The sequence below is a fragment of the Rhincodon typus genome, chromosome 18 (assembly GCF_021869965.1).
Source record: "Rhincodon typus isolate 14 chromosome 18, sRhiTyp1.1, whole genome shotgun sequence".
Lineage (NCBI taxonomy): Eukaryota > Metazoa > Chordata > Chondrichthyes > Orectolobiformes > Rhincodontidae > Rhincodon > Rhincodon typus.
Genome location: NC_063349.1, coordinates 16,484,857 through 16,629,035, shown reverse-complemented (window position 1 = coordinate 16,629,035; position 144,179 = coordinate 16,484,857). Strand labels below are relative to the sequence as shown.

At 39.9% G+C, this 144,179-nt stretch overlaps 2 protein-coding genes across 2 annotated transcripts in view; one reads left to right on the top strand and one right to left on the bottom strand.

The window, feature by feature from the left end:
* Positions 1–50,982, top strand: part of phf21b (PHD finger protein 21B) — a 156,243-nt gene extending 105,261 nt beyond the window's left edge. The window contains exons 7-16 of the mRNA XM_048607632.1: positions 13,757–14,101; positions 17,647–17,769; positions 21,085–21,136; positions 23,159–23,235; positions 26,757–26,811; positions 36,247–36,269; positions 37,973–38,128; positions 41,805–41,880; positions 43,667–43,770; positions 45,718–50,982. Coding sequence (XP_048463589.1) covers positions 13,757–14,101; positions 17,647–17,769; positions 21,085–21,136; positions 23,159–23,235; positions 26,757–26,811; positions 36,247–36,269; positions 37,973–38,128; positions 41,805–41,880; positions 43,667–43,770; positions 45,718–45,957 — 1,251 coding nt within the window. The 3' untranslated portion in view covers positions 45,958–50,982. The remainder of the gene's footprint in view (positions 1–13,756; positions 14,102–17,646; positions 17,770–21,084; positions 21,137–23,158; positions 23,236–26,756; positions 26,812–36,246; positions 36,270–37,972; positions 38,129–41,804; positions 41,881–43,666; positions 43,771–45,717) is intronic.
* Positions 50,983–71,160: 20,178 nt separating this feature from the next.
* Positions 71,161–141,376, bottom strand: LOC109933000 (rho GTPase-activating protein 8). The gene is made up of 13 exons (XM_020532040.2): positions 141,078–141,376; positions 115,562–115,667; positions 114,602–114,745; positions 111,875–111,962; positions 110,258–110,389; positions 103,523–103,609; positions 98,714–98,812; positions 94,651–94,761; positions 92,511–92,584; positions 89,488–89,565; positions 86,170–86,298; positions 75,728–75,831; positions 71,161–72,496 (listed from the first exon to the last, which is right to left on the bottom strand). The coding sequence occupies exons 2-13, from the start codon at positions 115,587–115,589 to the stop codon at positions 72,299–72,301; spliced, it is 1,272 nt and encodes a 423-aa protein (XP_020387629.1). The 5' UTR covers positions 115,590–115,667; positions 141,078–141,376; the 3' UTR covers positions 71,161–72,298.
* Between the last annotated feature and the right edge of the window lie 2,803 nt (positions 141,377–144,179).

Here is a 144,179-nt window from a genome sequence, read left to right as displayed (position 1 = left end):
GAGATGTTAGGGCTGATGTATGAAGAGACTAAATTGGCTAGGATTATATTCAGTGGAGGTTAGAGGAAAGAGGGGGAATCTTGTAGAAACCTATAAAAATCTAATAGGAAACAAACAACAAAAAAAACTGTAAATGCTGAAAATCTGAAACGAAAACAGAAATAGCCGGAGAAACTCATCAAGTCTAGCAGCATCTGTGGAGAGAATGCAGAATTGTTTTGGGCCCAATGACCCTTCAGAACTCTGAAACATTGTCTCTGGGAATAAAGGGATAGAGAACGTCAGGCAGTGACTGCAGAATTTGAGTGCCAGCACTTTTAATGCACCAAACATAGGATAAAACTAAATTGTAACAATGCTGATGAACCAAAGGATTATTGGTCCAAAAAACACCTTTGTTTTGCCTGTTTTGACTGAAGCAGCAACAAGATAGCACATTTTTACTAAAGGTTATTATTTTGTGAATTTTGATTCATGATGAGCAGATATTGATACCCTAGGAGAGATTTTGGACATAGTGGCCCAGCTTTTCGAATCTCAGAGGTCCCCCAACAATGTGGCAATTACCAGGAATTTAAACTTCCAGTTTCCTGGCATTTGAAAGCTGCCAAACATATTAGAGTCTGGAACGTCAGCAGGCTCTGGCTTATAATAGTAGCTGGGAAGATTCCGGTCCATATTCGAGGACATCAGCATTGTCAGTACCTATAGTTTACTCAAGAAATTTAACTGAAGCGTGTAGAAAGGTTGATTTTTCTAAATAAAGCATGAAGTCTGCACATACTGACAAATATTTCATTAGTATCGCCGTTGCTAAAATCAGTGAAGATCATGTCCGGCCATTACAGAAGGAAATAATGCACCTAAATAAAAACCAAAAGAACTGTGGATGCTGTAAATCAGGAACAAAAACAAAGTTGCTGGAAAAGCCCAGCAGGTCTGGCAGCATCTGTGAAGGAAACAACAGAGTTAATGTTTCAGGTCCGGTGACCCTCAGAACTGATGGTGGCTGGGAAAAACGTCAGTTTATATGCAGAAAATAGGGAGGTGGGTGGGGTAGGAAGTAAATGATAGGATAGAGCCCAAAGAGAGAGAAAGACAGTTGGACAGACAAAGGAGTTGATAACAATCAGGTTAGGAGGGTGAATAGTTGTTAATGGGGACTATTAGTGACTAACAATGGGGGGTGTGTACTGGCAGGATGTGTGGTAACAAAGCCTGGTGTGTAGGGTAGGGGGCTGGGACATGGGAGAGTTTAGGCCCTAAAATTATTGAACTCCATATTGAATCCGGAGGGCTGCAGGGTCCCCCAGCGGAAAATGAGGTGTTGTTCCTCCAGCTTGTGTTGGGCTTTGCTGGAATACTGCAGCAAGCCAGAGACCGATGTTGGCCAGGGAGCAGGGTGGTGCATTAAAGTGGCAGGCAACAGGTAGCTCAGGATCTTTTTTGCGAGCAGAAAGTAGATGTTCTGCGAAGTGGTTGCCAAGTCTACGCTTCGTTTTCCCAACGTAGAGGAGACCACATTGTGAGCAGCGAATGCAGTAGACTAGATTCTGGGAAGTGCAGGTGAAGTGTTGCTTCACCTGGAAAGTATGTTTGAGCCCTTGGATACTGGGGAGGGAGGAGGTATGTGGGCAGGTGTTGCACCTTTGCCAGTTGCAGGGGAAGGTGCTGTACGGCTGTCGGGGGCGTTGGGGGTGAAGGAAGTGTGGACCAGGATGTCCCAGAGGGAATGGTCCCTGTGGAAGGCGGACAAGGGAGGAGAGGGAAATATGTCTCTGGTGGTGGTATCTTGCTGGAGGTGGCAGAAATGGCGTCTGGTGATCTTCTGGATGTGGATGCTGGTGGGATGGTAGGTAAGGATAAGGGGAACCCTATCACTGTTGCGGGAGGGAAGAGAAGGGTTGAGGGCGGAAGTGCGGGAGATGGGTCGGACCTGGTTGAGGGCCTTGTTGACAGTGGAGCTGGGAAATCCTCGGTTGAGGAAGAATGTGGACGTTTCAGAGGCTCCCTTGTCGGAGTTGGCCTCATCTGAACATATGCAACGGAGATGGAGGAACTGAGAGAATGGGATGGAGTCTTTACAGAAAGTGGGGTGTGAGGATGTATAGTCTAGGTAGCTGTGGGAGTCAGTAGGTTTGTAGTGGATATTAATGGCCAGTCTATCCCCAGAAATGGAAACACAAATGTCAAGGAAGTGAAGGGCGGAGTCAGAGATAGACCAGGCGAAAATGAGGGCAGGGTGGAAATTGGAGATGAAGTTGATGTTTTCCAATTCCAGATGAGGGAGGGAAGCAGCACCGATGATATCATCAATGTATCGGAGACGGATTTGTGGGTGAGGGTAGGAATAGGACTGGAACAAGGAATGTTCCATGTATTCCACGAAGAGACAGGCATAACTAGGGCCCATGCGGGTACGCATGGCCACCCCTCTTACCTGAAGAAAATGAGAAGAGTTAAAAGAGAAGTTGTTGAGGGTGAGGACAAGCTCGGCCAAGTGGAAGGGGGTGGTGGTGGGTGGGGATGGTTCAGGAAGAAGCAGAGAGAGCCCTAAGACCCTCCTGGTGGTGAATGGATGTATAAAGGGATTGCACATCCATGGTAAAGAGGAGGCGACTGGAACCGGCAAACTGGAAGTTTTGAAACCGGTGTAAGGTGTCAGAGAAATCATGGATGTATGTGGGCAGGGATTGGACCGGGGGGAGAAGATTGAGTCAAGGTAGGAAGAGATGAGTTCTGTGGGGCATGAGCAGGCTGAAACAATGGGTCTGCCCAGACAGTCCTGTTTGTGGATTTTTGGGAGGAGGTAGAAACGAGCTGTGCAGGGTTGGGGGACTGACAGCTTTGAAGCGGACGAGGGGAGATCACCGGATGAAATGAGATCAGTTACCGTAGTGGATACAATGGCCTGATGTGTCACGGTGGGGTCATGGTCCAGGGGAAGGTAGGAAGAGGTAACTGAGAGTTGGTGTTCAGCCTCTGCAAGGTAGAGGTCAGTATGCCAGACCACAACAGCACCACCCTTATCGGCAGGCTTAATGACAAAGTCCGGATTAGATCTGAGTGCACTCGGTTCGGAGGGAGAAATAATGCACCTACGTTTTTTTTAACCTTGATGCGAGAAAGGTCAGAGATTTCCTGACCCACTTACTGATCAGACTTTATTTCTGGCATTTCACCTGCACCAGCCAGATTGCCCCCTTGTTGGAGAGAAATCTTGACACATTCCAAACTGGAGGAGAAGGTATTGTGTTACAACAATAATCTGGTTGCACTTATATTAAATCTGCATAACAGAAAAAGTAAACAATAATTTCAGTGCCTTTGTGTGGTTTTCATTTGTATTCTTCTGCAATGTCAAACATTTGGCAATATCACAGTCCTGAGCAGAATGAATAATGTGGTCATGTGATCAAGTATCAAAGGGGACATAACAGCTAACTATTGTATCTTGACAAAGAGTCCTAATGGATCAAGGAAGGGGTGGAGATGTGTAAGAAGTATCGGCAAACTGATGCTTTAATGATATAATATTTGGGCAGGAGGAGAAATAGCAAAAGAATGAATGAAATAGAAAAAACTGTTAGGTTCTTTTCTGTTAAATAATTGCCTTCTACAATAAACAGTGAGCAAGTTCAGTGCAAATTTTAATACATGATTCAATGTATTAAATTTTAATTAAATCATTGTAATGCAAAGATTACTAAATTTGGTATTTAGTAGGATTGCTTGTGTACCTGTGTAATAGCTCTCCTATGTCACAGGATGGCAGATGAGCCAGATATTACTTAGTATTTCTACAACTCTGGTGACAAACATGTCCCTTCAGCTGATCGCAACAGACAAGGTACTGACTGTACCCATTCTGCATACACTTGCAAAACTCAAAACAGTGTCCCACATTAGGTGGGATTCTGCAATCGGACAGCATATGCTAAATAATCCACTGTTTGCCAAGAATTACCCTGACAACTGAATTGATTTTTTCATTTGGCTTGTAGTGTTGTGCACTCGTTGGTACTGGAAGCTACACAGCACCCTGTTCTTTGTAGACAGAAAGAATGTGTAAACACATTGTCCCTTTTTGTGTTCAACAAACCAGGTGACTGCCATTCACTGGCTAGTTCTGACATTGCGGTCAGGAATAAATCCGAATTAATCCACCTGGTTTAAAGCTTGGCAGTTAACGGTCAGCCCAGTCTGCACATCCCTAGAGACTATGGGCAATTTAGCATGGCCAATCCATCTAACCTGCACATCTTTGGACTGTGGGGTGAAACTGAAGCACCCGGAGAAAACCCGCGCAGGCATGGGAGAATGTGTAAACTCTGCACAGACAGCTGCCTGAGACAGGAATCGAATCCTGATCCCTGGGGCTGTGAGGCAGCAGTGCTAACTACTGAATCGTCATATCACCCATTTTTAAGAAAAGCAATTAATACTATGAATAGGCTAAAATGTTTTTCCCTTTGCATTAGTATTTGTGTAAATGTCTTGAGTGCAAGATGAAAAACTTCGATAATATGTGGCTTTTTCTAAGCAATACTTGTAGGTTTCGCTTGTTTGTTCAAAACCATGGAATCCCAAACTTTTATTCTCATGGCAAGTAGTACGTTAATTTGGTGGTCTCGTCTGGAATGAGAATAACATTTCCACACAAATAGGACTGTGAGTCAGACAAATGAGGCCTGATAACCTAATTTTCTCCCTGCTTGAGTGCTCCCAAAACTTCTGTAAATAAGACTTCTGCTCTCATGCAAAACCTTAACGTATCATCCAAATTTCAGCCTTATTCCATCACTTTCAATCAAATCTACATCCTAATCCCCTGCCCATGCTTTCCAACCTCAGGACCATTAATAATGTTTTCAAATCCTCCAATTCTTCCCCACACTTTCCTGCACTATGTTACTTTACGTTACACTCAAGGCTGTTTTCTAAATTAGTATATGACAAACGCAATGGAGAAAGATGCAATATGACATAATCTTGTGAGATAATTAGTGTGGAAAATTAAATGACCTGAAACATAGAAAACAGGTACAGGAGTAGGCCATTTGGCCCTTTGAGACTACTCTGCCATTCATTATGATCATAGCTGATCATCCAACCCAGTACCCTGGAGCTGCTTTCTCCCCATACCGTTTGAACTCAAGAACTATACCTAATTGTCCTTAATTGCTTTCTCTAGCAGAGAATTCTACAGGCTCGCCACTCTGTCAGTGAAGAAATTTCCCCTCATCCCAGTCCTAAATGACCTACCTCATATCCTAAGACTGTGACCCCTGAATCTGGACTCTCTGATCATTGGGAACATCTTTCCTGTGTTTACCTTATCTAGTCCTGTTAGAATTTTATGGGTTTCTATGAGATCCCCTCCTCATTCTTCTAAATTCCAGTGAATATAGTCATAACCATTCCAATTTATCTTTATACTTCAATCTTGACATACCAGGGACCAGTCTGGTAAACCTTTGTTGCAATCCTTCCATAGCCAGAATATCCTTCCTTGCGTAAGGAGACCAAAACACTACACAATATTCTAGGTGTGTCTCACCAATGCCCTGTACAGTTGCAGCATGACATCCCTACTTTTCTACTTAAATCCCCTTGCTATGAAGGCCAGCATACCATTTGCCTCCTTCACTGCCTACTGTACCTGCATGTTTTTTTCTGTGACGAGTGTACGAGGACATGCAGACATCACTGCATCTCCCTCATTCACAAAATAGTGCCATTCAGATAATAATCTGCCTTTCAAGTTGTTGCTGCTAAAGTGGATAGGCTCACCTTCACATTATACTTCATCCACCATGCATTTGCCCACTCAGTGAAACACGTCTGCTTCCTCAAAGCTGACCTTCCCACTGAGTCTTGTGTCATCTCCTTGGAGATATATTTAGTTCCTTCACCTAAATCATTAAGATGCATGTTGTGAATAGTTGGGGTCCTAGCACTGATACCTGTACTACTCACTAGTCACTGTTTGAAAAAACTCTTTCATTCCTATTCTTTTATTTTCCGTCAACTAGTTTTCTATCTTCTACCCCCAATTTTACATGCAAATCTTTTAAGTGGAATCTTATCGAAAGTCTTCTGAATGTCTAACTAAACCACATCCACTGCATCCCCCTTATTTACTCTAATAGTTAATCCTTGCAAAATTCCAGTAGATTTGTCAAGCAAGATTTCCTTTTATAAATCCATGCTGACTCTGCCTGATCCTGTACTGTTTTACAAGTGCTCTGCAGTTGAATCTTTTATGAACACTAGCATTTCCCCACTATCAATGACAGGCTAATTAGTCTAAAATTCCATGTGTTTTTTTTCTCTATCTCCTTTTTCTTAAATAATGGGGTTACATTAGCTACCCTTCAATCCATAGCAGCAGTTTCAGAGTCGTTAGAATCTTGAAAGATGACAACCAATACATCCACTCTTTCTAGGGCCACTTTCTTTACGTAGATTTATTGGGCTGTGGGGATTTAATGGATCTGAATCCCATCAATTTCCCGAAAGCAATTTCCCTGCTACTGCTGATTTCATTCAGTTCCTCACTCTCGTTAGACCCTGCATTTCCCCAACATTTGTAGGATGTTATTTGTATCCTCTTTTGTGAAGACAGAACCAAAAAATTTATTTAATCGGTCTGCCATATCTTTGTTACCTATTTATCACTTCCCTGTTTCTGACTTTGAGGGACCCACATTTGTCTTCACTGATCTTTTTCTCTTCACATACCTATAGAAGCTTTTACAATGAATTAAGTCTCTGAAACTGAGAGAATACTTAGGCGACAGTAATTGTAGCCTAACCAATATTTTGGTCAGCATGCAAATAAGGATTAAGTTTGAACATTATGGGCATAAATATGAGTAATATAAAGAGACCATCAGCCAAAAGCCAAATTCTTTGGAGTGGAAAGGAACAAATTTTTACTGTAAAAAAAATTGTATTCATGTTATTTGCATTAAGTAGTTTGTAGAAAAAGCCAAAAACGTGAGAAATGGGTAAGTATTGAAATTAAATGGACTGCAATTGTCCATATGGTATATCTGTCTGGATTTGAGGTCAGTGTCATGCTTGGAAGCAGTTTCAGATTTAGTTTGGAGCAATCTAATATACATTTGAAAGGAAATGCTATGATACTCCATATCTACAAACTGGGAGAAACTGGTTCACAATCTTTCTATGAAGACCGCATTCTACTGCTGGGATCACAGGAAAATATTCGGAACTTAATCCTTTGTGGAGGTACATGACAAGAATTAAGGATTTCAGTGACTGGAGAGGAACTACTCCAGACAATCATCAACTCATGCATTTCTGCTGAAGGATAACATGGTCTCTTTTTCCTGGATAAAGATAGTTGCTTTCTGCATTTGAACTATTAGCTGTTATCATAGCCTCTTCTGTACTGAATGATTCTATCGAGTCCAAATTGTCAAAAATACACTACTGCCGTAAGCCCATAGCCTTGAATGTTATGACACTTCAAGTGCTCATCCAAGTACTTTTTAAAACTTCTGAGGTTTCCTGCTTCAACTGTCCTCTGAGGCAGTACGTTCCAGACCCCCAATATCCTCCTGGATGAAAACATTTTTTCTCAAATCCCCTCTAAATCTCCTTCCTTTCACTCACTTTAAAAGTGTTGTCCCTTCTTGGCCTTTGGCTAAGGGGAGCAACTGCTTTCTATTCACCCTGTCCATGCTCTTCATAATATTATACACCTCTATCCCCCTTGTGTTCCCCCTTGAGCTTCTCTACTCCAAAGAAAACCGAGCTTATACAGCAACTCTTCATAGCTGAAATGCTCCACCCAGGCAATATCCTGGTGAACCTCCTCTCCACCCCCTCCAGTGTAATCATATCCTTCCTGTAGGACCAGAATGGCACACAGTCCTCCAGGCCTCTGGAGCCTCCCCTGTAGCCAAAGGCAATTTAAAATTTGGGTCAGGGCCCTGTTATTTTCTCCCTCGTGTCCCACAGTAGCCTGGGATACAACTCATCTGGTTTGTCCACTTCTAAACCTGCCAAAACTTCTTGGAGCGTCAGAGGGTGAGGGGTGACCTTACAGAAGTTTATAAAATCGTAGGGGCATGGATAGGATGAATAGTCAAGGCCTTTTCCCAAGGGTAGGGGAGTCCAAAACTAGAAGGCATAGGTTTAAGGTGAGAGGGGAAAGATTTAGAAGGGACCTAAGTGGCAACTTTTCACGCAGAGGGTGGGGCATTTATGGAATGAACTGCCAGAGGGACTAGTGCAGGCTGGTAAAATGACAACATTTAAAAGGCGTCTGGAAGAGTATATAATAAGAAGGGTTTAGAGGAATATTGTCCAAATGCTGGGAAATGGGTCTAGATTAATTTAGGATATCTGATCAGTGTGGGCGAGTTGGACCAAAGGGTCTTTTTCCATGCTGTACATCTCTATGGCTGTATGATCCCCCTCACTGCTTATATCAATCTGCACAAGAACTTCATAGTACATCTTCTCAAATTCTGTTCTTGCATTGTCCTCCCGAGTAAAGACAGATGTGAAGTGCTTATTGAACGCTCTACCAACGTCCTCCAGATACATGCACAGATTGCCTCCTTAGGGTCCCTAATTGTCCCTACTCTTTCCCTGGTTACCACAGTTACCACAATTGTTTGCTTCCCAGCTGTACATCGTTGCCTGTGTACTTGCAGAATATTTGACCTGGACTCCATTCACTTCCTCTTCTGTATGCTGTGCCTTAATGACATTATTGACATGCCATTTTTTTTTTTTGAAGAAATGGTATGTATGTAGCTATTACTGGTTGAGCCAGTGTTTATCACCCTTCCCTAATTTCCTTTGAGAAGATAGTGGTGAGCTATTTTCTTGAACCATTGCAGGCCATGGAGGTGCATTCAATTTGCTGTTAGTAAGGGCATTCCAGAATTTTAATCCAGCAACAGTGAAAGAATAGCAATATGGTTAAATTCTGGATGGTCTGTGGCTAGCAGGGCAACCTACAGGTAGTGGCGTTCCCATGCATCTTCTGCCTTTGACCTTCTAGGTAATAGAGATTGTGGGTTTGGAAGGTGCTGTTGAAGGTGCCTTGTGAGCTGCTGCAGGACATCTTGTAGAAGATTAACACTCCTGCCTTTTTGCTTCGGTGATGGGGGAAGAATGTTGAAGCTGTACTGATCCAGTCAATTGGACAGTATTCTGTCACACTCCTGATTTATACCTATTAGATGGTGGCCAGGCTTTGGGGAATCAGGTGGTGAATTATTGCCTCCAGATTCCCAGCATCCAGTCTGCTGTTGTAGCCACAGTATTTATCCGACTTGTCCAGTTAAGTTTCTGATCAATAATGTGATGAAGGTTTCTAATATTTTGTTATTAGTTAGGAACTTAGATTCCAAAATAGAATGGGTATTTGATTTTCAGTGCTGTGAAGTTTGGATTTTTCTTTTAAGAAAGGGTTAAAAAGTAATTTGGTAATGTGAAAAGAATCCAGGAAAATCTGTAACCCAGTAGTCATTCTTTTTTTCTGTACTTCATTACAGTACAGAATGATGAGAGTTAGTTGAAGGTTAAGGATGAGAGATCCCAAGGATGTGAGTTCTAACTGAGCTACCAAATACCAAATTCTTCACATGTTAATTTAATATGCTGTGTCATTTTGACTAGTGGATGCAACAAATTCTTAGTAATTTGATTATTAAGTTTGATTTCTTCTGTTTGCATCATCAGTATCCAACCCTCAATTGTGCTATTTCAGTTACTTTCTACTGTTGTGACTGAGTTCGGAGTGGTGGACTGATTCCTTGTCTGGCTCCTCCACTGGCCACAACAAAATGTGAATGTAAAAAGGAATGTTTAAAAATTATTGCTAGTGAACTAGTTTATTTCAAACAAAAATTACTTGAACAAAGCTGTAAAGATTATTAATAAAAGTTTTAAACTTTGCAAATGTAAACACCTATCCTTCTTGAAAACTAACATACACATCCTCTAAGACCAGATGAAAATAACAATTAAATTTTAAAAAAAATTCACAGGTTGTCACAAATAGTAGCCTATAGCTGGTCAGTTTGCACACAAGCAGTTAGCACTTTCTATCTTCCCGGTACAGTGATGGCTGGTTGCATTCTTTTTATCTGGAGACAGTGTGATAGATTTGGATGCTCCTTTAACTCTCCGGTTGTACCAATGACGAGTTCTTCCTTTAGCAACCCTCCACTTAGAGTTATGTGGTCTTTCATTGTCTTTTCAACTCTCAAAATTTAATGAAAAGAGTTTGAGAAAGAGAGAGATGGCAAATGGTCCAGGCAAGTCAACTCTCCAATTCCATGATTGAATCCAGTAGTTTTATTATAGCCACAAATGGGGTCATGTGAACTCACTATGTAATTGTTGCATACTGGGTGTCTTCTCTCAAACAGCTTGTGTTCTTTACAAATGCAAATTTTTCCTGCTGATGCCAGTCTCCTTTGGTTTGCATTATGTTCTTTCTAAAAAAAAATCCAGGGTATAGATTTCCATCCAATCAATGATATTTTTAAATTTAATATTTCAGGCAATGCATCTTCATAACCACTATAGTGGATGAATGAAGTAATTGAAAGGTGGCTTTCATTCTTGAAATGGGATGTATGCTTCACAAGTTCTTTGGCAGCCATCTCTCGCATAAGATAATGAATTGTGCTCTTGTGTCAAACATAGCCTGCTGTGGCTTAGGTGCCCTCTCTGAAATAGTAGTCTCTGCTGAAAAGGTGCAGGATTGCCTGCACTTTGTTTTCTCTGGACCCTCCAAACAGTCCAACCTTCAGACATTACAGGCATTTGAGTTTGATTTCCAATTGTCTCAGTCGATGTCTGTCATCTTCACCTGTCGCTTGTAGATTTCCTTGCAACAGAACTATGCACATCCAGTGGATCCTGATGCAATGGCCATGTCACCATGCAGAAAATGTTTTGGGTGTACGGCCATCATTGAACATGGCCAAAGAAATGCAAACCATAGCAATGAGTGTATGCTGATGTAATTAATATGCTGCAGGATTAGTGAGTGGGCAACTTTAACTTGCTACGAAATGCTAAGGATACGTTTGGGAAAGCAAACTTGAAATCTTACCTGTACTCAATTTGCTATTGTACTACATCTTACTCAGGTTGGGTATAAGAGCTACAACATTTGTGATCCATAAGTTGATTTTAGCATCAAATGACAGATTGCTCGTATTTCTGGAGCCTAGATATGTGAAGTTATCAACAACCTACAGCATCCCATTGTTAATGCAGATTAATGATGGAATGGCAGAATTCTAGATTGAGACATTTGCCTTCCTGGTGCTTATGGTCAATCCACTATTTTAGATGCATGAGAGAGTTTATCCATTTGCTGCTAAAGTGTTGCTCAGTATGGGATTTTTGTCTGACATCCTTGCCATGTAACAATGATCTGATTGTCGAAAACAAAATTGTGTCATCTGGTGGGCATGGTGAATACCTATCTGACAGCTCTGTACTGTAAGTAAATGTGCTCTGTAGATAGAGTAATCGGGTCAGACAACACGGAAACAGACTCTTTGGTCCAACTTGTCCATGCTGACCAAGTTTCCCAAACTGAACCAGTCCTATTTGCCTGCATTTGGCCTATATCTCTCTAAATATTTCCTATTCATGTACCTGTCCAAATATCCTTTTAAGTCTTGTAAGTGTATCTATATCTGCCACCTCCTCTGGCAGTTCATTCCACATGTGAACCACCCTTTGTGTGAAAATGTTACCTCTCAGATCCCTTTTAAATCTTTCTCCTCTCATCTTAAAATTACGCCCTCTAGTTTTGAACTCCCCTACATTGAGGAAAATACATTTGCTATTCACCTTATCTGTGCACCTCATGACTTTATAAACCCCTATGCTCCAGTCAAAAAAAGTCCCAGCCTATCCAGCCTCCTCTGATAACTTAAACCCTCCAGTCCCTGTAACATCCTTGTAAATCTTTTCTGCACCATCTCCAATTTAATAATATCCTTCCTGTAGCAGGGTGACCAGAACTGCGCACAGTACTCCAAAAGCGGCCTCACCAACGTCCTGTATGACCTCAACATGATGTCCCAACTCCTGTACTCAGCAGGCTGAGCAATCAAGGCAAACGTGCCAAATGCTGCCTTTACCACCCTGTCTACCTGTGACATCACTTTCAAAGAACTCAACCTGAACCCATGGTTTCGACAATATTCACCAGGGCCCTACAGTTAACTCTGTAAATCCTGCCATTGTTTGTTTTACAAATGCAACACCTCGCATTTATCTAAATTAAACTCCATCTGCCACTCCTTGGCCCATTGGCCCAATTGGTCCAGATTCCTTTGTAATCTTGGATAACCTTGTTCACTGTCTACACCACCTACAATTTTGGTGTCATCTGCAAATGCTTCCTATATTCTCTTCCAAATTGCTTATATAAATGACAAACAACAGCAGATGCAGCACCGTGCACCACCACCCTGTCTCCTGTCATCAAGCCAATTTTGTATCCAACTGTCAAGCTCTCCATGAATCCCATGTGATGTAATTTTACTAACCAGTCTACCATGTGGAACCTTTGTCAAAGGCCTTGTTAAAGTCCACGTGGACAACATCTATTGCTCTGCCCTCATCTATTTTGTTGGTCATATCCTCAAAAAACTCAATCAAGTTTGTGAGACACTATTTCCCACACACAAAGCCATGCTGAATATCTCTAATCAATCCTTGCCTCTCTAAATGAATGTAAATTCTGTCTCTCAGAATCCCATCCAACAATTTACCCACCTCTGACATCAGACTCACTGGTTTCTCCTTGCAGCCTTTCTTTAATAAAGGCACAACAGTAGCCATCCCCCATTCTTCTAGCACCTCACTCTTGGCTGTAGATGATACAAATATGTCTGCTAGGGACCCTGCAATTCCTTACCTAGCTTCCCGCAATGTCCTGGTATACAGTTGTTCTGGTCCAGGGGATTTATCTACCATTATGCTTTTTAAGACCGCCAGCGCTGCCTGTTCTGTAACGTGGACTGTTTTCAGGACACTATTTATTTCCCCGAGTTCCCTAGCTGCCAGACATGCCGAGTTTCTCGAGCAATTTGTTTATGTTTCTTTGCTCTTATTTGTTTTGTTTATTTGCTTGATGCAATGGATTTAGGACACTTGTTGAGTGGAGACTCCGAGCATCAAGCACTCAGTGAAGGAGATGGTTTGTGGAAGGTCAACGTATACTAGTCAGGGGTTGTTCACCCTAAGATGGGTGTTAGCTAACCAGTGGTTCCTCCCAGTGTCAAAGCGCCTGTTCTCTGTGCCAGTTGAGGTGGGTTTCCCATTCATACCTACTGACTCCTATGCTAAATCTGTGCAGTGAACGAGAATGTCTTTTCCAGAGTGCACATTCCCTTACTAGAGTGTATATTGAAGACATGATAATCTTAAATTATGATTTTCTCTCTGGTAAAATTGCTTATTAGAATTTCTTGTGAAAGCTCATTCACTCTCTGAAGCTACTGATACCTAGATATTCAAGTGGAAATGGAAGTCTCTGCACTTGCTCTTCAAACATATTTAGCTTTTGAGTTCAGTAATTGCACATGTTTTGTGAAGCATATATGTTAATTGGCACCATTTCTGGCTGCCCCATCCAGAAAAACATTTATGGTGTTAGTTGTTAAGAGTAAACAAACCATTTAAGGAATTTGCTTTATAAAAATGTGATTTTATATTTTATTTGTTTCTGTAGGTTAGGCCAAAGACCCTGATTCCGGACAGCCTCTCAGTCACACTGTGCCGTGACCAGACCTCCAGTCAGCCTCAGTCTCTTCAGAAGGCCACTGTAGTTAGCATCAAGAACCCCAGTCCTGCTCTTCCTACTGCCAACAACACCGTAAACCATGTACAGACACCAACTGGCCAAACACAACATTTTGCAGATTCGCCATTGGTCTCCACACCAATCAGCAGTGCTGGTGTGGCTTTTGCAATCATTTCTGCTTCTCCAAACAATGGGAGTTCCGTGAGCAGCAGTACAGTCTCTCTGACCAGTGACACTATCAGTGTCCAACCTCTTCTACTCAGCACAGACAAGGTGAGGACCAACTATTGAAGGAAGTGTTTGACAAGAGGAAGAAAATTGGCACAATCAGGCTGCTTTATGATATATTTGTACATAATCCAGAGACAAATTAATCTACAGTAGTTTATTCCCCTTCTTCATATTCACCTTGCTGCATCCTTAGTCAATAGTATTGTTTCCCAAGTGGCTATTTCAGCAGTTATAAATCATGAAACATTGTCAAATGCAACTTCGTGGTGCTCATCAGTAACATCATTGGAGTAATCTGTAAGAGAGACTCTCATGGATGTGATAAAATTCATATTTCTAATGGAAATTTATAGTGTGTGTTTTTTATTTTGCAAAAGGGAATATATTGGAAAAAATATTCCTCCTTCCTTTTTTAACTTCATGGAGAATTTACAGGATATAAATTCATAGCCATTGTCTTTGCAGCATGCAGTTTCTTGATGTCTAGATAAGTTGACCACTGCAGTTCCTAACACGGTCTCTTGACATAACTCAATGTCTTACATTACCACAGAATGGAAGATATTATGACAGTCTCCTTTTCTAGCCAAATGTTCCTTACTACGGCAAACGTTCTACAAATTGAAAAAGCAGGCACTATCATTAATAGCTTGCTATTACTAGAAATGAGTTGGCAGCATTTTGATTACACCCCAGTAATTAATTTATGAAGAGGAGGGTGGGATTCGGGCAAAATAAATTTGTCACAATCTCTCCACTCTAGAGTTCAGTTCTTTTGTTCATGATTGGACAAAGACAGTAATGGACTCTGGCTGAATGGCTCTGATAGAACAGAAACTGAGTGTTAGTGAGCAGGTTATTCCTTTGCAAATGCTGCATGAATAATCCTTTCCATCGCTCTGCTAGTGATTCCCAGCCTCTGACCAACTCTTGGAGTTATTTATATGTTTGGTCCAATTCAATTCAGTTTACAGTTTATAACCTCCTCAGAATGTTGCTAATGGAGATTCAGCAATAGTAATGGCATTGAATGTCAATGGGAGATGATTAGATTCTCTGTTGTTGGAGATGGCAATACTGTATGGTACGTATTAGTCTGAGTGTAAGTCGATTGAATAAGGCGTCTCTGGCTCCACCTTCCTTACCCTATCAGTTACATTTCTCTGAAAAACTCAAATACACTGTAAATTTGCCAAATCTGCTTTCTCTTTTGTAAGACAATGTTGACACTGTCCAATCGTTCAGTGTTTTTCTAAGTACATCGTTACAACGTCCATTGTAGCTTCCAGCCCATTTCCTAACAGTTGGTGATAGATTAATTTGCCCATCATTCCCTTATTTCCATCTCCATCATTTCTCAAAGAGTGTTGCTTTCTAACTTAGATTTTGCTGTAACAGTCCATTCTAGAATTGTTGTAAATTTTGGAAAATCATAAGCATTGCATCCACAATCTGTCAAGCCATCTCTTTTGGATCCCTATGATGTGTGTAACACATCCTGGGGATTTGTTGGTTTTTAATCCCTGTTTCTCTGTTTCCTTCCTCTGTTGCATGTTCTTTACTTGTTGATATGCTATTACCACTAATCTCTTTATCCCTTCCTATCCTTCTGTTTGCCTTAACTGCTCTGTTGCTGCACTGCTCTGTTGCCTTAATTTTCCCTTTAGATACCTTTATTACTCTTTGTGTAACTCATCATCTTCCAATTAGTTTAAATACATATTGATAGCCTGAGTCATTTAATTTGCCAAGGCACTGATCCCAGACCAGTTGAATTGAAGCCTATCCCAGCAGAATAACTCCTCATTTCCCCAGTGCTGGTGCTAGTATCTCAAAACCCAAAACCCCTTCTTCCAATACCACTCTGAGTCATGTGATCAGTTGATGAACTTGACCCTGTGTCAGTTGGTATGAGAGATTCAGGAAGTAATTCAGAAACTGTTATGCTTTAGACTCTGCTTATTAATTTAGAAGCCAGCTCTTCAAACTCCTCTGCTGAACCTTAATCTTCGATATCAATGAGATGAAAACTATGAAACAAAACACCACATAGAGTCAGCACAGAAACTGACCCTTCGGTCCAACCAGTCCATGCCGAACATAATCCCTAACCCAACTAGCCCCACCTGCCTACTGCTGGCCTATATCCCTCCAATTATATTCATGTACTTATCCAAATGTCCACATCCACCACTTCCTCAGGAAGTTCATTCCACATGTGAACCACCCTCTGTGGTTTAAAAAAAAAAAAAAAATTGCCCCTCATGTCTGTCTTAAATCTCACCTTAAGTCTCCCCTCACCTTTAAAAATGTGCCCCTTAGTCTTGAAATTCTCCATCCTAAGGAAAAGACAATTACCATTAACTCCATCTATACCTCATTATTTTGTAAACTTCTATCAGGTTGCCTCTCAAACTCCGACACTCCAGTGGAAAAAGTCCCAGCCTATCCAGCCTTTCTTTTTAACTCAAACTTTCCAAACTAGGCAACATCCTGGTAAATCTCTTCTGAACCCTCTCCAGCGTTATAGTACCCTTCCTAAAAGTGGGCAACAGAACTAGACATGGTATTCTAGAAGAGGCTTCACCAATGTCCGTTAGAACCTCAACATGACTTCATAACCCCTATATTCAAAGGACTGAGCAATGAAGGCAAGTGTGTCAAAAGCCTCTTTAACCACACTGTCTATGTGTAACACGAACGTCAAAGAATTATGTACCTGTCCCCCTAGGTCCCTCTGTTCTACAACACTACCCAAGGCGTACCATTAATTGTATAAGCCCTACCCTTGTTTGTTGTACCAAAATGCAATACCTCACATTTATACATACTGAACTCCATCTGCTAGTTTTCGATTCTGTCCCCTACCCATTCAGAATGACATCCTGCAACATGATCAGTTTGACCAATCTTCCTATATGCCTGGTAATCATTCACAATGGCAGCAAGTTCATCATGTCAATTGGACAAAGACCAGGTCACCTCAATCACTTCATCCTCGATTTCCATACCTGCCTGATGATCAGTCATGGCCTCCTACCTTTGGCCATTGATCATCTCTAAAGTACTGCATAATCTCAAGAATGTGGCTCCTTCTCAAACAGCGTCCAGGTAACTACTCCATTCCCTGATGCCCCATAACTTTATCTGAGCAGATTGTAGCTCAACAACTCTGAGCCAAAATTGCTTGAGCTGCAGATAATACAATATTGCCCAGAAACACACTCCTGTTGCAGGTATAGCACACTTGATAAAATGTGGACTTAATTTGTTAAAATTATAGTTTGCTTGATTATTTTAGTTCAAGGTGGGAATTAGTTTGTCTTGCTTATTTCTTTAATAAAGCAGTAACTTAAAGATTCCTAGCTCTGAGTCTGAGGCTCTTTAAGCTAGGAAGGTGAAAGATTATAGGGCTTGGATGAGTGAGGGTGGCAGGTAAGGGTTTGGACAGGAAAGAGGACTTAAGAGCACAATCTGGCCATGACTTCATCAAATATGAAAGTGCTGAATGGCCTACTTGTGCTTCTGAATCCTACGTCGTAGAATCTTATGGATGCATGGTAGCTGACTTGCTATTTATTTTGTAGGTGTTAATCATTCAGCCACAAAGTCAGACCCAATCAGAGCATCTGACTGAGAAAAGGAAAACTTCAGGAGAACAGTCTCAGGGCCATCTTTCCACAAAATCAAAGAGAGAAGAAAATCCTGAGGTAAACCTTTTTTTAAGTTATCTGGAAGCTGTTACATTTCCTTACTTCAAATTTGCACTAGCACAACTTTTAAATGCATTTTTAAGGGTCAAGGTGTAATAGCAAAGGACTTTCACTTTTCCACAGTTATCTTCCATAGTTAAGTTCATCTTAGATGTCAGTTAACTTTTACTTGAGTAGTTTGTTCTTAACATCCTATGAAACATACCCATCCCAGTTCCCTATCCTGAGCCACAAAGAGGCATTGTTTAGTTTTCGCACTGAACTTAATGTGAGGGCTGTTGCAGTTCTAAGTCCTCACCCCACAGTAGATCCACTGCATTTTCCTAACCTGACGAAGAATCTATTTCAATTCAGTTGGCCACATGATTCTTTACTCTGATACATGACAATATTGTTCACTTTTTTTAAAAAATCTGCTTCAGGAGAATGCAAAATGCGGTCATTTCTATTTTCCACCTCTTGCCCAAAAATACTTGTGTTGTATGAACATATGAATTCGGAACAGGGGTAGGCCATTCAGTTCATTGAGCTCATTGTACCATTTGATGGTAATATGGCTGATCTGATTGTTGCCTCAACTGTACTTTTCTCTCTATCTCCTACCATTTAACTTTCTTGTCAATCAAGTTTCTAGCTAACTTGGCCTTGAAAATGTTCAATGACACTGCCTCCGAATCCACTGCTTTTTGGGGAAGAGAATTCCACAGATGAATGATCTTCTGAGGAAAAAAATAATTCTCAATACCAACTTAAGTGGAAGACCCTTTATTCTAGACTTCCCTATTCAAGGAAAAATTTTTCCAATATTGCACTGTCAAGTCCCCTCAGAATCCTATATTTTTAATAAGGTCATCTCTCATTCTTCTAAACTCAAATGGATCAGGCCCAACCAATCGAGCATTTTCACAGAAGACAATCTCTTCATCCCAGAAATTAATTGAGTGAACTTTTTCTGTATTGGTTTTGATGCAGTTATATCCTTCCTTAAATAAAGAGAGTAAAGCTGTGCACAATACTCCAGATGAGGTCTCAGTACTGATCTATATTTGTAGGAAAACCTCCGTACGTTTACCCTCCATTCCTGTTACAATAAATGACAACATTCCATTTGCTTTTATAAATACTTCATAAATATTAACTTTCTTAAAATCCATGTCCCAGGGCATCCAGATCCATTTTTACCACTGAATTGTGCCAACTAAATTCCTAGCCTTTAATCAGTTCTTTCTATTTCTATGGCTGGTCCAGTTCAGTTTCTGGTCAATGTTTCATTTAGTATGGTCTGAAAAGTTGACGTAATGGATTGAGGGAGCAGGTGATGTGTATATTAATTAAGGGTTAATTGGGTACAAATTGGTTGTATAAATATAGGAAGCTAAGGTGTGTAAATTTAATGGAGTGTGGTTAACTGAAATAACGCTCTCAATAAAAATGTGGAGTTGGACTGTTCAAAAACATTTTTCTTCTAGTATATATCATTGGTAGCATAGCATAGCTGAGTCAAAATTTAAAACTTCGAGGTATGATTACCCACCCCTGTTTTCTGAAAGTGAGCCTTACGACCGGTGGAAAAATGGCAATCTCATGGATATCCTCATTCTTAAATCAGTCTGTGATCTTGTCCCTCCCTGTCTCTTAATCTTTTCCAACTCCACAAACTTTAGGACTCTGTGTATTCCTCCAAATCTGGCCAGGGAACTACAGGCCAGTGAGCCTGACATCAGTGGTAGGCAAGTTATTGGAGAGGATACTGAGGGACAGGATCAACCAACATTTGGATAGTCAAGGTCTGATTAGGGATAGTCAGCATGGATTTGTGCATGGGAAGTCATGTCTGACCAATCTATTAGAGATTTTCGAAGAGGTAACCAAGAGGATAGATGAGGGTAGGGCAGTAGATGTTGTCTATATAGACTTTAGTAAGGCCTTTGACAAGGTCCCACATAGCAGGCTGGTCATGAAATTTAGGTCACGTGGGATCCAGGGAAAGATAGCTAATTGGATTCAAAATTGGCCCAATGGTAGGAAGCAGAAGGTGATGGTTGAAAATTGTTTCTCAGACTGGAACCCTGTTCCACAGGGGTTGGTGCTGGAACCTTTATTTGTTATTTACAAAAATGATCTGCATGTGAATGTACAAGGTATGATTAGTAAGTTTGCAGATGATACAAAATTAGGAGGTATCGTTGATAGCGAAGAAGGTTTTCAAAAATTACAGAGGGATCTTGATCAGTGGGGATTGGGCTGAGGATTGGAAATGCAATTCAATACAGATAAGTGTGAGGTGTTGCATATTGGAAAGTCAAACCAAGGTAGGACTTATACAATAAATGGTAAGGTCCTGAGGAGTGTTGTGGAACAGATGTACCTGGGCGTACAAGTACGTAATTCATTGAAAGCGGCGTGACAGGTGGACAAAATGGTGAAGAAGGCATTTAGCATGCTGGCCTTCATTGGTCGAGGCATTGAGTATAGGAGTTGGGACGTTATGTTACAGTTGCATAAGTCGTTGGTGAGGCCGCACTTGGAGCATTGTGTACAGTTTTGGTCACCCTGTTATAGGAAAGACGTGTGCCAGGACTAGTAGGCCTGAGTTATCGGGAGAGGTTGGCCAGGATAGGACTTTATTCCTTGGAACGTAGGAGAATGAGGCTTGACCTTATTGAGGTGTATAAAATCATGAGGGGCATAGAAAGGATAAATGCATTTAGTCTTTTTCCCAGAATGGGGAATTGAAAACTAGAGGGCATAGGTTTTGGATGAGAGGGGACAGATTTAAGAAGGACCTGAGGGGACAATTTCTTCTTGCAGATAGTGGTACGTATATGCAATGGGCTGCCGGAGAAGTGGTTGAGGCAGGTACACTAGCAACATTTAAAAAAAAATTTGGATAGGTACATGGACGAGATGAGTTAAAAGGGATATGGGTCAAATGTGGACAATTGGAACTAGCTGTTTCCATGCTGTATTACTCTATGACTGTATGACTGTTATGAACATACCTAATAATTGCTCAAACATTGTTGGCCCTACCTTCAGTTTCCTGGATCTTGTGCTGTGGAATTTTCTCCTTGGCCTCTCTACCACTCATTTAAGACACTTCTGTGAATCTAACTTTGTGACGAAGTGTTTGATTTAATATCTTCTAATGTGTGTCTTGGTGCCAAATATTTTGTGGTAAAATGTTGTATAAAAGCAAGTTGTTTTTGCTATTGAGTATCATTGATCCTTTGTGGGACTGGATTCATAGAAACTCTCTATATATCGACATACATTTATTTATGCATGCATATATACATTTTAATTTTGCAGAAACTTGCCTTTATGGTGTCACTAGGCCTGGTTACAACAGAGCACCTGGAAGGTATGTCCGATTGTTTCATCAAGTGCAATATTAATGTTTTAAAAGAAATCCTTGTATCTTGGTTTACTCTCTTCAATAGGTGCCATCTTTCATCCCAGAAATCTTAGTTAATCATTCAGTTGTTTTCATAAGCTTTTGCTGTTTCTCCCCTAGCAGCTGGAGGTGGTTCTGCTAGAATAGTTTGGATAGACTGTTTCAATTTTTCCAGCTACAAGAAGCCCACAAACCTTTATAAGTGTATATGAATAAAAAAGATCACTAAAGAATGGTTTAGTCTATTAGGGACAAAAAAGGAAATTCTGTTGTAAAAGCAGAAGCAGGAGTGCTGTACTGAATGAGTACTTTGCATTTGTTTTAAGAAAGTAGAGGATAAAATTCATGTTGGAGCTGAGTTATTGAACCGGATGAAAATAAATAGTTAAACAGTGCTAAATGGAGTGTCATCACACAAAGTTAATAAGTCATCCTGTCCAGATGGAATGAAGCCTTTATTGCTGAGGATAACTAGGGTGGAGACAAGTTTTGTCACAGACTTTCAGTATTCCTTGGCTCTGTGAATGGTGTGCACAGGACACCAGGATTAGAAATCTAACACTCCTCTTAAATAAAAGTGTTAGGCCAATCAGCCTAACACCTGAATTGAGGAGACAGCTGAAGACTATTTCTGAGGACATAACTCATTCTCACTTGAAAAAGAATGAGCCAATGAGGGACAGCCATTACAGCTTTATTGTAAAGGAGAAAACTAGTTTGACTTGCCTGATTTGAGCCTTTTGATGAAGGAAGATTTGATCAAAATGGTTTAATAGATTGATTTTCAAAAGATGTTGTATAGAGTATCACATGTCAGATTTATTCAGAAAACCGAAGTGTGTGGCTTTGAAGGGACAAGTAATTTGGGAATGTAAATGCTAAAGGATCGGAGGCAAAGGTTAGTGAATGAGTGTTTTTCTGACTGGGGAGAATTCTCGCCGGAGTCTGAAGCAAAAACAGAAATTTAGCAGGTCTGACAGCATTTGTGGAGAGAAAGCAGAGTTAATGTTTCGGGTCCAGTGACCTTTCTTCAGAACTGGTAGCAGTCAGGTAAAGGTGATGTCTATGTTGAAGACAAATGGGAAGGGGGACTTGAGAATGATCAGTAAACCCATAAGAAATAGGAATTGGAAAATGCCATTTAGTCCCTCGAGCCTGCCATGCCATTTAATATGGCTGACCCGACATTCCTCCCATCCACCTTCCCGCATTTTCCCCATAACCTTGCTTCCCCTACTGATCAGAAATTTATCTATTCCAGTCTTAAATGTATTCAAGGATTTTTTTCCTCAGCTGTCTGTGGCAATAAATTCCTCCTGGTCTCAGTCTTAAATTGGTACCCCATCTTTTTAAAATTGTGCCCTCTGGTCTTAGACTCTCCCATGAGGGAAAGCATCTCTCAGCATTTACCTTTTCAAGCTCCTAAAAGAACCCTATATGTTTCAATGAGATCACCTCTTATTCTTCTAAACTCCAGCGAGTAGTAAATAACAGACTGGTCTCAACGTATGATTTAAACCAAAAGCCTGGCTTACTACGGACTGTATTGTACCAAAAACCATTACAGTTGTGTTGAAAATATGAGTTGGACAATTACTATATTTTTGCATTTTTCTCATCCAGACGTGTTTTTCTTTGTGTTATCTCTACAGTGTTATTTTAATTCTTTTTGTGAAAATTGTGGAAGGATTATAAATGGAATCAATTAAGGATCCTTTTTGAAACACTGTGTATGTTGTGGGAGCCAATTTTTTTTGTCACATTAATTGCTTTTTATGCTTTGGGATGCAAAGCATGGTTACCATAAATTTATTGCTGGTAGTGATGGTCAGATAAAATCTTAGTTATCACGCTATTGATCCTAATGTTAATTAGCACCATGTGAGACCATATTAATTTTAAAACAAATGTTTTAGTTCCTCACTTTTTGTTTAAAACAAAATATTTGGAATTTATGTGATTATAATAGAAATATTCTGATGGTTGTAGAAATCCAAAGCAGACGCCAGGAAAGAAAGAGAAGAAGCACAGCCAATCCAACATACAGTGGATTGTTTGAACCAGAGGTAAGTGATATTACTCGGGTGTTCAGATATTGTGACACTTTCCTGAGTTAGTTAAATTCCATTTACCAAGCAATGACCCAGTCCTCCATATTGTCAATATTGACGAGGAGTAATTTATTCTTTTCTACAGTCCTAACAAATGTTAAATAGTATAAATAAACATAAATGATGATCTATTGCCATTTTCTATTAAAAACCTATTTTGGTTCTTTACTATGTGCCACTAACTGAAATGAAATTAAAAATATCTAAGAATTTCTACAGATGTTCCAGCTATATTTGGATGTTAGCAAGGTGTGTGTTAAAACATATTTGCAGTTTTAACTGTTTGAAAACTGATCATCGCTTGGATAACTTTTGTGCTTTTGTCTTTGAGAGTATGTTTAACACGTTATATATGAAAACTTTCAAAGACAATTTCAATACTAATTATTGGTTCATTTTCAATATAGTATTTACCACTACAGATCCAGCACCAAAATGTAAATCCTGGTATAGAATTCAGTCATCAAATAAGGTATCATTAGATCAAACATCCATTAAATTTGCATTGGTGTTCTACCAAGTTGTCATCATAATCATGTCAGTCTGGTATCAGCAATTGTAATATTTACACTGGCAGGACATTATCATCTGCTTTCTTTCTTTCTCTAAACATGTATCAGTAATTGCAAGTGAATATTGGGTCTGAACCTCGGATTTCTTTCATTATTATTGCCTTCGGGACAGAACAGAAATAACTGGAAAGACTCAGTCTGGCAGCATCTGTGGAGAGAAATCAGTGTTATCGTTTCGGGTCGATTGAGCCTTCCTCAGAACTGTTCTGAGGAAGGGTCACTGATTTTCCTCCACAGATGTTGCCAGGTCTGCTGAGTTTTTCCAGCAATTTCTAATTTTGTTCCTGATTTCTAGCATGTGCAGTTCTTTGGATTTTTTGGTTGCTTTGAAGTGTATCATGGAATATTAATTACTGAACCTTGGAAGTAGAGAAAATATATGCAATATTTTTTAGTGTTGCACTCTTTTTAACCTATACAAGCACCAGACAGAAGAGCTGTTTGACTCAGTGAGCACGATGCTTAGTCTGTCTGCTGATATCTTGACATTTAATTGTGAAAATTATTATCTTGTACAATCCATGGAATCATATGTGATTATTTAAGTGGTTTAGAGACAGTAAACATGTGTGTGCATATGAAAAGTTCTCTGTGATTCTATAAGAACAAATGAAGTAGAAGAAGGAGTAAGCCATTTGGCCCTTCGAGCTTGCCTTGCCATTCAACAAGCTCATGGCTGATCTGCTGTAAGCCTTAACTCCTCTTTTGTGCCAGATCATTAACTCCAGAGAAAAAAAAATGGCCCATGTGCACAAAGGAGCTCTAAACAGAGGTGAACTTTTTAAAAAAAAAAAAAAATCTTTTGAGTATCCGTTTTGGCTCTTCACATATTCTGCTGTATCCCAGATAACTTTATTTTACTAAAGGATGTAATTAGCTCTTTGTCAGAGCAATTCACAAATAATCTTACTATGCTGCTCATTCCCTATAGATTCTTATTCAATCATTGTGGGGAGAAAAGCCTTCCACATCCAAATAACCCTAAACATAAAGAACTGTTACATGGACTGGATGATGTTAGAAACCAGTGTCTGATCTTTCATCTCATACACTGAGGTTAAATTTTGCTGAAGCAGGCACACGAGGAGATAGCCCATTGAAAGCAAACAGAAGAACAGAGAAACTGAAGCATATGTCATTGTAAAGACCGAGATGTGATGTTAAGATTTTTATGCTAACATAAATTTAGATCTAGTTTTGACTGGGAGCAATGCTGTTGGAGACTAACTAGTTCAATTGTTTTTAAAAATTCAGTTAGTTTGAAATGGAGATGTTTCTTATAAACTATGTTGGGATAATAGTTACATGTTCCTCAAGAAATTTCCCCTGTTTTACCAAATAATCACTAAACCATTTTTTACTTTCTGTTAATCCCGGACAACTGATGAGTTCTTCCATCTCAACACTGGGAAAAACTGCTTCCATCTTACACTCCATGTTTCATTGAACTGTTCACTCTTGGTAGCACCTTCAGCTGCCTCACTCATGCTGTATGGAAAATCACTCTTGGTCTACTCAGCCCTCAACCATTTATATTTTAAAAAAGTTTCAAAAAGCATCTGCAGAGGTGTTTTTGTCTCATCTGATCTCTGCCTCTTTTGGCTTGGTTTCCATTTCCAGCCCTCCTAGAATGCTTCTTTTTTTTAACATTAAAGGCACATTGATATATCAAGTTCCCAATAAGTGTCGGATGTTCTTTTAAAAAATTCCTTATGAATCTTAAGTGCACATTGAGCAATCTCTTTAACTTACTGGGGTGCAGCCACCAACATTCCAGAAGATGAGATTGATGTATTGAATTCTTAACCTTCTTAATTCTCCTGAATGACATAGGTGACATGTTTTGATTAGATAAATATTAGTTATGGCTAGAGGAGTGGTCCATTTTGAAGGCTGTGCCTCATTTGCATGGAGATAGCAGGCTCAGCCAAAATTTGAGTGTCCTTGGACGAGCCTACCTGTGTTGGGATGTCCCAGCATGCAAAGCAATCATGTTCTAGGCTGGAGATAGTAAGACCATGGACTGGATAAATCTAGAATGCTTGAAGAGTGAAAGTAACTTGAGTTTTTGCAGCTTAGAGGAATATTCCTACTCTTTCCATACCCAACAAATGGAAGTTAAATTTGCCTTTGACCACCTTTTCAGAATCTTTGAGAAGAGTCGTGAATGGGGGACCTTAAAGATTCTGTGTCACCATTTTGAATAAAAGCAGGAGAATTATCTCTAGTGACCTGGCCAACGTTTCTAATTCAATCAGCATTACAAAAACAAATGATCTAGTCACTGTCACACTGTTGTCTGCAGGCAGTTGCTGTGTGCAATTTAATGACTGCATATCCTATGTTAGAACAGTGACTACCTTCAAGAGTGCTTTATTGTCTGTAAAAAAACTTTGAGACGTTTGGTGATCACGAAAGGTGCTATATAAAGATAAGTCTTATTTCCTTTTTGCAGTCCTCTTAAGCACTTCACAACTGTTTAAAAGTTAGGATACATGAATGAAAGTGTCATCTTAGTTCAGTTGGTTTTCACTCTTGTTCTTTATTTCATGCCCCATACCAAAGTTTGAGCAGGTAATACAGGTTGGCATTCTATTACCTTACTTTAAAGGTACTTTAAAACTTTAAAGGAGCACCCCAACAATTCTTGTAGTACTTTTCAATGAGCAGCTGAAATCCCAGTGTTTGACAAGCATTCCTCCCAGCAGTCAACACTTATTTTAAAAACAGACCTTAAAACTCCAGGATAAAATCTTATCCCAAAATGTTTATTTTCCCTTTGGCTAAATAGCATCTCTTTGAAATATTTTGATCAGCAAATTGTCATATAAATACATTGCTTATAAAATGTATTCTGGCCACTATTTTAAAACACTTGTAATGACTTTATTTTAATTTTCACAGCGTAAGCGAATCGCAACGAGCTACCTGAATGGTTCTTTATATGTTTCCACAAGAGGTATGTACAGTTAATTCAATTCCTTCGCTCTAAAAATGCATGTAAAAGTACATATACAGCATAAAAAGCATCCACAGGACAGGTATAAATTCTAGGTTGACAAAGTGCGTATTTTATTCGGTGGGTTTGAATTGTAGGACAATTCTGCAGGCATGCATTTAATAAAACTAATTACAGTAGTATTCTTAAATATTAAGACAGGATTCAAATTGTTGCTGAAATCTCTTTTGCGATAGTTCCTTAGTTTGCTGGGAGAAGACGGTCACTCCATTTTAACAGCTGAATCTGGAATACCTATCTTGCTTACTCTGTATTAAACTAGTCACACTGTATGGTATAATTTATGCCTTTACAGAAAGAAAATGACTGACAGTAGAAGGTTCTGAAGCAAGAGACTTGACAAGAGTAGTGTTGCCCTAACTCATTCATGTTTTACCTGTTCCTGCAATTGATTTAGCTTGTCCTTTTAAATTCATATATAAGAATATTATTAGCAGATGTATAAGTCAGTAGCAGAGATCATCTTAGATTCAGCCAAAGACTGACTGTTAGCCGAGTGATGGAGTATTATTTCTGGATATACTATGGTGTAATTAAGTTAGGTGTAGGATGTTAGTGCTGGTAATGAATATTCAAAATGTGGAGTTTTATTGTCTGATATTAGCATTCCTCACCTCAGTATGCAGAAGATTTTCACATTTAAGTGAAGGCTGTTCTAGTTGAATTATACTTGAAATTAATAAGCAGGTGCCAAAGCATGAGAGCTTGGAATATTCATGCTTACACAGCATATACAGCATGGCAACAGATCATATGGCCCTGCCTATCCATGTTAAGTTTTAATAGTCAACATAAGCATCCTCCCAACACTCTTCATCTAACCTATTGATATGTCCTCCTTTTCCTTTTTTCTTCATGTATTTACGTAAATTTCACTATTAAGCATCTGTGCTATTCACCACAACTGTGATAGCAAGCTGGACAATGTGTCGACTCTCTTGGAAAGAAGTTTTTCACAGTTTCATATTGGATTTGTTAATTACCATCTTACTTTGTGCCTTTTGGGTTTTTGTCTCCTCCAAAAGTTGAAAACATTTCTAGTTTTAGCTTATCTGATGCTTCCAAAATGTTAAATACCTCTGTAACAGTCACTTCTGGAAAGAGAGAGCCCCAGCCTCTTCAGTCTTTCCTGATAGGTATAACATTTCACTTTATCTCTGTATCCTTTTTATATTGTGGAGATCAGATCTGTGTACATTACTCCCAAGTGTGGTCTAATAAGGTTCTGTACAGATTTAACACAGCTTCTGGTTCTTTAATTCTATGGAAATTAACCTCTGTGCTTTGTTTGCTTTTTGTATCACCTTATTAACCCACACCACATACATTTCCTGTAAAAATATATAGGAGGAGAAGCAATTGCAGACTATGCACTGGAACAAGATGTGTCAACTACCAGTTTGAAGTAGACACAGCATTCGTTATTGATCTAAATGGACCTTCATGTAATGGAGTTTATACTTGAAGAGAAAAATATTTTTCTTAGCCCCTTAGGCAGAATCGAATGCATGACCTTCAGGATATGTCACAGGTGGGGCACAGTTGGAGGAATGATAGGATGGTATACCCAAGTTACTATGCATTCCTTTCTCTGTTGATGCTTGACTTCAACTGCATCAGCGATGTGACTTGAGCTGCACAGATCCATCCCAGCTTGCTTCCCTTCACTTTGAGTGGTCCTGGCCAGTATTCTGTGTCAATGGAGGAGTTGTACTTTTTTACTGCGACTTTGAGCGTGTCATTGAAACATTTCCTCTGTAAATGTAAATATTTTAAAACTTCTTTTTGCCCTGCTTAGTCTTGAAGAGCTTTGGTGCTACTGATCCGTGTGACTCAAAAAGAAGCCTTGTTTCCTTGTGGTATTGTGAAATAGCATCAGACCAAGAGAGATATGGGTAGTAGGTTCTGTTCCCTAAAGATCATTACACCCTTCATGATTTTGAACTTTAATCAAGAGAAGAGTTAGACTGAAATTGTACCTATTGGCGGAAAAGTTGGGAACTATAGGATATGATTCAAGGTGAAAGGCGGCATCAAGGTGAAAGGCAGCATGAAAAGTGATCTGGAATGCAGTGCCTGAGAGGATCGTGGAGGCACAGTCAGTTCTGACTTTCAAAATGGTATTGGATAAGCATCTGGAGAGAAAAAATTTTCCGGACTGCACAGACAGGGTAGAGCAATGGGACTAGCTAAATTGCTCTAGTGGAGAACCAGCACTAAGTCAGTGGGCCAAATAGGCACCTCCTGTGGACTATTGATTCTACTGTTGGATTTTGGTTGGAAGTTAGTGGATTTTAAAATTCGATTTCGAGGTTTTGTTCATCAGAATTTGATCTTGACCTATGGTTTGCTAATGTACTACCATAATCACTAGTACTCAGCAGTATCTTTTGAAAAAGAATAATATTCATTTTGGATTTTCCTTTATTTTTAATGCACTCATGATTACAATATTACTTTAATAGAAAATGTAAAGAATGAGCGTGCATCATTATTGCGGGGTATGATGTCACACAGCATGTGACATATCAAGCAAAAGCTGTGTTGATTTCCTATTAGATATATACACGTTATAACAGAGCTATATAGTATTAAGTCTTTAATTAAAATCCAGAGTATTTGTTACTGTTCATCCATATGTAATTGGTATATTCTTATGACGAAACTAGTGAGAAAAAGCTTTAGCTGTATAGGGTCATAATTATTTTTCCTTACTTATAGAGCGAATTGACTGTTCCCACTTCAAACCAATTAATGTTCCTGCATTCTAGTGGAAGGTATGTGGGGAAAATATGGCAGAATCTCGTGATGCTCCCAGGAGCTGGTAGTACGGTGGACACAGTAGCTTAATTGTGTGGACAGCCAAAAGTCAGTTTCTCAATGGCAGGATGAATCTATGGAAATGAACTAGTATCAACTAATTAAAATGGGATTGATGGCAGATCAGCAGTTGAAGCTAAGGCATTTCACTCACTATGAACAAGTACAGGAGCAATCCCCTTGTTTTCACTTGTTAGAATCACTGCTGGAGGGGTTGTGCAGACTCTCCAACCCAGGAGTGTTCTGAGAGGAAGGCCCACAGGTTGGCTGGCATGCATTCCTCCTCCATCTCAACACTTCCTGCCTCCTTCAGGAGAAAGGGCATCTGAAAGGTGATATACGTGGCGCATCCCCTCTCGTCTAGCCACTGCTGAATTGAAATCCAGACTGGAATGATGGAGTTCAAGTCCAAGTGGATATCTGATAGTTCAGCTGCATTTGGCTGTCTATGCATATTGCTAAATTTTCCATTGGAAGCCAAGTTTTTTTTTTTTCTTTATTTTTTTACGGGATGAGGGCATCTCTGGCTAGGCAGCATTTATTGCCCAGAGGGCAGCTGAGAGTCAACCACATTGCTGTGGGTCTGGAGTCACATGTGGAGAGTGGAAGCAAAGTGCTGGCATGCTTAAGACATGACAGCACACAGAACTTGGACAGACTTCTCCACCTTCTGGCCAAGTCAGTTCACAGCCTTGGGCATCTTAACTAAATGTTTTCCTGCCTCTGTGTGCATCTCAACCAAGTTTATTATGGCTGTTTTCCGGGGGCATGTCACCATCATGGGCTCAATAAGGGAATAGTCTTCAACAGTTTTTCAACTGTCAGGAACTTTGGTTGTTACAATCTATATCAGCTACTGGAATATGTCAGTGAAGTACTCACCAGATTGTAAACCAAGCCTAGTGTAGAAGGACCCTTTCCCTCCCCTGATGAAAATGTCCTTTCTGAGAATAAGGGGTATGATTTGTGCATCCTCTGAGTCTTCCATACCATCATCCTCAGAACTTGATTTCAGCAAATGTTACTTCTTGGTGAAACACTTTTTTTCCCATTAGCTACAGATTACTATGAGTAATAGCTTATAACTATCTGCCCACTAAGGACTGGCCCTTTGACTTTTAGACATGGCATTTGTTTGAAGTGCTTGCACTGTGTTTGCTGCATAAGCTACTTGCACATGCTGTTGGTGAGACATTGACATAGTATCATGCTGTACAGCAAATATCCATCCCCTTGACTGTTCATTGCTCCAAGCTGTAACAAGCTGCCAGTCTTTTCCTTTGCACTGAAAAGACTTTCAGACCACAGAGGTTTACGGCCTGTATTTGCACGCTGAAGAGCAGGCTGGCTGCTTCCGAACAAGCACAAAATTAGTGACTATTAAGAAAATAAGCTAAGATTCTTAAAATGCAGCCTGTGTGGATACATGCATGTCTCTGTGGCCAAAGTGACCTAACAGAAGCATATAAGTATCCCAGAGCTCCAAAGTGAAGTCTCGCAGGGCTAAAGTGGTGTGTGGGTTTGTCTGAAAGCAGTGATGATGATATGGTGAAGCTGGTGATTTGCCAATGTCCACTTGTGTGGATGAAGGCTAGAAAAAGAATGTATTCATGAAGTATGCAGGATCATTCTGATGAAGACAGAATTATCTGCCTGGAAGCGCAAGTGGTGAGTTTCTGTTGCCAGGTAACCACTTCGACTTTCATACTGGGAATTGGCACTGTCTAGTTTCACTGGGAAGGAAAGAAAAGTTGGAAGCTGCATAGAACTGAGGCAAGTTTAACTAATAATTAGTGTAAATACATGGAAATAAGGTAATCACCGCTCATTAGTGAGATTCAGAACTCTTTATTTAAACCCAAAAGCGAAAGTTGGAACACTTTTTCTCAACATTGAGAATCTGATTTTGCCATTTTCACCACATTTTCTTAACTTCTCAGTCATTGCCCAGGCTGCTCAAGGGAGTGGAAAATTTGCTCTACAGATTCCATGACAGTATCTCCCTTGAGGATGTGATGACAGTTTGTTTACCTCGCCAGTACAGTGGTTAGCACTGCTGCCTCAGCACCAGGGACCCAGGTTCGATTCCACCCTCGGGTGATGGTCTGTGTGGAGTTTGCATTCTCCCTGTATCTGCGTGGGTTTCCTCCAGGTGCTCCGGTTTGCTGCCACAGTCCAAAGATGTGCAAGCTGGGTGGATTGGCCATGCTAAATTACCCCGTAGTGTTCAGGGATGTGTAGATTTTAGGTGGGCTTTCTGGCTCTGGGCGGGATGCTCTGAGGGTTGGTGTGGACGTGTTGGGCCGAAGGGATTTTATGATTGGATTTGTCTAGAAGTATTTGCATTTCACCACAATTCATAAGAAATTTCTATAATTTTCTAACCACTAACCCTGCAATAAGTTTGACGTACTGTCCTATAATTATTTAATCACAACAATTTTCAACCTGTTTTGTCTTCAGACTGCTCGTCACAGATGATTGCACCCCTAGAATAGTTTGGAGGAGAACTTGCTGGTCATTGTGCTCCCAAGCATCTGCTACCCTTGTTCTTCTAAGCAGGCCTACCTCTCAGTTGGTGGGCCACATCTGTGTATGGAAGTTGGTTGAGGGGAGGTACAGGGGAGCTGGCCATAAATCCTCAAAAATGAACAACTATAATGAAGATAAACTGTGATACAAATAAACATGAAACCTTTGTTATTCTGTTTATTTGTTTGTTTATTTATTTATCTATTTATTTAGATATATATCCATTCATCTAGTTAATGCAAATTCTCAGAGTCAAGCGATTGCCTCATTTGTCGAGTTTAAAGATGATTTGTCTGCCAGTTAGTTTGTAGAGGGGATACTCCTTGGTAAGGTGCAGCATTGTGTATGTCTCCCTACAAATGCATAAGGCATTTGTACCACTTCTTGATCCAAAGGATGTCATGGTAGATCTTACTCAGAAAGATTGCTCCATATAGGGAGCCGAGATGGAAGACCGTAGATGGATTGAACATGTCATTATGAAGTGGTAAGTGTGGTGCAGCACAGATGGTTTTAACCAGCTTGTGAGTTTCTGTCAGTCTGTGGATGTGTGGAGGAGTGATCTTTGCAAGGACAGGAAGCCAGGGAGAGGTGTTGAGTGGGAGGTTCCAATTTATGTTGTGCACTGTTACCACTAAATAGTTCATCATGTATAATAATGATATCAAACATACTCTCCTTTTCACATCTTCCTGGCTTTTGTGAACAATGCAATTTGTCACTTTTTTTCTCAGTGGCATCAAATTCTAGTCATTTGTTTTTTCTGTACACAAATGCCATCTGACCTTCAGATTTCCATTATTTGCGATGTTTTCTTTTAGTCTTACCAATACAAATGCTGCTTTGCTATAATCTATAATATAGTGTTCGAAGGGAAAAGCAATTAAGAACAAAAATGGAAAATGTGGGTGGGCCAAAAGGCACTTCAGAGGCATCCACCACATCCTGTAGGGAGTACAATAATCTGCAACCTCTCACACTTAGAACTGTGAGTAAGTAACCTCGCAGTACACTTCAAAAGGTGTGCTACCAAGAGCATCAGTAACCTGTTCCAGACCAGTTAGGGAATATGTTCCTCATTTTCAAATTTCTCAAAATACAAAACACTAACCTAAGATCAAACATTCTTCACTTTCCATTACATTCGTCATCTTTATTTGTAAAAATATAAACATTAGTTGCACCTCATCAAGAACAAAAAATATTTATATAACTTCTTAATTTTTGGATGTACGTAAACAACTAATCATTGAGATGCCTATCTTAAAATATTAAACTGAGTGCTTTTGGAGATCTTCAGTCATGCATATGTTGTGATTCATTGCAGTTAGGATTTATGCTTTGATATTTCAGTACTTTGTTCACAAGCAGAATTCTAGGTCAAGGTTTTGCAGGGCCTACAAATCTGCTACCCACTAATTCTGTTGTCATTAAGCATAAGCCTGTATCCTCTGTATCAGTATACTGACCCTTCTGTACCAGAAACAGTTTCTTCTTGTTTACCTATTCAATACCCTTCATGATTTTAAACATTTCTGTAAAATGTAGGCTTAATTTATTCTGCTTTAAGGAGAACAATTCTTTTTCTTAGCTGCCCACTTATCTAAAGTTCTACATCCCTCATACTATTTGAATTGTATCTGTAGGAATTTATAATGTAAGTCATTCACAGACATACAGATGCAATTTTTTGACTAGATTACAGATCTATAACCTTTTGAATGGGTGAAGGAGCTCTTCTGTTTATTACTATCCCAAAATGGACCTGAACAATCAGCACTTCAAAATGAGGAAATTAAAAAAAATAGAAGATCAGAGCTACAGTGGAAGACCATTATAATGTGGATGTTGAGGTCCAAAACGTAATACTGCATGGACTGCATTGACAAGAAAACTCTTTATTTGCTCATTTTTGACTAGCAAAATGAAGATTTAAATAGTTATTTGCTTTTTTTGGCTTCCATGAGACCTCAAGCTGTAAGCGAGTTCACGGTATATTGAAACACATTAGAATGGACCTCCTCTGTATATAAAAATTGACTTTTATTTTCAAACACTTTATACTTTATTGACGTTTTGAAATTGATCTAATTTTTGGATTTTTATGTGTAAACAAAGTGCAATAATCAAATAAGTAATTTTAAATATCTTTCTACTGCCCCACACGTACTTCCTGATTTAACGTGGTAGTGAAGTATCCAAGAAAAACCCACTTCTGGACTCTGATAACTAGTCAACTCCAAATTACCTGCAAATACTTGACCCCTTGAAGTGTTTCCCTTGAAGCTGTCCCCAGTCTGCATTTTACTTTCAGCTTCCCACACCTATCAGCCAGGCACCAAGAACAGTTGCGGACATGCACTGAGGTTGCATTAAGTCCACCAGTGCACCGTTGGCTAGAGACTGGATTAGAGGCTGCTGCACACCGAATATGGGTTGCACCTTAGTTTGCCCAGGCCTGATGTTGGTGATAGAAGTTGCAGGTTTTGGCAGGTGATGCTGAAGGAAGTTTGGCAAATTGCTGCAGTACATTTTTTTACATGGTAACTACTGTTACCACTGTGCACCAATAGTGGAAGGGATTGTATGTTTAAGGTTGTGAATAAGGTGATAATCAAGCAGACAGCTTTCTTCTGGATAGTATTAAGCTTCTCTCTCACTCCTAACTCGTGCCTTGGTGACTGGTTTTAAGGGATCCGAAGGACTTGCCGCAGAAATTCCACCCTCTGACCTGGTCTTATAACCATAGTATTTATGTGACTGGTCCTGTCAGTTTCTGAGAATGTTGCTACAGATACCTCAAATCCAGCAACTTTGGGATCACATCTGTTTCGTATTTTTGAACATGCCAATTTTCATAAAATATTGGAACACCTTAAAATTCGATGACTAGGACATGCAGGAAAACCAAATGCTATGATTGCAAAGCACTTTAAGTTGATGTTTTTAAGTGCTTCTGATATTAATTCACTTCTCACATATTGGATTTCCTAACTCATTTATGCCTCTCCCACTTCCCTACATCAGTGCACCCTGCTTGAGAAATGAGAAGAGATCAGTCAAACTGAAATAATATTAAAATTACTATGTAGTTGTACCAGAAAAACATTTTATTGGTTCACGTAAGATTATACAATACTTTTAATAAATCTCTGAACTGAGTTGGACAAGCTGCAAGAAGGCAACCAGTGCCCACAGGACTTAAAGGTTTTGCAGCATCTTTCCCAGTCTTCCAAGTTGGATTGGATGAGGTCAAAGTTTGCTAAACCACTTGGAGTGCAAGCAAAAAGAATGTCTGCTTTCAGACACTTCATGAGGTAGTCAGTTTTCGTGAGGTATTCTGTCTGTAGAGAAGGAATCAGTGATGGTCATGCCATTGAGTTTCAAAGGTAGATGGTTAGATTCTATTTTGTGGAGATGATCACTCATGCAACAGTTCCTTGGCAACTTGGACAATGTATTTGGGTAGTTACAACCACAAATATCTTTCAGTGACCCAATTCTTTTTAAACTGCTTGGCATCACAGAACAATGCTTGCAAGCACCGATGCAAAGAAGTAACTGAAAAGCTACAAGGTGAACCATTTAAATGCAAGTTTTAATGCAAATGTGTTATTTCTAAGGAAACAAATGAACTTCTAATGAATTTCTAACCTGAATATTTTGAATTCAGATATTTACTTAAGTAACAAAAAATAACTTTCAAACTGGGAAATTGGCAAATTTTTATCTACTTAGAAATTGGTGTATAAATGGAAGAAACGATAAATGATAGGGCTGGATTCCTATAAGCTTCATCCGTTGTCTACACCCCCAACACCCCCTGTATTCCTTTTGAAGGCGGTTCTATATGATGTCTAATTTTCAATGTCCTCATAGTATGATATAATTTGGGTGATCCAAGTTACTACAATCATTACTTGTATTTGGTCCACTTGCTGAATCCATATCATCCTCATTCCCAGCCTGTTCTACAAATCAGCTCTTACTAACATGTTTCTACCTCTCTCCTTAACACGCAAGCCAATGAGGACCTTTGTTGGAAGGTATGTCTCATCCATTCAGTGATTTTTCATGTGTAAATCTCTTGGCAATCAAAAATGAGATTTTTATAACTGCTAAACATGAGCAGTATAGTACAAGTTCTGTTTTATATTTAAGCTGGTTTGTCATGTATCTGAAAAATTTACTGTTGCTTTTAAAATGTCACATTTATCAAAAGTATAATCCATTAGGGCAGCATACTGGAGAGCTTTGCAGCTACATTGTGAGTGAATCAGTAAGGATTATTAGGAAAGAATTACATTTATGAAAAGCAGAATTTTAAGGACAAAGGTTTGGACGTGCAAATCTTGCAATAGTTTGTGGCCTCTTTATTCTAGGTCTGCTGTCTATGTTGCTGTAGTACGTAAAAAGGCTTTATCTCTAAGCTTTCATTTTCCACACCGTCCTTTAGCAAATATCCGCTATTGCTGTTTGTACATACTGCCAGATTTGCTGTCACGGAATACCACTCTGATCTGTCTTATTTTATCCATATCTTCTGTGGTTCATTTGCAACTACTCTGTTTATTCATATGAATATTTGTAATTTTTCATAAAGTACTTTTCAAGTATGTAGAACTTTGTATGGCAGATAAGATTTGCTAATTTTGGTTTGAACTTCAATAAAAGTTTTGTCATTATGTAAAATATACTCCAAATGAGGTTTAATGGGACTTGCTGTTAAAATTACCAGTATTTTAATTTTTTTCATGGAGTATGGGTGTCCTTGGTCAGGCCACCATTTATTGTCTATCCCTAATTGCCCTTGAGAAGGTGGTAGTCGCCAAATGTGACAAGTTATGACCATGACTACTGATTTTGTTTATTGTTTTGATTAAGTGAAGTTCTCCAGTGGCTTAGTTGGTAAAAACATTATGGCTGAAAAATTCAATAGATGCAATTAAGTGGCATAGCTATGTAAAGTAACTCCAGCAGAGTGGGAGCACTTGCAAGTTTTAAGGTATATGCAACCGAGTCTCATAGTCTTGAAGTTCCAGACTTTGATTCCCAGTCTATACCTTGTTAAAATAAACAGGAAATGCTGAGCAGGTCAGGTAGCATCTGTTTTCAGGCTGATAACTATATATCAGAACTGGGAAGTGTTACAGATGCAGCAGGTTTTAAGCAAACGCAGAGTAAGAAAGAACAATAGAGGTCTGTGGTGGATTTAAAAGTACAAGTGATTAAATGATATAAGGGATGATTGTTCAAGTTAAGAGAATGTCAAATGAAAAAAGTAAACAAACAAAAGTCTACAGGAAGTGTATACAGTGGTGGAAAATCATGAACAACTGCCTGGAGCTCTGAAAAATGGTGTAGAGGGGGCTGCAGCAGATGTTATGATCTGAAATTGCTGAACTCATTCTTGAGTCCAGAACATTATAAAGTGCCTAATCAAAAGATGAAGGCATGTAAACAATTCACTGTTTAATCAAGGAGAAGTATTTTAAGGTCCTGCGTGGTGGGAAGAGATGTAAAATAGCAGGTGTTCCATCTCTTGTACCTGAATAAGAAGGCCAAGAGGGGAGCAGATGGTGAAGACTTTTTTAATGGTACCATTACGATATTGGACGCAAGTTAACATGGAGTTGTGTTCAAATTTAAGACTTCATTTAAAGTTTTGAAACTTGATTCAGGAGACCACTCTGCAATTTGCTGAAATTCACTTAAATTAATATAGTAATTTCTTTTTCCTTTTTTACAGGATGATATCCATGAGGATTACTGTACAGTATGCAAACGTAGTGGTCAGCTACTTCTGTGTGACACTTGCTCTCGTGTCTATCACCTGGAATGTTTAGAGCCCCCTCTCAAGACTATTCCCAAGGGGGTGTGGGTCTGCCCCAGGTGCCAGGAAAAGGTACTGACTCAACTTCTGTGCATTAAAATAATTTTGCTTATCCAGATAAAATATCACTTTTGAGCTAATTAATAAAGTGAGTATTTCAGCTAAATTAATCTGGAAAACCCCAGTATCATAAAAACCATTTGAATCAGGAGCAAGAGTAGGCCGTTCAGCCTCTTGAGTCTGTTCCACCATTCAAAAACATCACAGCTGATCTGATTGTAACCTCAAATCTACATTTTTGCCTACTCCATTAATCTTTTAACTCCTTGCTTAAGAGGAACCTGTCTACTCCTGCCTTAAAAATATTTATTTTCTGTTTCAATCAATTCACCAGTTCTTACCCTTCAAAACTGTCAACAGACACAAGTCTAGCCTGTGCAACCTTTCCTCACAAGATCGATTTCAAGTACTGGTCAAGTGAACCTTCCCTGAACTCTCTCCAGTACAGTTACATCCTTTCTTCGATATGGTGACCAACATTACTTGTATTTTAAGATGGGAAAATCACCAAAGTTCTGCTTTCAATTACAATTCACCTACTCCTGGTGGAATTACTCATGTTCATGTCAGATGTGGATAGGATTGGGCTCATCTGTAATGTACTGCATGGCTGAATAGTCTGATATATCGGCTCGCACACAAAGGATGGGTGAACCTTTGTGTTGCTTCCGACGATTCTGACTACCCTATCTTAGCTGCTATACATCTGACATTGACAATCTTTTCCCTTTAGGTAATTTTATAATCCCTTTTGAAAACCTATGACTCATTCCATGTTCTACTGACATTATTCTAATCTAGACCACCATTGTCTAATTTTCCTTGTGGTTACGCCACTAAATCCTTCAGCTTTCTACCTCTACTTTTGGCTTTAAGACTATTCCTTAAAATAACACTTTGGCTTTTGGCCACCCCTCCTAATTTTTGGCATTGAATTGTTTTTTTATTACATCTTTGAAGTTTTTTCTAGGATTCTGGACTTTGTACATTTTAAGGTGCTCTATAAAGGCAAGCTATTGTGTTGAAAGCCCACTTGAACGACTTCAAAGCAGCTTTATCACGCTCAGATCCTTATTACAATAGCATAGAGACTTGGAGCATATCCTGTTTGATGATAATTTTTGGATTTTGTTTCCAAATCGTTGGGTAATTCCAAATCAATAAATCAATGGCATAGAACATAATGAAAAGTCAAAAAATAAAGCAGAATACATTAAAAAGAGTGTAGGACAATCAGCATTTGAGGAGAACAAGTAAGTTCATGCTGCCAATGTAATCCTTCATCAAGAATAGAAAAATGACTCATTGAAACAATCTCAAAAAAATGACTTGAGAACAGTTAAATTAAATGTACTTGATTAGATGGATATAATTATATTTCCATCAGACCATTGAAGGAAGTTTAAGAAGAATAATGATTGTGTGACCATTGAGACAGCAGGAGACAAATAAGTTTGGAAACTTGAAGGTGAGAGAGGTTAAAAACTTGTGTCTAAGAAAACAAGATGGGTTGCCAAGGGAACAGATTCATTCCCACATGGTGATCTGACAGCAAGTTCTGAACTACTGCATCCAACCTGTCTTTCCAGTGCAGACTAATCAATTTCACATCACCAGTGATCCTGTTTATAACAAAATTGGAAGCTTGATAAAGGTCGTGAGGTAAAAAGATAAGCTGCTGTTCCTGAAGCTGTGTGAAATTTCATTGGTACATTGTGCAAGTATAGTATCAGAAAAGTCCGTATGGTTGTGGGATGTAGCAAGTGATAGGGTTAGACTGTTCAATGAGGCATTATATGGTCTCTCCAATGGAACCAGTCAAATAGATTAGCGCAGTGCTTCCCAAAAAATTTTCCAGTGTGATTCTGTTGGCCCTGATCACAAACTGAAAAGCAGAAACTAACATTCACTGGATAGTTATGGAAGTTTCTGTACAATGGACTAAAATATCATAGATTTGAAAATCTACATTTTTAAAGTACTTTGTAATTTTTGTTTTGACTTTAGAGCAGGTCTCCATATTCTGTGGTGACAAACACTCCGTGAAACTCCTCTTTCACCACTTAGCCACACATTGTAATCAGTCTTTCTCCCCATGCCCCCATCTCCCCTCCCAACTAACCTTCTTCTCAGATCCTTCTTACTCCACACATATATTCCAGTTCTTTTTCCTATATCACATGCATGTGCTGTTTCACTCAATGACCCTTCTTCTTAAGACCCTACCCCACCACTACCACTCACTCACTCAGTAGACCCTCTTCCCACCTCTCTTCTCTGACACCATGTACTTGCACATGCTCTTTTTCACTAACCCCTCTCACCTTCTCTCAGCACTTGGTCCAGTTGATAGTGTCTGTGAGGTTGGGACTTGATCCTGAGTTATGGAGCCTCTACCACAGATGGACAGGAGCAGAAACACAGCAAAATGTGAGGCCAATACACGTTCTGCTGACTCAGCTACAAGACCACTTGGTTTTTCCTGCAATCAGTCAGTGACTGTGTAGCATTTGCTGCCCTCTGCCTGTGCCAGGTTTGTGCATAAACCAGATTTGTAGACGTGGAACAGAGAGAAAGTGTGTGAAGTGGATTATCCATCCATGTAATAGAAAGTTCAAACCTATACTACCCATGGCTCCAAACTGCAATATGTAACTCCGACTTTGAGTGATCTGTGACACAGCAGTCCCATACACTTCTCATAGTCTGATGGAAAAATTATCTCAGCTATCTAATATTTCTTGTTATCTTTCAACAGATCACAGGTTTATTCACTGATCAATGCATTTTATTCCCATTTTGCCTTTATTCTGTTTAAATGATGGTTCTGTTTAAGTTATACTTCGTTTTTGTTAGTTTCTGATGAAGGATTACATCTAAAGCATTAACTTGTTTGTTTTATTCTTAGATGCTGTCTGATGTACATTTCCAGCATTTACTGCTTCATAATTTCTGGTTGTATCAAAAGATATAGCCTAACTATCAAAATTTGTAACAGGAAACCCAAAGCATTTAAGATCTGGCACAAAGTTTCCTGAGCCACTTTCACAAAATGTTGTTAAGGCTACGTTGCTGTGTTTTCTCTGAAATAGTCTATCAATACTTAGTGTCTCAGCTATCAGCTGGAAAAACAAACTCCCTTCTCAAACTTGGTCAACAATGGAATATAACCCAAACGGTGCATTGAATCAGGAACAAGCCTTTGAATCTGATTCTGGTTTCTTTCCTGATAATCCACCAGCTGCTCGTCAACATGCAACAAAACACTTCTCACATCTCATGCACCTTGCATCTAGAGAACCAAGTCTCCATTACAAATAATTCATTTCAAGAAGTAAAGAAGACCAGGTGTCATCTTATAGTCCGAATACCATGTTTACCTTTCAAGTAACGCCAAAAATAGATGAAGCTTCTTGTTATTTTCATTGAAATGACTACCATATTGGCTTCCATAACAATATTCACTATTTGGAATTAAATCATTGTTTATGAGATGTTCCTGAAAGATCTTTTCATTAAAAAAAAAACATATACATAGAAACCTTGCTTTTGGGCAAATTAGCATAGAAAGCTCTGTCTTTGGGCCACTTTACCTTTTATAATCAGTAATCCCAGGGCCAACTTGTGGCAGTTTTTAAGCAAATCATTTTATTTCTGTCCAGAAAATGTATCTCTCTTGCCCATACAGGTATTAAAGAAGGAAGATAACGTATCGTGGCCTGGAACCCTCGCTATCGTCCATTCCTATCTTGCACATAAAGCGGGTATGAAAATGTAGTGCACATTTGATACCAGGAATGACTTGTTAGTTACAGCCAGAGTGATACAATACTAGAACACTGGATAACTGCTAATGTGACCAGTGTTCAAATTCCAGACCTGAATGAGATTTGCACTCCGTCTTTCCAGAAAAACTGACCAGATTTTCAACTTAACCACCAAGGTGTAAAGCTTACATTGTCGATCAGCTGTTTTTTTTTATAGAAATTGCCTAGGTTCAATTCCATTTAAGTAAATTTAGCCAAAAAGGTTGGGCAATATCTATTACTGATCCTTGATGTCAGTTTTATGTTCTGGCAATAAGTTGAATGTCTACACCAGTGAGTTTCTATTACTCACGTGAAGGCAGTCTACTGCAATAGAGGAAAACTTGTGTGCAGAATTTCATCATGTTTAGCAAATTGAACATTCTAGTAGTTTGGCTATACCATCAAATTGTCTCTTAGCTGAACATGCCAATGCCCAGAAGGAACATATGTTGATGTGGAGAGTGTGGAGTAGAAAAGAAATGCATGAAATTTGTGAGAACTTGGATTAACACATTGATAGACAATAACTGAACTAATTTTTGTAAATACTGATGAAATGGCATTACGGCTGTGAGCAGGACATTCTCCATCCTTATTATGTCTCCTACTGTTGCCTTCTGTCACCAGGATTTTTTTTTAATCTAGAAGCTGAACAATTTACACCATGCCTACCTTCTTAGCCTTTGTTATTGTCATTTTGGACTAATCAAAGTGATGTGTACGGGGGAGGCAACTGTTCAGCAGTGCCAATTACAATTTAAAAAGTCACTGTCTCATGATATTCTCCTTCAGAAAATAAATATGCCCAACAAATAATGAGAAAAATGTTTGAATGACATATGCAAGCTGAATTTATAATTAGAAGGCTGCTGAATTTGGATAGCAATACTACCTTGGAATGGCTACTGAGACTGCAAGTGCAAGAGAGCTTAATTAACATACACAGCTGAAACCAAGACAGTGGTTGGCTTAATTACTTAATGTTTATTGATATAATTCCCTCCAACAGTCAAGAAGAATAAATTACTGAGCCCTGTGCTTCAATAATGTAATTAATACTTTTTAGGCAAATATCTTCCAACATAAACCTAAATAGATGGAATTACAGTGGAATGTTTATGAATAATTTCTTGTAACTTTTTCATTTTAATAAGTGCAATAATTCTTCAGAACCTAATTAGTATTATGAAATTTAGTTAAAAATGAAATAATTGAGATTTTTTTTTTGTCTCATCGGCTGTGAGCAACGCCAGCCCCATTTGTTTAAGAGTTGACTGCATTACTTGAATCACTTGTAGTCCAGCACATATAAGGATGGAAAATTTCCTTCTCTAAAAGACATTGGTAAGCCAGACAGGTTTCTACACATAATTGATGGTTGTCATCATTCTCATTGCTGAGACTAGCTTTATAATCCAGGTTTGTAAATTGAATTTAAATTCCACCAGCTGCCATGCTGGAATTTGAGCCTATGCCCCCATGCCTTTAACCCTCTACATTACTAGTTCAGTGGTATCATCCACTATTTCATCTTCTCCCTGTCGCTGACAGAACAAAAGTATAAACATGATGGAGAAGTTATGTATTATGTGCCTATCTGATTGTTCTATAAGTATCTATTACACTGTAGTAAAATAAAAGGTATTCGTAATTACATATAGTTCTAATAGCATTTTTTAAAAATTTAAATGATTATGTTTAGAAAATGGGTTTTTTTTATTTTACATGTTGCCATTCACAGTGAAAGAAGAGGAGAAAAGAAAGCTGTTGAAACGAGGGAGTGAATTAAAGAGTGAACATGAACAGCTGGAGGTGAAAGAAAGGCTGCTCAGTAATGCTGTTACGGTGAGACTACATAACTACTACTCTCCTCTATGTATTGGTTGTAATCAACTGTTTAAAGAATCCATTATGTATTTGTTCCTTCCCATTCCTTTCTGTTTCCTGTTTTCTTTCTCTTCTATCCAGTGATAAGAGATGGCATTGCACATTTACTATTACAGTTAATAAAGCAGTACAGGTGAGGACAGAAGTTCTTCTGTAACTGTGTAACCTGGAGTAACAAAACAGAATGTATATATTTGCATAGAGATCAGTCCTATTCATTATATCTTTCATTTATTCTCCATTGCCCACCCTGATCATCCCACAAATCTCTGTTCTTGTGAAACAATTCCGTTCATATGTCTGTTGAAAAAAGAATCAAACTTTGGTAATGAAGACAAGTTCCAGTATCATCATGGTTACAGTTCATCAAGCTTGCAATCATGTAGTTGGAAGTTCCAAATAGACTTATTGCTTCACTTGAATTTATTTTATTACAATAATCAACTTAAAAGTTTTTTTCATTTATGACTGGCAGTCTTTAAGCAGTTAATGTAATAGGACAAAAATCATCCTCTCCCTCCTCTTGCAAGCATGGCTTTCTTGAAGATGCAACACATCTCATGTATACAGCTGGAGAAGATATGGGACCATACTTAGAAAGGAGTTTATTGCGGTTTAATTACTTAAATATTTAAAAATTACAATCAAATAATTCTGTAAGATTCTATTTCACTTGCGAAGATTTCAGATATCGAACACCACACAGTACTTTGCTTTCCAAAGGAATAGGCTGCTATCAAAAGCAGGTGTGGAACAAACTGATTAAAGAAAAAAATTGCTGTGGTTATGCTCACAGTGAATAGTAAAGCAAGTTTCTTTTTCTAAGTAACTTTAATTTGTACTATCTTAAATCATACATAATTGCAATAAAATGTGATTTCATCTAGTTTACATGTCAAGAATACAGCCCAAATTCTACTGTCACGGTAGATTGTAATAGAAGACTATGACAATAGAAGCATTGATTTGAGCGTTAAAGAAGTAACATTGGTGAAGAACAAAGGAAAGAATTGAGTATCAAGATGTTTATTTGCTTTCATTTCAGTAATGCTGTATAAATGTTGTTATATTAAATGTCACATCTGGCACAATGCTGTTTACCTAATATCTGACTGTCACATTGATCAGTTTATTTGTCAACCTTGCCATTGTAAATGCCTCTTTCACTTAAAGTCTTTCATTTTATTTTGGCCACATATATCTATTATACACCAAGTTTCAAACAATTAATACTATCAGCACAAATTTAAATTTGTCCCAATGTTTTTTCTCCTCCTGATACCACAGGATTCTGCACCTTAACCTTGGGGACAGTGGTGCATTAACATCAAGGAAGGAAGTGATTTTTGTTTTTTTAACAAGGGGTATGCTAATACTTGGAATATTGGATCCCATTCTAGATCTTTTATCATAGTAAAGAAAGAGCAAACATTCATGAGTATGTCACTAGCAATAAGAAGTTATAGTTAATGAAGAAAGGTTTGAAAATGGTGATATTTCAAGGATTTCAAAAAGGTGAATAGCAAAAATTTTTCCACTGTTTTGAAAATTGGTGATTAAAGAAAATAAACTCAAGATTATCATTAAACAAATTGAGGGTGAGTTAAAAGTATTGTATTTATACCAAAGACTATTAGAGCATGAAATAAGTGGCTGTTGAGACAGCGATTACCATATACAGTAATTTAAAAGGAAATTTTTTTTTAAAACAACAAAGGGCAAAGGGAATCCAATTTGAATAATCCTGTTCACTGAAGGTATCACTGGGCTAATGGGCTGTATAGTTGTTATGTAATCAGATTGTAATTCTATATGTAGATTAGAACAGTGATTTGTTGCGTGACATTCTAATTGATGAAATATGTGAACTGAAGAACTGTTGACTAACTTTTATTTACTTAACAGAAATGTTTAGAATTGAAAACAAATCTCATAGCTAAACAGAAAGGAACTCAGGCCTCTCTGGAGCGTGTGAAAACCTTGATTAGACTGATGCAGAGTGAGCAAGTGATCCAGGTTACAATGATGACAACCACAGCCACCTCTCGAGCATCTCCGTTGGTTTCTCTCCCTTGGATCAAGCCTTCAGCTGCCGTAGGGACCCCTCCAGCCACCTTGAAGCAGCAATCACAAGGAAAGAACTAAAGAAACTGGACAAATCCTTATTTAATTGCTATCGTTTGGGAATATTTACACAATTTTTTTTGTGTGGAAACAGTGGGGTTTCATAACTTAACAATGCAGTACGGTATGCAGAGACTGTTGGAGCAAATAAAATGCACCATGTAGGTAGTTTGTACTGTGACTGCAATCCTTTAAGCTACTACTTTGAGAGCTGAAGAGATTTTAATTTTTTGAGTTTTATTTTTATGTTGGCCTTAACCTCCTGATTCTGGAACCAGAAAATGGCCACTGAAAAAAGGAGTTTTTGACATCCCCAAACAGATGTTTTGAACACCAGTTTGCTTCATTGGAGAGAGAAGAAAACAATGGAACACACTGCAGTAGATTGACAATTAATGCAACAAAGCTGTAATATATAAAGCATTTTCCTTTGAAATGGGGATCTGTTTTTTTAGGACTGTACATTACTGTAACTAAGTTCAAACATGCAAGACAATGTCTGACATATTTATTCAGGTGACGCGCAAAAAATTGTTTTATTGTGTATGTATGGGTCTTCAGAGCATTCAAACAAAGTTTAATTTTTTCAGTATTAATATAGGTAAGAAACATATTTAAAATAAAGTATGAGGTTAGTATTTAAGGTGGGATACTTAGTACAGTATTTTCCTGCTGATGCCTATGGAACATGTTTTATCAAGTATTTAAAGGATACAAATGCAAAACATTTTTTTGCAACTTCTTATTGTTGACATTTTTGTGCAGATCAATTCTTAAACCTATATAGTAGGTATTTTAGGGAAGCCATGTTTTTCTTTTTTTTTTAAAAGTACTTTATTGGTTTGCCAGATTTATATTTAAAAATGCCAAAAATGTGTTTCTTCCTTCTCCAGTACTGTATTTGTATCACAGAAAAATGACAGTTTAGCAAACCCTGGGATAGTGACCACATTTGGGGAGTTGGGGGCAGGGGTGCAAGGACGAGGTGATGTTGCTACATGGTACGTGAAACTGCCTCAGAATCATAACAAATAATTAGCATTGAAAATATCAATGCTGGAGTCAAGGGACACAAATTTGTAAAGGGTTTGCAGTTTTCTGTGGACCTTCTTTCCTTTCCTATTTAGTAAATTATACTCCAGTAGGCTTTGATTAATTTAGGACTGCTACTTGATCCACTAGCTAGTCTTCCTGACAATAAAGGGTCTGCACCTTGGGAGGCCACAGCTATTTGGCATGGGAAGCTTTAGGTCTGCTCTGGCAGTGCATTGTCCCTTCAACCATTTTCACAATTCCGGGAAAAACTGTGCAGTGCAATGCAAATCTATTTTATTACAGTCAACACTTCAATGAACAAGATTTTATATTCTTTTACTGGTGAACAAAAATAAAGAGAACCATAAGATGCTACTGGTTTAATACCAATATGCATTCTGATGTGATTGCGATATATATGTTTCAGGTTAAATGTTTTTTGATGACTAAAGAAACAACAAATTTGTTCAGTTGTAAGATATTAAGCAGTTGAGATTTTTGGGGAGGGAAGGGTGAAAAGAGAAGCCTTGCCCTGTTAGCATAGTTGTTCAAAGGAGCTGTCCAGTGGATAGTGTGCATTGAAACGGAATTCATCCTAATTCTGCCAATGTAGTTTTTTTTTTAAAAAATTAAAACTGAATTGTGAAATCTGCTTGTACATGCTTTTATGAAACCATTTGCTGTCAGGTGACTTCATCCCATATTCCAGTGAAAGAAATGCATTGACTTTTATAGCATATTTGAATAATCAAGCCACTTAACATTGCCTTTTGAGTGCCCCAGTTGCTGAATTCAAACTAATATTTCCATAACATTACATATTTTCATTACAGAAAAAGAAACACAGAAGAATACAAATAATATCAACTATCAAACCTGGCTCTTTCCATGTTGATGAAAGAGACTAAAAATGACATCTGTCCTGCTGGCTCCTTAGACCCCTCAATTTGATTGTTAAATCAAATATACAATGTGCCATCTCTGTTCACAGTAAAGTCACCCCAACCCCACCTCCCTTATGAAGTAAAAAGCAAATACATGTGGCTGGAGAATAGTTGTCTCCCTGCAGTTCTCTTTTGCTTAGGCCCATCCACAAATTGATAATTTCTTTCGCAGAAGCGCACTGTTTATTTCTGATGTTAACCAGCTCAAAAATCTCTCAATTTTACATTCTGACAATGTATCAAGTTCAATGCATGCAAGTGAAGTGTACAAATTTTTGGTGATTTTTAATTTAACTAATGTGAAATAATTTTAGTATTTTACTTGAACAGGGTTCTTTCAAGCTCTACTTAAAAAAAGACATAATTTTAAAATATAGATAATAAAGCTGCACTTCATAGTTTTCAGGGTGAAATACAATATATTGTACTAGTATAGTGGGGCTCCTGTTTGTAGATACATTGAAGAATTATACAGTGCCCATACTGTGGGTGAGTTTTTTTTTTAATGCTCAACTGCTCCTGCGATACTTGACTATAAGCTGGAATTTGTAAAAAGACAAAAATTCCAAAAGTAGGAAAGCCAAAAAATTAACTCGCTCAATTCTAAGTCTGGATATCTTCTATGTGTTAGGCCTTGTCCTTTTTCTCCCATTTTCCAATCAGAAGCATTTCTCAGGTAGAGACGAACCAAAATAGATGATTGGAGTGCATGGTATTTTTAGGCCCAACAGCTAAACTGGAGCTGTACTTTTTTTTAAAAAACACTATTTACTCCTTTTTACTACAACTCATTTTAAACCTTAAAGGAGCAATCACTTATCATACTCTAAACAATTCTTGTAATTTGATAGTAGCTCTCTAGCAAGTGCCACTATTTAATTTTACTAAAGTTTTAATGCATAGTTTTTATTTTTAAGAGTAGGTAGTCTAAAATTGAGTTAGGTGGGAAAGGAAATTTATGTGATTTCATTGTGTGCTAAAGTTTGTTACACAAGTAATATAAGATTCTACATTATTACAGGGTGGTTGTGTAGATCTTTATCAAAATACTTAAAAGTAGTACTGTAGTTTCAGGTTTTGAAAATCTTTACTTTTTTGCTGGAATGTTCCTTAAGATTTGCTAACAAAAGTCAGCTACTGGTATAAATTAAAAAGAATCTGAAATAAATCAGTTGCATAGTATTTTCAACATGCTGCGAGCATGCATAAACACACTCAGGCTTCTCAAAAGCACACTGCGTTCAGTGCAAAGATTTTGACAGCATTCCAAATGTGTAGTAGTGTATTGAATGCGTGATCTGTTACCACAGTAGCAGAATAATCTTGCACTAACTATCCTTAGGTGCCATACATATAAGAGCCTTAAGTAACAAATTTTTGTTGCAGTTATTTTAATATCCTATTACATATTCATGGATAACTGAATGATGGTCAAGGATATCACTGAAGCATTGTTATATTCATGCCTTCTATTATATTGCAAAATGAAAGGACTTTACAGAATATTCCACTTCACGAGAAGAAATAATATGCATTCATCATCTGTTTATTCTGTTTTCATGATATAACCTTCATGATTCTTCCACAAAACCTACAAAACATTATTTCAGTGCATATAATTTGTTTTTATTTACTGGTTAAGTGAGTTATCTGAATAAGTAATCCACAACTGATGCAGAAACTGCTATATATGGACAGCAGATTAATTTTAAAAGATGCAAACTAACAAATTGTATTTAATTTATGCTGTAGATATATTTGATTTTTTTTCTTCTATGGGCCTTTTTTTAAAAAATCCCTTAGCCAACAAGCATGCAGAGTGCCTTTAAAGGCAGAAATTTAAGAAGGGCGAGAAAGCACAGCCACACCACCTCATAGTACATTGTAAATACAATTAGGGGAAAAAGAAACATGATAGTGCTTGTGATCACATTACAGTTGAATGGGTTACTAGGTTAATTGATGTACAGAAAATACAGTAGAGAGTAGGATGCCTGCTCTTCTAGTTTAAAGAGGTTCACTTGGCGGAGCAGTGCTAAGCAAATTAATGGAACTGAGAAACATTGTCACAGTTGTTTATTGTGTAAAAGAAATGTCTTAAATAAACTGGGACAAAGAGAAAAAGAGAAAAAAAATTAAAAATTAACATTGTATCATTGCACAAATGGTCTTTATCTTTTCTGTTTTCACTTTGAGTTTTGTCACACTGTTGAATGTGTTTACCATGATAGTTCATGAGACTAGAAGTAGAAATTCAAATGCAGATTACACACGGCATCTTAGTTTTATGTGATAATTTCTAAATTGCAACTGCTGTGAATCCGCCATTTGTACAAATAGCCTGAAGACGAGAATTGCCAGTATTTTTTTCCACTGCTTCCTAGTACCTTCCATTCATTTATTTTATTAAAGTCACATCTAGGTTCAAAAATTTAGTTAAATAGAAAAATGCAATCTGTGCCGCCTTTCTGTAGTATTGCATGCTGTTCCTGGTTACTAGTTTTGATTTGTTCTGACTCTTTACCTAAAATAGAAGTCCAGCTGTATTTGAAGTTTTTGCTGACATTGCTCGTTGCTTGTGTGCATGGAACAAAATATTTAGATGGGCATTAGTGCTTTCCTTTTTTCTCAAAATATAATAAAGGTGCACACTAACCACTGGATGGGTGCTCTACTTAAAGCAAAAAGTTTAAAGTATATAATTCTAAGTAATCACTATTGAATGAATATTCTTTGTTACACATTTGTAAGAAAACACATCAGTATTATGCTGTTCTACTACTTTGTTGATATCTGTGTGGCTCTGCCCATGGAATGTGGAAGATCAAAGTGCAAATGATATGTTGAGTGGATTTGTGAGCATTTGTTTTAAGGTGTGGTAGTGTAGCAATAAAAAAAACATAAAAAGCATTTTAAAAAAAAAGCTTACCACAAGATGCAGAAAGTGTTCAGATGACAGATTTGTAAATGAGTTACATTTTTCTTATAAAAAATCCATGTATTTACAGATTCTTCATTCATGTAACGGCAAAAATATTCTGAATGAAAAACAAGCTGTTTGTTCACATTTGGTGCTTATTGTATTCTTTCCCCTCCTCTTTTTTGCTCATTTGTTTCAGATATGCATTACCCAAAAAAGTGGTTTGTTTATTATGTACCTGATCTATCTCAGATTAGAATACTGAGGGCGGATTCATGTAGCTCAAGATCAAACTCCCTGTACCTTAGAATACAACCTCCTCATTTTTAAAATTATTTACTGTTCTCCTCTTGGCCCAGCTTGCATGATTTATTCACTCTTTATAGTTTATTTACTGTTAGTTACTCTCTAACTTGTATAGAAATGACTTACCTGTGTGTTAATCAATTGAGTAAGAGTACTGAGATGATGGTTACTGGCAATTCCTAAGATTTTGCTTTTCCAAGCAAGACTGCTTCTAATGAATTAGTGTTCCAAAACTAATGCAAAAGAACCAACTGAGTAAGTGAAAGTGACATGTAGTCTATAATCACTTTTCAAATATGAAGGCAGAATTCTTTCAAAGCAGATCTGCATTCAGCAGGGAACTGATGCAACCTTTACCTTGCCTCTACATGGCATTAGCATCTGTTTTTGGTTTTCCCGACCAGAGAGGATGGGCAGGATGATGCTCCAAATCTGTCAAAGGAAGGCTATCTAGTAGAATGAACCCTAGCAGGGTTCAGAATGGCTGAATTTGTACATTGATCTCTGTGATTTCATCAACTGACTAGTTAAGGGAATGAAAACAGTAGGGTTAAATAGATCATTCCTAGGTTGCCAGGATGTGATTAGTAGGGTACCACATGGATTGATGCTTTGACCCCAGCTGTTCACAATCTGTATCAATTACTTCGATGCAAGGACCAAATATTTCAAAATTTACAGATGTCACGAAACTAGGCAGAAATCTGAGTTCAGAGAAGGGTGCAGAGAGGCTTCAAGGGAATTTGGACAGGCTGAGTAAGTAAGAACATAAGCGATGGCATATAATCTGGGAAAATTTGAAGTTATCCACTTTGATAGGATGAATGGAGGTGCAGAGTATTCCTTAAATGGTGAGAGATTGAGAGTGTTGATGTCCAAAAGGACCTGGGTTTATTTATTCATATGTCATGAAAACTAACATTACCGGGAGGTGTTGGTGTAGTGTTTGGTGGACTGGTGATACAGAGAACCAGTCTAATGCCCCGGGATACAGGTTAAAGTTCCAATATGGTAGCTGACGGAATTTAAATTCGGTGGTTGAAATCTAGAATTAAACACTACTCCATAATGGTGACTACGTTGTAAAATCCCACCTGGTTCTCTACTGCCCTTTAGGGACAAAAAGCTGCCATCCATCTGTCCTACGTGTGATCCTGGACCCACAGTAATGTAGTTGACTCTTAACTACGCTCTGAAATTGTCTAGCAAGCCATTCAGTTCAAGACAACCGAGAACAGGCAACAAATGCTGCCTTTAAACCCCACAAGAATTAAACGCACATGCAGGTGTAGCAAGAAACTAAAAAGGGAAATGGTAGGCTGGTCTTTATCATGAGAGGATTTGAGTATAGGATTAAAGAAGGCTTGCCTTCAATTTAGGTGAGATTGCATTTGGTGGATTATATACAGTCATGGTCACATTATCTAAAGAAGGATATAATTTTCTTGGAGGGACTCTTGTGGTATAGTTTTAGTGCCACCTCCTCTGAACCAGGAGGCCCAATTTCATGTCCTATTTACTCGTGAGGTATGTAAGAATAAGGGACCAACCATTTAGGACTGCAATAAGGTGGAATGCCTTAATTCGGAGGATAATGAATTTTTAGAATTCTTTACCCAGAGGGCTGTGGAAGTTTGGTCGTTGACTATGCTCAAGATAGAGATTATTAGATGTCTAGGTATTAATGATATCAAATAATAGAAACCAGGAGGTGGCTATTTGGCCATTGGAGACAGTAAGGACTGCAGGTGCTAGAAGTTAGTCAATAAATGCAGAGCTGGAAAAGTACAGCAGGTCAGTCAGCATCCGAGGAGCAGGGAAGTCAACATTTCAGGCTAAAACCCTTCATCAGGACTGGGGAGGGGGACGGGATCCAGATATGAATAGAGGGGGGGGGGGGGGGGGGGGGGGATGGTAGGTGGGATGGAGATAGGTGGATGCAGGTAGGGGTGTTATTGTGATTGGTCAGTGGGAAGGGTGGAGCAGATATGAGTTGGAAGATGGCCAGTTTGGGGGTGTGGAGAGATTTTGAAGCTGGTGAAGCTAATATTCAGGCCATTGGGCTGTAAGCTCCAAATGCGATATATCAGGTGTTGTTTCCCCAGTTTACGTTTGGCCTCACTCTGACAGTGGAGGAGGCCGAGGATGGACATGTCGCCAGCTGAGTGGGAGAGGTAGTTGAAGTGGGTGGCAACTGTAAGGTCGGTTGGTTGGTGCATGCAGAGTACTCTGCAAAACAGTCCCGGAGACTGCATTTGGTCTCCCCAATATAGAGGAGACCACATCTGGTGCAACGGATACAGTGGTTGAAGTGCAGTGAATCTCTGCTGGATTTGGAAGGATTGTTTGGGGCTTTGGATGGAGGTAAGCAAGATGGTGTAGGGACAGGTGTAGCACCTCCTGCACTTGCAGGGAAAGGTACTGGGTATGGTGGAGTGGTTGGTGGGGAGTGTGGAGCTGATGAGGGAGTTGCGGAGTGAGCAGTCCCTGTGGAAAGTGGACAGGGGTGGGGAGGAAAATGTCTTTTTGTGGTGGGAGTCTGATTATAGGTGGCGGAAATGTTGGAGCATGATGTGTTGTATTCTGAGGTTGGTGAAGTGGTACGTGAGAACTAAGGGACTCTATTCTTTTTGTTGGAGGGAGAGGGTTTGAGGGCAAAAGTGTGGGAAATGCGGAGATACGGTTGATGGCATCCTTAATAACAGAGGAGAGGAAACTATGGTCCCTAAAGTAGGAGGATATCTGGGAATTCCTAGAGTAGAACACCTCATCCTGGGAGTTGAGGCAGAGGATTTGGGAGTATGGGATAGCATTTTTGCAGGAGGGTGGGTGAGAGGAGGTGTAGTTGAGGTAATTGTGAGAGTCAACGGGTTTGATATGGATGTCAGTGGTAAGTTGGTTACTAGAGATGGAGACGGACAGGTCCAGGAAGGGGAGGGAGGTGTCAGAAATGGTCCAGGTGAATTTGAAGGCGTGGTGGAAAGTGTTGGCGAAGTTGATGAACTGTTCCTCTGCTACATTAATGACTGTATCGGTGCTGCCTCGTGTTCCTGCAAGGACCTCGAACAGTTCAACTTCGCCAACATCTTCCACCTCGCCCTGAAATTTACCTGGACCATTTCAGATACCTCACTCCTCTTCCTGGACCTCTGTCTCCATCTGTAGTAACCGACTCACCACTGATATCCATTTCAAACCCACTGACTTCCACAATTACCTTGACTAAACCTCCTCTCACCCACACACCTGCAAAAATGCAACCCCATACTCTCATTCCTCCACCTCCTCCACATCTGCTCCCAGGATGAGGTGTCTACTCTAGGACTTCCCAGAATATCCTCCTACTTTAGGACCGTAGTTTCGCCTCCTGTGTTATTAAGGATGCCGTCAACCGCATCTCCTCCATTTCCCACACTTCTGCCCTCCAACCCTCTTTTCCCCCCCCAACAATAAGGATAGAGTTCCCTTCGTCCTCACATTACCACCCCACCAACCTCCGAATACAATGCATCATCCTCAAACATTTCCGCCACCTACAATCAGACCCCACCACCAAAAAGAAATGTCCATCCCCACCCCTGTCCGCTTTCCACAGGGACTGTTCACTCTGCGACTCCCTTGTCAGTTCCACACTCCCCACCAAGCCTTCCACCACATCTGGTACCTTTTCCTTACAACCGTAGGAGGTGCTACACCTGTCCCTACACTACCTCTCTCACCTCCATCCAAGGCCCCAAACTATCCTTCCAAATCCAGCAGAGATTCACCTGCACTTCACCTAACCTCACCTACTGTATCCGTTGCTCCCGATGTGATCTCCTCTACATCAGGGAGACCAAATGCAGACTCGGTGACCGGTTCGCGGAGCACCTGTGCTCTGCATGCACCAACCAACCCGGCCTTCCAGTTGCCATCCACTTTAACTCCCCCTGGTGGCATGTCCATCCTTGGCCTCCTCCACTGTCAGAGTGAGGTCAAGCATAAACTGGAGGAACAACACCTGATATTTTGCCTTGGGAGCTTATGGCCCAATGGCCTGAATGTTGTCTTCACCAGCTTCAAAATCTCTCCACACCCTCAACCTGTCCATCTTCCTACTCGCCTATCCACTCCACCCTTCCCACTGACCAACCATAATAACCCCCTATTTGCATTCACTTATCTCCATCCCACCTACCACCCACCGCCCCCCCAACCCCCAACACCCACCCCATGTACTTCTGGGCTTCCCAGTCCTGACGGAAGGGTTTCAGCCTGAAATGTTGTCTGACCTGCTGCGATTTTGCAGCTCCATGTTTATTGACAGTGGTTATATGGCCCTTTGGTTCAGTATGATCATGGCAGGTTCTGTATCTCAATACAATATTCTCACTTTCACTCCATACCCCTTGATGCCTTTAATGTCTAAGAATTTGTCTGTTGTGAGGATAGCAGCAGAAAATGGCATTGAGGTGGATGATCGGCCAAAAGCTAAGATAGTGGAGAAAGCTTAAGGGACCAAATAGCTTACTCCTGTGTCTAATTTCGTAACCACAGGAATGGAAGGAAGATCCAGGAATACTGCCTCTGAATCTGGGGTGGGATTTTCCCTTTTTTCTTCTTTGTGGTGGTGTGCAGGTATTTATTTTTATAAGCAAAACCGTCTACCCTGCCGCCACCACCAAGAAAGCCCACAAGATCAATTGGCAATCAGGTACTTAACTGGTGACTTGGCTTCTAGGTCACCCTCATCCTGGGACAGAGATGTTCTTCCCCACCTCAGGCCATTGGCTGCACAGCAGTACTGAAGACCAGGATCAGCAGGAAGGTAAGTGATTTTGTAAGATGGATCTTTGGTTCAGTGGAGGGCAATCAGGAGCTTGGGAGATGAGGTGCAAGTTGGTGAACGTCATTGGGATAAATCAAAGCCCTGCCCCCTCATTCTGGTGGCAGGTTGTCATGTTGTATGAGAGGGAGTTCCAGGATTTTGACCCAACAAACTAAAGAACAAAGATTTGAGTCAACGTAAGTGGTAAAGTTTATGAATTTGGAAGATGCTGTCAGGAGCCTTGGCGTGTTGCTGCAAGGCATCTTGAGGAGTGTACACGTTCCTGTCATTGTGCCAGTGCTGGACATAGTGATTTAGTTTGTGGATTTGGTGCTGATTGAGCTGTATACTTTGTACTGGATGACGTTATGCTTCTTAAGTCTTGTTGGAACTTAATTTGTTGAGGGGATGAAGAGTATTCCATCATGTTTGTGGTTTGTGCATTCTAGAAGTATGTATGTGCAGATTTGTTCTTTAGTAACCCTGGTGTTTATATGGCAGGTCCATCCAGTAAATTTAGGGTCAATGTTAATTTCCAGGATGGCAAGGAATTGGGGTACATTGCTGTGGAGAAGGCATCTGATGTTTCTAGTGCTGCTGCTCCTGCTGATGTTGCTCGTCAGAAGTGCATGGTAAAACTGCATAAGCTGTCCAATGTCATGATGAAGACTGATGGAAGGGAAGTGCAGACAAATGTGAGTAAAGTCCAAGACAGGTGAACTGCGTGACTTCTACAAAGTTAAGCAATCACAGCTCAAACTATAATAGCATATTGTCAGAAGAGGAGCTGTGAGTAGCAGTGACATCAATTGCCTCAACCTCTCCACCCCTCTCACCCAAAACAACCTCTCCCCTACATAATGTGCAGTCCTCCGCTCCAATCCCAACCTCACCGTAAAATCCGCGGACAAGGGAGGCGCAGTTGTAGTATGGCGCACTGACCTCTACTTCGCCGAGGCCAGACGCCAACTCTCTGACATCACCTCCTACCGTCCCCTTGATCATGACCCCACCCCTGACCACCAAACCACCATCTCCCAAACCATCCACAACCTCATCACCTTAGGTGACCTCCTACCCACAGCCTCCTAACTTATTGCTCCCCAACCCCACACCGCCCGCTTCTATCTCCTTCCCAAAATCCACAAACCTGACTGTCCTGGTTGACCCATTGTCTCTGCCTGCTCCTGCCCCACTGAACTTATCTCCACCTATCTGGACTCCATTTTCTCCCCCTTGGTCCAGGAACTCCCTACCTATGTCCGTGACACCACCCACGCCCACCACCTCCTCCAGAACTTCCAATTCCCCGGTCCCCAACACCTCATCTTTACCATGGACGTCCAGTCCCTATACACCTGCATTCCCCATACAAATGGCCTAAAGGCCCTCTGCTTCTTCCTGTCCTGTAGGCCCGACCAGTCCCCCTCCACTGACACCATCATCCGCTTAGCCGAACTCGTCCTCACCCTCAACAACTTCTCTTTCAATTCCTCCCACTTCCTACAGACAAAGGGGGTGGCCATGGGTACCCGCATGGGCCCAAGCTATGCCTGCCTCTTTGTAGGTTACGTGGAACAATCCCTCTTCCGTACCTACACTGGCCCTAAACCCCACCTCTTCCTCCATTACATTGATGAATGTATCGGCACCGCCTCGTGCTCCCACGAGGAGCTCGAACAGTTCATCCACTTCACCCCCAACATCTTCCACCCCAACCTTAAGTTCACCTGGACCATCTCTAATACCTCTCTCCTTCCTGGACCTCTCTGTCTCCATCTCCGGCAACCACCTAGAAACTGATATCCCTTTCAAGCCCACCGACTCCCACAGCTACCTAGAATACACCTCCTCCCACCCACCTTCCTGCAAAAATGCCATTCCCCTATTCCCAATTCCTTCGCCTCCACTGCAACTGCTCCCAGGATGAGGCATTCCACTCCCGTACATCTCAGATGTCCTCGTTTTTCAAGGACCGCAACTTCCCCACCTCAGTGATTGAGAACGGCCTCAACCGTGTCTCCCGCATTTCCCGCAACTCATCCCTCACACCCCCTCCCCACAATAACAACCAAAACAGAATCCCTCTCGTCCTCACGTACCACCCCACCAACTTCCGGATCCAATACATCGTCCTCCGACACATCCGCCATCTGCAATCTGACCCCACCACCAAAGACATTTTTCCCTCCCCACCCTTATCTGCTTTCCGGAGGGACCACTCTCTCCGTGACTCCCTTGTCCGCTCCACACTCCCCTCCAGCCCCACCTCACCCGGCACTTTTCCCTGCGACCGCAGGAAGTGCTACACCTGCCCCTGCACCTCCCCCCTCACCCCCATCCCAGGCCCCAAGAAGACTTTCATCATCAAGCAGATGTTCACCTGCACATCTGCTAATGTGGTATACTGCATCCGCTGTTCCCGTTGTGGCCTCCTCTACATCGGGGAAACCAAGCGGAGGGTTGGGGACCGCTTTGCGGAACACCTACGCTCAGTTCACACTAAACAACTGCACCTCCCAGTCGCGAACCATTTCAACTCCCCCTCCCATTCCGCAGACAACATGTCTATCCTGGGCCTCCTGCAGTGCCACAACGATGCCGCCCGAAGGTTGCAGGAACAGCAACTCATATTCCGCTTGGGAACCCTGCAGCGCAATGGTATCAATGTGGACTTCACAAGCTTCAAAATCTCCCCTCCCCCAACCACATCCCAAAACCAGCCCAGCTCGTCCCTGCCTCCCTAACCTGTCCTTCCTCCCACCAATCCCCTCCTCCCACCTCAAGCCCCAACCCCATCTCCTACCTACTAACCTCATCCCGCCCCCTTGACCTGTCCATCCTCCCTGGACTGACCTATCTCCTCCCTACCTCCCCACCTACACTCACCTTTACTGGCTCCATCCCCGCCTCTTTGACTGGTCTGTCTCCTCTCCACCTATCTTCTCCTCTATCCATCTTCTATCTGCCTCCCCCTCTCTCCCTATTTATTTCAGAACCCCCTTCCCCTCCCCCATTTCTGAAGAGGGTCTAGGCCCGAAACGTCAGCCTTCCTGCTCCTCTGATGCTGCTTGGCCTGCTGTGTTCATCCAGCTCTACACCTTGTTATCTCAGCCTCTCACCTAAGCCAGGTTGTAATTTTTGTTTCACTGTCTGAAGGTACCTTTCGCTGAAACCATAATGTTAGTTTCATTCCTGAATTCTTCGCCTATTTTAATGACTTTCGAACAGCTCCACAGGTGTTCCATGTTTGACTGCGCACCTGCCTGAGTTAATCCTGACAGTGAGTGTGATCGTGTTGGCTCAGCAGCACTTTTCGGATCTCATCGCTTCTTGCCTCATCCCAAACCTATAAATCAACAATGAAATGCTCAATCAAATTTAATACCAATTGTCTTGAAATTAACACAATGGGGGCTGTCTCCTACCCAAGTTGACCCAGTAGTAATAATGTGGTCTAGCATCTCAAACCCTGGGTTGAATCTTGTTTGGGGCGGGGTGGGGGTAGGGCAGGGTGGAGAGCAGAAGAGATGTCTCATCTGCAAGTTGGAGAACTGATAAGAGACTTATGTGGCCCCTGCTGGGAAAAGCCAACTGAATCCCAAGCCAGTCAGGCAGTGGGTCTTTCCCTGGCATTAAGACCCTGGGGCAGAAATACTGTTGAGCAAGAGATGCTCAAGAGAATGGCTCTCAGCAAACCCCCTGCATCCCTCCACACACTCCCACACATACATGCTCTCAAAATGTCCAGTCACCCACTCAAACATTTGGAGCTCTTCACCGAGGGTTCCCTTTTCCCCTACCTCACAATGACAAGTTACTTGCTGGCTGCACCATAGTGACAGATCCACCTGAGTTCATTCCCAGCAGTGGAAGCAACAGCATTGTACATGCTCAATAATTGATTATTTAAGGAACACCATTGGCAGCAGGGCAGAAAGGTTGCTCTGAGCATTCTCACCCAGAACTTAGATCTGCCAAAGGCCCCTAATTAAGTATCCTTCTTACCTCCAATCAGGTCATCTCTGGGAACAGAATATTCCACCTAGAATGACTACTCTCTCTGAAAAGTTAAGGAGCCAGATAATCTGCCACCAGTTACGTGCAAACTCCAGAAAATGAATGTTAGAATTTACATCAAGACCACAGAGTAGTAAGTTTTCACATGCTGTTTCTGTGAGATTAGTAAGTGTGATCTGATTTATAAGATCTAGTACAAAACCTCGTTATCTGTGACAGTGCAAGATCGTCACAGTGGCAAGCTGCTATTTAAGATGGTGTCAATAGTCACTAAGCAGAGAAGAAATCACAACTGAACAAGAGCATCTGCACTTTCAAACTGAGCAGGAAAAATATGAGAAAAGAGAATCACACTTTTGGCAACCTATGACATCTCTTTTTCGAAGAATCATTAAGACTATCTTAAAGTATAGTGACTAGAATGAATCCAAATAAAGAAAAGCTCATAGCTTTAACAAAACAACCAAGGTCAGGCTATGCAATAACACACCTCATAAATTATCTGGAGAGCATGTGCTGATTAATAAACTTACCATATCATATCCGCTGACTGAGGCAATGTGTATTTATTTTCCGTAAGTACACAACTCCCAACTTACACATGACTCTAATATAACCATTTGGAGCATGTCTATCGTGATATATATGTACTTTCAGCCAAGTGGTATTTACTATTGAATCAGAGATAGTAGGAACTGCAGATGCTGGAGAATCCGAGACAACAAGGTGCATCCAGCCCTGCACCTTGTTGTCTGGTATTTACTATACTTGTTTGTCTTTTATGTTCTTTACAAATTCCCACCATCTGAACACTTTATTTTTCGGGATAAATAATCAGATAAGAAGGCACAGGTTAGTATTGTTGTATTTCCTTCTCATTTTAGACTCCTTGATCACGATGAGCTGGCCATACTGATCTTTGTGGGACATGACCGTATTGGGACTGACAAATGCAAGGTCTCCCAAGATCTTGTTGTTCCTTACCTTGCACAGTATGCCATGACAAGTTCTGAAACATATTTTCTATCTGTCTCCATTCTAACATTTTTTTCTCTAAGTAGCCTCGAGGAGAAACTGTCACCTTCACAACCCTAATTCCCATAGCTCTCCACTATCTGTTACACCATCTACAGAAAACACCAGCTTGGATCTACTTTACAAATACTACGTGGGCATTTGTAACTGGGTCCATCAAGAGAACCATAGTGCTTGTGAGCAAGAACAGTTGGTGAGGAACAAGATATTGCTGGTCAGGCAGACAGCTTATATTTTACCACCACTGGGAGGCTCAGGGATCTAGTCCTCACATGGCTTGCATTTAAAACAGATTGCTGTTAGAACAGGATTTTTCTTGTTGAAGGGTATACCAAGTACTCGGTAAAGCGTGGTAATGACTGAAGGTGAACTACAGTCCATGGAATTTACGGTAACTCCAGGAGTGTTGAATGACCCAATTCCTAGTCACCAAGATTCTAAACACATTGTGAATGCTCAGACTGCAGCCCCGTGAGCCTTATGTCTGTCCTAAGTGAAGGTTTCTTGTGCAGTTTCAGCATACCAGAAGTAAAGATCCATTGTGCAGAATTACACATGACTATCCAAAAGGCTGCTGACAAGCTAAAGCTATAAATTACTTGAGGCTTATGATCTGCAATAATTTGCTATCTCCAAGAGAGGATCTGAGCACTGAGTTAGATCTCACAGCATGCAAAATGTATGGATTAATTTTAACTTAACCTACCTGTGGTGAATCCAAGATTGAATCAGATATGGCGTAAGCAAGCAGTAATCCAATCTTGTCAATTACCTCCTGCTTTAGGTTAATTATGAATATACCAACATGGAAATGCAGTATGGAAACAAATATTGTGTACAGATCTCTTCAGGTATTAAAACAAAGTTGTGTTTTATTCCAAATTTTCTAGAATAGTGTAGAAGATAGGCAATTCCATAAAATTAATGGCATCTTTGATTCCCAAGTTTTTCCAGAGGCTAAAACTCCCAATACCATTACCTTCTCTGTATTAGTGTACTGGTGAATAACCATAGGAAGCCACACCACCAGAACAAGATACCTTGGACATAAATTGTAGCCCGGTTCAGTGCTGTGTCCTGGATGAAATAAGACACAATAGTTTTGCAAGAATGTCAATGGTCTCTGCACTCCACAAGGTTAAGTGCTACCATCTCTGATAACTCACTCATGGAGCTATCACTCTATCACTGCATAGTTATCACTAAGCCTCATAGATTTCAACTTTCACTATTGCATGTATCATGTCCACTCAATTGCTCTCATCCACCTTATCCTCCCAAACTATTAACCCTTCTTACCCTCTGCACTTCCAACTCTTCTGCTCATACAACACTGCTAACTGCTCTTGTATCCACTTCATAATTCTGACCTTATATTTGTTTCATTGCAGGAGAATGTGGCCTACTCCAATGGCTGATAACTCCACAGTATTGCAGTAACATGGACTAGTTGTACTTGACCAGGAGGGCTCAATCCCAGACACTGATAGGGCGAAGGCCTGATGGACCATAGACAACTTCCTGTACTGGATTAGGAAAGCCCCAAGACTGACCATAGTCCCTCTTCACCCAACTAAGCATTGCTCCCCTTTGACTTACACACGTGGCCACATGCTTGAAGCATACGGAGTGTGTTTGCTGTATAAACTGCTGGCACATGCTGTAGGTTAATGCTGACATGCAAGAGAGGCCGCAAGTGATATGTCCAACCTCTTGACTGTTTAGTGTTCCCCACAAGCTGCCTCCCTCTCCCTCTGCCCTTTTTAGACTGACTGTAACTGAGCACTAATGACTCAATGTGTTAAGAAGGCAATGTGACCCACATAGAGGCTGGCAGCATTCAAGTAAACACAAAGTGCAAGGTGCTAAGAAAGCAAGCTAAAGAGCCACAAGATGCATCCTGTGCAGATACATGAGATGTACGCGTGTCCCTGTGCACAAACTGACCTAGCAGAAGCATGCAATTTGGAGGCGTACCTGTTGGAGGGCAGAAGCAGCACAGGTTGGCCCAAGAGCAGGCAGGATGACGGGGTGAGGTTGGTTGATTGCTGTTGACTTGTGAGGTTGAGAGTTGAGGATGATGGCAGCTGTGGAGCCATCAGAGACCTTGTTGTGAAGAAGCAGTTTGATGATGCTTGGGGAAAGCATTCAGTGAACGCACTCTGATTTACATCAAAAATTTGCACTGTATAGGTTCTTGGAGAAGGGAGTAGAACCTGCATTGTGGTTTAAGGTGAGCTTAATGAGATGAAATGCATGGACAATACTGTAGCCGAATGGCAAGACTCTGAAGTCACCATTAAGGCTTGAAAGAACATTAAAGTTTCTAATATTTTCATTCTCTCCATATTTTCTCACCTTTCTCAACATTTGCTCACAGTACACAAGGGAAGGAAAAATTCTGCCCCATATTTCCAACCCTGATTAAGCAGAAATTGCATTTCGATGACTTCCCTCTGGAAACCAGAGGACAGGAGTCTCCTGTTATGCAGCAGGAGAAACCCTGTCTAAAAATCCTCATGACAAACAGGAAAGAGGATCAATGTAGAAACCAGGCTCCCTTTTACAGCACCAAGTTTGTTTTTATTAACTCATGGGATTGGGCATCATTAGCTGATGCAGTGTTTATTGTCCATCTCTTTTTGAAGTGAGCATGGATTTGGAAGGTGCTATCTAAGGACCCTCGTATTAATGTATGCGGTGTATCTTGTAGATGCTACATACTGCTGCTCTGACTGAGCATCGGTGGTGGAGGGAATGGATGGTACCACATCCATAAGTAATCAAGTGGTCTGCTTTGTCTTTGATGGTGTCAAGCTTCTTAAATGTTTTTGGAGCTGCACCCATCCAGGAAAGTGGGAGTATTCCATCATACTACTAACCTGTGTCTTGTAGATGGTGAGCAGGTTTTGGGAAGCAAGGAGGTGAGTTACTGTCGTATTCCTAGCCTCTGACGTGTTCTTGTGACCACAGTTTTTATATGGCTAGTTCAGTTCCGTTTCTGGACAATGGTAACCGTGTGCTGTATTCTATTATTTAAATATCCAATAGTACCTTCCATACTCTTTCATAGTACATGTCAGTGTGGGGGTAGGGGGGTAATGTGCCAAGTGGGCAAATAGGTAATGAGGAGGTAAGGTGCCAGATGGCTGTGGGTGCGGACAGGGGGAAAAGCTGATAGCCCTGTTTCCATTCATCCACTCACCTATCAGAGCTCAGTAGAGGCACTGCAGTACAGGCAAGCTGAAGGAGATAGGCTACATTCAGAAGCTGTGAATAAAAAATGATTGTGGTTGCAGTCGTTGATGGATGTCATTGGTGGATCTATGCCATCCACATCTTCATAAGTACAGTTCACTTAGTCATTTTTTTGGTGAAGACCATGCATGTACAACTCAGGTTGGTTACAACCGCAGATTGACATGCTTCAGAGGTAGACAGGGCTTTGAATGGCTCCGTGTCTGAGAGTGATGACCTTTATACTGACCAGACTGGGTAGCTAATTCCCAAGACTTGTATTTATTGTATCGGCCATTTAATGTGTAGTTTATTGTTTTCTTCAAACAATCTGTTTGGATGTGTTAAGATACATCTCCATGGTCATCACGTACAGAGATGGGATTTGAAACTGGATTTTCTGGCTCAGAGGTAGAAAGACTTTAATTTATGGTTTGTAATCAACTACAATTCACTTGTTAATTCATATTTAGCTTACTGTGGTTCTGGGTTTGAGAGTACAGGAAGTTACTTAAAGTCATGCTGGGTGTTTGGTTTCACTCCTGAAGTTCAAAATTCTTTTGTTTTAAACTGTGAAATTTCATGGCTTCATTCCTTCGGTAAATTACTGAAATGTTGAATTTTTTTTTCTAAGTGAAGTTATTAGTTTTATCTAGGTGAAGTTATTAGTTTTTATCAAGATCATATCAACAAGGTCAGTATCACATCAGAGCTTTCAACTATGGTGTCATACATCTAGTTTCATGTAGGCCATTATTGAAACTGTCAGTATCTCTTCAGCTTTCACTTTTACAGTCTTGTTTTCATGGTCATAAGAAATTACACAATGATATAGTGAAGCTCTTGTGGTTGAGAAAAGGTATGAATTTTTGAATGGAGAATCTTGAGTGTATTGACAAGTTAATGCTAATGTGTACATCTTCTATCAGATCTCAAAGATAGTTTAGATAATCAGTTTTATAATGGAACATATTTCAGTCAATTACTCCCTGTAATAAAAGTTCCCTCTCCCACTCTAGCCTCGATTTTGAACTTTACACTGCTGCAGTGAAGCTTATTGGAAGGTCATACAACTATATCATCAAAGGCACTTCTTAACTCTCTGACCTTAACATTAGTTTTAATAATGTCAGTTCCCACTTGTTCATCAGGACCTTCTGACATATGCTGGCATTTTGGGGTGGATACCTGCATCAAAGTAGCTGCTCATGAGGGAACTGCACTCCTTTGGTGCTGACTTGTATCTTGCTTCCAAGTTCATTGGTTACTGGAAACTTAAAAATGCAAAATATTGCAGCCACTTGAAATGTGAAATTAAAAACAGAAAAGTGCTGGAAATACTCTGCAGGTTGGACAGCGTCTGTGGAGAGAAACAGAGTTAATGTGGCAGGTCACTGCCCTCTCATCAGAATACAGAAAGAATATAAGATTAAAGGCCATCAACATGAAACATGAGCTCTGTTTCTGTCTCAACTGATTCTACTTAATCTGTTGAGTTGATTTCCGGAATTTTAATTATGCTTCCTCACTGGATTCTGTTTCATTTTAGTTATTTTTACTTGCTTCTGCCCTCATTTTCTATCCCAGACATTTACGTCTTCGGCACCACAGTTTATTTCAAATTAATGTGACTTATCCCATTTAACCAATCCATTTTTAACGAATCAATTAGACTAGACCAAGAAACGTCAGCTTTCCTGCTCCTCTGATGCTGCTTGGCCTGCTGTGTTCATCCAGCTCTACACCTTGTTGTCTCAGATTCTCTAGCATCGGCAGTTCCTACTATCTCTGTAACAATTTTAACCCCACTGCGAAGCATCTTCTAAGGATCCTACCTTGAAGAAGTTACCCTCCTCCCTCCGGAAAGACCTCAGTGGATCTCTCTCCCACTGCAACCCTCCTGTCCTCTCCACCTATCTTCTCCTTTATCCATCTTCTATCTGCCTCTCCCTCTCTCCCTATCTATTTCAGAATCCCCTTCCCCTCCCCCATTTCTGAAGAAGGGTCTAGGCCCGAAATGTCAGCTTTCCTGCTCCTCTGATGCTGCTTGACCTGTGGTGTTCATCCAGCTCTACACCTTGTTGTTACAGAAAGATGTCCTCTTTCTCTTTGTTTTGTTCATTTGTAAATGCTGTTCAACCAATAATATCCACCAGTTCTGATAGAATTCACACATCAAATGTTACCTCTCTCTCCACTGGTGTTTCTGACATGTTCAGTTTCTCCAGAGCCCCACACACTGTAATGCTTGCTAATTTGGTGGGTAGACTTAAGAACCATCCACCTGCACCTGTGCCTTTTCTCTGACACCCTTTTGGCAGTTTCTCCATCAATATTGCATATTATCATTACATGTGTGCTGCAAGACGCAAGTCCTAAAAAAGTTGAATTTTGCTTCTTCTCTGTTGAAGACAGGGCTGCATATGAAGAAATGAGAGCAAGCCCAGATACAAACATAAGATCACAGTGTAGATATGTTTTATCAAACAGAAGTTGATGATTAGCAACAGATGTAGATGTAGAACTGGTGCAGAAGAAGAAAGCAAAACTCTGAGAATAGTTAACTCATTGGGGTGAACCACTGTATTTCTTTATACTTATACAACCTAGATTTAAACCATCAATTATCAAAGATTTTGGCTGTTAATATTATGCAGGATATACAGCAGAGAGAAAGTCCATCTGACCCATTGCTGGAATTTATTCTCCATTGAAACTGCTTCTCATATTTTATCTAAATCCACATTGTAAATATTCTCCTCAAAAACCTATCTAACTTGTTCTTAAAGGCATCAATACCAGTCACATCAACCACTCCCTATCGGAGTGAAGCCCATATTCTCACATCTTTAGGCCAAATTTGAAATTTCTTTTGGATTTCTTGGTGACTGCCTTTTATTGATGGTGTCTAAGTGATGACACATTCCACAACACATTCCCTGTAGTGACTATCAGAACTTTTCATATATTTAAAGACCTCTATGAGTTCACCCCTCAGCCTATTTAAGTGAAAAGAAACATGGCCTGTCAGCCCTGTCCTAATAAGTATTTCCATATAGCCCCTGCTGTCAACTGGAAGTGTTTGGGGGGGTGTCATCTCGCAACCATCTCCAGCTACTCCTGTCACTTTGCCCAGCGAACAGTCCTTCCTGGAGCTGGGAGGCTAACCCTGGGGAGGGGACCACGGCTGTTACTGCACCTAGTCCCTTCCACCCCCTCGGATGATTCAAACCTCTCAATCCTGGTTTCTTCTTCCTTCAATTATTCAGACTACAGGCGGTACCATTTTCAAAGTGACTGCTACTTTCCTTCTACCAGGTCTTCAATGTACGGATATGCCCTTGGTCTCACCTAAAAGTGACATTTGCAACAGACCCAAACTTTCCAGTTTCATCTTTGTAAATCTTTTATCTTCTCAAGTGCCTCGGTCTGCTTTTCTAAATAAAGCAACCGGAACTGTGTTCTAACTGAAGTTCAATCCTGGTTTATCCTAAATTCCCAATTTTTGTTAAGAATATCATTCTACAAATAAAACCCCAAGACTTATTTTGCTTTATTTATAGCCTTGAGAACCTATGACACAACTTTCAATTGTTGATATATTAGCATTCCCAGATCTCTTTATCCTTCTACCCTACTTAGCTTCACACCTTCCAAGTAATAATTAAGCTCCCAATTTATCCAAAGATATACTTTGGCCTCCCATTTATCTGGTGAATTTCTGCTGTGAACTAATAAACTTTCAGAATCTGCAAATAATGTCCTGTAGATTGAAGACCGTCATAGTACTGACCATATCCCTCCAATCCCCAACCAAAATTTGATGTCATCCTTGTTGTAAGAGATTGAGTCACTCTGCGGGTTATTTTATTAGAAACAGTGTAACGCATTATAAGTTGTGAACAAAAACAGAAGTTGCTGGGAAAGCTCAGCAGGTCTGGCAGCATTTGTGAAGAGAAATCAGAGTTAATGTTTCAGGTCTGGTGACCCTTCCTCAGGACCAAGAACTTTGTCCTCTTGAATTTATTTAGTTTGTTTAAAACATCTTGCTTATTTTAAATGCTTATTGCATTATTCATATCATCATTCAATGTGCCTAGCTGATTGATCGCCTTGGTAAGTACCAAAGTGTAATAATTATTTACTATTTCTGCCATCTCTCTATGTGGTACATTACGCAGTCTCTAATAATACTCCTATCCTCATCACAGCCTTTGCTTTAATATTGATATGCCTGTAAGAATCTTTACTGTTTTAATACATATTCCATTATTTAATTTTATAGTTCCATTTGCCTTCCCGATTTTCATTGCTTCTCTCCTAATCTCCTTTTTCTTTTGCATTGTACAGATTGTTTTCCCAGAGTTTCTTGGCTAGAACTGCTTCTGTGGTTCAAGGTGTAAAGTGATGTATCTAATATCCAGTAGCACTTTGTCCATTGTTGGATAAGTATTGGAATCGATTGTTAAGGAAATACCAGCAGAACATTTTGAACATTTATAATCTAATCGAGCACAGAAAGTGATTTGACTTAATTTATTGTAGTCATGTGTACCTAAGTACAGTGAGAAGCTTTGTTGTGAGCAGTACAGGCAGATCATAGTAAGCAAGGATACACAGATGATAGGAAAGTATCTGATTAATTGGAGTTTTGAGGAAGTCTTAACTAGAGTGGATAGAGAAGAACCAGCAGATGTGTTGTATTTGGATTTCCACAAGGTATTCAACAAGTTACCTCACAAAAGGTTAAGTCATAAGAGCCCACAGTGTTGGAGGTAACATATTGGCATGGATAGAGAATTGGCTCATAGGCAGGAAACAGTGAGTGGTGATGAGGGGTTCTTTTTCAGGTTGGTGACCTGTGGCCCGTGGGTTCCACAGGGATCACTGCTGGGACTGCAATTGTTTACATCATGTACCAATGACCTGGAGCAAGGGAGTGAATGTACTGTCGCCAAATTTGCAACTGACACAAAAATAGCTGGATAGATAGGTTGCAAGAGGGATTTTAAAAGTTTACAGCAAGCTATTGATAGGTTGAGTAATGGGCAAAAAATTGGCAAACAGAGTAAAATGTAGGAAAATGCAAAGATGTTTATTTTTGAAGGGAGAACAAAAGAATAGTGTTATTTAAATGAAAAAAAAAACACTGCAGAAAGCTGCAACACTAAAGGATGTGGGGTTACTTGTGCACGAAACACAGAAAGCTAGCACACAGGTACAGCAGGTAATCAGGAAGGCTGATGAATGTTTACACTTATACTCCGAACCCTTTGAAAAAGCAGTACAGAAGTCTTACTGCAACCATAAAAGCTGCTGGGGAGACCACATCTGAAGTACTGTAAGCAGTTTCGGTCCCCTTATTTAAGGAAACATATTTCATTGGAGATAACAAGGTGTAGAGCTGGATGAACACAGCAAGCCAGGCAGCATCAGAGGAGCAGGAAAGCTGATGTTTCAGGTCCGGACCCTTCTTCAGAAAATGGAGTTTTCTTTGGAGGTTGCTCAGAGAATGTTCATTAGGGTGATCCTTGGTATTGAAGGATTATCCAATGAGGAAAGTTTGAATAGGTTGGGACCCTAGTAATTAGAATTTAGAAGAATGAGAGGTGATTTCACAGAAACATCTAGGATTTGAAGGTCTTGACAGGCTGAATGCTGACAGGATGTTTTCCCCTCATGGGAGAGTCTAGGACGTAGCCTTTGAATAGAGAGGCACCAATTTAAGACTGAAATAAGGAGGAATTTCTTCTAAGTGTTGAGTGTCTTCAGAACTCCTTGCCACAGAGAGCTGTGCTTTGCGGGGGGGGGGGGGGGGGAGGGGGAGCCCTTGTTTATATTTAAGGCTGACATAGATTCTTGATCAGTTGGGAAATCAACAGTTATGGGGAAAGGGCAGGAAAGTAGCCATGAGGAATATCAAATCCGTTGTTATGTTCCTATTGAATGGTGGAGCAGGCTCGAGGGCTGTTCCCATTTCTTATTGTTTCATTGCTACTCCTTTCAAGTGTAATTTTGGTTTTATGACAGTATTTTAAAAAAAAACCCATTGATCCAATTTATCTTATTTTAATATCTGGGGCTTTTTCAGGACTTTTTTTTTGCAATGAGAAACACTGACTCAAGGAGTCATCACCACAGTGGTCACCTGACCAGGCAGACCAGAGCACACGAAACCACCAATAAACAAGAATCAATCTGAGCTGAAATTAAGAGTTATAAAAAGATATTAGAACTTGGAACACTGATTTGTATCTCTCGTTGATCCGTATCTTTCTGGAAGTTTCACAGAGGGATGAAAATCACCTGTGGATTACCCAGCTTTAAAAAAAAAAGTCAGACATGGGATACATAGATGACCCATATTCCAGAACTGGAAGGTTTGCTCTTGCTCTCCTGGTTCCTCTGATCAAATGTTTATAGTAATATCCATTCACTGACAACTCCTATCTGCATATTTTGCCACCAGAGAATACAACTCATCAATTAAACAATTATGGTCACAGGTTAAAACTTAACCTCAAGGACTCCAGGGACTTTTAAAACTGCAGGGTCTTTATTCTTCATGGCTGTACTAGGTACAAAATGTTAAGAAATGCCTATGTGCTCGATGTAGTATTTTATGACTTGAAGTTTGCAAGTAACAAAATTCCTCATTCTTTCACTTGAGAACCTTGTAATTGGTTTATTGGTTTATTCATGATGATTTAGTGAACCACATTTTCACTGAAGTGTGAGATAGCTAATGTGCTAAAAAGAATGCTGTAAAGCATTATAAAATATTTTACCACCACTGTTTTTAACCAGCATCTATGATCACCACAGCAACAATAACCATCACAAACCCTGGGCAGAAGAACAATTAGAACAGAAAGATCCAGATTTGTTATTCTCATGCAAGAAAACAAGTTACGAAATCAGACAGTGCAGTCAATGTCACATTTTATTAACTTAACAAAAATATAAATAGTGGATGAGAAAAACTTCCTTCCCTTTTAAATACAAATTGTCAATTTGTGGCACAAGTAGGCTGGTCTTCTTGCACTTCATACTGAAATCAAACCCAGTGTGCAGAGTTGAGACAGTTTAGTCTGACACCTGCAATAGTGTGATGTGAAAGAAACCTCAATGGTCCCAACTCAGCTGCTAACGTTTCAGGATTTTAACTTGAAAGTCTTCATATTTCAACATTAATGGTCACTGAGAACTCAGAATGAGAATTCTCAAGCAGAATATAAAAGTAAAACTAGCACAGGGGAAGAAATGTTTCGTGTTGAAGCTTTCTGGTTTAACAGGTGCATCACTACTGGTCTCTACATTTGTTGCAGACACTACATAATACTACCACTCCCTTACCTTCGGAAGCCAACGTGCCCTTAAACTTGAGTGACATTAAATACATTTGGCCTTATTTACTCTTATTAGATTACTCTTTTACACTAATATTATTGGATAGGGAAACATTGGGGTCTCATAGCCCTTAACAACAATGTGCAACAGAAGATTAGTACTACTTTATGGCACAAATGTGTGAGTCACATTAAGATTCTGTCCTGACAACACATGAGAAATTGCAGATTTTTCACAAATGTTAAATATTAAGAAATATAAATTTTCTTGTTTTAATCCCTGAACTACACATACCCACAGTTCAGCAGGCAAAGGACAAACTTGCACCTCCCCTACTATTCAGGCAAAACTAGAACTTGACAAATAAAAGGAAAAGTAACAGGCCTATCAAAAGTCTACCATGTATACAGACAAAAACACTGACTTTTTAACATCAGTTTTCTCATTTTATAGAGAGAATTCAACGAGAATTTTAATGGCACTTAACTAGCCAATTGAAACAACTTCTGATCATTTTATCACTTGCTGATACAAAGATGGTGAAGAAGCAAGAGACAAACAAAATTCAAGCATCAAAATGTGACAGCCATTCAATCAGGGTCTGAGGTCAATGTAATAAAATACAGAACAGACTACAGCAGTTGGCTTTTCCATCAATAACATGGGTACCCATTAAGATCAGTTGACTGACAGTGTTTATAGTAGTGTTTATGGCAGCACCTCATTGGGCAGAATCCTGCAGCTGAAGACCTGGCTGTAGTACTCAATCAGTAGCTCAGTGAACATGTTTATTGGAGTTAGAGCGTGCAAAGTTGCAGGTCCATTTGTGGGCCAGATCAGGTTCACTCCAAAGACACAGGCCAAGTTTGATGGGTTCATTTTATTAAAGATACTCTCCTGGGATACCTATAAGACACAATGGGCTTAATTAGGTTTTCACAATATGTTAAGAACATTGGATTGTCAATGCAAAAATGAAGATTTAACTGCCTGGTTAGTTAACTGTTGCCATTGTTCAAGGCTAGTCTGACTATTGGGTATGGGGCAAAGATGGTGTCCTCAGAGCATCTCAATACAGGGTGGTTGGAGCTTCAATCTAGTTTGGGATAATCTGTAATTAGAGATGCTTTTGAAACAAGACACTATAGACTGGGATAAGAAACAAGGAGTAGATTTCTACACATAGTTCATTGTTATCATTTTTGATTTAACTATTCTAGATATTCATTCCTATTATTCCCACTTGCAAGGCTAATTATCTTACAATGCTCACATCTTTCATCAAATTTATCTTAATGTAAAATGGCTATTTTCAAAGGAAAGGAAAAGTTTTCTACTGGTTGTCATTGTTGGAAGTCAATCACCTCAACCCCAGGACATCTCTGCAGGAGTTTCACAGGATAGTGTCCTAGGCCCAACCATCACCTGCTGCTGCATTAATAACCTTCCTTCTATCACAAGATAAGAAATAGGGGCTGCTCTCTGATGGTTGCACAACATCCAGCTGTACTGTGTCTCCTCAGATACTGAAGCAGCCTGTGTCCATATACAGAGAGACCTGAACAACATTCAGGCTTGGGCAGAGAGGTTGCAGGAAACATTTACATCACGTAAATGCCAGATAAAGACCATCTCCAACAAGTGAGAACCTTATCTTGCCTCCTTGATGTTCACTGGAATACGCGATTGCTAAATCCCCTACCATCAACATTCTGGTGTGTTATCATTAACCAGAAACCTAAATGGACCTGTAAATATACTGCTACAGAGCAGGTCAGAGACTAGGAATTCTGAAGTGTCACTTCCTAACTTCCCAAAGACTTTGCACGACTAACAGGGCACAAGTCAGGAGTGTGATGGGATACTCCCCATTTATCCGGTTCAACTCCAACAGCATTCAAGCAGCTCAGCACCATCCAGGATAAAGTAGCCTGTTTGACTGTCAGCCTATACAGCACCTTAAACATTCATTCCTTGAACCACTGATGCACAGTGGCAGCAATGTACACCATCTATCATACAGACTGCAGCCTCTTTTGATAGCACTTTTGAAAATCAATCAAGGACAGCAGATACATGGGAACACCACTACTTCCAAGTTCCCCTCCCAGACACACATCATGCTGACTTGAAACTACATCTTTGTTGCTCTACTGTTACTGGGTTAAAAACCTGAAACTTCCTTCCAAAAATTACTGTGGGGGCGTATCTATACGGAGTGGACTGTAGCAATTTAAGAAGAAAATTCACCTCTCATTCTGAAGGGCAATTAAGATAGGCAACAAATGCTAGCCCTGTGACTGATGCTGTCTTCCATGGAAACACACACAAACTACACAGGACAAATAGGCTTTTGAAAACTCAAACTGACACTTCACGGCCCAGGATGGCACAGGGATAACAGCCAGAGAACTCATCAGACACCATCGTTACAAGGTCTGCATCACTGTCTCTCCTTAAAGCATTGAACCATGGTGTAGAAATGTTTCCAAATATACAAACGCTTTCCAAAAATAATGTTACATGAATGGTGTGAAGTGATGGGATCTGCCAGGTCTTTGAAAAATGGAATACCATTAAATGTTGTTCAAGCGTTTCTCAGGCCAAAGATCAACTACCTCAAGATTTTACACTAAAGAGTGTGAAGACTGTATCTCTTTATTTTTCTGTCTGTTTGATTGTGGACTGAAATGGGAAAGGGACTGGTTTAAAAGCCAAGGATTGTTGAAGGATTACTGCATTTTTAAAAACATGCAGTTTACATACAAACTATGAGCAAGAATAAGCCATTCAGCCCCTCAAACCTGCTTTGCTATTTGATTAGGTTATAGCCAATCTTATTGTAACTCCAATCCCACATTTCCACCTAGCACTGGATATTTTTAAGATGGAGCTGAATAAATTGTTGGCAAGCAAAGCAGTGAAAAACTATCAAAGACTTTATGAAAAGATGTCAGAAGCAGTATTCCGAGGATGAACAACACCCAGAGAAAAGAAAATTCCTGTCCTTGAAAGTGTAACTATCATGACTGAACTCAAATAGTGGGCTTTTGTGTGTCCCCAGGAAGCTAGACACTGTATCAGAAATAACAAGATGTAGAGCTGGATGAACACAGCAGGCCAAGCAGCATCAGAAGAGCAGGAAGGCTGATGTTTTGGGTCTTGACCATTCTTCAGAAGTGCTGTATCGGGTTTTGAAATAATAAAACAACTAGCAGTTTCAGCATGAGGGGCTGCAGGCAATTAATTCAGATCAGTACAAAATTCAGTAATGATCTCAATTGCTTTCCCAGTTTAAAGTGTTAGTATCACTATCAGAATCTCTGCTTTAAAAAAAAAAATCAACAGGCTGAAGAATTAGAATTCTATTTCAGAACTGCCTTGACATTAACACGAATAGCTATTAATCTTGGGCATTTCAGTGATATTTCTAATAATAAATGTATACAATGTTAGCTCTTCCCTCTAACAGACTATGAATGTCTCAAATAGCACATCCACGCTGCAGAGTTGTGCAAGAGTTATGCATTCACCAAGGGCCCAAATATACAGCAGGTCGCAGGTTTAAACCCCAACTTGTGCTGAATTCACTGGCAGTAATGTTTCTACGTGACGGAGGGGAAGAGTTAGTCAGGTTGCCCACTTCTAACTGTCATCTGTTGACCTCTGTTGAAAATTGTACATCTGGTCCTCAGAGAAAGGGACCAGACCCAATTCCATTACAATCCCATCCCAGTTTGAATCCACCATCCAGAGCTGATATTCAAGCCCTGGGAATTTGAACACTTTTTTTTTTAAAAGAAAAGGTTGCTTATTTCAGAGGAACAATGGTCTAACAAAAATAAACAACGAGAAATGCTGAGGTGGGTGAGGGAGGGAGAATTATCAAGATACAGCACCAAGTAGCACAGTGCCCACTTTCCTGTTGGTGAACACCCTGTCAATACTGTGGCTGAGTATCAGGATTGTGTTAGCTCGCCAAGATTCTGCAAACTTTTCTTTACAGATCTTATTTAAGATCCTCTACTCTACTGCATACCACTGTACTTACAAAACTGCATACATATACAACCAATGAAATGTCAATCTTTATAAATGACACAAAGAGCATTGCATGATTTCTTTTTCAATACTCACCATGTTAAGAAAGCATATCAAGTATTTTGCCACAATGTAGTTGTGTTCTGGAAGTTTTTGTATTATTTGCTTGCATCGAGTTACTCGTAGACTGCTTTCAACACCTAGAAAGATTTTTTTTTAAAAAAGTGAACACATCAGTTAAAGCTCAAGTCAACTGTATGAACAAAGACAGCTGTGACATGCACGTTGCCAGTTGCTAACTGTATGTGCCCACTTGCACCACGAGAGAGGTGGTACTATTCCAGGAGGCTGCCGATTATCAACAGTAACCTGATGTGATAGCCTGAGCTACTGGATGCACTGGTGCTCAGATACATCATAAAAGGTGATCCTTTGCCTGTAGACCCTGTGTTGAGGTTCTGCCTCATTCATTCCAGCTGGTTGGGGGGAAGTATCTGGTGAGAAGGAAGCTGGTGGTGATGTGATACGTGTGTGAAGTTTCTCACAATCAGTTGTTAAGCAGCAGAAGCACTCTCTCTGTGACCATGGTTGGGACCACTTCAGTTTTACTGATAAAAGCTTTCCCAAGCTGGTCAGTGTCACAGGGAAAGCTTTTTGCCCTGAGACAGCAAGAACTGCACATGCTGGAGTCTGAGATAACACAGTGTGAAGCTGGAAAAACACAGCAGGCCAGGCAGCATCAGAGGAGCAGGAAAGTCAATGTTTCAGGTCGGGGCCCCTGCCTGACCTGCAGTGTTCTTCCAGCTCCACACTTTGCTCTATTTACTGTGTAGTTACCTCTATAACCTTTGAGAATGGTGAAACTGGAGGAAAAAGGTCAATCTTGGAACTTTAGAAGTGACAGTTAAAGCCATTCTTACTTAAATTATATAATTATCTTACTAACTTACCAACAGATCAAAGATTCCCACCCACTCACACCCCATATTGTCTCTAACAACCCAAGATTACCTCAGACTTTTAATCTTTGTGTACATAACACAGCTTTTACCCTCCACCCCCAGGCATTCTTCTTAACTGTACTTCTGGCATTCCCATTTGCTATTCAAACGCAATAATCACTCATATCAGCACAGAGACACATCTCTACGTGCACCATGTGAAAGAACAATTCTGTATTTACAGTGATGAAGCAAAGCAACTTGGGCATTTTTTAAAAATGAAAACAGTTTAACTGCTTTAATAACACAGATTTCCCGTTTACTGATCAGCATTAACAGATCTCATTATAACCCATTCGACAATGTTATTTTATAGTTAAAAAAAAAGTCAAAATTATCAACCAAATGTCTGCAGCTTTAAAATATTTAAATTAAAACAGGACCTTCACAACCAGCACCACAGACTATAGAGCCCTGGGGCCATCAATTTAATTACTGAGCAGTTTTTGAGGAGGTATCTTGCTGACATTTATTTAAGGAAATCGGGATGTGGGAGGATGCACTGAAACCAGAATCTTTTTTCAAGACAGTCGGTTTAGTGTTTTATTAAAGGGAGCATTCCATTCAATAACTAATGCAGAATGTAGCCTCTAGCTCCATAATTGTCTAATTTTCAGTCAAATATAAAAACAAAAGTCGATTTCCTGCCTGTAGAGTTCTGTTCTTTCTTTGTTTCTTCACTCTGTCTCTCCATATCGATGCCAGAATCCTTTCTGGTACGTCATTCAGTGAGCTGTCCTTTGTGTGAGCCACAACTGATAACTGATCAGCTAAAGGACCTCTGGGCATCATATCTGGACTTGTTGGGCCGAAGGGCCTGTTTCCACACTGTAGGGGTTCTATGGTTCTATGGTTCTAAACTGACATGTACAACTTTGGACAGGGATTACCTAGCTATGATCAAGACAAGTTTTCCTTCTGAATTCAGGGGCGTAGAATTCAAATATTACCGTCTCCTCTTCTCTCCCTCGAGAAGAGACTTTAGCTTTTCTTGGAAGAACTACGAACATCACCTTCAGATGGTCTGTATGCAGCGTACAACAACATTGTGTAGCTATAATTGACTGTAGCACCCCAGTTTATTCTCCACGTGTCCTAAAGGGAAGGCTTCACGCTGAGATACAATTAGGCACAGTCAGTCCTTCAGCGCTTCCCCTGACAATACTGGCAGTACGCAGACCCCGTTAGTCCTTCAGTACTTAGAGTTAGACAGTTTCAATGCCCCTCTAAGTAAGTTGACCGGTTTATGTTTGACGTGTAGAATGTGTACCAGCAGACTGAGAGGATATCAGCATCAAGGCTAGTCTGGGTCTCAACTGACAAGCCCATGCATAAATAACTGCTTCTCAAGGCGGCTACTAGATGGCAAACAGAAGCAAAAATCCCAACAAGTTTTGTTATCTTTAACCCACATTAGCAGCCTTGATTGAACAAACTACTAGTACAAAATATAGCACAGGGTGGAATTTAAAATGGGTCATTTCTGATTCGTACGGTTATACTAGGGAACCTCTACATCTTAAATCTGTTGAAATGTAATGAAACCAATCAGTGGTTAACACTGCTGCCTCACAGTGCGAGGGACCGGGTTCAATTCCACCCTTGGGTGACTGTCTGTGTGGGTTTCCTCCCACAGTCCAAAGATGTGCAGGCTAGGTGGACTGGCCATGCTAAATTACCCATAATGTTCAGGGATGTGTAGATTAGGGGGTTGGGGCTGGGTGGGATCCTCCGAGGGTCGGTGTGGACTTGTTGGGCCAAAGGGCCTGTTTCCCCACTGTAGGGATTCTATTCTATTCTATTTTAATACAGGTCAAAAAAACTGCTTCTGCAAGTATCAGCTACGTTTGAATCCAATCACAAATTATGGATTGAATGGCAATTGTTCCAAATTTGATGGAGGATGTAAAAATACTAACCTAATTCAACTCAAACAGCTTTGATCTTGGTTCAATACAAGCTGTTGATATCAGGCAAGGTGAAAGCTCATTAGTGGTGTCTATGAACCTACAAGATGTCCCTCAGCCCTTTCACAGAAACTAAGCAACCTACTGAGCCTTATTGTAATACCCATTCGTCATGTATTTATCTCTGCAATAGCAGATTCAGTTCATTTCACACTGCACCAGTAACATTGCTCCTCACTGCCTTATCCTTGCAGGTTACTAGGAAAACCATTAGTTCTTTTCAAGAGATAAATGAAAGCAGAAAACCTACACCAGCAATGGAAGATTTAATATATTGCCCCAAGTCCTGACTGTAAGATAATATTCTTGTTACATTTCAACTGATTAGAGTTAGCTCTAAACTCTAGTATCTACACAAGTCTGTAAATGATGAATGTCAGATCACACACATTTTGTGAACATTTAGCTCATAAGTTTTAATGAAAAACAAAATGTTTATTCTAAAGTTTTACTGTAAAAATGGGAAACTGATAAAACCAGCTCAGTCGATGAATAATCCATTCCTGAAGTTTGTAATGGAATCAGGGAGTCTGGACAAGTTGTCAAAATCTATTAGCAATAAAAATTATTCACATAGGTTGCAGAATCAAGGAGTTGTACTAAAGATAAAATAATTTGTTTGTATTTTTGTTCGAATCATCTGAAAGCATGTCACTTCAAGGAGGGAGTATATCCAGTTGGAGCCTTTTTACTTAATGAATCAGTGTGTTTGCTGTAAGCAAACATAAGCAAATAGTTTAGTCTGGGCTATGAGAGGGAAGAGCAGTTGGAAGATTTGCTCCAGCCTGCAACTCACTAAAGAAACCTTCATTGTTTGGGGGGGGTGGGGGGGGTGCATTGTGAACAGTCTACAGCCTGCTTGTGGAGCTGAAGAGGCTCAGTCATGAGGTGTTTTAAAAATATTGGAGAATCTCAAGCCAAAAAAGTGAATGGAAGGACTGCTGTATAATTTGTACCTCAAGGAAAATTACAGGAAATTCCAGAGGGGCTGTTACCTTTTGGGTTGGACCCAGAAAAATAAAACTTTAAGATTTCACAAGATAAGGAAACTCTTGGGGAAGCGTAAAGCTGAGCTTATGGTATCATTTTATAAAGTTATAGTGTGAAGTTAATGGTTTATTTTGTTTCAGTTCTCTTTATATAAACAACATTGCGTTTTGTGTTAAATACATGAAATCTGTAGTGTAGATCTGCTGGGTAATTGCTGTGTGTTCAGACTTCTTCTTCAAATAAGAGACCCCAGCAGGATTATAAAACACATGCACTCATGATGTTGCTCCATACCACAGGAATTGGAAGTTCCTAGAATATAAGGCAAGGTTGGATCTTTGAATTTGCCACACAATTGTGTAAATATTAAAAATAGGTAGATGATGGTATTGATACATACAGGATTCTGTTCACAAAACTAATGTGCTGTCACTAGTGGGTAGATTTTGATGTATATCAAGGATTTCCAGAAGGTGGTACTTTGAGAAATCACTGTGGAGTGCTGTGAGAGGATACAGAGAAACAATTATCTGTGGGAGGATTTTGTTTATTTTGTGTATGTTTGTAACAAACTTCTCAAAGTCCCGAAACTGTGGGAATGTTATATAAAGTAGTTCATTAAATCAGGATACACCGATGAGTATACAGAAATACAGGTAACACATCATACACAGCCCTCAGCTCTGCTCACCGTACAGTACACTGGGGCTTCAGTTGCCCAACAACTTTCCAACCAAACTGAACTCCGAACAGAGTCAGGTACTTTTTTGTCCCTCCCCAGTTGTGTGTGTATATTTGCCATGCTGCGGCCATGAAAAATCAACACATAGTTAAAGACAGATAACATTAAGAAAAACACCAAAATTATCAATGTTAGGGAGTATGGTAATGAATTTGTCACACCAGTACCAGTTAACATTGCTAGGGAGACAATTACTGAATCGGGATGCAAATCCCAGGCTATGAAGCAAAATGCTGACACAAGAAACAAAACAGGGTCTACATCAGAGACATAAATATGACAAAACATACACTGGAGTGGGATTCATTTGGACCAGAGCCAGTGAATATTGTTAACTGCAGTGTGTGTTAGGCAGTGAAGTCCTATCATTTAATCTGAACCCAAGAACTAGGAGCAGGTACTTGGGGCAGCATGATAGCTCAGTGGTTAGCACTGCTGCCACACAGTGCCAGGGACCCAGGTTTGATTCCACCCTCGGGCGACTGTGTGGAATTTGCACATTCTCCCCGTGTCTGCGTGGGTTTCCTCTGGGTGCTCCAGTTTCCTCCCACAGTCCAAAGATGTGCAGGTTAGGTGGATTGGCCATGCTAAATTGCCCGTAGTGTTGAGGGAGGTGTAGATTAGGTGGGGGATGGGTCTGGCTGGGTGCTCTGATGGTTGGTGTGGACTTGTTGGGCCAAAGTGTTTCCGCACTGTAGGGATTCTATGATATGATGATAGTATTTTTTTTAGATGGGAGGGTTTACTGCCCAGGCAAATTACAAAGGATTAACCCTCTTTCCCACCTCACACTCTTGTCCGTCATGCTGTCCATGACGGATTAGCCTCCTGGAGTGGGCCTCCTCTTGCTGCAGGTAAATAACCATTGGGCAGAATAGGGCACTTAATGGCTTCAAATTGGACAACGGTGCCCCACAGCCCGATGCCATTCCTCCACTGCTTTGGCTGGAAGGCTGGTCAAAGTGGGCAGGTCACACACATTACATTTCATGAACCCTCACCCCACCTTCAAACCCATCAACACAGGACCCTCTTTGAACTAACCAGAGCATAGGAGACTTCAGGAAGCAGATTATGTTTGCTTAGAAAACAAAAGGATATGGCGCCATTGCAGGGCAACTATTTTGATAATGTACCCAGAGGAAAGGGAAGGGACAAAATGTAGAGAAATTTAAAGAGAGCAGCAAATAAAGGGGGGGGGGGGGGTAAAGGTTATAAAAAGGTAAAATTCACAGCCCTTTACTTAAATATGCATAGTACTTGGAACAACATGACAAAGATTAGTGGGAAACCAGTGGTTTGGGAAAGTTTTAAAAGCTAACAAAAGATGACCAAATATAGAAGCAGAAAATTAAATCTGAAAGGCAAACTAGCAAATAACGTAAAAACAGAGAGTATGAGCTTCTTTAAATCTATTAAAAAGGAAGAGCGAGGCCGAAGCGAACATAGGCACCTTAGAGAACTAGGCTGGGGAAATGATAAATGAGGAAACCAGGAAACAGCAGAGGAGTTGAATAAATACTTTGCAATAATCTTTATGGTAAAGAACACGTAATAACATTCCAAAAATACAAAATTAAGGGGTTAAAGTGGAGGGTGGAGGTGAGAAGACAGAATAAGCACAATACCTAACACGAGGGAGAAAAGGACTGGGGAAACTAATAGGGCTAAAAGCTGATAGGCCTTCAAAACCTGATGGGCTGTATCCTAGGATTTTAGAAGGAAGTCGCTTCAGTGATTGTGGGCACACTGGTTGTAAGTATTCTTTCAAGAAATCCCGGGGGAACTGAAAATGGACAAAGTATCACTCTTATTCAAAAAGGAAGGGAAATTAAAAAAAAAAAGCAGTAACTACAGGCCAGTTAGCTTAACACGTGTCACTGGGAGAAGAGTCTATTATAAATAATATAATAGCAGAGCATTTAGAAATATGTAATACTATCAAACAGAGTCAGCGTGGATACGTGAAAGGGAAATATGCCTGAAAAACTCATCAGAATTCTCGGAGAAGGTAACAGGCAGGGTAGATAATGGGGAACCAATAAGTGTAATGTATTTGGATTTTCAAAAGGCATTAAAAAGATCCCATAGCATTGGGAGTAATATATTAGCACAAATTGAGGACTGGTTAACTAATAGAAGAGAGTTGGGATAAAGGAGACAATTTCAGCTAGCAACTTATAACTAGTGGCGTAACACACGCATCAGTGTTGGAGCTACAATTATTTCAAATACATATTAATGACTTGGATGAGGAAAGTGAACGTACAATCACTGCATTTGCAGATGGCACAAAGATAGATGAGAAGGCAGGCAGTGAGACAAAAAGTCTATTGATGGGTTAAGTGAGCAAAAACATGGTAGTTGGAACATAACCTGGGAAAATGTGAAGTTATGCACTTGGCAGGAAGAATAGAAGAGCTGAATATGATTTATACGGGGAAAGATTGTGGAAAGCTGCAGCACAGAGGGATTCAGGTGGGGGGGGTGGGTTCCTCCTTCATGAATCACAAGAAGTTATCCAAGTTCATCAGGTAATAGGGAAGGTAAATAGAATATTGGCCTTTATTTCAAAGGGAATGGAATAACAAAATAGGGAGGTTTTACAAAAACAATACAAGGCACTAGTCAAACAATAGCTCGAATACTGTGAATGTTTTGGACTCCTTATCTAAGGAAAGATATATTGGCATCGGAGGCAGTCCAGAGAAGGTTCACTAAGCTGCTACCAGGTATTGAAGGATTTTCTGATGAGGAGAGGTTGAGTAGGTTGGAATTTAGAAAAATGAGAGGAAACCTCATAGAAACATCCAAGGTTCTGAGGGGATTTGACAGGATAGATGCAGAAAGGTTGATTCTCCTTGTCTAAGAGTCTAAGATCAGAAGGATAACCTCAGAGTAAGGGATTACCAATTTATGACAGAGATAAAGAGGAGTTTCTTCTCTCAGACGTAATGAATCAGTGGAATTCTTTACTACAAAGTGCTGTCAACATTGGGTTACGTATATTCAAGGCTGAGACATACAGATTTTTAACCATTAAGGGAATTAAGGATTATTTAAATAAAAGCAGGAAAGTGGAGTTGTGGATCATCAGATCAGACATGATCTATCTAAACAGCAGTGCAGTAAAGAAGAGTGTTCTTCCGCTCCTATGTCTTCTGAACCGTAACATTCCAGTCCATCTCTTGTACATAGACACTTGTATTAAAGCACAAAGTAAACAAGGACAAATTGTCACTGTTTATTAAACAGAGCAGGCCCAGATTGTCTACGAGTGAGGCAGTTTTGTGCACCCACTGCTACTGACAACAAAATTGTTATGAATCCAAGGTTTTGTAAGATGATGATGTTCTCAACAGTTTGCCAAATTCAAAATAAAATGCATAAATGGAAAAAAATTGTGTTATCAGCTGTGAACTTACACTAGCAAAGCTTGGTTACCACAGAAACAGGAGACCCAGGATGAGAGACTTACCGAAAGCAAAGTGCAAAACATATGCAGCTAAAAGGAAAGGCAGGAACAGCCAGGCTAACTCTGGGCAGACACGGAGTCTCTGATATTTATGACAGAGGGAGAACATGAGAGAGAGAGAGAGACAGACAGACAGACAGACAGACAGAGAGTGAGCATGAGAGACAGATAGAGAATGAGAAATGGTTACAGCTAGTGGGGTTGGCAGTAGAAGAAGGCCAGGAATTCTTGGTGAGCTGTGAGACTGAATGTAGAATGGAGGATGGTGTCTAGTGGAAGAGATGCATCCTGTAGCAATCTAAAATCCCTGGAAGATTTAGTCTGATAAAGGCAGGGGGAGAAATCATAGTGGCAGCCCTTACTTCTGGTATTTGGTTTGGAAATTCTCCAAAAATGTAGGCATTGCTTTTTGACAGTACCTTACTATTACAACTGAGTTAAACAGCAAGACCTGAACTCTTTAGAATCTGGGAGTGGGCTGTTTCCTATGAAGAGTGTAATCCAGTGAAGTGTGTGTTGTGACATTTATGTATGTCACATGAGGCTATTGGTAAGGGCCACCATTTCAATAACAGAAGGTGCTGCAAAAACTCAGCAGGTCTGGCAACGTGTGGGGAGGGAAAACCAAAGTTAAATGTTTTGAGTCCAGTGTTCTAATGAAGGGTCACAGAGCTTGAATGTTAATTCTGCTTTTTTCTCCCCAGATGTTGCCAGACCTGAATTTCTCCAGCAATTTCTATTTTTGTTTCAGATTTCCAGAATCTGTGGTTCTCTTTTTTTCACCATTTCTACAGTTTAGAGTTTTGGTTGCTTACTAGTAGGGTTTGGTCGACATTGCTTTTAATTCGTCTGTTACAATAAATGTCTTAAAAACCTGAAACCTTGCCATCTGACTCCTTCGAATTGGTCAATGGAAATTCAATTTTTTAAAAAAATGTTATTGATCTCTATAGAAGTTGTAACATTATGGCTCAGGAAGCCTCAGACCTTTTGAAAAGAGTTATATAGTCAGGTTGACTTCAGGTAGAGTACCTAACAGTGTCTGCAACTATTGATGAGGTAAGCACAGTGAATGCTGCTGTTCCCAATGTAATGTGAGTGCACTGTAGTACACACAAGCAAGGCACTCACTGTCAATAGCATCTTGACCAACTTGAAGGAGGTGCTGCAAAATACTGAGAGGATGGTAAACTTTATAATCGCTTGATCGTTGAATTCCAGAATTTACTCTATTAAATGAGGTGTGAAGTGAACACATCAATTTAACACCTCACACAGAGGTTCAATGGCTTTTCCATAGCATGTGACTTTGAACTTTGCTTCAGGGTGAACTGATGCCTTACTGACTGCCCACTCCTCCTCTGTGTATTACATGTTTTGGTGTCTACAATAGATCATTTGGCACAGCCAGCTCTTGCTTGAATGAGTTATATCTCGCACACCAAAGGTTGAGAGTAACCAGTTCCACAGTCTGGAACCCCTGAGCTTGCCATCGTGGAAGAAAGCAACACAGGCAACGTTCTCCAAGGTGACTGAATTCCTGACAATAAACAGAGCACACATTTACAGAAGAGCATCACTGAACTGGTGAGGCAATAACATAATTATTTCTCCTCCACAGGGGGCGTTGGATCTGCTATCTTTTCACTAATTTGTCTGCAGTATCAACGTCACAGGTCTCACGAATAAGAGAACCTCCTGGACATCTCATGGTTGAGAAAAAAAAAAGTTGGCGGAGCTTCGGGTCTAAATGTAAGCAAAATTCCCTGAATTAATAGACAGTGCTACAAAAGCATCGATACTGTTAATATACAACTCGCCCTCAAAAAAATGTGTATTTTCACCAATCTCTAGAATTCAAAGTTATTAGAATCTTCATGCAGGAAGTAATTTAGGCTCATTAGCACCCTAAACATTACATATCTTTGCTCAAAGCCAGAATGTGGTGACTCTTTGTGAACTCTCCTAAGCAGCTCACCCCCTCACATATTATAATCGTTCTCCCCGGTGTACTTAGGTATGATTTGTCTGGTTAGCACACAATACAATACTGTTTCTGTATGTCAGTACATGTGACAATACTAAATCAAATCAAATAAACAACCACATCTGTGACATGAGATTACATCACCATGTAGCATGGACAGATTTCTACACTGGCTTCACATTACATCAACAAACCAAAAGCTGGAGGTAAAATTAAACAACTCTGGTTACACAACAGAATCATGCGACAGAGCTTCCAGACAGACGGCTGCACTATATTTACAAACATTGATCAGATGGAGCAAAAAGAACACCCCAGTTTCAGATTGTGCACTTGAATTAAGGCGTAAAGTGGAGAGAAGAAAACTTTAGCTTACTTCCAATGCTTTGGACCTGGTCATAAATCTGAGAGGTTAGAAGTGGTTGCGGAAGCTCGCGGAAGAAAGTTTTCAAGATGACCGCTGGAATATGCTCATCTCTATACTCCTCAAATTTAATCGGTTTTCCTGGAAAAGAAGCAATTGATGATGCTGTGAAAAGATTAGAGTGACAGAAGACTTCCAGCAGAAGTTTTACATATAGTGCGCTCTTTGTATTTTGCCATTCCTAATTACTTTTTGTGTTTACCTATCTGTTCTTACCATATATACTTAACTTTTGGTTTCTGTTGCGCAGATGCTGACTTGTTGTGTTCTCCTGACTATAATCTCAAATACACTGCAATCTTACTGGAGGGAGTTGGCCACTCTCTTGTATCATCAGCAATGCTGCTTAATCTGTGAGCATCCTCACCCGAAATATGTTAATCCACCCAGCATTGCTGCCTCTCTCCTTCTTCTATCTCCATCCTTGAAGCACCATCACCACCCCACTGTCCATTCCCTTTGGTTCCTCATCAGTGCCCACTCCTACCCAATGCTGGGCATCCAGGTGTTCTGTACATCTGCTCGAGTTAATCCATACCTAACAAAACCCTCAGTGCTCATTCCTCAACAGAAACTCTCATCACCATTCCCTAATCCCACACCCTGCCATTCTACTGTTTTTTCCACCCGATTCCAGTCCTATCACACTCTGGCTTCTATCATCAAACATTAGAACCACTGACCTAGATGCCACAATTCTTCACCTCCTCCCAACCATGACTCCTTCCCCCAGTGCTCATACCTTTTGCTACCCCCGCTGCAATACTCCCAGATCCGAGTGTCCCAAGCACCAGTTTTGTTATTCCTGTAGTGGAATGCACATTCCTTTCCACCACTCCCTGTTATCACTTCACATCCAAAATGTGAAACTTTACATTTCCATATTTTTATAACGGCTTTGATCGCGGTCACCCTCTACGCTCACTTTTTCCACCACTCCCCATGCCTCAGTTGTGTTGCTTCCTGCTGTTTCCGAACTTATTGCTCCAACCCTCAACACTCATCCTTTCCCATTATATTTTTAATCACTGTCAATTAGTGGGAAGTTAGGAATTGCTAGATGATAATAATACACCATCTGGTTTGTCCATCCCTCAAGAATTATGAACTTGTGCAAGGGAGTAGACCAAATTCAAACTTGTTCAATCAATTCAATATCCTCACATGCAAATGTGATGGTTTAATAGATCACAATTCTTTGACCTTGCTGATTTGGCCTTGAAACTCCATTTGAAGAACTGCTCTGACATGGACAGCCACACTGCCTGCTCCTGTTTTGGTCAATCAGCCTTGGATCCTGGGTCATGTTGCCTTTGACTCCATCTACCCGTCAGTACTTATTCATTGGCACAGCAGCAGCTTTTCACCAGCAGCTAGCTTCACCAAGCTAGATATGTCCCTGGGTTTTTCCCTGAGCTCTAACCTTGTTGAGTTGTATAAAGCAGATGTTGCCTGTGGGTTTTTCAACCCGTACTCTTTCAGGTGTACTAAAGTATTAATGCTCACAAGCTTCTTCCCAGGCCCTCAGAGCTTCTACCAACAGAGAACCAGCACTTGTTCCGAGTCCTGACTACACAGAGCTAGTCAACCGTTCCCGCCTTCTTCCTTGCAGGACGACTAAAATCCAGCATTCCAAACCCAGGATTCTGCCTCATTTCTGTCTAGCTGTGCCCCTGGAACTGCTTTTCAGTGACCTCTGAACTGCACCAAGTGACCTATTGAAAGTCTTCCTAAAAGCCCCTCCCTAACTGCTCTAGGAACTGGTACAATCTCAGCTGATGTTATCATTGGACAAGTCTGTTCTCAGACTGAAACCTGGCTTGATAGATCATTTTCTTAAAGTTAATGTAGCGGGATGGTCTTTTGGCAGATTTGGTTTTAACAATAAAACAGATGTTTCTCACAGGAAAGAAGGTAAGCTAAAACAAATCAAACTATTTATATATGACACAATTCAAAAGATTTTGAAACACACAGCAACTATCCCAACTCCATTCCGCTACAGTACTCAACTACCAATGAGAAATCCCATCTCTATCACATCCACATGTTTGATTTACCGGTTTCTTTAGTTCCTGGTCTTGAGAATTTGATAGCCTTTGTCTTGATTATTTACACAGCCGAGTTTAAACTTCGTTAGATTCAAATAACCTTTTCATGTTTCCAACCAAAAACTTTTCTACTCAAAATGATGAAACTAAAAGCGTTACACCGATATAACTGATCTCCTAACTGACTCCCTTCTCCAGAAAAAACCATTGTTACATTTGATTCCAGCCAGGTTTTCTGTGAATTGCTTCAAACTATAGATTTTATTCCCGAGAAGGCAAATATAAATTAGTGATTCGTCTAAACCAAAAGTGAGCTAATGGTTTTCAAGGTTTGTTCCCTCTGATTGTAAACAACACAAACTATCTATTATCACTCCAGAAGGGTTCTGGTCAGCTGCTTGAGGACACATACTAGTTTAAAATCATGATTTCAAAAAGATTGACAAGTTAATTATTCAACTTCTTCTCACACAGAGAGCAAAACCCACATGCCACGAGTTCAAAATCCAAACTATAAAATAAACAATATTAATACTTAACTCACACACCTTACATCACACAACTGCGTTCTGTAAATTTTACATTCTCACAGAATGCTGGAAATGGATTACATGTGGATTATTTATTAAATGTTAAATTTCAATATTTAAAGCTGAAGTCTAAATCAACTTTTTTTTGAGGTATTACAATTCCATGTCCCAGTGTCTTTAATTCAACTCAGTTTCTGAGTGATTGGCATCCAAGCTAGCTCTTCCAATGTTTATAGACATGAGTCCTCTTGTTATCCTGCTCAGATGCTGAAAACGTAACTTATGTCTGATTTAGCTGAAAGGGGTTAAGAAGGAAATGTTCAAATTTATTTGCATAAAAATTACTTAGGAACCAGTCCACTCTGTCCAGTCATCCAGAACATCATCTAACTGTGCACCAGTATAAAAGCATGTTTTAATGTTGTTGCTACATGGAGAATCAAATCAATATTCCACACCTGTGAAATCCCTCATCACCTGTATGTGAATACAGCTCCAATAGATAATGAACTGAAAAAATTACCGTGCAAAGTTACAACCAGCCCTAGTAAACTACCAAATACATACATCGAACAGAAAAGGAAGGTCACAGAACGCTCAGCATTCCACATCTTATTTATTTCTCTTCCAGTATTGTAAACTAATGCTTTGATAATTACAGTGACACAGATGGCCAGCTGGACACTTACCCAGATTATATTGTTTCTGGATTTCCTTGATGACCTGGATATTGGCTGATCGTCTGAATAAACCTTCAGTTTTAAGTGCTGTAAATAAAATATTAAAAGTTTTCAGCAAGTTGTGCTCTCTTACAGTGACAATGTTACTACATTCTAGATCTGCTAAATACATTTAAAAAAAGATAAATATGGTGGTGTTCTTCAAAATCCTCCTACTGGTCAACAGCCTGACATGTATGGTTAACGTGATGATGGAAGTACAATTTTTGATGAATTCATGAAAATGAGCAAGACATCATGCAATATCTTCCCAATTTGTACAACTACTAGTACATAGTAGCCATGTTGCATATTGTGTCAACAGACATAAGAAGAGTTTGGTTAAATTTGATGTTCCTTCAAATTGAGAATGATTGGTACAGTCGTGGGATTAGACAGCCTAAGTATCAACCATGGCAAACAGTTTAAAAAAAAAAGTGTTAAAACATATTTTAAACCCCAAGTTTGAGCGAGATTATAGCCCTGAACAGCAGTAACATCAGCACTACACTTGTCAGCCATTACCCATGGTGCTTTTCCTGGAAATCATGAAACATCTGTTATTCACAATTTACTGCAGCATTTCTTACTCACTTGGGGAAGTTGAACAGAAGACTTTCAACAAGACTGCGAAATGAGGAACTGAGAGAGAAAAAGTCAGAGCGAAAGGTGATCTCAGGTCGTATATTTTTTTGCCTTTAAGTAACTCACTTTGCAATCATATTAAAGGACGATGCCTGGAAGTTTTGGCCCGCAAGTTGAAGGTACACAGTGTTGAAAGATGTATGAAGTAGAGGGTGAGGGTGAGGGTGTGAGTGTGTGGTGGGGAAGAATGATCAGAAACACCAAGATCTAACTACCTTTAAGCAACTGTCAATAAGTAGCCATAAATTCCAGGAAAATAATGTGCAATGCAATTCTGAACCCATTCTAAGCACCGAGATTAAAAAAACCTGTCCTTGACATCGACCCAGAGAACAACAGTTTGCAGGTTGTAAATGGTTATCTGTATTTCCTCCACAGATGGCATTCACAGTTTTGTTTCTAAACCAAATCCAGGTTCTACTTGAGACAACAAGGTGCAGGGCTGGATGAACACAGCAGGCCAAGCAGCATCATAGGAGCAGAGAGGCTCTACTTGAATAGGATCCCAGCACTCTCACTGAATTCAGGCAGTCTCTAGGCAAACACAGTAGAGCATTCCAGGAAATACAGTAGTGGATGAGCTAGTGTTAGGGGCAGCACATCTATTTATAATGTCCCTACCAACCCAATCGTGCTGCCTAGCTCAGGTAATAATTGGCCCCTATCAGTAAACTTGTCAAACAATGAAGAAAGATTAGGCTAACTTCAAAAACTTCCAGACAAATCATACATAAATGATTAGGTGACGTCAAACAATGATTTGAAAGCAAAATGCCCCTCAACAAGAAGGAAAAACAAAGGTAATAAATTACACAGGTCTGAGGTGTTAAAAGTTAATTAGCATCAACAAAAGGCATATTGAATGTTTATTTTGATGCTTGAAAAGGATATCCAATCAAAGTTCAGGAGAATAATCACCATAATAATGTTGAAAAAAATGAAGGCTAGAAAGGTCTGCAGCAACAGCAAGACAGGAACACCCAGAGTATAAGCTTTCTCCTGTTTCCTAACAAAGGAGGATTACAGACTTGATAGAAGGCACTCAACCTGGTGGGGGGGCTACATAATAATGGGCTTGAGGTTCGTTGAGAACTAAGTAATATTGACACAAAATTAACCTTGGTATAGAGTAGGACGTTCAGCTCCTTGATCTTACCTCCATTATTCTAGATCACAGCTGATCACCTACCCACATTTTCCCAATTAATCTCCATATCCTTCAGTGTCATTAATATCGAGAAATCTACCGATTTCTTTGGTTTTATACATACTCCATACTGAGATTCCACAGCCCTCTGGACCAGCCAATTCTAAATTTTAAATACCCTCAGAGTGAGAAATTCCTCAATTTGGTCCCAAATGGCCCGCCCCTTGTTTGCAGTCTGCAGGCCCTGGATCTAGAGCGCACTTGGAAACATGCCATCTACATCCAGCCTGTGGTCCCAAGGAGGTACATTGGACTCGAAACGCTAACTGTTTCACATTGCACAGATGCTGCCAGATCTGCTGTGTTTGTGCAGCACCAGCTGTTTCTATTCCACCCTATCACACCAAGAATTTTGTTCATTTCGATGAGGTCAGCCCTTGTTCTTCAAAAGTCCAGGGAACAAAGACTCAGTCTTCTCAGTTATTCCTCCTAAAACAATCCCAGCAATTAGTCTGATGAAAACCAAAAGAACTGCGGATGCTTTAAATCAGGAACAAAAACAAAGTTGCTGGAAAAGCTCAGCAGGTCTGGCAGCATCTGTGAAGGAGAAAACAGAGTTAACGTTTCGGGTCCAGTGACCCTTCCTCAGAATTAGTCTGATGAGCCTCTCTGGTGAACTCCCTCCATGGCAAGTAGATCTTTTCTTAAATAAGGAGACCAACACTGTACAAACATTTCTGAAGAAGGGTCTTGGCCCGAAACGTCAGCCTTCCTGCTCCTCTGATGCTGCTTGGCCTGCTGTGTTCATCCAGCTCTACACCTTGTTATCTCACTGTACAAACTACTCCAGCTGTAGTCTCACCAAGGCACCATGCAATTAACGCATGACAGCTTCCCTTGAAATGGTTGAGAAATAAAATGAACTATCTTGGTGCAGCTAAAACGATGGACAGCAACACAATTTCCATGTGAGGAAATAATAAGGAGTGGGTGCAAGAAGTTGATAAACTAAGGACAAAAGGTGGAGGAATGACACAACGTAGTAGCTGGTCAGACATAGAAAAGAGATTAAAGTAAATGTTTTCAAATTCAAACTCTTGGAGAGGGGTAAGGCTTCAAAGACAAAGACAATCACAATAAAAGGCAACACTTTTAACATTGTTAATACAGTTAATAAAGAGAAACAAGGCAGAAAACGTACCTTTCTGCTTCAGGAACTGTACAGTCTGTCTCACTACCAGAGGAATGAGATCTCCATTTCCTTTGTCCCGGAGACTGGTATTTTAAAGAAGTAACACAGGCACATCCGTCAAGATTAGTTGCATGGAAATCGCCTTTCGTAACATAGCTTAGATTTTTAAACAAAGTGTTTGTGGAAAGTTTAAATTTAGAAGAATTTGGATTCAGGTAGCATCATAGTACATCGTCCCAAGGCATTTCACAGTAGGTTAGTTGGACCACAAGCCAATGAAGGAGACATTTGGTGAACAAAACCTTGGTGATGAAGCTGGTTCTGCCCCAGCATAAAGGGAGGGAGGTCTGCAAAGAGAACCACTTAATCCATTTATTACCCATCCCTAATTGCCACTGAGACAATGGTGCTGAGCTGCCTCCTTGAACTACTCCAGGTTGTGTGGTGAAGAAACTGTTAAGTGGCAAGTACACAGCTAAAGGCTGAGACAGCTTATAATGCAGACATCTTGGGGCAAAAGAAATGAGGAATGCACAAGGCGTCAGAACTGGAGGGGTGAAGAGCTTGTGGATGGTTGAAGACTCAATGAGAAGAACAAGATAATATAATAGAGGTGGAAGAAAGCAGCCTTAGCAATGGGCACGATTAAAGTTAACTTCACATTAAATAGCCTGCTTCACTTTAGGCAGTGAACTGGGAGTTTCCTGGAATCAGTAGTGACATAATGGATCTAAAGGTAATAGTTTTGGCTTTCTCACAATGTTTAATTGCAGGAAATTTTGACTCATCTAAAGGCTTGATTTCAGACAAGCAGTCTGCCAGATGCACAGGAGTTAACAGATGTGGTGCTAAGGGTTATGCCAAGGACACTTGGCTGTTCATGGAACCTTTCGAATTCTGTTGCAAAGGGTAGTTGACAGACGAAGAGTCAAGGTGGCCAAAGACAGGCCCTTGAGGGGGGCACCTGGAAGTAAAAGATGCAGGAACAGGCAGATGATGAAAACTGAAATCCACTAATGAATCTGGAACTAAAAACTAATTCACGAAAGTACTTTAGGGAAGGAAAATTGCAGTCCACACCCGGTCTGATCTTAAATGACCCAGCAATGCGCGTGACTCCTTTAACAGTCCTCTGAAATGACCTTGCAACCTACCTGCTACAAAAGCTTTGTAAAGAAGCTCTTGCTGCAATTAAATATGCATGTCCTGAAAGTGTAACATCAAGTTTGGTTTGGGCTTTTATTTTACATTTCACTATTTGAACTACTGCTCCAACAATAGATCTGACATAACAGATGCCCAAATGTTAAAGAGCTTTAAATAACTTTAAAAGATTCAGACATCATCCACCCTAGGAATTCGAGAAAACCTTCTTTCTATAAACATCTGTCACACTGCGCTGAATATACCACAGGAATGGAGAAAAATGAATAGAATAAGACTACAGTGTTTGATAAAGTGACTCTAAACTTGGTATAATTGAATGAGATGAAAATGTGAAATGCATGTAACCTGACCCTGAACGTGGCAAACACCCACTTGCTACCATTTTATGGTGAAGGATAACCAGCAGCTTGGGGACTTCCACCATGTAGATATTTAACACACGCTCAAACTGGGCAAGTGCAACTGTGACACCAATTTGGAATCAACTGCTGCTGCAGGTTAGAAAACTCATTGAAATAGATGGGAGCTACTTGTTTCCACGGCTAAAGTGGGTTTTCAAGAGCAACAGGCATGTTTCACCTCTGCAGCCTTCAGCATTCCCCTGCCTTTCCAAACAAAAAGAAACTTCCCTGCCTCAGCTCCTAGTCCCCTGATCATGGGCTTCTTCCCAACCAGGTAGGCAGATCTACACAACAGGCTCTGCCATCCTTAGATCCTCCAGGTCAACACAATCTCCATCTCCACCTCCATAAAGATTAGGGTCTCGGAATCTCGAAGAGTGGCAAGTGCAGAACAGCAATCATTTTCGTTAATTTAATTTGATTATATTGGAATCATATTCTTTCAGAATTGGCCAGCAGTTTTGTATTTCGGCAATCAACTTGGCAACGCACCCAAGTTTTCCACATAGGAAACAAGGTCTTAACATAACATTGTAAAGTTAATCACGGTAAAAGCAGGAATGAAACAAATGAAAACTTACTATTGCAGACTGACTCCGAATTGTTGCTGGGGAAGCGGAGGTCGAGGTGGGGGTGTCTTTGCTGGTTGAGGTGGTCCTCCCTTTTGAGATGCTCTTAGGTTTTCATCATACCTGATAGAAAGATACAGTCAGGAATAATTATTACTGCACCACAATCTTTCCTTCAAATCCCCATTATAACACTTGTTGAGAGGAAGATACACAGTGAATTTTATTCAGTGCCATCCTGTGATTTCAACTAACAGGAACTATACCTCCATGTTGTACAGCAGCCATTCTCCTTCTATGGGGATGGGGAGCTCCAACTTCACTGTACACCTGGAGACTTAAAATGATTTCTGAAAATTGCTCCAAATTTAAAGTCAGCGAATTCAGGCACACCTTGCTGTGCCTGGCTAACAAATTAGAAAAAAAAAACTGTTCACCACATTTTCATTCAAAGCTTTTCATAAAGCTTCAAAGCTTCTATTAGATCTCCCTTTACGTGCCTAGCTTTTGTGAAAATGTCCAAGTCTTTCACAGCTTTGCTTGTAACTACAATTGCTCTATCACATTACCACCTCAATGAATTTTTACATAAAATAACATTGCTTTTGCATGTACAGAACAACTAATGCTCTCAATCAGTTCTGTTCAATGTATTTTATAAATTCAACATCATTTTCAATTTCTTGTATTTAACGTTCCCGAGGAGGCTGATTTACTTTTGTGTTAACCTTAATTTGCAGTCAGTAGCAGTGGTGCAAAAAAAAAAGATAGAGAAGAAAAAAAAGTTAAAGCAAAAAAAGACAGAAGAAAGGGAAAAGAGACAGAAGAACAAAGAATAAAGGGAGACAAAGAAAGAATCAGAAAAATCCACCATGAGCTCAAACAAAATATTTCCTAATGCAAGTAAAGGGGCCATTTAGCTGGCAGAACAACTCCACACATCTCACATCTCCTCACAGTGCTGGGAAAAATGCATCTAGAAGCTAAAGCCAGCAGGTTGATTTTATCACATTATACTCTTGCACACACTTCAAAAATTTAACTCACACCTCTTTTCCAAATTGTTAAAACAAACAATTCAACTAATGCAAATATAATCAACTTAACCTTCTGCAAAAAATAAACAAAAGTGCAATATTATACCTACATCAACTAGCAGAGCTTCAATTATACACAGGATAGCTTCTATGGTCATCTTGAAAACACTCCAAGTTATACAAAAACAAATATTTCAACAGCCATCTCAATGTAAACTGGGAACAGATTTTCTTCATGCGCTGTGAGTAATGGCTGCTCAGTTCAATGGTTCACACTAATGATAAAGCTTTCATCATTCCAAATCTAGTACCATTCACAGCAAGTATAGTGTTTTTGTGTATACAGCAAATTATTGCCTTTTTCTTCTCTTCCTAAAAGGTACAGTAAAAGTAGCAATAAATCTGATGCAAGTCCAGCAGATAGATTTTATTGGCTCATGTCATATCACACAACAGAATTTATCACTTTATTAAAAGTATTCCCACATACTATGAAATGTTTATAGTTATCCGTTCAAATGCCACTCAGTAGTTACTATATTGTGTTTAGTTTTGATAGCCTCAAGGTAGAATATGTAGGAAACAGAGATCTTTAGGAACAAAGTTAAATCAAATCATTGTATATAAATGGTTTTACAATAGCTTAGCATCAAAAAAAGGGAGAACAGCCTATCATACAAGCATACAACACAGAAGCTCATTCCCAATATTGTGACTGCCAATTATTTGAAAGCGTTTGCCAGTTTATTCTACTCCATTTGTCTTTCTTCACAGGCTTGCAATTTCATTTCCTTCAAAAGTATATTTCATTTTGATAGTTACTTGTATTTTTCCACCATCCTTGAGCACAGTGCATTTGTAATGGGTCACAAAAAATTGCTCAAAAGGACCCCTTGTTATTTCTATTAAATCTTTACTCTCTGGTTACTTGAGTAGGCAAATGCATTGCTGATGACGTAAACTGTGGATAAATGTGAGGTTATCCACTTCAGGAGTTAAAACAGGACAGCAGATTATTATCTGAATGTCAATAGATTGGGAAAGGGAGAGGTGCAATGAGAGCAGAGTCCTAGTACACAAGTTGCTGAAAGTTAGCATTCAGTGGCAGCATACAGTGAAGGTGGCAAATTGTTTGTTGGCCTTCACAATGAGGGGATTTGCATATTAGGAGCATGGATGGCTTGCTGCAATTATACAGCAGTTTGAGGAGATCACATTTGTTGTATTGAATGCAGTTTTGGTCTCTTCATCTGAGGGAGGATGTTCTGGCAATGGCGGGAATACAATGTTTACCAGACTGATTCCTGGGATGGCGGGACTGACGTATGAAGAGAAACTGGATTGGTTAGGACAATATCCACTGAAGTCTAGTAGAATGAAGGGTGGTGGAAAGAGTGTCATAGAAACCAATAAAATGCTAACAGGACTAGACAAGCTAGATGCAGGAGATATGTTTCCGTTGACTGTGGAGTCCAGAATCAGTGGTCAGAGTCTAAGGTTACAGGGTAGACCATTTAGAATTTAGATGAAGAGAAATCTCTTCGCTCAAAACATGGTGAGTCTGTGGAATTCTCTGCCACAGAAAGCAGTTGAGGCTAAAACATTGAATGTCTGCAAGAACAAATTATAGATAATTCTTAGGACTAAAAGGGACCAAAGGATATGGGGAGAAAGTAGGAACAGAGAACAGAATCAGCCATGGTCATACTGAATGGTCTATTCTCTTAAATTTCTATGTTAATGAATCGCTGTGACAGTGGAAACACATTGTCCTTTTATATTCTCTGAAAGCCCCTCAACTTTTAAATTCCTGTACCAAGTCTTCCCTTAACCTACTTTAAAAGAGAACAATGCCAGCTTCTACAGCCTATCATAATTGAAATCCCTCACCTAACCCTAACCCTACAGCCATAGTAAACTTTCATTGCATCCTCTCAATTGCCTTGCAGGTCTTCCAAAAATCTGGTTACCTAAATTTATCAGCAACTCTCCACTTAAGGCCTGTACAGAGATTTAGCATGCCTTTCTTACATTTGTATTATACTGTTCTATCTATAAAGCCAACGATTGTGTCATATCTTTTTTTAAAACATAAAATCTCTTTTTAGAATTTTTTTTATTAAAACCTAAAATTGTGTTACCATGTTGGCAGATTTAATGTAATATTTTTGAATGTGAAAAGTATAGAAATTGGAGGAGAGGGAAACTGAACTTAAGCAATCATATGATTTGTGCTGTGATTTATAATGCCATTGGTTCTTTAATGCTTCTTCACTTAGGTTCTCGGACACAGTGATATTGCAACCAAGGGTTAACATTTGGTACGGATCTCAATCCATCAGTTGCACAACGACCAACCATGATACCGTCTGCTTTCAAACTGATCTAGTCAAAATCAGAAAGTACTGGAAAAACCCAGCAGGTCAGGCAGCATCTGTGGACAGAAAGCAGAGTTAACGTTTCCGGTCCAGTGATCCTTTTTCAGAATGTTCTGACCTTCTAAGTTTCTCCAGCAATTTCTGGTTCTGTTTCTGATTTCCAAGACTTCATTGGATGATCTGGCCAATTATACAATGAATAGCTGATCCTATACTGCCAGATTCAAGGTCTTGCAGGGGGCTTTCAAGATGACTCGAAGTTACTATAGAATACTTAAAGGGGAATCCAAAGCTGTGAAGGGATAAGTCATAGTAATTAAATAAAAATCTGGAAGAGTTAATTTACCATTGGAGAACAGTAAAAAAAGGAAAGGAAAATAACTCAAATGTTATTGCGCTTCATTATTTAAGTTCAGCAAGCTGTGTTGCGTAGGCATTCCATCTATTCACAGCTGGCCTTATGAAATGCCTCCAGCAAACAGAACATTTCAATTTCAGGGAACAGGTGACAACAGCAAGAGAGGAAAGGAAAGCCTATGAGATTAAACCCTCCCACAGTTCATGCCTTGCAGCAGTGAGAGATGCAAAGTTACAAAAGACACCCACACCGTTTTATATAAAAACAAAATCAGTGCCCTTGAACATTATCTCAATACATACCTAATCACTTCAGAAGGAATGATGAGCTGATCATAGTTCAGATGTTCTCTCAGTTCACTTAAGTAGTTTACATATATTACCTTCTTTCCAAATTTATGACTGAAAGAAAATTAGACAATGAATTAAAACATTAAAAAGTGCCATTTCTGAGAATTACGTGTTATTTTAAAACCTATTATTGTCAACCAATATTTGAATTTGTTATACAGATCAGCTCTATGAAAAATGCTTTATGACATGGGGATGATTTTATTCTCATAAAATTACTTATGATTCAGTAATTTTGGAAGTGGAAACATTGTACATCAAGCAAAAGGTTTCTTTGTTGGTTGTGTTTTGAGGTTTGCCACACCCCGAAATATATATTTTTTATTTATATTTAATTTCTTCTATTTGCAGCAATTGAATAGACTGGATTTACAGTTGCAGAAATTGTATGTGTTATATATTTACAGTTTCACTATGTACAAAATAAAATGAATTATAAAACTCTCGATAGCTGAGAATTTATCTGGTGAGTAGCAGCTAGACCAGCTTACTGCCAATCGAAAACCTGAAGTCACCCAGTAATTAACACCGGTCAGCTACAGCACCATGGTGCAGAAACAGTAAAAACGAATGTAGTTGTAGGAGAGGGTAGTATATTAAACAGGAGATATTGTGCTCTACAGGCAAGAATGCATATCCTGAAGGCTGTGCCACCTGCCCGCATTAGAGACATTTACTTAGGGTTGGAGAGCCTGACCTAGAAGCAAATTGGAATTGAGTAAAGAAGTCCAGAGGGCTGAACTCAAAAGATTAGTGTGGAGACAAAGGCTTTTGACTCGTAGGTCACAGGCACAAGTATTCAGCAAAGAAAGAGCTGTAGCATGGAATGACTTCATCCGAAACACACTGTGGACCAGCAGAAAAACCAACACAAAACAACTGCAAGCATGCATTGTAATGGCAAAGTGACCATGGTTGGGGCATGATTATTTAAGGGAATCTGATATTTGGAAGGTCAGGAATAATGGAAAAGGAGGCAGGAAAGCTTTGCTAATAAAGACTCAGATCAGCAGAATATTGAGAAATAATCTGGATTAGAAACAGCAAAGGAAAGAAATTGGGAGTACTTTACAGACTGATTATAGCTACATGACAGAAATAAACCAATAAATAATGGTAGTTTATAAGAAAATTCTATAATAATGTGCAATTTTAATCTTCACAGAAATTCAATAAATCAAATTGGCAAAGCTAGATGAAGAATGAGTTCATAAGACTGTATGGTTCCTAGAAAAGGTTCTTAGAACAACACATTGCAGAACCAACCAGGGACAGGCTACTTTAGATCTAGTAATATGTGGTGTGACAAAATCAGTTAATGAACTCATATTAAAAGGATCTCTTGACGAGAGTGATCAGAACATGATTAAATTTCACATTCAGCTGGAGGGTGAGGAATCTTGTTCTGAAACCAGAATCTTAATCTCAAATGAATACAATTACATGGGTACAAATATATAATTGACATAGACTGGCAAAATATGTTAATATGCAAGATAGTTGAGACGCAATAGCGGACTTACAAGGAGATATTTCATAACCCTCAAAGCAGATATACTGCATTGAGAAAGAATGATTGTGAGAAGGGTTCACAATCCAAAGCTAAAAAAGTTAAGGATGACATCAAATTGAAAGAAAATACATACAATGTTGCAAAGATCAGGACTAGTTCAGAAGATTGGGAATATTTCAGAAATCAGAAAAAGGACAACTTAAGAAAGAAAAGCAAGAGAAAAAAGAGAAACTGGAGGGGAGAAAATGGGAGAATCTTGTGCAAGTACATAAAAAATAGTTAAAGTGAGAGCTGGTCCTTTAGAGAGTGAGAAGGGACTTTTACTTTATCTTTATTCATTCACAGGATGAGGGCATTGCTGGCTAGGCAGCATTTATTGCCCATCCCTAATTGCCCAGAGGGCAGTTAAGAGTCAACCACATTGCTGTGGGTCTGGAGTGACATGTAGGCCAGACCAGGTAAGGATGGCAGTTTCCTTCCCTAAAGGACATTAGTGAACCAGATGGGTTTTTCCCGACAATCGACAATGGATTCATCGTCATCATTAGATCCTTAATTTCAGACATTTATTGAATTCAAGTTCCACCATTTGCCCTGGTGGGATTCAAACCCCAGTCCACAGAACATTTCTGGGTCTCTGGATTAACAGTCCAGTGATAATACCATGAGGCCATTGCCTGCCTTAATAATAAGAAAATAACAGATTTTGTATTTTGTATATTTATTTACAATAGAAGGCACAGAAAGCATCCCAAAAATAGTGGAAAATGAAGAGACAAAATGAGAGAGACAGAATTAAATCATGATCTTTGGAGGTAAGGTACCAGAAAACCTAATGGGACTGAAGGCTATCACATCTGCTGGACCTGATGGCCTGCAGCCTAGTGTCTTAAAGGAAGTGCCTGCAGGCATAGAGATCACACTGATTGTGAATTTGGAAAATTACAAAGTTCTGGAAAGGTCCTAGCAGATTGGAAGTCCACATATACAACATCTCTCTTCAGGAAAGAAGGGAGACAACAGGCCAATTTAGCATGTATCATTGGGAATATACTAGAGACATTAATTAAGGAGGAAGTAAAAAGACACTTAGAAATCATAGTACAATATTGACCCTGTTTATCTGAAAGGGTAATTGTATTTGACAATCTATTAGAGTTCTGAGAAGATTTAACAAGCCCACGTGGATACATAGAAATTAGTAGAATCAGTGTCTTTGGATTTTCAAAGAGCATTTGACAAGGGTGACATAGAAGATTATTGTACAAGATAAGAGCTCAGGGCTTTAGAGGTGATATATTGGCTTGGTAGGAGGCTTAGCTAACCAACAGGAAACAGAATGAATTGATTATTTTCAGGTTGGAAAACTGTAATAAGTGGAGTGCCACAGAGATGAGTGCTGGAGCCTCAACCAATTACCATTTCTATAAGGAGCTGGATGAAGGGACTAACAGTATTGAAGCAAACCTTCAGGTGACTGATAGGAAGGCAAGGTGTGAGGAGGATTCGGAGACCTACAAAGTGATATAAAAACATTAATTGGGAACACGCAAAAAAAATTTGCAGTGTATTGTGGGAGAATGAGGCTTTTCACTTTAGCAGGATGAAGAACAAAAAATAATGACTAGGAAGGCAACTAGAGTGACAGTCGTAACTACAAAATGGAGTTCAAGTATAAAAGAAAATAGGTTTTGCTACAACTACACAGGTCACTGGTGAGACGACATCTGGGAGTACTGTGTACAGTTTTAGTCTCCTTACTTAAAGCGGGTCATGATTGCACTGGGAGCAGTTCTGAGAAGGTCACTAGGATGATTCTTGAGATTAAGGGGCTGGCTAATGAGGAAAGATTGAACACAGTGTGCCTATCCTCATTAAATGCGATTGAGAGGCATCCTCATAAAAACATACAAGATTCTGAAGGAGCTTGCTAAGGTAGATGCCGAGATGATATTTCTCCTTGCGGGCTAATCTCAAACTAGGGGGCATAGTTTAAAAGATGGGATCAGCCAGTCAAAACCAAGATGAGAAGGAATTTCTTCGAGGATCATTAGTACTCGGAACGCTCTTCCTTGAATAGCGGTGAAGGCTGGGTCCTGAATATATTTAAGGTTGAGTTAGACAGATTTCTGATCAACGAGCAAGGGTTATGGGGGTGAGAGAGGCAGAGGGTTGGAGACGGATGGTGGGAAGGCAAGAAAGTGGAGGGAAAACCACAGTCAGATCAGCCTACTGAATGGTAGGACAGGTTTGATACACCAATGGCTTTATTTCTTATGGTCAAATGAAGTTAAACGACAGGAGGCAGTTCCAAACCAAAGAGCACATCAGCAGGAAGTCAGTCAGTCAGTTGGTCATCAAAAAGATATAAATTGCCAGTCACTTAGCACCAGCCAACATAAGAAGCTATTCATCAACTGACTGCAGCTTGTTTTCTGACAGTCATCCATTTTCTCGACACCAAACTGTTACAAATTCACATCCACCTTTGGGTCTGTTTCAGAGTTGGCGTAAAGCCAATGAGCAGGAGCCAAACACCTGTCTCAGTTTACAATCATTTGACAAGAAAAAAAAAGTCTGCAGAATTGCAAACAGAATGGGAGAATAAGTGCTCGTAAAAATTAAGATGGAGGTTGGGGTTGGCGAAGAGGAATTAACAGCTTTCAAACTCATGATCTGAGACTTGGGTTGCAGAGTTTATAAATAAAGAGCAGGAACAGGATGGAGAGGGGGAGAAAAAAAAAGATAAAAAGCTTGAAGAGTTTACAGAATTGGGAGTGAAGAGAGAGAGACAGTTGTGTTGGGTGGGGTAAAGTTGCAGTCAGCTGGCTCTGCTTCTTTATAAACTTCAATAAAGGCACAGGGACTTGTAAATTGTGAGGTTTCTCCTGCTACTGGAACACTGCTGTATTGATTCAAACTCATTTGAAAAGTCAGACCCCAATCAGTAATATTGCCCCTTGTACTTCTGATTCTGTCAGCAATCACTGCCCAATCCCATCATAAAAGTGATGGAGACAAGCATATTGCAGCCAGAAAATCAACAATTCAGCTTCAAAAAGAAACCTGAGGCACACCCGGCTAGTGCAATGTGCTTTGCCACATCACCTTTGTCAGCAATCTCGGAGACCTCCTAACCTTAAACCTCCCATCTTTCATTGCACAGCATCTCAGATTGTTACAGCGTGGAATGTGCGCTCTTAGGGGTGCGACCCGGTGAAATGACAGACCATGTTCACCAAACATACCTTATAATTGGCTTGAAAATATTCCAAAGGATTCGAATAAAATTTGTCGGGTGCACAACATAAAGGGCTTTGAGATTTTTCTTGTATCTAGAATAAAGGAAAACCATCTTTGAAACAAAGGAGCAGAAAAATAAAAGTTATCTTATTGTAGTGTCACATCATTGCATTAATACTAGCTTGGGAATAAGTGAAATTTTAGTAGCACATTTGATATCACCAGGCAACGATCAGGAGAATTAATCACAGGCATCACAGCCAGTTTTTGGTAATAACCCAAGTTATTGATGGAATGGTAAATGCGAGGTGTTCCATTTTGGTAAGACAAACCAGGGCAGGATTTATACCATTAATAGTAGAGCCCTGGGGTGTGTTGTTGAACAGAGAGACCTAGGGGTTCAGGTACATTTGTTCCTTAAAAGTGGAGCGGCAGGTGGACAGGGCGGTGAACACGACATTTGGCATGCTTGCTTTCATCGGTCAGAGTGTTGAGTACAGGAGATGGGACGTCCTGTTACACCTGTACAAGACAATCAGTAAGGCCACATTTGGACTGCCGCATACAATTCCGGTCACCCTGCTATAGGAATGATGTAGTTAAACTGGAAAGGGTGCAAAAGGACGCGACTACGACTGGAAGGTTTGCGTTATAAGGAGAGGCTGGATAGGCTGGGACTTTTCCCCTGGAGCATAGGAGGCTGAGAGGTGAATTTACAGAGGTTTTTAAAATTATGAGGGGTATAGACAAGGGGAATAACCAAGGTATTTTCACCAGGGAGTCCAAAACTAGACGGCATAGGTTTAAGATGAAAGGGACAAGATTTAAAAAGGAACCCGAGACTGGTGGAACGTATGGAATGAGCTGCCACAGGACGTGGTAGAGACAGATATAATTAGAACATTTAAAAAGACATTTGGACAGGTACATGTATAGGAAAGGTTTAGAAGGATATGGGCCAAACGCCGGTAAATGGGACTAGCTCAATTTAGGAAACCTGGTTGGTATAGATGAATTGGGCCAAAGGGCTTGTTTCTGTGCTGTATAACTCTATGACTCTATAACTGGATTTTTTTGGATTAGCTCCATACTAGCAAGTGCGTTTACCAACTCAACTATTGGGAAGTTAGGTAGTACAATTTAAACACTGTACAGCATGGATGGGCTTTGTCATCAATATGTAATGTGACTACGATCTCCCAGTTATCATAGGATACAACTAAACAGAGTGGCATTTCAGTGTAGTTAAGCACTGTCCATGCAAAGTTCTTCACTCTTTTGTTTCCATCAATGTATTTACTGTGTATTCAGTTATCTATTAAAGATCCTGCTCAAAACTCCAAGCGTTATCTTCTACAACTTTCAATAGATAAAAAAAGGACATTATGACATTCATTGTTCATCGTTTTTCAGCTGAGAATGGTCAGCTGTCAACTGTTTCATGCTTCCAGGCTGTTATTGATATAAAAGGCTTCAGGAGATAAGAAAATATTTCAGTGGACTTCTGATTTACAAAACAGCAAAAAAGTCACGGATTTATCTTCACATCCATCATGGATGCAAACATCTTCGATGATGTTACTAATTTTGGGCTGAATATAGTCAGAGTCACAGAAACTAAAGATCAATACAAAATACACTCGACAAAAAAGTCAATTAGAGACTACTTCAGAAAATTTTCAAAGCACAAACTTATTTGCAGCTTCCTCTGGCTCATTACTTCAAACTCTCTGCCTCCAAGATAATTTTACACCACTTTACTTTTTTTAAAATGTCAACTTTTGGCAGAAAATGAAATTTTCCAATATAAGTTAGAAATTGCACACCAGGAATACTCTTAGTACGTCCCCAGTGACAAACCAAAATGATATGGTACAAGCTGTACTTTTGCTCAAAATAATTCAAAGCACTTGGCACTCAAGAACACATTTGTTCTATAAGTTAAAAAAAAAAACTGGTAGACTTTGCCAACTGACAGATCTTTCTTCTCAATGTTACAATTTTTATCCAAGTCACATTAACCATACTTTAATTTTGAAGCCCTATAAGAAATACCGAGAAAGAATAATCCATAACAGACTCTGCAACTGAAAGAGGACCCTTGATTGATACTTTGGACAGACACATTACAATTGTTTCAAGTGAAATAGCCTATTGGTGGAACTCTTGTCCAAGTCATAAAATTTTTGCTGCGTATACAATTCCAGAAATTGAGGATTTAATCTAGGCAAACACAACAAGACTGAGGGAGAATGCCAAAGTAGGAGATGCTGCCTTTCAAGTGAAAAATTTAACAGAGATCCTGTCTTATTATTCCAAGTGGACATGAAAATCCAGAAACTCTATTCAAGGAAGAAAAAGGGGAGTTCCTCAGACTCTCACCCAAAATATATCTCTCAATCAACACCTACAAAAAAAATTAACTGCCTTGCAATTGATGCCCTTACTGTTTGGAGATGTTACTATTAGATTTAGAAATCAATCATGAATCAGATTAAATTAACAGCCAAACCCTGTATGAAAAGGTTATCAAGTAGCTCTTAGCTTCAAAGAGAAAAATATATGCAAGGCAATACGTCAGAGATTGTCCACAGTAAATTGGGCCATTACGTTAAATGGAAAAAAGGACAGAAGATCAGGGAGATAGCAAGAACTGCAGGTGCTAGAATCAGAGACAACACAGTGTGGAGCTGGATGAACACAGCAGGTCAGGCAGCAGAGGAGCAGGAAAGTTGATGTTTCTGCTCGGGACCCCAGAAGGCTCCACATTGTGTTGTCTCAGAACATCAGGGAGATCAACAGCAAATTTGTGATAAGGAGTTAGTTCATATCCTAAGGACAGGAGTTCTAGATGTCAAGCAAAACATCCATGAACCATTAACGGAGGCAACAGATCATATTAAAATGAAATAAAAAGCCCACAAAATTTACAAATCATCCTACATGACTTAACATTTGAAATAGAAATATACAAACTAGGAGCAGGCATCTTCTCTGCCAGTGAATATCATCATGGCTGACTCCCTATTTCCATGCCATATTCCTGCTTTCTCTCCATACACCTTTGATACCTTTAATATCTGAAAATGTGTCAATCTCTTCCTTGAATATATTCAGTGGCAAGGTCTCCAGTCTTCTGCAGTAGAAAAATCTACAGGTTGGTTATCTTTTGAGTGAATGAATGTTTCCTCATTTCAGTCTGAAATGATTTACCCCACATCCTGACACTGTGTCCCCTGGTTCTAGACTTGCCAACCTGGGAAACATCCTCCCTGCATCTAGTCTGTCCAGCCCTGTTAGAATGTTATACATTTCAATCTGATCCCCTCTCATCCTTCTAAACTCTAATAAAGGCCTATTCAAACTAATCTCTCCTTGTACAATAGCTCCATGGTCCCCAGTGTCAGCCTAGTGAACCTGCATGGCGCTCCCTCAATGGCAGGTATATCCTCCCTTGGGTAGGGAGACCAAAACTGCATGCAGTACCAGTGAGATCTTTGAGACTGGTGTGGTCTCAAGGTTCCATATACCTGCAATTAAACATCCCTACTTCTGAACTCAAACTCTCTTGCAATGAAAGCCAATTTGCCATTTGCCTTCTACTTGCATTGACTGGTGTACAAAGGGAGACACCCAGAATCCTTTGTACATGCACACTTCCCAATAGATCACTAAGTAACTAATACTCCTTCTTTCTGTCTTTCACACCAAGGTAGAACTTCATATTTATCCACATTGTGCTGCATCTGCCCACACACTCAACTTGTCTAAATCAACTTGAAGCCTCTTTGCATCCTTCTAACAACGATCAATCTTGTCCAGTCTAGTTTCATTGGCGAACTTGTAAATGTTGCACTTGGTTCTCTCAACCAGGTCATTGATATAAATCATAAATAGTTGGAGTCCAAGCACGGATCCTTGCAGTACCGACTAGTCACTGCTCACTACTTTCCTCTTTTGTTTTTGTACCAGAAAGGAATGAATAATTGTAATTCAGGCACGTGTTCTTTAAATATGAATGATTGCCTTTTTACCATCAACCCGTTTAGTGAGGTTCCCCAATCTATGCTGGCCAATGCATCTTATAGCATCATAGTTGCTACTATTTTGACTTAGGACTCCAGTTTCAGATTTGACTACTTCACTCTCGAGCCTAACAAACAATTTTATCATATTATGATTGCTCTTCCCCAAGAGACCCTGTACAACAAGATTGTTCATTAATCTTTTCTCATTGCACATTAGAATACAATTTGCAATTATATTCTAGAATACAATGAATTTTATACTTGTATCACTTTAAATGAGATTGATATGCTTTTCTAGCCAAAGGTATGAAGGAATATTTGGCAAAGGAGAAGACATTGATTTATGTAACAAATCAGTCGTGATCTGACTGAGTGACTAAATGGACTCAAGTGATTAAATAGAAAACAGAAACAAGAGTAAGCCAAGTACAAATTTGCTGCCGTGTTCATTTACAAAACCACAGTGATTGCATTTGTAAAGCGACTTTTTTGGTTGCGTAGGGTGAAGATACACTTTGGGGGTAGATTTCTTTTTTAAACTTTAAGCTGTTCAGACATTTTATTATGAACCTTTGGAGCAGATGAAACTTGGATCCAGGCCTGGAGCTAAGGTTGTTACCAATGCACCACAAGAGTCCTCTAAACATTGAGAGTACACTTGCAAGTAATATCAAGATGGACAGCAATAGCTTCTTTAAATATATTAAAAAAAAAGGAAGAGAGGGGCTAAAGTTAACACAGGCTGCTAAAAGAACAAGGCTAGGGAAATAAAAATGAAAAAAAAACAGGAAATGGCAGAGGAATTGATTAAATGTCTTGCTTCAGTTCTCACAACAGAGTATATAAACAGCATATCAAAATTACTAAATAATCAAGGAGCAAAAGGAGGGGAGGAGTAAAACTATACTAACTGCTACTAGAGAAAAAGGTGCTGGGAAAATGGAAAGGCTAATGATTGATAAGTCCCCTGGACCTGATGGATGTACCCTAGAATTTTAAAGAAACAGCTACAGAGATAGTGGATGCACGGCTAGTGATCTTCTAAGAATCCTTAGATTCTGGAAAAGCCCCAGTGGATTGGAAGACTACCAATGTGACACCTTTATTTAAAAAGGCAAAAACAGACCAGTTAGTTAAATGCCTGCAATTGAGAAAATGTTAAGAGTCTGTTATAAAGGATTAATAGTAGACTATTTATAAATGCATAATATGATCAATTATAGTCAGCACGGCTTCATGAAAGGGAAATCCTGCCTGATAAATTTATTAGAATTGTTCAAGGTGATAGGCAGGATAGATTAAGGGAAAGTAATATATTTGGATTTTCAAAAGGCATTTGAAAGGTGCCATACATTTGGCTCTTAATAAGACCCCATGATGTTGAAGGTTTATTAGGATGTATGGAGGATGGGCTAACTAATAGGAGACAGAGTTGGGATAAGGACATTTTCAGGTTGGAGTTCCCCAGGGATCACTGCTAGGGCTACAACTATTGATAATATATTTCAATAACTTGCTTCAGGAAAATGAATGTACTATAGTGAAATTTGCTGACGTGATAATAACAGCTTGGAAGGTAAGTGGTGAGGATCACTGAGTGTATAAAGGGATGTAGGTAAGTTAGGTGACTGGGTAAAAACTTGGCAGATGTGGAAAGCAGGAAGCATAAAGGGAATGAATATTATTTAAATGGATGATGACTGCAGAAATTTAGAGAGCAGAGGGATTTGTGTGCCCTTGTGGACAAAAGGCTACCCTTTATTTCAAAGAGAATGGAGTATAAAAATAGGGAGGTCTTGGAAAACTACACTAGTCAGACCATAGTTGAAAGCTGTGAATAGTTTTGGGCACTTTATTTAAGCAATGATAGACTGGCCTACTTTTGCTCCTACGTTTTATGGTGGTGCTCTGACACATTTGCTGGCTTTGTTCTTCTAAGTGGATGGAAAAGATGCATATAAATTCAAGTTCATTCGATTACATTTTCCCTTTTTATAAAGGCCATATGCGATCAGTACCATTTAAATTAATCTTGGCTTTTTTTTAAAATCAGCAGCATGGAAAGGCTGGTGGTGTAGTGGCAATGTGACTAGACTAGTAATCCAGTGGTCAGGCTAACGCTCTGGGGGCATGGGGGTCTAATCCCACCATAGCAAATCAATTCAATTAATAGGAAATATAAAGCTGGTCTCGGTTGGGCAACTATCAATTTTACTTTTAAAGCTTAAGATGCCATTAGTATTAATATTTGCTGCCAGCTGCATCTACTTTGTCTTAAAAAAGTGAAAGCTCAACTTCTTTCAGAGCTCCTGACCCGTTATAGGAATATAACACTTCACACTTTCCCTGCTGAAACCATTACATAATCTGTTTAATATGACAGTATGCTTGCACTGATGATGCACACATCTTGCTCAGCATGAAGCTCTGTGAAAAGTCTGCTATACTGAATTTTATCACAAACTGATACTTCCAAGTCTACCAATAAAAAAGTGATCTTCAACAAGCTGAAAAAGGAGATCAGAACCAGATAATTGTGGGAGAATGATACAAAATGCTTGTTGTGTCAGAATGGGAAAAAAAGCAAACACTCCTTTCATCGCAGTAAATGCTTTGGAAAACAAGCAAAGAAACTGGTACCTTCGTCCTACACCACTCACAAGCAAAGCACAGAAAGATCTATTTTGAATGATATGGAACAAATTGCCTTACTTTCTGTCAAATTCCTTGTAGGCATGCTGTAGCCAACTTAAAGATGGTTTGTTGCTACTCCGGAGCCCGTAATGAAAGTAAACAAGAATATAATCGCTCTCAACATACTGGTCCAGAGTGTACTTCAGGTATCTGCATCAGTGGGGAAAGCAAAGCATATTATTGCAATAGCAATGAAATGTCAATGCTACTTTTGAAGTTTAAGCCCACGTGAAAGTTCTATTTTGCCAGAGACTGATTTTGAATAGAGAGGAGCACACATTTCAAAAAAATACATTTGCAAGATACTGATTGTTGGAAAGTTGCCATCCAATCTAAAATAAAAGCAAACTTTGCCCACAGAATGTTTGCAGGAATTATAAGATGTTAGTCACCAATAAGCAAATCACTTCACTTTAGTGATTAAGCCTAAACTGTTATTTAATGGAAGTTTTAAATGGTTGGGGCAGAGATGTTGCTTGAATTATTGTCCAACTGAACCTCTTACTCATCTAACATCTGCAGGTGCACCAAGACAAGTAACGACCAGGTCTGCAACCCCAACCAATTCCTTGCCCTAACCAACTCTTTTTTATCTGTAAATTCTAAAGGAATTGCTGTAGCTATCAAAGGATGCAGTAACAAACGTTATAACTGACAGGACATTGGATTTGAAAGCAAGTTCTATCAAATGCAGTTTTCACACTGCTAAATGAAACAAAGCCAGATCAGTGTTTTTCACACAAGTGAGCTCAGGCAACAAATTTCAAGCCAATTTTGTGAAATTGTACAGTTATACAAGGTCAATCTATTGCTTGAAGATAGGAATCAGAGTTAACTCATGATCGAAAAGAAACCTTTAGGTACAGCGAAATGCATTTTAAGATATTTAGTTTTATGAAATATTCACAATACTGATTGCCCGATGAATGAATAAATGAATGAATGTAAATTCTTTCCTTCACCCAGAGGATTTCTGATGGCTTTTCTGGAGGATTAAACAGAGGGAAAGAACAACTATATGATTTCGTGCAGACCCTGAATGTACACAATGTGGCTAATGTGACAACAAATCCAATTTTCCCCATTGACTTAGCTGTGAATACATATAATGTGGAATGGAAAAGGAACTACTAACAAAATAAGAATCAAGACAGATTCATCAGAACACCGATATCACATGTGCTACAAACCACAAGGTGGCACTGTCAGATCAATTTTTAATTCAAACACAGAATGAAAAATTCGAAGTGAAGGTTGGAAAATTCCATCAATCAGTTTGCACATGGACGCAGCAGACTGATAATTATGTCTATCAGTACAGCTAATATGCTAGGAGGGCTCAACTTGTTGGGATACTCTCAAGCAAATTTAAAAATTGTTTTAAACAAAATCCTATTCATCATCTATTTGACAAAATCCTATTTTGCCAAAGCACAAATTGTGGAAAATTAATTTTAAGCACGAAATGCGCTTAAATTAAAGCTTAAAAAGTTGTTTAATTCAAAGCAAACAAATTCCCCAAACAAGAGAGGAAGTTGCTATAATCACACTTAGTAACCATAGTGCGGAAATACCAATGGGACTGTTGGGATCATGAATGAAAGATTTTGCCACAGAAGATTATTTGAAACTTACTCGAGCAACTTCCGATGGTTAAGCTGATGGGAAGGAGGCATTCGACAACTGCTAAAAATAACCAGTTTTCTTCCATAATTGTCATCACCTAATTGGAAAGAAACCAGACTAAATGCAATTTGCAACATTATAAAGCTGAAAAGAGATGATACATCCAGAACAGACAGTGGTAGGATTTTTCAGCCAAAATACATTACAGGTTAGGATACTGTCTACTACTATTCCTGTTCTGTAAAAATCCTTGCTTTGATTTAATGCAAAATATATCTGTGCTGCAGATGTATCATTTTATACCCAGATTAGGTTATAGCATCTAATGGGTCAAGTTACTGGTAACCTGCAAATTTATGCACTTAAAATTCTAATATTGGACAGCAACTGCTGTGCACAATGTACTTGTGTTCTGAGCAATTTGTTGTATAGATAATGGTTCTGAAGTGGTTAGTGATTCCTCCCATTTGACTGGGCAGCACATGGCACAGTGGTTGGCACTGCCACCTCACAGGACCAGGGTCACGGGTTTGATTCCAGCCTCGAGGGTTAAAAAGGCGTCTGGCACGCTTGCCTTCATTGCTCAGTCCTTTGATTATAGGAGTTGGGAAGTCATGTTGAGATTGTACAGGACATTGGTGAGGCCTCTTTGGAATACTGTGTCCAGTTCTGGTTACCCAGTTATAAGAAGGATATTATTAAGCTGGAGAGGGTTCAGAAGAGATTCACCAGGATGTTGCTGGGTGTGGAAGGTTTGAGTTATAACGAAAGGCTGGGACTTTTCTCAGTGAAGTTCAGATGGTTGAGAGGCGACCTGATAGAAGTTTATAAAATAACAAGAAGTACGGGTGTAGTTAATGGTAGTTGTCTTTTCCTTAGGATGGGGGTTTTCAAGACTAGGGGTCACATTTTTAAGGTGAGAGGAGAGAGATGTTTTAAAAAAGACACGAGGGGCAATTTTATTTTTTTTTTTTTTACAGAGAGTGGTTTGCACGTGGAATGAACTTCCTGAGGAAGTGATGGATGTGGGTACAATTACAACATTTAAAAAAACATTCAGATAAGTACATGAATAGGAAAGGTTTGGAAGGATATGGGCCAGGAGCAGGCAGGTGGGACTAGTTTAGTTTGGGAATATGTTCAACATGGACTGGTTGGACTGAAGGGTCTGTTTTCACACTGAATGACTCCATGACTGCCTGTGTGGAGTTTGCACATTCTCCCCGTGTCTGCGTGGGTTTTCTCCGGGTGCTCCGGTTTCCTCCCACAGTCCAAAGATGTGCATGTTAGGTGGAATGGCCATGCTAAATTGCCCATAGTGTTCAGGGAGGTGCGGGCTAGGCGGATTAGCCATGGTAAGTGTGGGGTTATGGGGATATGGTGAGCGTCTGGGTCTGAGTTGGATGCTCTTCGGAGGGATGGTGCAGACCCGATGGGCTGAGCAGCCTCCTTGTGCACTATTGGGATTCTATGACTGATGTCACACAGTCAGTGGGTAGAGACAAAACAGTTATATACTCACTTTCAGAGGGAATGGAAGTGATCCAGTTCCTTTTGATCTCTCATTACCACATTAGGATTATAAAAACTAGTGACAGGGCATAAATTCCCAATTGCAACGCATTATCAGTTTTAATGGAATAAGCCAATAGAGTGATTTGTGTTGGCCATTTTACTTAATTATAGATAAGAATCAGATTGGTTTGCCAAAACCTTCTTTGATTTTTAATATATCAATTGCATTACTTAATAACCTAATTCTCTGTTGAGAATGAGTCTGACTGCAAGACAGGAATCAACCACCATCCATTCTTAGCATACACACAAAATTGTGAGCAAAGGACTTCAGAATAGACCGTTGCCAGAAGTGCATGCAAACTTAAGTAAATTCATCTTGAGTGTTGTCTTCAAGGCCAAAGGAAATTTTTGCGTCAAGATACAGTTAGGTGAATAGGAGAGAACTGGACCAACATGGTAGAGAAGGGACAGAAGGCAAGGCAATAGCAGAATGAGTAAAATTTCACATCTTTCATTGATAATTCCTGTACAGCTGCACAATTTCATCTTCTTTATGACTTTTGATACAGGGTGGATTTACACAATTTATCTGTGGGTCATACTGGGACAGGAGGATTTATTTTCTCCTAATCATTTCAGTCTAACAGGTAAGTAATTCTTACAAGACACAGCCTTCTGCGATGGCAGCTTCTCAGGATCTCACTCAGCTAGAGTCAGCCACCAGGGATTTTCCAGCTGTTTTTAATAGTGTTTTTCATTGCTTTACGTTATCGAGTTCCACACTGACTTTGTAAAAGATGCTCCATATTTCCTTAAACTTAACTAATTTCACTAGGAAGGGAGGGGTTTAGGGGTGGTACATGATTCTAAAGGGTAGTTATTTATCTTTATTTTGGTTGGCCGCATTATATGACGATAATTAATCTCACACCACGGCCTGCATTCTATTACTGTTGCAATACTGTGACATTCATGACGTTCAATATAATTTGGATTTGAAGTCAATCACATTAGAGAGGCATATCTCATTGTTTCTTCAATTCTAACTAACTTGATTACCTTTGTAATGTAGTTCTGTTGTATTGTTTCATACCATGTTAGCTGTTATCTTGTGTATTATATATATTCTTTGCATTTTCCATAAACAGGAATCTCGGTAAAAATCCTTGGTGCCATAATGGATAAAACAGCGAGGACATTTAAATTCTATTTACCCACCTGCTACTTGGACTATTCCATGCCTTGCAACATCAAAAAATGGGTGACTGAGATCTAGGGGAGGGACTGCAGCAAATGGAGTAAGCACTGAAACTGAACTTGCACCACTCAAAATCTTCTGTTCTTCCTCATCTTTGCAAAGCTCTGTTAAATAATAAACAAACAAAAAAAAAGGATCTAGATTATTATGTACCATCACTATACTTAGGTTACCCAGGTTTTAACAGGGGAAGGAATATGAGACTTTGTGTTCGGCCTCCCACCACACTCTTCGTGTTTGTTTTTGAAAGGTTTTCACCGCAACACTGAACACTTCACTCCCAGTACGTCAATCATCAGTTTGATGTAATCTTCCTTTTGGAAAAAGCTTCCTCACACATTATTTCTGTTGCTGCTTATTAACAGATATTTGGTCTAGTGGTAGCATATTTCCCCTAGATTTAGGGAGGAGTCGACAGAGTTTTTTTTAAAAAAAATATGAACTAAAGCTAAATTTGCAGGACTGGCATTTTATATTCACATACACAACGAAACAACACCAACTTTAAGAAATAGGATCACGTTATCGTCCCAGTACACAGAGCTTCTGCAAGGCTCTTCTAAGCATAATAATGAACGTTAATCTGTATCCACTATCCTGCATTAGTTAACAAAGGGCTGTGTTATTGCTTGAAAATAGTGAACTTTACTATTGAATAGACAGTACCAACAAATAGAAAGAACTTAAAACTACGAAAGAAAAATGCTGTATACGGCCTTCATTTTAGACTCGTTATTCAGGATGGTCTCCAGTTACATTTTAACACCTTTATTGTAAAAAGCTCTGGCGATGCCAACAGTCCCAAATGCAATTATTTCACACCTCACAGGCTTTCATGTAGGCATTTGTGACATTGCTGTCAAATTCCAGAGAACTGAACTCACTTGCAAAGTTAAACATTACTCCCTATCTCCACTTACCTTTCTCAGCCAACTGCTCCAGGTTCATGTCAGCTCCTTAAGTCACACTGAATGTTGTTCAATTGCCTTTTTCCAGTGAAGAAGTAGCTTTTGATTAAATTAGAAACTGAAAAGAAAAATATTTTGTTTAAAAACAAAGTAGATTACGTTAGTCTATGACCAATGATCTTCCCTCCTCTCTAACAATGGGTATGTGTGCTGTGTGTCACAACTCACCGCATGCCTGACTCACAAATAAGTTAGTGAGTCATTCATAAACACGTTTAGTTTCATAATGGCTCATATCATCACCATAGTCCAATCTAAATAGAAAAATCAGTTGCTCACAATGGTAGTAATTCAAAGTTATTCCTATACCATTTATGGCTCTTTCACAAAACCCAAAATCAAAAAAAAACACTCTGGAAAGTAATATCCTATTAGTATAAGACCATAAGATGTAGGAGCAGAAATAGGCCATTCAGCCCATCAAGTCTGCTCTACCATTTAATGAGATGATGGTTGATGTGATGATTCTCAACTCCACTTTCCTGCATTTTCTCTATTACTTTGTATTCCTATACTGATTTGGAAAAACAACTGTCTATCTCAATCTTGAATACACTTAATGACTCAGCCTCTACAGTCCTCTGTGTTAAAGAACTCCACAGATTCACTAACACAGAAGAAATTTCTCATCTCCATCTTAAAATATGTGACCCCCTATTCTGAGATTATGCCCTCTCCTGGACTCACCCTCAGGGGAAACAACCTTTTCACATCTACCCTGTGAAGTCTCCTGCGTGTCTTGTGTAAGATCTCTCATTCTTTTAAATTCCAATGAGTGCAGGCCCAACCTAAACAATCTCTCCTTAAACTCAATCCCTCCTACCTGGTATCAGCTTGGTGAAACTTCCCTCAACTGCTTCCAATGGCTGTATATCTTTTCTTAGATAAAGGGGCTCAAAACTATTCAAAAACTCCACCTGTGTTCTAACTAATGCCCTGTAATTCTAAGCAAAACTTGCCTACTTTTACATTGCGCTTCCTTTGAAATAAAGGCCAACATTGCATATCCCTTCTCAATTTCCCACTGAACTTGGATACTAGTTTTGTGTGACTCAAGGGCTTTTTGTTACAGTTATTCTCCATTTAAAATAATAACCCCCTATTCTTCCTGCCAAAGTACATAACCTCACATTTTCCCACCTTCTACTCCACCTGCCAAGTTTGTGACAATTTGCATAACCTGTCTAAATCCCTCTGCAGACTCAGTCATTCTCACCACTTGCTTTCTCATCTATTTTTGTATTCCACTAACATGGCTATAGTGCATCAGTTTCCTCATCCAAGTTATTAATACATACTGTAAATTGCTATAGCCCCAACACTCCACTAGTTACAGGTTGTCATCCTGAAAATGTCCCCCATTTCAAACTCTATCTTCTTTTAGTTAGCATGAATAGAGGATTGGCTAATATACCTTTAACACCATGGGCTCTTATTAAGGAGTCTAATTTGTAGTACCTTTCCAATACTGTCTGAAAATCTAAACACAGTACATCCACTGCTTCTCCTTTATCTATTCTGCTTGTTACCACCTCAAAGAATTTTAGTACCTATGTCCGGCATGATTTCTCCTTCTTGAAGGCATGTTGACTCTGCTTCATTATATTATGTATTTCTAAATGGTCTGCTATTGCATTCTTTACGATAGACATTAACATTTTCCTAATAACAGATGTTGCGCGAAAATGACTGTGCTGGTTTGAGGTCTGTAATCTCAGCTCTGAGACCTCTGCAGGAAGCTGGTGACAGTCAAAAGCAGCACTTGTGCCCCATGATGGCACAAGTGGAGAATCTTTGCGACAACCTTCTCTGTGGCAGACAGAGAAGATCACCACTCTGTTCATTACTGCAATTTAGTCTTATCTCCTACTGGTCGCCACAGGGTAAGTTGTTACAAAGATTCACCGCAATTGCCTCCTGCCTATGGCTGGAAATCTCCCATCAGTCATGAAGCAGATTCCATCCATCAAGAGACACCAGTCTCTCTGTCTACTTTCAATATTTCACCATGATCATCACAGCAAGAATGTAGACAGCAACAACAGGCTTTATACATGGACGTCTTTGACCTCACTAAGTTGTTTGACTCTGTCAAACGAGAAGGAGTATGGAGTGAGGCCCTCAAATCTGGCTGCACGTGGAAATCCATCCCCATTCTCTGCTTGCTGCATGATGGTAAGGCAGCTGTGGTCCTCACCAACAGATCCAATGAGTGGAAAAACTGGTGTCAAGAAAGGCTGGGTAATCACACCAATTTCCTTCACTATCTTCCTCGTCACAACACTCCATCCCATATCCATGATGCTTCCGACTGGACTGCAGCTTATCTACAGGACTAGTGAGAATCTATTCAACCTCCAGTGCAGAACCAACTCCACCCCCAACCTCTCATCGAGCTGCAGCTTACAGACAACCTTTGCTAGTGCACAGACTAAGACACTGAGTTCCAAAACAAATCATTGATGCATTCCCCAAGGTGCAAGTAAGTGAGCTGCAGGATATAATCTGGAAGACAAGTGGCCTTTTTCCAGCCTGTTCCCAGTACACAAACCTATTGCCTGACCATCAGGATCCACAGCAAGCCATTAGAAAATATGGATCAATTCCCATACCTTGGGTAAATGAGGGTAGACATTGACAACGAAATTCAATATCACAGCCTCTGGCTGTCTGAGGAACACTGGAAGCTGAGTGTCTGATGGCAAAGATCTCAAACCTGATGCTAATCTCACTGTTTGCAGGGTAGCAGAGTTAGAGCTCTCCTATATGGATCAGAAACTTTAACAAGGCACAGCAAACACATCAAATTCCTTGACAAGTATCACAGCCATGCCTCTGCAGGAATAGGTACTCCAGTACGAGTGTCCTGTCCCAGGCCAACATCCCCAGCACTGAGGTACTGGTTACAGTCAATCGTTGTTGGGGGAAGGAGGCACATCATTTACATCCGACACAAGCTCTCTGCTCCAAGCTGTGTCACAGCATGTGGTTACCAAGACAGGAAAGGGAGCTTTTCATGGGTGTCCTTAAGTCTTTCCCAAACAAAAAAAAACTGTAACATTCACATGGATTCATGGGGCTCGCTTGCCAAGACCACCCGATTCAGAGAAGTATCTACACAGGAGCCAAACATTGAGCACAGATGGAGAACAACAGCAAACTGCAGAAGGAGTGTGCAAAATCCATAGCCAGCCACCCATCCGCCTCAGCAACCACCACCCCGTGCCACGTAAAGCATGGTGTGCCAATCAGCATTGATTGCTTTGACACTCAGGATCCACAACACCAGAATAGAAGAAAAAAAGTCATCCTCAATCCAAAAGGGAGTGCCTAAGAAGAAATGAACCTGTTCCATTACTGCCACACTACACTATACAATGCAAGCTGCGATGAAAGCCTCTACGTACTCATTCAAAACAGGGTCAGTGTTCTCTGCCCCTTCTCAGGGCACTTAATTTCAGAGCATCAGTTAAATTTCTGTGGTTCATCTATTTGCTAGGTCAAACCTTTTCTGCAGCTCTGAAAGTTGTGCAGAACCTCTAACTGGCTCCAGTTTTGCTGAAAGCTAGCACCACAGCAGATAATTTGCATTGATAATGGATCTATCTATCTATCAGGAAGTGAAAGCGATAGGTTAGTGGCAGATGAATTTAGTGGGTGGTATCCCCACTCCACCAGGAACCTACTCAGGAGGAGAATTCAATATCCTACGTCTGATCTAGCTACACAAGGGCTACACAATGATAATGAAAGTTATGACAAATTCAAAAATCAATTTCTGGACACATGGGGCAAGAAGGGACAAAAAAAAAACATAAGCTGGTTCCAATACTGTTTAAAATACCACTAAATTTTTAAATTAATGTAGATTTTCACTTCCTTCATAGAACAAAAGATAATGTTGACTGGTTTTGAAAGATGCAAAATATTAGTAAAAGTAATCAGGATGTTTGCAGGCTATAAACAACATTTTATTCCGACAGATACAGGAAATTGACTGCTTTTTAAGAAGGTACATTTTCTATTCCTCCATGACAATACTGCATCTCACTTATGTTATATTTACCAGATCATAAGCTTTCATTAAGTTTACTTGGCTGAACAGAATTGAAATGAAATGTACAGCACAGCATGTACCCTTTCACAACACTGAACCTCTTTTGGTTTTTAAATTGAAGGATTCCTTTTAAAACCAGTGTTGCCAGAGTGATAAAATGCAGTTCACTTGCAACTTGATTACTTCTCAAATGGATTTCATGAAGCACAATAAAAGATAAATAAATTGCCCGTCACCAGAGATGTGAGAAAAAAAAGTATTAATATTTCAATGACAATATTTAATCTGCCACAATTATTTGGTATAATGCAACCGTACTATGAAGACACTTGCATTAGGCTTTTTGCAGTATTCAATAATGCAAACAGTACTTTTTCAGTACTGTCGCTTATTTCTTTTTCCGATTCTCTGTTATTAAAAATAATTGAGAGATTTTAAAATCCACAAAGAATCCTAACTCTCTATCTTTTCACTTATATTAAACAGTCCCTCAATGCTTACCGGCTCAGTCACATTTCACTTTGCTGCTCCATGAATCAAGCTGTTGCAGCTACTCCCCACGCCTGCGGGGGCCAGTTAGCTCAGTTGGCTGGATGGCTGGTTTATGATGCAGAGTGATGCCAACAGCATGGGTTTTATTCCCACAATAGCAGAGGCCACCATGAATGACCCTTCACCTGTTAGATCACCAGCAGTTCTCTCTCTAATGAGGGAGCAGCCCTATGGTCTGGGTAGACTAGGGTGAATTTACCTTACACCAGCAAGGTGATTCTTTTTCTTATGAAGCTACTTGACTGCAGGGGAATCATAACAAAGCCTAATACTGTCCTCAGCCAATATCCATAACAGAGTTTGTTAATGAAATTAATAAAGAGCACCAAGGGATGTTGCAGAGCACAGAAATTTTGACAGGTTAGTTGTAGGGTCTAGCACCATTTAATCTGAACAGGATAGTTCACTTATCAACGTGGTGTCCTGGGAAAGGATATTACCATACAGCCCCAATCTAAAAATAATATTTTCATTGAACACATTAAACACTAATGACATATTTGGATTAAACTAGTTTTGAGGAAACGGTGGCTGTGCCTAGTTATTTGGGAAGTTTAAAACATCAACCACTAGGATAAAAAAACAAAAATCTTATAATATTGATTGCAACTCTGATGTTACTTCTGTCAAGTTCAGTAATATCTGCAAAACTGATCCTTTGAAATGTGAAAATAAAGTGGTAATTCAAAGCAAATCAATGGGAACATACTTGGCCTGAACACTAAATCACTATCAAACTTCTTAAACATCAAAATCATTGTCTTCAGCAACTGTTGCAAAGTTCATTTTGATTCACTTTGGCATAAGGATCCCACTCTAGATCTGATTTGACATTTCTGATTTCAGAATCATCTTCCTCTCCACCCACCGAACTGGATATACCACGTTTTGTGAATGACCGGAGAACAGTTTGTGCATTAAAGGGATCCCAAGATTTGACAACAAAACAACAGAAAATGTCAAGGAGGGTAGCGAATGTATTTCCATGATATGTGAAGGCATTTTCTGCAAGAAAAATCCACTACAAACATAATCCTTGAATAACCTGTTGAAGCACACTTCTAAAAACAGGGTGACAAACAAATGTTCGACGCTCCTGGTATAATTACAATCAAGTATCACTTCTTTGCAGGCTTTTCTTTACCTCATCAGTTCAACTGGACCTGAACATATCCCACACAAATAAACTGTGCTCTGTGTGGAGGCCATTAAATGTCTATGTTAAACTTTATTGATCTGCAATTCCAATTCATCCTCATCAACTCAACTGTTGTCATGGACTCGTACAAAATTTTCCTATTGCAAGGAACTTGACTTTCAGCATGATTTTCCATTTGAAGAGGACAATAATCTTTAATTTTATTCTGTTGTCCATGCAGACTAATACCACCAAGATTCTCCTCTCCTCGCTTCTTTCTCGAGAGCAGTTTTGGAATGTTTTCCCATCCACTGTTCAGCTGTTGACCATGTCATCCCCATTACTGATGTGGCAGCATGGATCCTAGTGTGTGCTTACTGCTGCCTGATGACAAACTGCTGGGAATTCTGACATCACTGACTTTTGATAGTCTCGGAGTGATCCCAGTCTTCTGCTGCAACACTGGACATTGCCATTCCCCTAAAAAGTGACCAAACCAATTAACTGTTGCTCCAAAATCTTTGCTGGATGCAGGGTTTGATTTGACCCACTTAGCTGTGTAAATCTACACTGGTGATATATAACCATACCAGAAATGCAATGTGTGGTGGAACCATTCCAATACATGTTACTCAAGTTCAGACCAATAGCTGGTCCCTGATCTCATGATGCATTTGGTCTCCTTTGGGACAGATTCCTCCTACTTCCATTCTCACACCAGTTTATTACTAATACTGAGATCCCCCTCTGCAGAACAACAATTTAATGAGTTACTAAATGCTCCTGTGGAACGATGGGTAACTTCACTTTCTAAAGTATGCAGTGTTGCCTGCTGACAAAGAGCCAAAGCTCAAATTAGGACTGAGCCTATAAAATTCTAGGGATATTCGCTCCTACTCACTTATGTAAATAGTTAATAAAAAAATTGTTGTTCAACAAACATGACAGACCCACTCGCTCTACAATCTCAGTATGATCTCACTACATGGTGACAGTGGTAGTGGACCCCTCACTCTGACTGATGGTGCAAACCTTCAAAAGCAGTTAGCAGCAGAAGATGAATTCTTGAGGAAGACCTGAAGCAGAAGTGGGGGCACACTCACTGGCTTCATTGATACTGATGGAGACAAGCTCTGGAACTGAGCAGACTCAGTGTGCAGCAGGAGAACAACTAGAAGCCTTCCAACATAGGCCACACTAGGTAGCATGGTTGAAAACAGATATTAATCCATGACTGAACACAAACTAATTAAACTCTCATCAATGTTTAGCAACACGTGATCTCGCCATGTCGCATATCAATGGCAACTGATCTCTTGCTCAATAAAACTCCCCAAATCTCTACCTGAGCCTTTGGACCATGAAGTTTGCCAAGACTAGGTATCTCAGAGGGCAGTTTACCTTATACCATAACACTTCAGGTCTCTTCCCCCAAACTTGATAAAGCCTAAGTTACTGCACCATATGCACTATTACTAATGTTGCTGATACAATTCTTGCCCAATTCGAGATAAATGGAGAAACATTCTAAAAATATGATGCTTTAATTAAAAGCTCTCGATACCTCTGTTAGACTAAGGTGTAAAAGAGTTATTGACTGCATAGGGTTTATTTGCACTGCCAAAAACTAGGAATGAGTGTGGAGTTTTTCATAACTGACATCCAGCACTTAGCAGAATACCGTAATCCGATTAGATGAGCTTATCTTAAACAGCATTGTCTTGGCTGAGACTGTATCTGATCTCTTACAGATCAGAGAGGTCCTGACAAGGTGCAAGGCTGTTCAAATAACTTGACAAGCTGAAATCCATAAACAACACAAGTCCCTTCTCTGGAGAAAGAGAGATTTCCCCTGGGGTCTACAGCTGAGGCTGTCCAATTTAACTGCAACCCTGCCAGCCCACTGAGAAATCATATATAAAGCGAAGATGGCACAGTCACCACCATTGTTCTTTGTTCACAGTGCAACAGAAAACATCCCCACTGGTGAGAAAATCTTCTCAGTGATGAATACAGAGTGTCACTCTTTTATAATAACTGTTCAGAACTACGAGCAAAAAGCAAAATCTCAATAGTATTTTCCCATCCCAAGAAACAGAAACTAAAGATCAATATGAATTATTTTCCTGGGAAAAATTATAGGACTTTGAGACAACTCCTGAGCTTCTAACATTTTTGATAATGGCCAGACCATATGTTTTGTTTCAATACAGGGCCAGTGTGTCTGTTATTTCCAACAATGTTCTGGGGCCCAAACCTCACTTTCTTCAACCCTCTAACCTGTGACTGCAAAGTCTAGGCGGTACTTCAATCAAAATTAGCAGGCAGCTGTGTACTACACTTTGCTGTAATGGATGTGAATTTATAGACATTCTATATATCGTTTCCAATTCACCATATTCTTTAGTGAATAGAGAAGGTCATCTTGCCATTAACTTTCTTTACTCAGCAGTAACACACAACTACAATCCATCCTTCATTGACTCCACCTTTAGGACCACAAGTAAATTTTCCGGACCTTCCATTCCCTTTCCGTGTAGACACCAAGGTGACCAGCCACAGGATACCACGTTAGATCTGCATTTGCTCTTTGATGACACAGCGGACAAGAAGGAAGATGTCACTATTACTGATGATTTTTTGGAAGGTAGTGATTTTGGGTCTAGCCATGATCTTTCAACACAGCAGAGAAACTGACAATCTGCATACTTCTTTAAGTTTCAATAAGATTCCCCCCTCAACCTTCTCAACTCCACTGAGTACACACCCAGAGTCCTCAACCACTCGACATATGACAAACTCTACATTCCTGGGATCATTCTTGTAAACATCCTCCAGACCCCCTCCAATGCCAGCACATCATTCCATGGATAAGGGATCTAAAAGTGCTCATAATATTCTAAATGTGATCTGACCAGCGCCTTATACAGCCTCAGCAGTACATCTCTGCTCTTGTATTATAGTCCTCTTGAAATGAATGCTAAATATTGCACTTACCTTCCTAACTGCCAACTGAACCTGCATGTTAACAGAATCCTGAACGAGGAAGCCCAAGCTGGTTGACCCTTAACTGCCCTGTGGGTAATTAGGGATGGGCAAAAATTCTGGCTTTGCCAGCGATGCCTTCATCCTATGAATTATTTTTTTAAAAAAAACCCCTCTGTGCTTCTGAAGTCTTTTCCCATTTAGAAAATAAGTTATGCCTCTACCAACAATGTGCATAAACTCGGATTTTCACATCAGGCGTTCCAGCTGCCACATCTTTGCCCACTGTCCTAGCCTGTCCAAGCGTGTCCGCAGCCTCCCCACTTCCTCAACACTACCTGTCCTGTTAGAATTTCATAAGTTTCTATGTGATCCCCCTCTCTGGTCTCTTTTCACTAGCTCACTGATGGAGCTGCGCCCCTCCCTCAGTCCCACTGATGATCCACTGTTGTACAACAGCAGGTCAAAAATCACATGACACCAGGTTATAGTCCAACAGGTATGTTTGGAAGCACAAGCTTTCAGCATCTTGCTCCTTCTTCAGGTGTGATTTTTTACCTTGCCCACCCCAGTCCCACACCAGAACTTCCACATCATGTATAACAGCAGGTACAGTCAGATGCCCCATTCCTTTCATCAAGAGGTCCTCTGCTGAAGAGATGCCACAATCAGTCAAATCTTTCGAGTTTGTTGAACATCCATCCAAGGTCCTCCATTTCATTTGAAATTCAAGCAACATTACACCTCTAGATACAGCCTTGGTATTTCTATCTTGACTCTAGAACTCAGGCTATGCAGAACTACTCTCCTCTGATCATACTCCCAACTGAGGGGTTCAAACAAGGTTCACTTTCTCCAGACACTGATGATAGGAGACTATGTTGGAGAAGGCTGAAGATAACAGGAACTGATAAGAGGCTTTACAATGAGTTGATATGTGAGTGGAAATTATGCTGAATCATTCAAGTCTACTAAGAGCCAAGATTGCAGGAATTTAGTAGCTGCTGTTTCTACCAAATAAGGCATACATTTGGATAAAATACTCAGGATTGGTCACATGCACAGATAATTCCAAATAAGCCATATACTTGGCAAAGAGATAGCAAGAACTGCAGATGCTGGAGTCAGAGACAACACAGTGTGGATCTGGAGGAACACAGCAGGTCAGGCAGCATCAGAGGAGCAGGAAAGCTGAAGAAGGGCCCCGACCCGAAATGTCAACTTTCCTGCTCCCCTGTGTTCCTCCAGCTCACACTATGTTATCTTATACTTGGCAAAGAGACCCATTTATAAGGGAGCCAAAAAGCTCCTGACTGTTCAGCAGAACTTCGAAGATTTGCACTGCAACAAGTGCCCTACGAGGCGTGGTGGTGAAGATGTCGAGTAGAGAGTTTCAGCTTGGCCAGCTGCCAACTCTCTGGGGTAATAATGTTTGGGGTTAGTTACAGAAATCAGAGTAGTGAAAGACCGACCCCACCACCAAAGACATCTTTCCCTCCCCACCCTTATCTGCTTTCCGGAGGGACCACTCTCTCCGTGACTCCCTTGTCCGCTCCACAATCCCCTCCAGCCCCACCACACCTGGCACTTTTCCCTGCAACCGCAGGAAGCGCTACAGCTGCCCCCACACCTCCTCCCTCACCCCCATCCCAGGCCCCAAGAAGACTTTCCACATCAAGCAGATGTTCACCTGCACATCTGCTAATGTGGTATACTGCATCCGCTGCACCCGTTGTGGCCTCCTCTACATCGGGGAAACCAAGCGGAGGCTCGGGGACCGCTTTGCAGAACACCTACGCTCGGTTCGCAATAAACAACTGCACCTCCCAGTCGCGAACTATTTCAACTCCCCCTCCCATTCCTCAGACGACATGTCCATCCTGGGCCTCCTGCAGTGCCACAACGATGCCACCCGAAGGTTGCAGGAACAGCAACTCATATTCCGCTTGGGAACCCTGCAGCCCAATGGTATCAATGTGGATTTCACAAGCTTCAAAATCTCCCCTCCCCCTACCGCATCCCAAAACCAGCCCAGCTCGTCCCCGCCTCCCTAACCTGTTCTTCCTCCCACCTATCCCCGCCTCCCACCTCAAGCAGCACCCCCATCTCCTACCTACTAACCTTATCCCGCCCCCTTGACCTGTCCGTCCCCCCGGACTGACCTATCCCCTCCCTAACTCCCCACCTACACTCACCTTTACTGGCTCCATCCCCGCCTCTTCGACCTGTCTGTCTCCTCTCCACCTATCTTCTCCTCTATCCATCTTCTATCCACCTCCCCCTCTCTCCCTATTTATTTCAGAACCCCCTTCCCCTCCCCCATTTCTGATGAGGGGTCTAGGCCCGAAACGTCAGCCTTTCTGCTCCTATGATGCTGCTTGGCCTGCTGTGTTCATCCAGCTCTGCACCTTGTTGTCTCGGATTCTCCAGCATCTGCAGTTCCTACTATCTCTAGTGAAAGACAGTGATTGTGATATCTCTAGTAGTTAAAAGTGCGCGTTATTCATTTAAGTACTTAATAAGTTAATTGCATTTGATAAAGCTTTAAGTATCTCCACAGTATTGTCATCTATGGATGCACTGTTGTCTCACAGAGACGGACAACACCTAGAAGATGAAAACTATGAACGGCTTTCACAGTTTCTGGCACTCCGCAGTCCAGATGCTGATGGTTTTACCCAAGTCATTAACCTTCCAAAGCAGTTACCTACAGGTCACCTTGTTGGGTACGCCCATGGTGACACTGCTTGTATCGAATTATGTACATTTCCTACCAGTAGGAAGGTATCACTTATGGCCCATCCTTCCCAAAATGGACTGAGAACAGAGTCAGAAACAGTCTCAGTCTCAAAACATGTCATGGAGAGACAGGAGTGTTAAAGTTTAATCAAATATTAGTTAAACATGAATTTTTTTTAAGTCTGTTACTGAGAAACAATGATAGAACAAAAGACTGGGGTGGGGAGGGGAATATAGCATAACAGGTAAAGATTATGCTAATGAACATCATAAGTCAGTGATGACTGCTGATAGGGAGGGTTTCAGGAATGCTGTTTCCATCCACTCCTGTCTATGGAGTAGCTAAGAGAGGTTGTTCATCCACTCAATGCGATCTCACTACAGTTATGACTTTTACTTCAAATCAGGTTTATTTTTTATTCTTATTTCTGAAGGACTCTTTTGTGTTCATCGTTCACCCTCTGTGGTGTGGGGTGAGCATGCCTTAAATCACATATCATCTTGGCAACACATCCGATTTCACAAGTTTGATCCTATGTGCTGACTTAAGCGATTAAAATGTGCATTTCTGAGGAGAAAAATTGAGACCAATTCTAACGAAAGCTTAGCATTTCTTAGCAGAAGGGAGGGGATGTTGACATATACACCAGAGTATAGTCCTACAAGCTGTTTAACTAAATCTTAAAAAGTAGGCTGTTTTTTTTTTTTAAGAACAGTTGACAGGTCACTTCAGCCAACATATTCACTGTTAAAACAAGTGGCATTACTGGCACAGGCATGAGAAAACAACTCCTTGGGAGAGGGTTGTACCTTGTATCTACAATGGTAGGATGCTCCCAGCCGGCAACCATAAAACCACACAATCAAAACACACAATCTGCCATTTGATGGAGAGACTGAGTGCAAACCGTATAGCTATTTCGTACTTGTAAAACTGTGAATTAAATATACTATCCAAACACGGAACAGCTTGTGCATGCATCTCAGTTACAAACTATTAGAAAAAAAAATCAGTATTTATACTCATGATTGATTCCAGAGAATCAACAGAAATACAAAAACATGAATAATATTGTGTGTGCAAAATGCTTCAGAAGTTCAAACGACAGTTGTCATTTCAAGCCCTGAACCTTTCCTGATGCTTGGCACAGATCAAACAAAGATGTCGTCCATGCAACCAATAATAGCCATTTAATTTTCTAGCTCAGGGCAGGAAAACATTTCCACAGGTACACTGTGGCAATGGAAGCAGGATACACCTGTCTTATTTATTCTGCAACATTAAAGGCAGACTTCCGCTAGTGACAGCACCAATACAAACACAGTATTGGTGATCAATAGGGAACAATTCACAAAGGGAGTTGGACCAAGTCCAGAAGTACATAATTACTATTTCTGCAATGGAAGGATTGAGCTTCTACATGGTATTAAATGGAGAGCAAACATCAGTAACTATGCCTCCCTAGTGTCACTGGGTCTCTTTCTAAAAAAAAAACTATGATTCATGATTCAGTCCATAATGTAGCGCTGAATAAGTTAACCAGACATCTGCTGTCCATGGTTCTTCAATTAAACCTACATTTGTAGCTAGCTTGCTTAATGCTGACAAAACCCCAGTTTTAATCATGCTCAGTGCTTTATGTACTTGCAAGGTATGCTCTTGCTAACTTTGCATGAGCTATACATTTTATTAAACTGGATTTTATCAAAGGTTCTATTTTAGAATAGTTGCTGTGTTGTCTCATCATTGTATCCTGCTGAGTGTAGAAATTTGGCAAAACATTTTAAACCAAAGGATCTGCAAGAGACTTTTCACGATTCAACATGGTGTCACTTTCTGTAAATTCTTACTTCATTTGAAAGCTAGGCTCACAATAAGCCTGCGAGTAACGAATGACAAACTGTCAATGAAAATTTAACAGCCGTGTCCTGTTCCATGAAGCTTTCGTAACTTCTGCAGTTATAAATGTTCTGATCTAAAGCAGCTTCCTCCGTACATGTACAAACATTTCTGTTTGCCTGTTTGGTTATTTACCAGAAAATCTCTTCAGCTATTAACATTCGAGGCATTGCTCAAGTCCTGTGATTATTAGGTTGCAATTTATTTAAATACTGGCAATCACCGGAAAATTTAAGCATCATTTTCTACATGTTGGCAATGTTGAAAACTGCTAGCTCCCCTACGGTTCAAGCTCTACAAGCTGTTTAGACATGACTTAAAAAGTACTTATAAACATTGTGCTACTACTGAGCTATAAGTTTTTGTAAAAACCAATAATTATCTTATGATACACAAGTCTGGTCTCACCTTTCTCCCAGAAAGGATCTGAAGTTAGTGTTCAAACAGGTAAGGAAGAACCAAAATTAAACATTAATATAAACAAAAGGCCAGGGATAAACAGAAGTTACAACACAGAAATAGCCTAGCCTGAGTCAGAAGACAGCTATGTGACTATCGGGGTTTATCGCAGTTGCCTTAATTCCATGTGCTTGTCTGGTCACAGCTAGCACTTCACAGGCTATTTCTTCCAAAAAAATGCAAAGTGTAGCTGAATAAAAATCCAATGCTAACTTAATAACATTGAAATAGAAATAATCAGTACAGGAGATACAGGCCACATCTAAACCAAATTTGAGTCAAAAAATCTACATGTAACATTAAGGTAACAATTAAGAATCATGTAAGCTATCTTGGGAGAAGTGGAGAGAAGGTTAGCAACCAGATTGCACTGAAGATTGTTCATAGAACATAAAGAAAACAAAGGTTAAGACAGAAATTCACTTACATACGACTGAAGAATAGAAACAAGCATATAAAAGAGCATTTATAAAGCTGGAAATGTGCATTAATATCTATATACATAGAAGCGTTAGCAATAAAATGCCAGAATTGAAAGTTCTGTATCAATAGGGAATTAGATAAAATGGGAACATCCAAAAGAGTTCGAACGGTAAAAGGATATTTATAAATGCAGCAACAATGAATAGTGTGCTCAAAAAAAGAGAGTAAGGAGCAAACAAAGTTCAGTATGCAATGGATATCTGGGAAGCAAATGAAGATGAGCCTGTGAGAATTAAATTGCGACACAGAACTAATATGGTCATGATGTGAAATAGTGAAATGTTATTGAACAGAGGGGAAGAATAAAAAAGAAAATAGCTTGCTCTCTGAAGATATAGGAAAAATATGCAAGGTCAGAGGTTTTCAATCTAATAGGAACTGGGAGACTGTAATGGTTCAGAATCAGATGAAGAGGTAGGTGTAATGCATGACTGATTTATGATCTAATTCTTAAAAGAAGCAACAACATGAAGGACTCATTTTGAATTGAAATTCATAAATGGCTTAGACAATATTCAGAAACTAGAAGCTGTGGCAAGGTTAGGAATCAGCGATCATAGAATCTATTGACAAAAAGATTGTGTGTTTCAAAAAATCTAAGGACATAGAACCAGGCATATACTTTATTCAAAAAGGTTAACTTGAAAGTAACAAGAGAACAGGTAAAGTAAATTCATTTGGAGTGTGTTCAACAAGACTTGGATAAAAGGAAAATGGAACACCTTTAAAAAGGAATAATACTGGCAATATAACAAATATACATCAAGGCAAAACGCGCTTGAGAAGATCCCACATAAATAAGTTACTATACAAGGTAAGAGTTTATGATGTTCAGCGTAAAATATTCACATAAAGAGGACCAGCTAACCTGCTGGAAACAAGAGTTGGAATAAATGCATCAATTTAAGGATGGCAAAACTGATCCGAACTACTTACAGTCTATATTAATGATCGGGATGAAGGATGAAGATCCTTTTCTTGCATGTGCTAAAAGACCAATTATCTATGTAACATTCTATTGACATTGTTCTCCATGTCCCTTTAACACACACCATTTCCTCCATGACCTTATAAAAATAGAATGCCACATTAACAGCACTAACAAGAGCCAGAGTTTCAGTGGCTAATGTGCTCTTCACCACTTTTCGTATTTTCCTGTTCTGCCAAGAGGCAACTTTCCCAATTTCTCCCACACATAATACCTCAAATTGTCCCCCACAGGCAAATCCATTGCCAAGATTTGCATATGAGGTATCACTAAAAATAGTCAATGTCATATTATTGCGATCTCACAAAGTTGAGGACTCCAGTTTCCACATTTTACTTTCAATTTTTAAAAATGTTTTATGCACTCTCAAAAAGTCTTCCACCTTTGGATTGTTCAAGATCACATCACACTATATTTCAGCACATCAAAACTCACATCTAATAGCTGTCAGTTAAGATTCCTTAGCTATTCACTCTCCTCCTTTGTAGCAGACTCGTCTTTCTGCTCAGACCTGGCACAACTAATTGAAACAGGATTTACATTATCCAAGTCAAACACTGAGTGTGAAATCAGATTTGACTCACCTTGCTTAATTTTCAATCTCACATTTGGAATGTTTCAGAACCTTGACTGCCAATTTTGAATTTTTTCCTAACTTGATTGATAATTTTTTTCCCCCAAATTCACTTGCATCCCTTCTACAAAAACAAAACTAAGATGCATCATAAAGATGTCTGAAAGATTTTCATTTTAATGCCAAAAGAACGTAGTCAAATCCAGCTTCAATTGTGTGCACCCTAAATGTTAATATAACTGCCCTCACTGAAAAATACCACACCTGAGAAGCTCAATTAAGCCATAAATGCATTTATGCATTGTCCAGAGTTTTCTGTCTATTCCTTAGGGAGGGGTTACAAGAATACTGCCCTCTCAAGTAGATGACCCTTAAGAAACGCTGCTTAGGTCCTTCTATCATATAAAGACTGTTCTGAAGAAGGATCACTGGAATCGAAACTTTGACTCTGCTTTCTCTTCATAGATGCATTTCTCCAGCAATTTCTGTGTTTGTTTCAGATTTACAGTATCAGCAGTTCTGTCTTTTATCCCCGCCCAGTACAGCTGTACACAGAATCCCTACGGTGTGGAAGCAGCCTATTTGGGCTATTGAGTCTACCCAACCGATTCCCTACCCTATCCTTGTTACCCTGCATTTCCCATGGCTAATCCACCTAACCTGCACATCTTTGGACTGTGGGAGGAAACCGGAGCACCCAGAGGGAACCCACACAGACGCAGGGAAAAAGTGCAAACTCCACACAGACAGTTGCCCAAGGATGGCACTGAACCTGGGTCCCTGGTGCAGTTCGGCAGCGGCGGTAACCACTGAGCCACCGTGCCACCCTCAACATGGCTCAATAATTCATACGTAAAAGAAAAATTCTCTCTACAAATTTTGCAGAGAAAAAAAAAGGAAAAAAAGAGGCTATTGCCTTCAAGATATATACCTCTGCAGATCGCAAAGGTTCTGTAATGGCTACTATAATAATACTGCCTAAGCTAAATTAATGCTTCAAACCTATCAGTTTTATTTCTTAAGCAATTTGTGCTCATCTACAGAAAGGATTTTGCTCACTCATCCAACATGTCCCCCTGGTCTCTTCCTCACATGTTTTAAACAAACCATGTGGATTTTCCTCTCCATTCCTTTGACAGAGTGTCTGTGAATGAGAAGAATTAGTTATTTTACAAAGAGAACTTTAAAGTGGATCACAGGACTTTACTGTCAGAGGGGTGATAAGTAGAAAAAAATAGCATAGCCAGAGGCTTTAAAAAGATAAGGATAAGTATTTCAAACTTGAAGGACTGGGTGAGGCAGAACCAATACAAATCAAACATCTGGAGGTCAAGGGACCTAATAAACATAGAAGCAATTAAAGGATTGTGTGGTGGAGAAACATGGAGGGGCAGTATGGAATGGAAGCAAAGAAAGAGAAGCAATTATTGAAGGTGTTTCAGTTACATTTCAGTAAGGAGGAGTGGAACTATGCTGTGATTATTTGTTGAAAGTGAAGAGTGAAAAGAGCGCCTTTGGCAGAGGGGCTCACACATTGAGCTATGATGAGAAATTGAGAAGGCAGAAAGCATCAACCATACAGGAGAGATAGTAAGAACTGCTGATGCTAGAGTCAGAGATAATGCAGTGTGGAGCTGGAGGAGCACAGCAGGCCAGGCAGCATCAGAGGAGCAGGAAAGCTGATGTTTCGGGTCAGGACCCTTCTTCAGAAAACACTGCGTAATCCATAACCATACAAGACAGCTTTCCGGATGTAGGTTAGAGCTCCTTCAGTAAATTTCTTCAGGTCAACATCTGCCAGAGTTAAATAACAAGTTGGAAGGTAACAACATGAATCATGGCCCAAGGAAAAAGAGAAAAAAAATGACTATGAGGTGACAACGATGAGATTGGTTGGAAGGGTTGGAAGTTAACAAGGTCTGAAGTAGACAGGAAACCTTCATTTAATCATCTGAGCACTTGGCTAACATATAACACGTAGCTAAACTGGTAACATGTAGAGTATTAAAATACTCAAAAAAACATAAGTAAAGTTTATCTTTGAACAGCCAACCTTGATTTTTTTTTACATTTCCCAAATGTAGCACATCACACGGCAATCCTGTTTTGTCAACTAAAAACAGTTTGCAGCATGAAGAAAAAAACATTCCATGAAGCAGCTCAGTCAGAACCTGAGAGATGAAAGAAATATGCTCCATAGATGTGCTTCAAGGATGGATGATATCAACGTTGTGGAAACAATTGCTGAACATCTTGTCAATTGTTTCTTGGTTTACCACTTCAAATAATTTTGTTTTTGCAGGATTTTAATGCAGCAATTTGTAACTCCATGTTGGTTTTAGTAAAACATAATGCTGGACACATGAAACTCTTACATGAAAACATCCAGAAATTATTACTTTTCTCCATCCAAACATTCACATTGGCTGGAGAATGCAATGAATTTAAAAACACTAGGGCTAAGTACTGGTGGTGAGAATAGTAGCAGCAATTTGAAGCGGTGAGGTCACAACATCATTCAAGAAGCAAATTGCAAAACTGTATTGCCTCAGTGAGAATTTTTCTGCAAGTAAATTGTACCAATAAATTCATCCAATATTCAGCCAACTGGAAAAGTAGGACAGCAAATCAGGAAGACTGGCTTGAATTATGAGACTGCTGCACTAATAGAACAGGCTAGTGTTTAAAAAAAAACTTTCATCTGAAAGTGCTATTTCTGGACAAAACCTTCACATTTCATAAACTAAAAAGGAAAGTGCTAAGCAGGCACCGTCAAATCATTTCTTACAAAAATAAAAGACAACATGCTTAAAATCACCTTTCGTACAATTTCTTATGAATCAGCTGTTTACCACAGAATATCAAACATAAGCTTTTTATTGCACATACATTGGTGTTAAGTGGAAACAGTGATGGGGAATGGAATATATTTTACTCCTGAATAAAACTGATACAGAACTACAAAGCATTGTCATTGCTACTTATACTAAGTCCAGTCTATTCAAGATCCTCATCCATTCTTTAAAAGAAAGGTCATTGTCTACGAACACACCTTATTCATTTTACATAATTTTTTCATAATTTAAATTCCCTGATTCCCATCCTAACCCAATAACTACTGGCTACAAGATGCTTGGGTCTGTCTGACAAGAATTTCCTTCCTAAGCCCATTCACCAGTTCCTTTAAAAAGAAAAAAAATCAATCTTTTGGCCCAATTACTGGGATTTTTTAAATTCCCTCTGTTTTAAATGTAAATTTAGTCTATTTGGAAAAAGATGCCGCATTTGGAATGAAAATGGGCCGATCAGACTCCAGCATTTCTGGGTGAGAAAAAGATAGAGGAGCTTCCAACTAAAGGAAATTACCGTTTGTCATTTTTGTTTAAAACATTCCTGTTAATTGTGCAAAAACAAGTCCTCGAGTTCAACTCAAGAAAATGGTACAAGGGTGGACTTTCCAACATTCTGACATTTTATCTGAAGTACAATGCTAAGGCATTAAAGAGCAGAACAAAGTCCCTTTAACAAAAATAATACCCGAAGCATGTTTTACAGGTAAGCGCACTACATAAATTGGCATTAAGCTGGGAAGGGAGAGACAAGGACTGATGATAAAAGGCGTTGTTGAAAATATCACTCAGATTGATTAGCGTTAATTTTAAAGGGCTATTTCGTAAGTGTAATTCAGGAAATGACCATTTCCAACAAAAGGGCATTTCCATCTTCCCTTGACATTTAGTTACCACTGAAGTCCATCGTCAACATCCTTTTGAAAATATTGACCAGCAACTTAATTGGACCAGCCACGTGAATCCTGCAGCTACAAGAGCAGGTCAGAGGCTGGATGTTGTGCAGTGACTAACTCACATTCTGAGTCTTCCTAGACTCTTTCTACCAGTTATACATCACAAATCATAAGGGTGATGGAATATTCATTACTTTCTTCTTTGAATTCAGCTCCGAATGAAGTTTACACGATCCAAGAAAAAAAGCCTGCTTGATCGGCCCCACATCCACCACCATAAAAATTCACTCCATCCATCACTACAGCTCATGAAAATGATGGACTGCACCAACTCACAACAGGAGAAGCCCATTCTGCTCACTGATCCAGACCCTTACCATTCAATTAGATTGCTGCTGGCCTTCATGGCTCAACGTTAATTTCCTACACAATCGTCAAATCATTTAATATCATTAGTCTCCAGAAATGTCTCAATTTCTGTCTTGAACATGCCCAAGGACTCACCTTCCATAGCCCTGCTAATTCCAAAAAGTCACCACTCTCTGAATGAACAAATGCCCCGTCACTTCTTGAAAGTCTTACCCCTTATCCTGAAATTATGCCCCCTGGTTCTGGTGTCACGAGGCAAGAAATAAATATACGATATTCACCCAGATGTGCTCTGTAAGAAGCTTTAGAAAGTTTCAATTAGATCACTCATTTTTTAAAATTCTGGGAAATCAGACCCAATTCCTGAAGCTCCCCTCAAAATCAGCCTGTCACCCCACAGATTAATTTGGGGAACAGCCACTGCAATCCCTAAATCGCAAATATATCCCTCCTTCGAGGAGACCAAATCTAGACACAATATTCTAGGTCAGGTCTCACCAAGGGAGCACAAAACTGCAGCAAGACATTATTACTCAAACCCCCATCTTGAAATGAATGCCAATATACCATTTGCCTTCCTAATTGTTTTCTGCACATATATGCTGGCTTTCAGTGACTCATGGACAAGGACACCCGAACCCCTTCAAACACACACTCCCAAATCTCTCACCATATAAAAATTATCCTGCCTTTCTGCTTTTTCTATTAAAAAGTGGATAACTTCACACTTCTGTACAGTTTATTTTGTTTGCCATGTTCTAGCCCATTCACTTTGCCTGCCCAAGTCTTATTGAAGCTTCCTTGCATTGCCCTCAATTTATATTCCCACCCAGTTTGGTGTAATCTGCAAATGTAAAAATACTATAGTTGGCTCCTACATACAATCATTTACATTACATGCTGTGAACTGTTGTGGACCTAGCTCTGATCCACTAACAAACTGCCATTAAGAGAATGATCCGTTTATTCCTACTCTGTTTGCTTTCCTACTCACCAATTCTTAACCTGTACTAGTATATTCCCTGCAATCTCACATGCTCTATAGTTTAATCACAAACATTCTTCGTGGGACCGTATCAAAAGTCTTCTGATAATCTAAATATACTACATTCATTGACTCTCCTTTGCCTCTACTACAATTAAGATCCTCAAAAAACTCCAAATAAGTTTGTCAAATACGAGCTCCCTTTCATATATCCGTGTTGACACTGCATAATTTTTGACATTCTTTTCCAAATGTGCCATTATCATATCCTTTATAATATCTAGATATCAGTATGAGGGAAAATGCCAGAAACTGTTGGGTCTGTAGTTCTCTCTCCATCCCTTCTTAAATAGTACAGTCAAATTTCCCATCTTCCAGTCTGCAGGAACCTTTCAGGATTGAGAGGTAATCATCAATGTATCCAATACGTCTCGAACACGTCACCTCCTTCAACACGCTTGGATGAAACTCAGTTGGTCCAGAAGATTTATCAATTCTCAGATCAGATAATTTTTCAAAGTATCACCTCTTGACTAATACTAATGTCTTTTAGCTCTTCAGTTGTACAAGTCCTTAGTCAGCCAGCATTTCTGGGAAGCTTCTCTGCATCTTCTTCCATGAAGCCAAATGTAAAGTAACTGTTTAATTTCTGTTACTTTTACACAGACTTTCCAAAGCTCAATATCCACCACCTAGAAGAACAAGGCCAATGCTGTCATAAGAATACGACTACTTGCAAATTCCCTTCAAAGTCATACGTCATTCTAACTTGGAATTAATGTTTCTTCACTGTCAAAAGGACAAAATCCAAGAATTCCCTCCCAACTGTGTTGAGAGAGACCCTCAGCAGATGGATTCCAGAGATACCAGAACACAGCTCATCACTATCTTCTCCAGAAAAATTTGGGATGGGTAATAAATGCTAGCAAATAATGAACAAGATAAATGGTTGGGGTGGGAAGTTTTTTAAAAAAAAAAATTGCTTCCAAGCAATCTTTTACATTCAATCGTAATACACAGAATCATTGCAACAAGATGCAATGTTGACACCAAAAACATTCAATAATTTTAGAACCTGAACACCTTCTCCCATGTCCTTTATCCACTCCCTCACCTCTGGCTCTGTCATCACATGGACTGCTTTCAGCACAGCCAAAGCATGGTCCCCATCATCAGCTCTCCTATCTCCTCGGCTTACCATTTCCTCTAGTCCAAGAAGGCGGTGGTGTAGGACTCCTGTGCCAGAGCTAATCCACTCCGACTGCTTTCCATCGCTTTTCTTTTATTGCCATTTACTTACCTTGTCCCGAGCTTGGATGGCATTGTCAATGGCGAAAACCCAGTGTGTGGACCTCCAGCGGACCCAGGGTACAGACCTCGTGCGGTCTTGAGCTGGGCCGAGGGTGCAGACCACAAATGTGGAGATTCCCTAGCGCGGAGGACGGTGAGTCCCTATTTCGTTTTCTAGAGCAAGCACAAGAACCAGAATCAGCAGCTGCTACATCAGAGGCGTCTTCGGCGAAGCAATGGCGGAAGGACATCATGGTAACATTGATGAGGTGGGCCCAGCAGTGACAGATGTGACTCTGACATTGGTTGATCGGGCACAGTTGGAGGTGAGGTGGTGGCAGAGGAGTATTGGCCCAACAGCAAAGATGGTGCCTGAGGATCAGCGACTTTGATATTGGTCGGGTCTACAGTAGATGGTGAAGTGGCAGTGGAGGGATAGTGGTGCAGGCATTGTTGAAGGGGATGAGCTGGTTCAGGACTGATGGACTCTCTTCAAGCTTTTTTTTCTTTTTTCCTTATTCTTAAGTTATTCAAAATGGCACCATTTCGTGGTGACAAGTGAAAGTTTTTCACTGTATTTTATTGTATTCTTACTGTAAAATACACCTGATAATAAAATCAAAATCAAATCCACCCCTTTGTTTTCTCTCCCTCTGGGCTCCATCTCCACGTATTTTTTACTCCTTAACCCATTTCCCAACCCCTTGTATTCAGCATATATACACCACCCTTCCTTAGCTACTATCAATTCTGAAGAAGGGTCACTGGACCCGAAACATTAACTCTGTTTTCTCTCCACAGATGTTGCTAGAGCTGCTGAGTATCTCCAGCAATTTCTCTTTTTGTCTCATAATTTTGTGACAGTTGTATTCCCATGCTTTAAATCAGATGTCATCAACTGGATATATTTATTCTGTGGCAGATGTTACACAATAACATATTCTGCCCCACTAGGATAACAGAAATTAAACTTGTAACTTCTTATGCTGTGCAACAATCACGTACTTGTTTTGAACTTGTTGGAGCTTGCAATGTCTCTACCACAACATTCATTTGATCAGAAATGATGTCATCACCATAGAATTTTTATTTTTAAAACATTTTAACAGAGATGATGTCACCATAACACATCCCTATTAATGGGAGTCAGTTTTCTTTTGAGAATTAACTTTGAAAAACCCTATACCCTGACTGTAGCACCACACCTTTCTTTCCACATAATTTGATGACACCACCGTGAATCATGATTCCTAGCTCTCTACCCTCAGGGTACTCTGCAGTCATTGAAGGACATCCACGACCCTGGCACCAGGAAGGAAATAAACAAACAAACCTGATTCTAGCCTGCACAAATGTTTATCAAATTTCTTATTACCATTGTTTAAAAGACATTTGGATAAGTACGTGAATAGGAAAGGTTTGGAGGGATCTGGGCCAGGAGCAGACAGGTGGGACTAGTTTAGTTTGGGATTATGTTTGGTATGAACCGATTGGACCAAAGGGTCTATTTCCATGCTGTTTGACTCCATGAGTCTTACAGTCTTCCTCATGCTCCCTATACAACTGAGCTGCTGTGCCATCACATGCATTATTATTCAGGACCGAATACTGTTTGGGGAATGAAATGCATTACTGCACTACCTGCCTATTTCTTCCTGATGTCTGGTGATCACCCATTGTCTCTCCCCTTGCATATGCTTAAGCTGCAGGGTGACCAGGTCTATAAAGTTGCTACCTACTCATGGATACATTGCATTCGTGCTTGAGCTGCAGCTGACATCAAAGTCCAAAGCTTGGGCTGCTGCAGCTGACAACATTTTCTGTATAAATGACTATCCAACACATAGGAAATGACCCAGAGTTCACACGTGGAACAGGTTATGCACTCTAAGGGTCAAAAGCTGCCCTTCCATTCATCTGTCAATTAATAAAAAAAAAACTAATAAAACTCACTAGATACTCACATTTTCTGTTGTCGTTAAACACTGAGAGGTTAATTGATTTTTTTTATTCTTGCATGATATATGGGTATCACTGGCGAGGCCATCATTTCTTGCCCATCCCTAAATACCCTTCAGGGGAGCTGCCATCCCGAGCAGTAGGTACACTCACAGTGCTGCTAAGAAGGAAGTTTCAGGATTTAGATCTAGTGCCAGTGAAGGAATGGTAATTTAGTTCCAGGTCAAGATGGTTTAGGGCTCAGAAGGGAACTTGTAGGTGGTGGTATTGCCAAGCATCCAATTCTTTTGTCCTGCTCAGTGGTAGAGGTCATGAGTTTGGAAGGTGCTGAAAAAAAGTCTTGGTGAGTTGCTGCATCTCTAAATGGTACACATTCCTGCCATAGTGCTTTCCTTAATCCTCATTATCAAAAATAAATGAAACTTTTAATTACCAAGCACCTTACACTAATTCCTTAACATTGGGGAAAGAGAACCAATGCCAAAATACTTTCTAAATGATCAACTCTCAGGCCTTCCTGTGACGTCAGGGATCTCTCTCTCTCTCTCTCCTGTCTTGTGTCAGTAATGCTGATCTATTTCACTCTACTTCACAGTGATTTCGACTAGTGTTCCGATGAATCTGACTTGCTTCCCAGTGACCACCAAGATTCTAGTGCTTAATCGCTAGCTCGTACTAATATTGTGGAAACTGCACTGTGCAAACATTGATTGAACATAAAGATATAGGTCAACTCCAGAAGCCCTTTGGTCATATTGTCTGTTGTTACTTACCGTCACTGCCCACTGCAGGAATGGGAAACAAAACTCTTGCCTCACACACAAAGCAACTAATGTTAATTATTGAAGAACTTGGCACAGCTTAAAACAACATAGAGTATTTTAAGATATGATATACTTGTTAACAATGGCACGATATGTGTTGCGAATGGACACAATTGGTGACTTGCCTGATCAGCTCACTAGTGGGATACAAAATGTACCTCTTCAAGTTATCAACTACATTGTTTATTTTGTAACAATCTGTTTCTGAAAATAGATCTTCAACTCCTAAAATATTTGCTGGCAAATTTCGTTTGCAAGACACTATAGAGACAGACATTTCATATTGCCTAATCTAAATATTTTTGGGAGACAATAGTACACCGGTACCAGTATTTATCTACTGCAATATAAGAAAGTATTTATTTAAGCTCCCTGGCCCAGACTTTACAGTGTAGTCTCAGTAATAAAGCCTTGCTTTTACCTGTACAGACTGTCCATCCAGGTAACCCCTAGACAACGCACAGGAACAAACTCCAGCAAGACTTTTGAAATGCGAGGATTGTAGAAGGAGGTAAATAACGTAAACCTCGGCAAAAGCAGCTCTTCAAAAAGTGGTCGCCGACCTCACCCGGTTGGCAAGGAGACAGCATGCAGGCAAACACAAGTTAGCCAATGCTCCAACTCCACTTCAGACTTGCTGAGAGAGGACTTTCCTAAACTCTTCCCCGAGAGCAACAGCAGCTCAATGCTGAAGCTGGTATTTCCGACACACCTCCTCCAACGCATTCTTCCAGCTTTTTTTTTAAAGGGAACGAATTCGATTTTCTTTGGCCGACTGAAAATGCCCTTAATGAATTCCTCCACACTGGGAGGCGGTAGATGTGAGAGAGAAAACAATTTGAGCCAATCGGTATTTGTTTTGCTGATTTCACATCGAAACATTGTCAGAAATTCATCAAAGTGAGCATTTCTGCACTCATGCTTTCAAAAAGTTAAAGCAATTAAAACTAAAACGATTTAAGTGAAATATCTTTAAAAATTAAGTCAAGAATAAACACGTTTCATGTATGCTTTGAAATTGGGATATTAAATTTGTAGTCATCATCAGCCATATTAGATGGGGCTTTTCTATTTTGCTAACATTAGAAATAAAGTAGTTTCTTTTGTCAAAAATAGAAACAGCTGGAAAAGCAGGTCTGGCAGCATCTGTTTACAGTGGAGTGACCCTTACTCAGCCAGAGATGCTACCAGATCTGCTTTTCCAGCAATTTCTATTTTTGTCTCTAATTTACATCATCTGCAATTCTTTGGGTTAGTTTCTTTTATCAAAGTGCGTCAATAGCTATTACTACTATTTAAAACATTAGCTGTGGAAAAAATGAAACATTGTTCAGACTATTCCACAGATGCTACCTGACATACTGAGTTTCTTCAGCAATTTCCATTTATGTTTCAGATTTCCAGCATCCAGCAATCTTTGTTTAATTTGTTCAGACTATTTTCTGGGTTTCAGCAAATGCCTTGAGAATGTTTTGCAGTCTAATAAATGACCCTTTCTCATGTCCCAACAGAGACTAACACCTTAAAAAAATTTGCATTCCCAGTGGCCAAATTAAAGGAATTGCAACAACTAGATTTCAAGTTTTACAACCTTTACCATAACAAAAACCAACGTCAAAAGCAACAACCACCAAATATCATTTAATAGGAGCTATTACTCAAAACTACAGAAAAAATATATCTTATTAATGCTGTAAAATGAGAGATAATCACGCAGATACACACAGACACACACACACGAGCGTGCATATAACACATATTGCATAGGATTGAAGTCTTTGTAGGAAAAAGTCCAGATTCTAATAGATCCACATCCCTTGCTTGGCCAAGTTGTAGTGTTGAATGACCAATGAAAAATGATTCACTTTGTTTTTGGAGAAGTTTCAAATTAAATATCAGCAATGAGGCAAGGACAAATCTTCCAGAGTCTTAAAATGTCACAGGACATATCTAATTCACCAGAAAAACTGCCGTCCCTCCCACATTCTGCATGGTAGCTCACAATCTTATGACTGAGTGCACTCCAGGAGTGCACTATCACTCTGATTCCACTAGTCATGGGTCACACCATAAATGTTTTTGCCCCTACCAAGATGGCTAATTCAATGGAAAAATTCAGCAGTTCTGAGGAAGGGTCCCAAAAGTTGACTCTGTTTTTTCCTTCACAGATGCTGCCAGACCTGCTGAGCTTTTCCAGCAACTTTTTTTTGTTCCTGATTCACAGCATCTGCAGTTCTTTCAGTTTTTATTGGCTAATTCAATGCCTTATCTATAACAAGTAACATTGTAGACACAATCATAGCTTATTATCAAAATGAAACTTATTCAATAATCTGCAATTATATACATCATTAATATAGAAGTACAGCTTGTCCTCTAAATATGTCCAAAACAAACAGGCAAACACCTATAGACACACATCAGGAAATGAGGAAAAAACAGATTTCTCTGCAGAGCTTGGCTTTCTGGGGAAGAAAAATGACCAATGAGTTATTCTTGAAGACAAAAGGATAAAGTGTAGGATGTTCTAATGGATCTTGCTCTGATGTTCTGGCCCATGTGCTCAAGTCACTGATCATGCACAGTTGTCTCTGGAGTCTTACAGACACAGCTTGCTCAGGAATACATTCTTGAGCTGTTCGTAATCACTGTTTCAAAAGAACAAATTGGTTTCAACCTGAACCGATTTAAAGAATTTTCTTTTCAGTAAATGAGAAAGGTCAGCTCTACACCTTGTTTATTGCAAGTTTCCTCAGACTCAACCTAGTTCTTAGCTTCTGTCCAAGTCGACAAGATAAAACAAGAACCTTTCCAAGCCAGCAGCTGTTCGTAACAGTCTCAAGCAGGGTCTATATCAAGGCAAGCAGTCATGTGATATACAGAAAACTTTGTTTAAAAAATACATTCCAGTGACAAAGTGACCTTTCAATGACGACGTTAAAGAAATCATGTCAGCCACACAATTTGAAATAAATTCCCTTTTCTATGATCCTTCAATATCTAAATCCTTCTTACAATTTTAATTATAAAACATTTATTTAACAATAAAGACTTACAGTCCCCTTCTCTCCATTGATCACACCAACTGCAGCCTTTGCCTGTGTGAGACCTCTCTCCTCCCTTTCTGTGCAAGAGTATGGAGACCAAAAGTCTGTCCATAGTTAGCTCAGCTGCTCCTGCCTTTGTTTTCAGACATGAATGTTTTGCACCTTACTCCCAATAAATCTCAACCTGCATTCCCTGTCCCATCATTAACCCAGCCACCCAAGCTTGTTGATGGGCAAAAATTGAAGCAGACAACATGACTCTCTTCATCCCTCCATTTTGTGTTGAATTAAACAGATGGTTTAAAATATAATATTCTTATAAATCTTTGTATTCACAAGGGCCTCAATTGACATAGGGTGGGAAGGCCCTCCATGAGCATCCTTCATTGTGGCAGAAGCAGAAAGGTGATGAGATCCTCACCTGGCACCATCCCAGTTGATTAAATCCCTCACCCACCTCCAAACCTACTTTGGGC

Bases quoted from the DNA above. Each gene is read 5' to 3' on its own strand.
- LOC109933000 (XM_020532040.2), bottom strand. From the start codon at position 115,589: ATGAACCTGGAGCAGTTGGCTGAGAAAG. The intron at 75,832-86,169 runs GTAAGCTAAAGT...AAATCTTTCTAG, and splicing joins CCAGGTCCAAAGCATTGGAA to GTGTTGAAAGCAGTCTACGA. The intron at 72,497-75,727 runs GTGAGTATTGAA...TGTGTCTTATAG, and splicing joins TGATATGCTTTCTTAACATG to GTATCCCAGGAGAGTATCTT.